Genomic DNA, 137979 nt, shown 5'->3' with positions numbered 1-137979 from the left:
TAATAACTCACATTTATAGAGCTCAGTGTAACACATCACAGAACAGTTGAGGTTGGAAGGGACCTCTAAAGATCTAGTCCAATCTCCCTGCTCTAACCGGGACCCTCCTAGAGCGTGTATATAACAAACAAAAACAGTATCAACATCCCGAAAGCCTCAACTCAAATATAATAATGGAAAAATAATACACAACCACAGAAGCTATATATGTTCTGTCATATAATACCAACAAACTACAGGACAACATAATGTTGCTATTAGTCTGCTCTTCTCATTGTAGGAGGCTATCAGGTTGGTTAAGAATGATTTCCCCTTTGTAAATCTAATTCCATAAATTCAAGCAAAATATTTGATGTCTTTATGTTGGAAAACTAAAGCTTCATGGATCATGAGGTTCAGGGAAAAAAAATCTTAAATTTAAATGAATTAAAACACGCCCAGGACCATATTTGCTTACCTGCTTTCTGTGCCCTTAGAGGAAGCTTATTAAAAATAGAGTTCTTTCTAAGCTTTCTTATCAGAAAAAATGAGGTTCAGTGCCAGCATCCAAAATTACAAGTCCATTGAATACTTCTTGATGAGTTCTTAGGATACTGGAAAGACAGTCTGGTTGCTGAAAAGATAATTAGAACATTGCATTTAAAGGTTAGTTTTAACAGAGTTGCAATACATTTCAGATTCCGTATCTACAGAAAAGCCAGTGCAGAAGATGTCTGTGTAAAGTCTTCAAAATTAAACTAAAAGACTGGCTGCTGCTTTCTTTATGCAAGCATCCTCCACTATTTCCTGTAAATGTAATGCAGGGCTTCACATGATGTACTAAAGCAAATGCCTGCACTATTTAGCTTAAACAGAAAAGAGAAAGGTTTTTAGGCAAATACACATCTTATCAGCTAAATATACCATTTTCATCCTAAACCTCCACATACTGAAGTATAAAATTCTAGAACTCAGTTATGTTTTAGGCCTCACTTTTAGCAGAAATACCCCATATAATAGTTCATATGCATCCCTCCTATAACTGGAATAGGACAACAATTTAATCAGTTAACACTTGAAGGAAAACATTACTGAAGAATCACATTCAAACTTCTTTTTTTGCAGTATTTCAATATACTCTCCATGTGATTAAAACCACGAGAACTAGCATTCTTGTTAATTCTCGGGAACCACTATCATGTTTTTAACTTACTAAAAATTGCCAATATATGAAAATAACACAAATTTAAATGCTTCCCAGTAGCACTAAACTTTCTTCTCAGAATATAAACACAAACTCTTGGCATCTAAATTAGCTGACTCCTTGGCAGACTCATGTTCCTTAAATTCTATCCAGTTTTTCTTTCTTAGCTTCAATTGGATGAATTTCATTTAGACTTGGATTTAATATCAGGAACAGAGAGCAGTGAAGGATATAGACTACCAGTTATCACCTCTAATGATTTTTGTTTGCTTTAAGTAATGTTGCTTGCAACACTGAAGACTATATAAAGATTAGAATTTGTATTGCTGATATAGGAAGTAAGTGTACATCACAGCATGAGAAGCTGAAGGGACAAATGAACAGATGAGTGAAAAATAAATAAATAATGAGAAAGTTCATGAAGATAAGGTTAGGAGCAGGAAAGGTTGCATTCCAGAGTCTCCATGCAGATCCCTCTTGGATCAGAAATACCTAAACTCCCCACTACTTTCCTTTCATTTTCCATCAAGAAATAAACTCGTTATGTGGACACATATGAAGATACTAAACAGGAAAGAGAAAATAACTACTTTCTTTTCTTGAGGATTTCACTTTATGGACCTGGTCAATCTTGTTATAAGGTCACAGTATAGTCCAAAAAAGCCAATCCCTCCTGCATCTGCAACCTTCTGGACTCCCATTAGAGCTGGAATGACACTGCCAAATATTGCTACAGAATAGTTTTCTTCAACAGAAAATATTCTTTCAGAATAACATATGTTTTTCACAACTACATTTATATATATGTATACATATATAATGAAATCTGTGACTAATACTACGCAGCACTTTGAAAACATATGGCAGACAACTACATATGTATTTATGTGTACCCCTTTCACTCGGGTAACATGGATATGACAAAAATGAAAAAATAATTTGTAGTGACTTATTTACTACATCAGTGACGAATGAATATGACAAATCTGCAGGTTACTAAACAGGAAGAACTGAACACTGGCAAGATCAACTATAGGGACAGCTGATGTCATTAAGAAACATTCTTTTCCTGAAGCAGATCAAATTTGTTTACAACAGGATCACAGTTTTGCCACATTCCAGCACAAAGAACATCTAGTAAACATGAGCTCTAAGTAACACCCAGGATTTTTAACAAGAAAATACTTTTGAAAATAAAAATAGTTGCTATATATAGCCTGATAAATTTCCAGTTATACAGTAATTTATCAGCCACGCATTTTAACCATCTTTTCTCTCGTTTCCCCATACCACCTTTACAAAGTAATTAAAATTATATGTAAATTAGATATTTTGGACTAAAATTTACCTCATATTTCATTTCTATTTCCTACTTCTTCCCAATTCAAATTTTTTGCACTTAGTATATTATATCGAAACAACTGGATCTTGATAATAATATAAATAATTTCTTCAGTTAAAAATATTATTTCCATTTTCAAAGCCTTAAAACTTGATTTTTCTTAATATCTTTATATCTTAAGAGAGTTACTGACTTATGTCTACTTCCTGATTCATCTTATAAGTCTAGAGTAACTTGCTTTGACAATTTCCAAGTGATTTATTAGATCAAAGACATCAAGCTGTAATATCAGTAATCATCAGTATTTATAATCATTAGAATCTGTAAATCAAAGTGTTTTATCATAATTTGGGTAAATTTTCCTCTATGTAAAGTTCTTTCAAGCACTCCAAAACTCTCAGACTTGGTTTAAAAAAATAAAACCTGAAAGAAGATTAACATCAACTCTTATTACAGAAAGGGTTATAGAACAGTTTTGAAAATGAACAAAAACCCATCAGTCTCATGCATAGCAACATGTCATTATCACAAAAGTAATTCATTTTATAATGTAATTAAATTATCTGTGGATAGACAGGGGGTTAACTACACCAAACATAACAGGAACTAAAGCTCATAGATACAACTGAAGCTTCAAAACACATGTCCATTATATCTGTTAATTATTATACCATTTTTTTAATTGTGAAGGGGTTCTATTCATAACAGCCAATGAAAACCTAGCTTTTTATCTCTGAAATGGTCAGAGTCTCATTGACAGGTCAATGATCTATTGGAAAAAGTATAACTACACCAGCAAGTGCTGCACTTGCAAGGCACTGCAATTCAATATTAATATAACTACTATAACAATTTTATGACAGCTTGCACCAGTTTCTCCAGCCTCAATGACTTCTCACTATAACTGTCTTCTTTAAAAAGTTATGTCAGTAACAGTTTCTAAATATTTATACTAATTTGCTATATGTAGGACAAAATACTTGAAGCATTCTCTTACCACACTTAAATACACTAGAAGCATTGCTATATGCTAACTAAATGCCATTAAATGACCTTGGAGGTATCTATTAATTACTTTGATCCCATGCTTTAATCTGTACATCCATGATTTCATAATCATATTCACTAACCATGCTAATGAGTAAAGCATTAGGCCAAGATAATTAAAGGAGGACTCCCAGCTTCAGCTGCCTATCACTCCTAAATGTTAACAGCAGCCAGACAAATCCCTGCTCTTACTAAAATCTACTCTCAAATATAGTTTCATTAAGGCTGGCAACCTATAAGGAAAACAAACTGCAGTAATTACACCTCTGGTAACACTTTAGGGTTTGAAGCTATCCTATGTAACATACATAACCAAACAAAATCACAGAAATAGACCATGATATATCAAAAGATTATCAAAAGGACTGGAGCAATATAAACCTTAATTTCTTTTCCCCTCTGAAAGTCGTTCCTCCCTCTTCCCCAAATTTTGGAAGGTAAAAGTAACAGTATGTTCTTGCACTTGCGCCTTTGATTTGGTGTAAATCAATGCTGAACATTACTACAGTAGCCTAGTTACCAGTTACTAATCTGAACAGACCACAAGATGCAAAAGGAATTATACTGGCCATAACCTGCAGAAAAGCTGTCCCTTTCGATATTTTTATATATAAATATATATATATATAAATATACACACACACACACACAAAGAGTTGCTCTTAAATTCAAAATCTTAGCTTCTGCTTCATGCCTTCTCCCTCAGACACTAGATTCTATACCTCTATAGCATCAAGAGTCAAAAAAAGCAAATCAAAACACAACAGAACCGCCGCCCACCCCCCATGTTTCACTGAACTCCCCACAGAAAAAAAGAATTATTAATGGTCATATTTGGAATATTTACTCTCAGCTCAAATCAAGATATTGTTTCTCTTTAGAGGAAAGCCCATATTACATGACAAAGGAATGGAAAGCTAAGGCATTTGCCAACCAAAGGAGAAGCAGAAGAGAAGCAAATCACTGGATGCAGGATTCTCATAACATTACAGAAGACTCCTGGCACACTTTTACCATACTGTTCAGTTCTTCCTCCAGAATTTAAGCTTGCTCTTTGGAAAACTAAGTCCTGTCACTGTACTACACTGTACTACTATGTGCTACATTTGTGATGGCCATACCAGATGGGCCTAAAAGATTATTAGGTTTCTGTCACTGAATGGCAACCCAAGGAGGTATAAAGGGAAGTTTTACACTGTAAACTGGTTGGACCTATGAAGAAATGAAAAATATGCACATGTGGTAAGGAGTGCATATACATATGGGCAACTAGTGGATGGTATGGGTTATTTCAGGCTCTTATTTTTGTCATCTTTACTTCATTAATATTTTCAATTCCTTCCTTATATCTATTTGGTGGTTATGATACCTTTCACGTAAATTTTAATCCAAGCTCCCAGTCAACAAGAACAATCTTATTTACTACAATAATCGACCTATTTAACTAAAACTAATTTTACTCCAAGCTAATTGTTTTGCTCACATAAGTAACATTTCTGGAACACTGGGTACAGACCTCTGCCTTTGAACAGATACTGTAGTATAGCAAGAACTTCCATAGTCAATATCTAAAACTGAAAAATCACAAATCTCCTTCATCTCCCTCTATGGTACTGTGATTAAGGTAGTATTACCTCTAAATATTATCTGAATATGGATTATTATTGAACATAAGGTCATTTCTTTTAGTATTTAATATTGTTTAAATTAAATAATCCCAGTACCGATCTATTTAATATCTCATTTTTGACACTGAAAAGTAACAGAGCACCATGATACCATTGGACCTCAGGATAGATACTGCTGGTTTATAAAGACATAAAAGGCACATCTGGCATTAAATTTCAATAAAGCAAGAGCGCTCATATACTTTTAATATAGCTACTCCAACACTCTTGTAAAGATAGCAGGCTTTTACCATTTCCATGACACTAACACTATCTTTGTCTCTTGCAAGATCTTCTCTTCTCTTTTAAAAATAAACACAATTTGTTGACTTTTGTTTTGCAATACAAAAAACACATAATTAAAGAGATAATAGAGATATGAGCATACAGTGCTTGTTACAAATAAAAGAAGTTAAAAGTTCTTCAGAACAGTGACCTCCTAGGGAAGAAAGAAAGATAAAGGTAAAAAGTCAAAGATATAAAAATGCATTTCTCAAACCCCTAATGTTTGAGGGTTTTTTTTTTTTTTTTGAAATTAAATACTATATCTTCTACCAGGACAGATCAATATTGTAAAATATTCCAAGAACTCACATCAGTGACATCATCTTGATTTTGTCAGAAAAAGTCAGATTCACAGAAGATTATCAATAGGTAACAACCCAATAAACCCTATTTTAGGACTTACGGTTTCTGATAAACTGACATTAATAAAGTAATACAGGAAATAAGATTAAAATGAGGCAGCTAGTCTCAGTCAAGATCAAACATGGTCATAATAACTCTATCTACATCACATTAACAGCTACAAATTTAACTAGGATGAGAAGATAAAAAACAATGTTAAATCAGCATCAGTCTTTTTTTCTGCCTGGGGGAAGGCCTTTGCTGCTTTCTTAAGCTGAAATTTTTGAAGTAAACTGGAGAACAGAGCTTCCAAACAGAACAACCCTTGATTGGGCTTTAAGAGAATACTGTAAAATCTATTTCTAGGCAGTAAATGCATTTTGGCTTAATTTAATAATACAGGCACTGGAACATTCCTATTATGTTATAAAAATAATCAAGTAGATCCTACTGCACAAATTCAGTGTATTTTTCACAAAAGATTCTTTAGGGTCATACTCAAACATTTTGTGATTCTGTGATAACAATGCAGAAGCTAATATTTCACATTTTATGAAAGTTATTAGAAGACAACTTCCACAGCCAGTATGCATCACCATGTATTACAGGATATAGACAGCTGTAATGAAAGCCTCTTCTCAAAATTGCAAGTTGTTTGGAGGTAGGAGACATCAAATTTATTCAGCCATATTGTATGTGACCTCCATGCTATGGCAAACCAAAAAAATATTCTCAATACAAAACTGCCACTACAACCTTTGCACTTTTATATGACCTTGACTCAAAAAATGTTAAGATTTATAACAAAAATGCATGTAAATCAGACACAGGCCCATGTTTTGGGCAACAACATTAGGCAAGGCTGTACTGGTGCCTGCATATTATATTCAACTCCTTATAGAGGACTGAAAAGGTATTAATCAAATGATAATTTTTCTAATGCAGGATAAATTAGAAATCTAGTAGTGTTAGTTAAATGGTGTTCACATCCTACCACAAGTGGATACATTACCCAACAAAAGCTGCAATCCTGCATTTTTGAAGCCAAGTAACTTTTAATGTCTCAGCACTATTAAGCTATTTAAGTTAGATATTTGTCAGCTGAAAAAAGCCACCCCTACACACACACACACAAGCGGCCACCCTGGGAGCACAGAAGTCATGCCTAGATCATGCCGTGCTCATGGCTGTAAAACCAGAAACTGCACAAGCAGTTTCAGGAGAAACCAGCTGGCACACCAAGCTCAACACCTCTTTTGGACCAACAGCACAATCAAGAGTCCATTCTCTCACTGTTTGCAGCTCTAGAGCAGCAAATATTTAACCTTCCTGTAACGGGAAACAGAAGGTTTTGTTTTGTTTCATTTTTGACACGATTGGTGCCTTGGGTTTCAGGTTATCTGACAATGTCCAAATAACCTGGCCTTATCAGACCTTGTCTGTTCTTTCCCCACCTTGAGCCACATTTTATACAATTCAGTAATATACAAAATATTTCTTGGGATATCATGAGTATATTTTTCTGGAGTACCGTGTATTTGATGATCTGATACATCAAACTGCTGATCTTTACTAATACTTCCTTGTCTACATAAGGAAATTGGCATAATATAAAATCATATAAATCATATAAAATCTAATAAATCCTCACTCTGAGAAGTGCATACATGTATACTTCTGATGTTAGCATGATTTTCAAATCAAACAACTTTTAACACAGCAGTGCTGATTTCTTATGCAAATCTCTAGATCCTTTCACTTCTGAAAATGCCAACTTTCCAAGTTACCTATTTCATGTTGGTTTGGTTTTTTTCCCCCCTGCAATAAAGAATATGCTTCAACCTTCACACCAACTGAAAAAGACACGCTTTTCTGCCAAAGTTTTTTTTTTTCCCCCAGAGATAAAAGTTCCCTCAAGGAATTACAACATTCAGACTTGGTCCAAGCTGGCTTTCTGCAATAACAAATAGCACTACAAAGATCATATATGGTTCACTGCCTGCACTTGCTCCTTATTGTGGCTACACAAGCGGCACGCCTACTCTACAGGACTGCATCAATGTCAACCAAGCAAGTGCTCTTTCACATGCATTATGGATAAGATGTAAGGTTGTTAATTTACTAGAGCACTGGAGGGAAAAGAAAAAGAGAAAAAAATTCAGAATATCTTAAACTAATGAAACTGCAGAAAACTCCTGAAGAGAGAAAGTTTAAAAGCCATAGCAAAAAAAATTAAGATATATGATATATGAAGCAAATTACCATTACTTTTTAATATATAAGCCTTTACCTTTCAATGTTCTAGGTAGATGTTAGTTTAGCAAACTAGTTAAGCTTTAACAGAGAACAGGTGACACTGAGTAACTATCAACACAACTGACTGAACCAAAGGTGCCTGTTAAATGCAGATTGCCCCATTTGAAACATCAAGTTAAGCTTTTTCCTATCTCTCATCTAAAGCATATGTTTTAGAGCAGTAATGAACATTATAGGCTAGTTATTCAGAGTGATTCAGTTATTTCAAAAACCGTAGACTCTTTCCTACCCTTTCAACATATGTCCCACAAAAGTTTCTAGAAATAACTATCAGAAAATGAAAAACTTCTTCTGCCTACTCATTGTGAACAAAATGCTTGAAACGTATGGTGATCTATATGGCTGCCACATAGATCTAGCTTTTTTCTATACTAAATCAGCCTACTAAAAAGATCTCGAGCAAACTAGAAAAGCAAAAAAAAAAAAAAAACCCCTCAAGGTATCCTTGGTATTGAATATATGAAGATTCAGTGTATTCATCCATACTAGCAGTCCACTTGGAGAGGAAGTTGCATTTCTTCAAAGAAAGGGGGGTTGGACTAGATGACCTCTAGAGGTTCCTTCCAACCTTGAGCATTCTATGACTTTATGATCCTATGAAAGGTGGCACTCTGGACAATAAAAGATGGCCAATCTTACTGCAAAATTATACACAGGCAGTAAGGTATCTAGAAAATTAAAATTCTACAGAGCCTTTAAAAACTTCTGAAGTATGAAAAGGATAGAAACTAAATAGGGAAAAAATAGAGGAAAACAATAAGGATTAATGCAAGGGAGAAGGAGTACGGAGCAACTTTCCAGATAAAAGTACCTTATTTGATGATTCGCTCAACTCCAGATTTTACTTGCTTGTGTTATGAAGCACATGAAATGGAAATAATCTCCCACTGTAGCCAGACAATGAGTAAGTTATACACTGCTTTTGTCCTCCTCAAACTTCACAGTAACAAAAACCTGGTTATATGGGATTAATTTAAAAGATAATCATAGAATGCTTAAGGTTGGAAGGGACCTCTAGAGGTCAGCTAGTCCAACCCCCCTGCACACATACAGTCACCTAGAGCACGTGGCACAGGACTGCGTCCAAGCAGGTTTGGAAGATCTCCAGAGAAGGAGACTCCACAACCTCTCTGGGCAGCCTGTTCCAGTGCTCTGGCACCCTCACTGTTAAGAAACCTTTCCTTAAGTTCCTGTGGATCTTTTGGTGCTTCAGTTTGTGGACATTTCCTCTAGTTCTGTCGGTGGCCACCACTGAAGAGAGGCCAGCACCATCCTCTTCACTGCCTCCCTTGAGGTACTTCTAGACACTGATCAGATGCCCTCTAAGCCTTCTCTTCTCCAGGCTGAACAGGCCCAGCTCCCTCAGCCTCCCCTCATAGGGCAGATGTTCCAGGCCCCTGATCATCCTTGTGGCCCTGCGCTGGACTCTCTCCAGCAGCTCCACATCCCTCTTGTACTGTGGAGCCCAGAATTGGACACAATACTCCAGATGTGGCCTCACCAGGGCTGAGTAGAGGGGCAGGATCACCTCCCTCGACCTGCTGGAGACACTCTTCTTAATGCACCCCAGGATCCCATTGGCCTTCTTTGGCCACGAGGGCACACTGCTGTCTCATGGTCAACTTGTCTACCATCATGCCCAGGTCTTTCTCTGCAGAGCTGCTCTCCAGAAGGTCCGTCCGCAGCCTGTACTGCTGTCTGGTGTTATTCCTCCCTAAGTGTAGGACCTTGCACTTGGCCTTGTTGAATTTCATAAGATTTCACTGCCCAGTTATCCAGTCTGTCCAGGTCCCTTTGAAATTTTTTTGTAAGATTTTAAAGTTAGCAGATGCAGCAGAAAAAAAAAGTTATTACCCTGGATGCATGACCTATTTTCTTTCTTCACAGAGCCTGGTAACCTTTACAACAGTCACTCCTCTAATAAAAGAGAGTACAAACTCTACTACTACTTTTTCTTATCTCAGATAATGTTCTCACTGGACTACCTGACGTCATAGCAAGAACTATACTGATGTTCACAGCTCCACATACAAAGCTTCACCCTGCAGTCAAAACTAGCATGTTCTGCAAATTGATGGTAGTTTAAGAGCCCTGGGCTAAAAACAATTAATGTTAAATGAAATGTGACAACATTTCATATTAGCATTAACATATAAAACAGTTTTGAATTACTGAAGCAAAAGAAATAATTGAAATATATAAAGTAACAAAGCAAATGGCTAAACTATCACATTAGTCAGCACCTACCTGAAAAACAACACATGCAGATCAAAACTGTGGTATGAATATTAAATTAAAAAAGGGTTTGTTCCCAAAATAAAGCTAACACTAAAGCATTCAGTGACAAGTGAGTCAAAATGCTCAATGCATCAAAAATCTTTGCTCAAAAGGAATTTGTATGACATACAATACAGTATGAACTGCAACTGATTTATGCCAGCACAAACTACACAAACCTGAACAGAGAAAAAAGTGATGGGGCATGGAATCAAGTCATTAATGTTCATAATTAAGCAAAGGTAAATACTTGATTGAATGGAGGTGAGGAAGAAGCTGTACAAAGCAGTGACCATCTAAAACTGTAGTCTTGGTTAGAAAGAATAAACATAGAAAAGAGAATGTCGTAATGTATACAGGAATTGAGAACTGCACAAGCATATCATTCTTAATACTGATGCCATTTTCTTATTTTGCCAAATAAGTTATACTCTACTAGCATCAAATATTAAAATTATAAAGCCAATTGTAACTAAGCTGTCCAGTCCTTCTACCTATACCTAACTCGGATAGCCCACTGCTTAATAAATGTAAGCACTTACATTTTAAATTCAGGTATTTTTGGAATCTGAAGCTCTGATCCCGATAGCTATTCTATGCAGACACTACTTTCCAAATAGTACTGATATAACAGTTTAGTGGGCAGCTCTTAAGCTTTCACTTAGCATATGAAAATCGACATTCTCCATCAGTAATATGCCACATTGCAGAGCGGTGCAGAACATCTCTTCTTTTTTGGAAGATATATATGTCCGTATGATCTTCCATTTTACGATATTTATCCTCCAAAATAAGGAGTTAAGTGGAGGAAAAAGAAGGTAGATTTTGTGTAACAGTAGGATTCTATACAGCAGGAAAACACATCTTTCAAAAAAAGAACTCTCACTCTTGAGAATAAGAATAGCATTTTGGAAAGGGATGGGGAGTCCTTGATACCTCAAAATAATTAGTAATGACCTACTCATGTACTAATCTCTTATGGATCAAAATACTGTTTGGTGGAGACTGAAGCTCTTTATCCCAGGTAAAGGTTACCAAGGCTTTTCCACAGTGCACCAATATTGCCAGTCTAGTTTCAGCCTGTGTCAGAAATTTAACACCACAGTTTGTACATAGAACAGTACACATGGTAGTTCAAGACTGGTTGAATCCCATTACTTTATAAAAAAATACTGACTTCAGAGTTGAAGAACTAAATGTTAAGAGCAGCACTAGAGGTGGAAAGCCTATGGTTGATCTTTAGGATTAGCAGTGGTTTGGATGCAAAGATGTAATAGAGGAGTTCATGATGACAGTAGGAATGAACCAGCCTCATGACTGGGGAGTCAAGGCACAGTCCACTCAAGTAAAGCACTATACACTGAATGACTGGGAACTAGCTCGACTGCAGCCTGTTCATACTCCCGGCAAGACAATTTAGAACTAGCAGTGCATGAAGTTAAACATCTAAGAGATCATAACTGGAATCCACCTCAGCTCTAGATTTTATATTTTTAACTATACTCTTAACTATAACCGATTTTTTCAGCATCCTGCTAAGCACATGCAATGGACATAGCTGAAATAAATGGTGTCTGCTGGAAAAAAGCCACATGTAATTGATATTTACTTTATAATCAATCCTCTTATCCAGCCTTATAAACAGCTTATGGCAGCTTTTTGATTAAGAGAACCTGGCATATTCTGCAGAATCTATATTTTTCATCAATATTCTATATAAAATGGATGAACTGTAATTCACTGAATTACACTATCCCTGTTCCTAATAGAGAAAAGACCTCAATAAGTTTAATATGCTCTAACATACATGATAAACATTCGAGGCAAGAGATATTTTATTCATCGCTTCAGAGAGGCTAAAATTTTTTTTTGAGAAAATCTGAATTTGATGGAAAAGAAAAATTGTATTAGCTGATTAGAAAAGCAAATTCCAAGCAATTTTTTTTTCCCTTGTCAGTAAGCATTAAGAATGGTCTAAGCGTGACGTATATTCATTATGTGTTTGAGAATCATGCAAGGTCCCAAAAAGAGCTCACCTATAAGTGATATTTGATGTGTTTGTGCTCCCCATACCTTTAAGAAATTGAGAGCGGGATAAGGAATCACCATGTCTGGCTTTTTTTTATATATAGGAACTGATACTAGGAAAGTCTAAGTAATTTGATTCAGCTTACAGAGTAAGCTAAAAACAGGCAGAGAAATCAAGTCCTATGTCCATACTTTTAAGTCTTGAACTGTCAATAGGTACTCCTTTGCCTCTTAGAAAAGGCCACAAAACTAACCTTTTCAACATAACTGTCCACCTTACCTAGTGACATGTCAACTGCCATCATCAGTTATACTACTTCTGTACTTGAAATTTTCACATTCAGTATAAAAGCACTTTCCTCCTCAGTTATTCCTCAGTTCATTGCTTATTCATGTTCTTGGGTGCCTCTTCACATCAAATGGCTGAAAGTTATTAGCATAGAGTCTACAGTGTTACACTTTGTTCAGTTTGTGAACATGATACACTCTGAAATGGGTATTTTTCTTTTGTATTGCACAAAACCAACCCACACAACTAATACTTAATTTTGGAAAAGAATTATTCAAAAAGGTAGGCCTTGAGGCAGTGCACCTTCTGATGATGAGAATAACTCATACTCATTTTGAGGAAAAAAGTGACATGAGGACGACGCTTTGCCAAACAGTTTTCTTTTAGTTAAAATACCAATTGATTTCCTTGATTTAAAACAACTTTCTCCTTGCTTATTATCCATGCAACAAGCCAGAATAAATTACATCTAAAAGTATGCAACACTTGGATTTCCACAGGAAGTCTGTTTTCACTAGTAGGTGATGCATGAAGAGCACAAAGGAAAAGAAATAGTGAAAGGGACCGATTCCTTCCTTCCTTACTTCCTCTATATTACCTTCAGGATGTGCCTAACCCATGATGAGGGATAATCCTTATGTCTAGTCAGGCCCCATCTTACATTTATTTTACAAGCACCACAATACTAATACATACTGTAAACTTGGGATGAATGTAAAGCACATACTGTATGAAAGCTAGTTCATTTCTATAACAGCAATTAACAGTTAACAGTCTAGAAGGACACATTATTTAAACCATCAGGTTTTTTTTTGTTTTTTTTTTCCTTTACTGACTTCAAGAAACACCAGTGCACCTGAAAAATTGATAGGGCAAAACAAAAGTCAAGATAAGCACTTTCATTAATTCCATTACTGTTCTAAACTCAGGAAGTCAGATGACAGCAATACCTCTTTCAAAAGAAGATAAAATCAGTTACTAACAATGATGCATAGCTTTTAACTGTTTCAAAATAAGCTTACCTTTGACTTACTAAATTTCAAGAAAACAGGCAGTCCAAGTTAGGAATGATCTTGCCAAAACTGGCAGGATCAGGCTGTAAAGAATAGCCAGAAAATAAAAACAGCAAGAAAAACTTCAGCTTGGATATAAGAAATATACACGTAAAAATTCAGACTTTGGCAGTGATAGCGAACCCTTCTCATATCAACTGCCAACATCCCAAGTGCACCTCATACCTCTATACACCACTGGGCCATCCCACCCCAGTCCTTAAATTGCCCACTGGCCCCAAGCTAGCACTGACTGCAACGACACTGACTCCAGTAGGTATCCCAGAATAAAGAGGACAGAAAAGAAGCTATGGATTTTGTTTGCATTTTTTGCCACAGGTCCATAAGCTAACACCATAAACATACAGCATATCATTCCAGACAAACATCACTGCCTTATGTGTAAGTACATATATATTAGCACAAGACATAACATGCAATTTTAATGAAGTCTAGTGTTTCCACAGAACAGGAACGTGGTTCACAAACCACCAATTTCACTATAAGACAGGCTAAAAGGACTGGAAAGCATCTAACTTAATTTTTAAAATACTGTATTTTCAAAAATTGTTCTCAAATATTCTTGCAGTGATTCCACTGCAAGATTTAGTTATTTTTAATTAAAACAGAAGCATTTCTCATTCTGATACGGTTTCTCCCCACCAAGTTTTCTGGCATGAACTACATAATACACTGACTTTTAGCCCTGGATCTGTAGCTGCAGGTGGCCCCACAAACAATTGTTGAAGTCTTTGAATTATGATTAAAAGATAACTCATATGTATTTTTAGGCTTGAGAACAACCTGAATTTTTTTTTTTTTTTTTTAGGAAGTCCATCATAATGTATGTGGAAAACCATCAGCCAGTTTACTCATGGACTTCTTTGATGAAAAACAAATTTCAGTTGTATCAATAAACCTAACAAGTCTTATTCTTTCGGATTTGGGCTTCTAACTACCAACCTCCAAAAAAGGATACTAACTATACTCTTCTTTGTAAGATTAAAATGCTTGAATGATTAATTCACAATTTCATAATCAATCTCTTCAAAAAGTAAAGAGTTTATCCTGTTAACAGAAAAAATAGCAAAAGCCCTACAGAAGTCTAGTATTGCCTAGTTTATAATAGAGTATTAATGTTTATTAAACAAAATGCACTTGGTTTGTGTAAATAACATTCTGTGACTGCCAATTCAGCATTAAAGAAAGTGAAAACTGGTTTGCAATCTCTGATACTGGGCTTCCAGGCTGTTAGTAACATATCAAATTTCAAATTTAAATGTTATTTTCAAACACTTTTCAGTTTGTCCTTGGTGAACCATATTTTCTAACTGCTTGCTTTGTTGACTGAAACAGCAGTTCTCTAAGAGTATAATTTCCAGGAAATAGACTGAAATTCCTTCTCTCCTAACCCTGTTCAGGGAAACAAAGTCTGCAAGATCACAGTGCAGCTGTATGTATCTACCAGCCAGCTTTCCCATCACAAATACTTTAATCAGCAAATTCCAAGCACATGTAATACTGAGGTGTAAATCTCAAACATATTGGTTTTGGTTACTCCACCATCTCCTCCTCTGTTTTTCAAACAAAATGTGAGGAAAAAAAAAATCTAAGGATAAATTTGTTATTTTAGGAAAACCAAGAACAGCTGCTTTTGCAGACACTCTCAGATATAGAAACTGAGAAAGCAAAATCCGTACTTTGACCAGCAAAAAAATCTAAGGCTTGATGAAGGGCCATGTTAACTGAAAAAGCGAACAAAACCAACAGGTTAACTTGTTACTGAGTTCAGTGGCCTTCAGATCAGAAATGAAGCCTTGGAAGTTCCCTCTTGTCCTACTCATCTGAAAACCAGAAATGTAATTTACAGGAAATAGAGAGAAGCATTTTTTTTTATTTCTCAAACATATTGCCATGCCTGTTTATAATATATTGACAGCAACACAATATCAAAATATATCACAAAATTTTTACCATATGTATAGACTGTCTAAACACGAGATGAGGACATTATCTCCTGTGTACATGAAGAGCTTTTTATATCTGTTCAATCGCAGCGCTGAAGCGGTTGGCAGCCTCAGTCATCCTGCACAGCAACAATATAAACAGATGGAGACAGAAGGCCTTTCAAAGCTGACAGCATAAGCACCATCACTTTTAACAGCAATCAAAATTATATTTACTCATGAGGTAGTTATCAGAATCTATTCAATATTTTCTGACTTCTGAAGCAGAATCACCTTTTCATGGCAATATTAATAAGTTCTGTTAAATTGAAGAAAAAGGGCCTTACCCTAGTACTAGAGTTGTTATAAGAATAGCACCTTCTTTCAGAAGTTCTGGACAAACCCCCAAAAAATCCTATGAATAAGCAATAAATTTCAACTTCATTTTGCCTAACTGCAGTTTTTTTTTCTTTTTTTTTTGTAATAATACTTTGAATTCAGGAAACAAGCCTCTCACTTTAGCATTTTATAAAGAATGTTTCTACTATGTTGAACTTTCTAGGTTCCTGCTTTACTTGCACAGTTATGAGTTGCCCTGTTTACAGTGTTGTGTAGGCAAAAAAGGTTACTATTTACACAGGAACAAAAGCTGCTGAAGCCACAGCTGAAGGAAATTAACAAAGGAAGAAAAATTAGGGGATTCATAGGTCAGTACAAGAAATTTAAATTGTTGGCATCCTATTAGTCCCCAAGCAGATATGTCTAAATGTTGATGTCATGTGCTGCAAATTGAATGCCTTATCACCAGCTTTAGTCTCTAGCTGGTGGCAAAGAGGTGGCTGAAAGGAAGATTTCCAGCAAAGTGTTCATTTTCCAATAGTGCCTCCCTCCAATAGTAATTCAGGCACTACCTGCAATGGCTCTCTGGCAAACCTGTATAGCTGCACAACTGCAGCCCATTTCCATTCCTGTTAAGATCTATACTCATCTGGCATAAAAAGGAAGGAATGTAACAAGGAAATGCAGCACTTACATTCAGACTAAATGACAAAGTATCATAGTTTACTCAAACTTGGAATGAAAATGATGAGATAGCTTTCATCATTCATTATATTTTCTTGAAACTGTGGCAAAGCTACCTTACAAAAATATGTACATCTGAAAAAACATGCTTTATTCACAAGCATTCACGGATCAGACAACTCAGAGAAAGTTTTTCATAGCCACAGATGGGAATAAAACCCTCAACTCCCAGCTATTCAGCTACACAAACATTTCTGTGCATACCTAGTTTAACTACAACACAACACCCTGCTTCCAATTGTGAAACAAACTGGGACATCCTTATTCCTCACATTCCAATATCTCATTTAGGTGCTCAATCTACTAAGAGAATACACTCAGTAATGCTTTTGAGGGCTTTCCTCACTTAAGGATAAGAAACTGTTTATATTGATTTTTTGGTAACTCAGGAATAGATTAGTGGTGTGCAGCCAAAGGAAATAGGTTGTGTGTTTCATTAGTACAAGGTTGACAAGAAAATAATTTTTAGTGAACAGCTGATCAAAAGCTAATTTTTGACTCAAATTTGTTTCAAATGGAAATTAATGAACACATGAAAATTTGCAAACAAAAAATAAATTCAAGGAATATCACGCATGCATTATGACAGGTCAGAAACATCTTCACACTTAAATACATTTTACTACACGTACCACAGCAGTATCAGAAAGTGCAACTTACTTCAAATGTTCACTTACCTGGAACTACTTTATCATACTAATTTATTACCTGGAACATTAGTATGAAGTTAGGTTTTCATTATGATACAATTGATATTCAATGAATTACAAAAATAAAAAATGCAGTAGATTAGAATTGGAAGAAATAAATTGCAGGGGATCTCCCTGCAGTATTAGTTGCAGAATATGAAATAAGACATCAGTGATCTTCTTGCACATTTACAGCATTACAGATGAGAAAATGAATTCTTGGAGCTCACAGGACTCAGTGTACATGGGATCCAGCTGTGCCACTGACAAGCAGTCAGTAAACAACTTCTTTTCCTCCTGCTTAACAGAAACTCCATGTTTGCTCTGGATCACTTAAATCTCTATCTGTCTCATCATGTTGTACAGGGTAAGTACTTATAGGTCCATCACTTCTAGCTAACATTTTTGTTTATTTGATTAAATGCTCAATATATTAACTACTTATAGTGGACATTCACTTTCTGTACCTATTTGGAACATCTAAGATGGTACTTGATTCAGAAGAACAAGGGCACATACTGCATTTTAATCTTGTGAGTTTTTTGTGTTATCTCAAATAAAACTGCAAATCTGCTTCCAAAGGGTTCCAAAGTGTTTTATAAACAATGCACAAAGTTATCTCCGTTATATTATCCTGTGTACAATACAGCCGTGCACAGTAAAATTGGCATTCATTTCACAGACTGTTGCTTTGTACCAAACTTGCTATTCTGGTAGCAACAGAGGTCTGTGTATGACATATACCAAGGCCCACATGAACATGTAGTGCTGCATAACACTCAAGTACAAAGAGAAAGCAAGTAACTTTTTCCAAATTCTCATGTAATTTAGAAAGGTAAAACATAATTACCCATAGAGAGAATTCAACAAGAAATTAGCTTCAATTTGTTCCACACATTCTCAGTCATCCCACTGGGCTATCTCAGCTTTACATCTCTCCACACTATTTCAGGACTCGCAAGGAAAATGTTTTCATATGTAAATGAAGTCAATATTTGGATTTTATCTGATGATTGATATTTAAGAAAAGGCTAAGAACTGCCAAATGCTTCAGGCAGTATGGCTGACAGCTTTTAAATGAAGCTTACTAACTGCAATTCCATTTGCAGAATATTTAAAAATATATTCCTGTTCCCAGAAGAAAACATTGATGTTTACCACAACAAAAAGGAAATTACAGTTCTCTGCCCACTGTAGCTTTCTTCCTGAACATCTTGCCTAATGAAATTGACTCTGAAAACTTTGAATTGGAAGCAATCCAGGGGCCACTCTATTCAGAGGGGCTTGGCTACACATGGAACAGTTCTTTAGAGCTTCATTTGGATTCCTGTTTTGCTGCTTACTGGCACTCTCAACTACTATGGTGAGCTAGTAAGGGGCCTGGGATGAAGATGGGAAACAGCTAGCCTATGTTCTCAGAAAATTTGGGAACAAGTCTACCCTAGGAACATTTCAGCCAAACTGACAAACTTTGACAGAGAACACTATGGTGAACGTAACTGACCTTAACTTCAATACAAAATATTTTTCTCCAGTTTATGACATGGCTATCACAAAATACATTACGCACAGAAAAGAAAGATCATTATGGTCACTTAGGTGTATTCAAACAGCCAACACTTTGCTTGAATGTCAGAATCTTATTTGCCCAGAGAGCTAGTAGATCTGCAGATGGTTATGCACAAAATCATTTAGGTGAACCTCCTCAAAAAGGAAAGTTGGACTAAATCTCCAGAAGTCCCTTCCAAACTCAATTGTTCTGTGATTCTGTCTTGGATCAGATTTGTTTTCCAGTACTACTTGGGATAAAATTTGACATATACCAAATTTGACCCCACATTTTATGAAATTGACAGCACATCTTAAATTTATAGATTTCTTCAGCTAGGCCCAACATACAACAATATGTATTTATATATCAAATAAAATATAATCAGCAGAAATTATATAAGATGATTTAAGTGAAGCTTAAAGACAAAAATTAAATCAGCTTGCTGATACCCCTTCAGATCATCCACAGACTTTTTTAAATAAACACCTACATCACTATCACAGAGTTAAACATGACTTTGTCACAAAATCCATGCCTTGCACAGATCGCTGCACAGTCTTAGTTGTCATCATCAGACAAAGTGATGATGGCTTAAAAGACCACTGCCTGAACATTAGGGAAACTTTTGATTGTGAAGAAAAAATTAAAAGTTACCTTTGAAACCATACAAGAGAATTTTTACTAATGCTTCTTCAAGATTAATCATTCAGTAACACTCCACATTCTAGACAAGAACAAAGAAAGGAAAGATACAGTTATCTTTCATATCTGTAAGACTTCATTTAAAAACATCCACATCTTAAATTCCTCACAGCTGAGCAGAAGATAGAAGCTGAGGATGTTAACCTTTTCATTTTGATCTAAGCCTACGTGCACTTGAGCAACCTGGTTAACAGTCATTTGTCATTCAACCTTTAAAGTGTCTGTGAAATTGTTTTCTAAATAGCCTAGGGGAAAAGATGAAAATGCTAATTGTAAAAGATTAATCATCTTTTACCACCTCCTTTTCAAAACTTTGACAAATTTAAGAATTTTCAAAGAAGCTGCATTTTAGCTTCTGAAAGTCACACAAAAATCAAACCACAGCTCACAAAACTAACCTAACCACTGAGAATACCTCAAATCTGTAAGTTAACATTTCAGTAGAATTTATCCTATAGTCATGGAATAAACATTAGAAAGCAAGTTTATTTGTCTCTGAAGCAATCTTGGGAACATCTAAATAACAACTTGGCCTAAGAATAGGCTTATTTCTCAGTTTTCTCCCCCCTCCTCTTTCACTATGAAGCACCATGGCTCTCCAGACCACAGTTACAATCCATGCTCATTACAGATTATGAGAGTGGTCATTAAGACAGGTTATTAGGGATCGTAAGAACACAGGAACATATAAAAAAAACAGAAAGCCAAGATAAAATTTAAAAATCACCTGCCTAAAAATATTTCACATTAGAAGAGTCTGTGTTTAAACATTTTATTGATAAATACCTGCTAAAGGTATCCTTCATTCCTACATCCTGCAGCAAAGCCCCTGGATGTCTAGGGGTTGGAAAGACTCCCAGAGATAAAACAAGTTTCTAGCAAATTCCCCAACCCAAGAGCTATGTTCTCTCACATGAAATGGAGGGGGGGAAAAAAAGTCACATTTCTCAGTGAGCAGCCCATCCCTAAAAGAAAGAAATTCGGGGGGGGGGGGGGGGGAGGGCAATATAGTGTATTTTCTATAGCTGAAAAGTGGATCTTCCTCCTCAAAACTTGCAGAGTATAGCATTAGTAGCGAATGCCAAGAACCATATTAAAGAGTTAACACTGCTTATAAACCTGACTCACATTTAAATTGGCTCCTTGCTACGGACAAGGCTGAATAAAAGGCAACACACTACCAGTGCATTACCTGAGTCAGCAGAAAAATAGCTGTATCAGCAGGTGACAAGGTGCTAATTTTAAGCCTCAGTCACTTTGCCAGGCCAGACAGCTAAACCCACTCGGAGCACCTACACTTTCCTCACATGTTCCCTTCAGAAGGGGACTTTCACAGAGCCTCTCCCTTTCATTTCTCTGGAGAAGAAATGAACTGCTTTGGGCGCGGCGGAGGCACATACTCGCACCTGTACTCACACTGCGAGACGCTGCGTTTTACAAAGCGGCGAAGGGGCAGACGGCCGCCGGGGCCGAGCCAGTGCTGCGAGGGCGGCAGTTCCCCGGGGCCCCAGCAAAGGGGCAGGCGCGCACGAGGGACTCCCAGCGCCCCGCAGGCCCGCGCCCGCTGCAGACACCGTTAAGAACCGTTAACGGCCGCTAGCCGCAGGGCGCGCGCGCAAGGCCGGCCCCGCAGCGGAAGGGGAAGCGCAGCCGAGAGGAAGCGAGGCTGGGGAAGAACGGCGAGCAGGGCCCCTCCCCGCGCCGCGAGACCGCCGGCAGCGGCCGTTACCGGCCGTTAGAAACCATGAGCGCGCGGCGGCAGCGCCTTTGTAGCGGGGCGGGGGGGCGGGGGGAGGCGCGGGCCGCCGCAGCGCGCATGCGCGGCACGCCCCCCCGCCGCCCCCGGCCCCGCCGCGAATCGCGCCGCGGGCGGGGAGGTGGCGCGGGCGCGCAGGCGCAGTGCGGCGCCGCGGAAAGGGGGGTGTCGCCGCCGCTATCCCCCCCCGCCCGCCACCCCGCGGCCGTTTAAAGGCGGCGGCGGCGGCGGCCCCGCGCCCATTGTGCCCGCAGCGCCGCGGCCCGCTCCGCCATGTACCGCTACGTGGGCGAGCTGCTCGCGTGCCGCCTCGCCGCCGGCTCCCTGCTGCCCGCCGCCGCTGCCGAGCCGGGCGGCGGGGCGGCCTGCGGGGCGGCGTGGGGCGGCCCGCGCTGCCCGCGGCGCCGCTACTGCGAGGCGGCGCCCCACAAGGAGGACGACCCCAACTTCTTCAAGATGGTGGAGGGCTTCTTCGACCGCGGCGCCAGCATCGTGGAGGACAAGCTGGTGGAGGGGCTGCGCACCCGCGAGAGCATGGAGCAGCGGCGGCACCGCGTGCGCGGCATCCTGCGCATCATCAAGCCCTGCAACCATGTGCTCAGCGTCTCCTTCCCCATCAAGCGCGACAACGGCGAGTGGGAGGTCATCGAGGGCTACCGCGCGCAGCACAGCCAGCACCGCACGCCCTGCAAGGGAGGTGAGCGCCGCCCTGGGCCCGGCCGCGGCCCTGCGCGCACCGCGCCGCCCGAGCAGGGGCCACGGCGCCTCTCGCTCCGTAGCTCGGCCGCGTAGGAAAGCGGGGCGTAACGGCAGGGAAACCCAGCCCGCCTGCCCGTCGTGCGCCCCCGGGGGACGGCCTCTCCTTGGGAAAAAATACGGAGCCCCCGGGATACTCTGTTAGGCAGCGCTGCGCGGGAGACGCGGTCAGGAGCGCGTAGATATCATCCCAGTCCGGAGGTTTTCTCTGGCCTAGAGCAGCCCCGTTTTGACCCTGTGAAAACTCTGCGAGTTTGTGTTGTATGGAGACCAGTGACCCCTAGAGCAGAGAGGAGAGGTTTTCGGGGTAAATATGTTTTTGACAGGCAGCCCAGCTGTTGAGTGTACGACGCGGGTTGTATTACACAGGAACTTTCTCTTTCCGGGACAAATGGTTAGTCCTGCTGATGTGGTTTCCATCTCTATCAGGCTGTGTTGTGTAGCGGAGAGAACAAAAACAGTTCAAAACAACGTGGAGGTTTGCTCTTAAAATAACTCCTGGTGGTAGCCTGAAGCAGGAGTTTCCCAACCTCTGACTTAGTCATAGCTGCAGCCTGGTCTGCACGGAGCTAAGTCTGCACGGAGCTCGGCTGCTGCTGCTGTAACTTCCTTGCAAATACTGGTAACTATTGCACTGCTTCGTGTGGTTGATCAGGTCGAGTTGTTTTTTGCTGCTGTCCATGAAGTCCTTTTCTGTACGGTTGCTTTTACCTCCTTCAGAGTCACAGCTACATATTAAAATGCAGCTCAACTGCAAATGCACTAACAAGGTTATATCAGGCATTGAGAAGCTGCTAATATTTCATGTCCCTGTTCTTCAGAGGTGAGGAGAAAATCTTGATTTTCTACACATGAACATCAGTAACAAAAAATATGGGTGATGGGATGCCTTCTGTTTTGATAGTTATGCTCCTAAATTCTTCAGAGAAATTCTTGATTTTAGTAGCATTTCATATACCCATCTCTTTGTATTAAAACTCAAGAAAACACAATAAAACTTAGGGCAAGTTATTACCAGTCCTAGTAGTCTACAGTAGTCCAAGACTTTCCTCCATCTGATGAGCTTGAAGGTATTTTGCTTGCATGCAACTAGGAGTGTAAAATGCGATTTTTGAAACATACAATGTAAGTAAATAAGGTGACTGTGGGATGCAGTCTTCTCTGCACAGCATGAGTAAGGACAAGAATGGCCATGTTAGTGCTGAAAGTTACCAGGCAATTGGATATGTCAGCTGAAGAAATTAGACTTTGTCCTTTTCTTCCTGTGCAGTTTCCCTCCTGCTGTTGGGGAAGGACCTGCAAATGCTGTTTCCTTTTCCAGGCTATTAAGTGTAGTGCTCATTAATGGATTTCACCTTCTAATGCTCTCTAGGAACTGGCCCATTATCAGAAGACAGATCTGTCTTTGCCGTAAATTTAAATGGAACATATGATATGGTATGTGTTCAGTAAATAGCTGGAATGCTTGAAACTTGTTATGAAAAAATAAGGGAGGAAATGTCAGTAGATAATAACTACTTAAACTGCAAAGGGAAAGGATGATAAAGCTATTTCTACATTTGTGGTACACTTGATTCTTCATAAATGCACGAACTTGAGCTTTTGTCCAAAAGTGATTTTGAAACTAGAATCTTACTAGTTTCTGCAGAAAAAAATGCAAAGAACAATACATAGTAATAGTTTTTTATATTTTATAAACTATAGTTTATATTATAGTTACCAGACTCTTCATATAAACTATAGTTTATAATATTGTGAAAGGAGAAAACTTCCTGAAATGACTTTCTCAGACATTGTGTAGTCCAGAATCTGATGTAAGGAATTGTAGCAGCAAAGAGCACATATTTACCTGTTAAAAGAGGGCCATCAGTTAACATTATAAGAAAGACTTTCAGAGCTGGAACATGGGTCCTAGATCTATCCAGTGGCAGAATTAGGAACTTGAACTTTGCACTTATTGAAAAGTAAAATATTTTATTAAAGAAAAGTTCTTAGGATCCACCTTATTATTAGAAACCATAAGGTGCTTATGATTTGCCCAAACAAAATCTTTCTAAGAAAAGAGATAACCTTTCATTCTGCTAGGTAATAATGTGCAAGTGGGTATGCTTGGTCATCTCCCACTGTTGTAAGGAACATTATACTTCAAACTCTTATGAGTATTTCAGAAGTTTTAAATATTATATCAATATAATCAAACTTGATTTTACATCTTGAAGTGCAATTAAAGAAAAAGTGCTTGGGATGCCCTGGTATTATTAATAAAAGCTGAACCATGAGAGACACTGTTTAAACAGTATGAAGTACTGTTCTGTGTACTGATCAGGCAAAAGGCCAAAGTATGGTATAGTTATATGATTCAGAGAAATAAATGTTTTTTTAGGCTCTCAAGGTTGTCCTTTATTTTTTCCTCATTTCTTGATATACATCTGTACTGAAATACTTTTAGTACCTCTGTATATGTTTTGGCTTGCAAGGTCATTTACACATTTAGCCACTAACTAAGAATTTATACTGTAAAAGAGTTTTTTGATTTAAATGCCATGCGTCTAAAGACAGCTGAATTACTCTAGGAAACAGAGACCAAAGAAATGCTATAAGATTTCTGAATGCTGAGCAATACCCCACTGTTTCTACAGTGTTTGTAGTTTAACGTGTTAACAGTAAGAATGTGTTTCCTTTGGTTATAGGTGACTCTAACATCACCTTCAATTTTCTCTGCCTGCTGATTCTCCCCTGCTGTAAGACCTCGATGCCTGTGTAGTAGTGAAGCCCAAATCTGGACAGTGCCAAACTGAGTGTGAGGTTGATCTTTGTGGAGCAACTTGCATGGGCATGTGAATGATACCTGCCGACCTGCCAGTGGGAACTCAACTGCTCGTTGACTTAGGCTTTCTGTACCTCATCTTCTGATGCTGCCAGTGAACTCAGCAGAGGGAATGTCAGCAGGGTTGGAAAATAAGAGTTCTGAGTGAAGACCCGTGGCCTGCTACACAAGTGGAAGGGCAGACCATGTAGGCTGGTCTGAATGAGCACAGATTCAAAATTAGTCTTCAATTTGTGTGTAGGTTGTGGTCCATACCTTGATGGGAAACTTGACTGTCATCCTTTACAAGTAAAGTACCCAAGTTCAAAAAGTAAATAATACCCTATTCCTAGCTCTAATACCCTATTTTGAAAAATCTAATGTATAGTTGTTATAAACAGGAAATTCTACAATGACTTACTCATCCCACTTTCTTCTCTTCCTCAAAAACAGATTTAGAAACATAAGTCGACTTGATTGTGTTGGACACAGTTGTCACTACACAATAGTGCATGTGATTCACTTCATTGGGTGAAGAGAAGTGCTTTTCAGTAAAACCGGCACTAAGTCCTGAAACATGCTTTGTTTTCAGCTTATAACTTAAATCTTTTTCATACAATTGAAAGAAGCCATAAACAACAGTTCTGTCTGTCTTGCACCATTTCTCTATTTCATTGTTTTAGAAAAGAATCTTTTAATTATTTTGAGGGTTGCAAACCGATGCAACTCAAAGAAGTGATGAGTCTTTTTTTTCCTCTGTGCTTTAGGAATGTTTACAAACGTCCTGAATACATCCATTTAACGGCTACATTTTGCACTATACTGGCTCCAGCACCCAAGTACAGGTTTTACTGAATTCCTAAGGAATTAAATTGCAGAAAATGGAATCTTTAATATGAAGCATTTTTATGTTGGAAATCCTGAAGTTGCAAAGTCACTTATGATCCAAAATGAGTATTTATAATATTGGAGTGATGCTTGGGGAGCTGAAGTACTGTTGCTGGTCAGATCAGTCTTTCCCTTGCTTATGTGGTGACATGCATGCTAGTCGCCAGAACTAACAGGAAACCACAGCTGCTCTTATTCATGGCACTGGCAGCTGCCTAAAGAACTAAAACCAAATACGGCACAGGAAATGAGATGTCTGAATACAGATGACTTGCTAAAAAGTGCCCTGGAAGTTCCTATTAAAATGTTTAATCTTTGCAAATAATTATATCAAGTTTTATAGAACGTATAAAACTGGTTAAACTGCTTTTCTCATGAGGTCATTGCTGGCAACTATTTTCATTAATAGGTCAGATTCAGAGAAGAGATTAGTAAAAACAATCAATGTGCAAATACAAATAAGTTTTTTTTTTGAGTCCATAGCTGCCTAGTATGGAAATGATTCCATGCTTCTTTGGTAGCATTTACTGCAGAGATAAAACTTCAAGAGTCTATTTATGTTAATTGACTGTCCAGCAGGTCTGATATCAGTGAAGTCAAATTCATCAGAGTTGTAAAACAGCAAAACCTTTTCAAACCTTTTACTCATTCAAATTGCCTTCACTAAGTCTCAACTTCTTCCTCAGTTCAGAAATATTTTCAAACTATCCTTACCAATTCTAGAGTAGATTCAGTCTGACTTTCATGTAAAAAGAAGTTTTGGCATCTTGGAAAACTTCCTTGTACTTCACTCAAAACATCATGTTCCCTATCTGTATTTGAAGACAGGTAACTCTTCGTTAATTTGCTCATTTGACTTGAAGGTGAATGAATGTGATTTCCTCTATGGTGCTTTTCTGGCTTGCTACCAAACATAGCTATTCACCATGAGGAGACTTTCTTGTGTTCTGGTTTTGGCTGTTTCTCTTCTGCCTACCAGGATTTCTTCTGACTTAAATGTGTGTTACTGAGCTTCATACTAAACAAGGTGATATTAATTCTACCCTTGCTTCACTTCCATTGCAGGGCTCTAAGGCTTGTACCAGCATCACTGCCCAGTCATCAGGGGCCTCTTTGCATATTACCTTGTCTAAAACAGTATATACATATCATGATTTTAACTTGTCTGCAAAAGAAAAGACTTAATTGGCAAAAGTGGTAGCAGAACAACCCCATGGGTTGTCTTTACCTCAGTGGCACAGGTTGTTCCCCCTTGAAAATGGAGAAGCAAGCAGCAGTGCAGTCAGGTACTGTCACCCTGCACTTATCCTGGGGTTGTGTTGGTGTCTTTGCTTTTCAAGTGATGCGTGTGTGAAAGTCTGTAGCCCGGGGGTCTTGGAGGATAAGATACAGAACAGTATCTTGGCAGCCATACAATGTACCAAGCCGTACCAAGGTACGGACCATCTGTAACCTGAAACAAACCATGGAAACTGGTCTAACTTCAATGGAATCAGTTTTATAGATAGACTGGTAATTAGCACAACTGTGATAACATTTGTAGTGTTATAGCTAAAGCTTATGAGTGCCTGATTTTCACAAGTTTATATTTTCCCATCAGAGCATGCCTAACTTTACAAGTTTATAAGTGCAACAGTAGATTTATGTTTAAACTGCAGACTGTGGGGTAAGGAGAATAACAGGACAAGGAGTGGCATCCTATAGACTTTGTGGCTTTTCATAAATGAGTCACAGTTCTCAGTGAAGCATATTGGTTTTTTTTTAACTTTTAATATTCTAGTAACAGCCTGTGCCTTGCTTCTCTGGCTATAAATCTTTTTACTCTCAGTTTATTCATAATCAGCTCTAGTCAACTTTGTCCTTGAGCTTAAATAGTTGTTTTCCCTTGCTACTGTTGGCTCCTTCTCTATTTATAGAGAGATGATACCTCTCTCAGCACTGGGCTTCCCTGATAAACATCGGTTTAGGAGGCTGAGGAGGGGAACCTCTTGCATATTGGACCCCCTCATTCTCTGGTCCTCCTAGCAGGTGTTCTTTGTGGCAGCTCTACATGAATTAGATTTTCTTGCTACAAAATAAGCTATTAGGCACAGTTTGGAATTTTCCTACTTGATGTCAGCACTACGGTGGCTTGTTTTTATGACTCCTATGGCATTTGGACCACAGAAGTAGAGACCAACTCATGTGTTATTCTCTGCTCTATACACCCACACATGGTATTAATATCTTTATCTCACTGTTTCGGTCCTTATTACTACAGTGTTCCTACTGCCTCTTAATGACTTACCTAATTTTTCTATGTGGGATTAAGGCAGTTTTATAGATGAGACATGCACTCTATCTTTACTTCCTAGTGATATGCACTAAGTGCATAAATTCATGTAATAAGTGCTGGCTGGTGCTATACAAAATCTCTTTTTAGCATTTGAAACACAAGACCTTACTAATGCAGCACATACTTGCTTTACGAGAGAGTTGCTTTTCAATCAGAATGGTGGGATGTGTCCATTGGGGAGACTTTTCCCTGTTCCAGGCGATACGTAGATAATGCTGTTTAAGAAGAAAGGTATATTTTTATCTCTTCCGCTAGTGATTTGAATTAGGAGTAAGTAGTTGTTTTTGCTGGTTAGTGTGCAGTTATTGTTTTTTTCAGTGTTGAATTATGTGGTTCCCTTGATTGGTTAGCTTTCCCTGCAATTTCTTGGTCTACAATAACTACAAGTTTGTCATGGTGCTGTTTACCAGTTGCTTTTCAAATAATTAAGTAAGGCTAAGCAGTTTCCTTGGAGGGAAGCTTGGAAGGACTACTGTGTTTTGGGGGTTTTTAGAAAATAGTGTTTTCCTGAAAGAGCCTAAGTTTTCAAAGTTCTTTTCCTACTGAAGTTCATCTAAATGAAAATGTTATATGTGGATACAAAACTAACTTTAGGGATCTAAGATATTGCAATAAATGCTGGAGACGATTTATGCATTTTGTTTGGGGATTTTGCAGACAGAGGTGAGGATTACACATGCTCCATGCTAGCAGGAATCATGACCTGTAAAATGCCCAAATTAGTCTCAAAGCTCTAAAGATAATTATGACTAGAAGAAAATACTAAGTCTAAGCAGGACAAAACCTTGATTAGGTAGGAGTAATTCAGCGTGAGATGCAAAGCTCAAAGTTGTGGTGCACTTGGAAGACGTCCCAAGATTCCCCAGACACTTGGGGCAGAGGGGGTAGCTTAGGAAGCCTCTTGCTCTGAGCTGTCACCTTGGTAACTGCTTAGTTTTGAGACTTGTCTTCCAATACTTCACCCTTACTGGTGATGAGAGCACATGTGGGTAGCTGCTCTCTATGATAACTGAACTAGAAGATCAGGAAACCTAACACTAACTTTCCTAAGTGCATTTCTGCAGATTTGTAGGCAAAAGACTGTAATCACGTTCTCTATAGAAACTCTGGTTCTGTTTATCTTTTCTCTAAGTAAGCACACTGAAAACAGAATGCAGTGGAACATAAAATCAGTGCAAAGTAAAATCTAGCATGTACAACTGCTTACCTTTTGCTTTGAAATAAAGATCTTCATTACATGCCTGTTAGTACAGTCCTTAGTACAAACCTTAATCTACAAATTGCTGTTTAAAATGGTACCTGACATTGCAGTTAAACTCTGGTGCAGGATCTCAGTAGACACCAGTTATATCATAGAATCCAAACTACAATCTTATTGATCATTAATATTTTGGTATTTATTTAAAAAATGCTGTACCAGTGCTTTGCTACCTTTGCTTGGGAATGTTAAAATTAATCCATAGCATCTCTCTAATAAACTAAGCTTAAATCATGAGCAAATTTTGCTGTGGTCAAAACAACTATGGGGCTCAGCACGGAGATAACTGAGTGAGGTATAGTATCTCCAAAATATGGAATGCCACAAAACACAGCTTTTAAAACCAAAGACGCTAATGTGATAATAAAGCCTTCCCTCTATGCTACCCAGTAATGAAACAAAATTAAAATAAAATGTTTTCCTCATGTAGAATTTTTGTTCATTGCAAAAACAACCTACCGCTCAGCATAGTGTTTGACTTCTTGGGGTGTGGCAAGGAGAGGGAATATTCATCCAGAAAAAGAATACGTATGTTTTCCAGTGAAAAGTATTTTCCATGGCAGTGAGTCATGCAAAACTTGAGGCTTTCTTCAAACTACTTTGTCCAACTCGTTTGCTGTAACAGTCACAAGTTTTCAGAGACCCACTATGTGGGATCTGCCAGGCTTATAAAATGCTAATCTTGCGGTGTAGCAGTGGTTTGCATTGCTCAAGTATGACACATCTTCTGGAGGAGAAGAAAAAAAAAAAAAAAGGAACAAAAAAGCAAGAAAAACAGTACTGTATCTGTGAATGTGGTCCATTTTAGAATCAAGCTACTGAGTGTATCTACTAAAATAGCTGTACAAATGCATGGCAATACTCTTCCCATACCAAAGAAGGAAGCTGTCAAACTAAATTTCAGTGATGTCCAAACATAATAGTAATGAAGTCTTTTATCCTTGTGCATCCTCCTGCAGGAAAGCACAGTGCTCTTGGATGCCTGGTTCTCATCAGCCCGCGTAGCTTAGCACAAATACCTCCATTTAACAGGGCTGCCGAAGAAGCTAAATCTCACTCAAAACAAAAAAGGACAATTTCAGCCTGAAGCCTAAAAGTTGCCTCTGTTCTGGTGCATGTAAATGGGTGACTATGGGTGCCTCAGCTGAAAGCCTTTCAATACTGTGTTAATCTCAGAACATTTTCCCTAGTTCACCCAGTATAAAAGTGTAATATTTGTTGCAATAAAACACGTAGCTGCCCTCAATAAAACAGAAATGTAACTGAACTGCATGTGTGAAGCCTCAAGCTGCACTGCTGCTTGATCAGGCTTTCAGATTGGATCTTCTGCATGATAAAGACTCAGAGGCCGTTCTTTTTTGTGTTCCATTTCCCTGTTAAAACCATAAACAATAAGTACCCCTACCTCTCAATCCACCTGGTGCTATCCACGTAGCAATAAAGAGCATTTTGGGTGGCTGCGAGGCAGTGCTGGCAGGAGTCCAGCAGAGCTGCTGTGCGGAGGGGCTTGGTGAGGCTGGAGCGAGCGTGCGGGCTGCGCGGGCACCGCGGGGCCTCGTGGGCAGAGCTCATCCCGCCGGCCTGGGGACGGGGCCCGGAGCGCTGCCCTGGCCTGGCCGTGCGGTGGCTCTTCTTGCTCCAGGGCTACCCCTCCGAGGGGAGCGGGCAGGTTCCCCAGCCCAGGAGGCAGAACCCACACGAGTGAAACACCGTGTATGGGGTGTCTCACACTGACTGATGGGGCTTAAATCTCAATGTTTTCCCTGCAGAAAGGTTCTTGGAGGCCTGGAGTTCAGGGCTTCCTCCATATCTTATTGCTGCCCCAGGCAGGAGCTGGTTAATCTGTCTGCAGCCCACCGTCCCTCCCTGCACACTGCACATTTGCATTCTGCAGTATGCAGGCCTGCTGCTTTCTTCCCCTAATTGGACTCACATAAGAAAGCAGAGCTGGGCTCTCAGCTTTGCTTGAGCAGCATTCAGTTTCCTTGACGCCAGGACCGTGTCCAGAGCATTCAGGAATGGCTTTCCCAGGGCAAGGCGCTTTAGCTGGGATAATGTGTGCTCGCCTCTTTCCTCTCTGAGGACCCGAAAATGTGCCTCTCCAGAGAATAGGAGTTTGTGGCGCCTCATCCAAGTGTCTAAGGGACACTCTGTGCCTGCTACAAACCACCACGGAGCCTGGCACAACCTGCAGCCCATCTTTGCAGGGTTTGGGGAGTAGAGGAGACAACAAATTCTGCACAGCTCTGTTAGGGCTAATAATAAGATCAAGCTTGAGAGAAGCTCATGCAGAGCTGTTGCCTCGTGCATTTGTGAGATCTGCGTGGATCCTAAACTGCATGTTTAGGCCTCTGCAGGTCTGTGTATATGCGCCCCATGTCTAAAGTTTCTTACTTTGCAACTACCTCTAGAATGAGAGATTTAAAAATTTGTATTGGTCAACTTACTGGACAGTTGGAAAACATTTCTTAAAAAACTTTTAGGAGACAGCCAGGTGACCAGACGTGTCTACCTTTGCATTATCATTTCCAGTTGGTTCTGAGCTGCCGTGAAGGCCACAGTCCCCAGTTTTGAATCTGAGCCTCCATCAAACCCATCAGTTCAGATCTGGATCATCTGTCAACGCACACTTGTGTTCTGCTGAACGAATCGAAGCAGACAACGCGGATGGTGCTGGGTTTCATACCGGGTGCAGGACGGCTGGCTGGATCACACCCTGCCTGGCTGGTAGGGTTAGTCTCTCACATTTGAACCAGCAGAATGGCTTGCTGCTTGTGTCAGGCAGGCAGGGCCACGAGTGGCTGCGCTGGACCACGGCCAGGCGTGTTACAAAGCTCGTAGCTCAACAGAAGCTGGCATTACCCTAGCCAAGGGATGTTGATTATGACCTCTACTGATAAGTTACATGCGGGAACACAGTTCATCTTGTATAAACAGTGAATGGAGTTCAAAGTTAAAGATCTCACAGCATGCTGATGGGCTTCATCAATCTCTTTAAAAAACAGGCACCTGTCGGTCTGGCTCCCACGGAACATGCTCTTTCATTCCAGGGTTGAGTGCTACTGTTAGCAGAAAACTGTTGAGGTCTTTAATTTCTGCTAAAGAAAAGATAACTACTTATTTAAGAGAACAGGGGATTGCTCTTAAAAATTTTAAGGCAAATGGGTTGATAAGATAAATACTTGCATGTCATAGATGGATGGCCTAGATGTAGCCTTCCCGATTTACAAATACACAAGAAGCTATTCAGCAAATTCCCTTTTTTTCCCTGTGTGTCTTGCAGGTATTCGTTACAGTATGGATGTTAGCGTGGATGAAGTGAAAGCCTTGGCATCTCTAATGACATACAAATGTGCTGTGGTTGGTAAGTGGTGATTTGTCAAGCAAGAAGGCAATCTAGAATCTCAGTCTGATGTAATTACTGATGTAATGAAAAGAAAGGCATTTGAAGGATGAAATTAAGTTTTAGATATTAATCTTTCACTAAAATTGGCATCAAGTGAGTAAAAAACATACAGTGACAAATACAATTATTTATAGTCCCTCTGCTGTTACTGTAACTTCTTGAGCCCAAACGAAGTTGCATTTTCATTGGAAAATCCAAACTCTGCTAGTTACCCCCCTATAAAAGTACTGTTTCTAGAAGGCAAAGCCATGTGTGGCAGACTTGGATTTGGAGGAGGTAATTTTAAGGGGAGGGGACAGAGACTGTGAAGGGTTGAGGCAGGGGAGATCTGGAGGGAGGAGAGGGATAAAATTCCTTTATGGGTTATAAAAAAGTGTTATTCATATATGACTGCTTAATTACAGGGGAATTTGGAGAGCATCTAAGCATTATGTGCATGGAAAAAAAAACGTGTACAGAGAAACTTCTTTTGTATAGAGAAACTTCATTTAAGACTCTCAGTACAAAATAAACTGTAAAACTTGTTTGTATACAAGTTTGTAAAACCTGTTTTTACAAATACTAAGTAGAAGAGCTTGAAGGACACAAGACTTAAATAATAAAGTTTTAAAGACAATTTTCAAGCTGCCCTTAAAGATTTCCCCTTTTAAAAGGAACTGCCAGGTCAGATTACAGCTTACTTTTGTGAAGCCCTGAGCATGGCAAAACTAAATTCACTGTGAAAATCAAAGATATAGTGATTCACACAAATTACTGATGTGTTCTGCCTTTATTGTTGAAAGAGTAAAATAATTTTCCTTTGCATTCTTGTAGATGTGCCATTTGGTGGGGCAAAGGCTGGTGTCAAGATCAATCCCAAGAACTACACAGTAAGCTTAACCATAGATAAAAATTCAGTTAACTGCAGTACTGAAGCCAGCCAGTTTAAAAGCTCTTTTAAGGGTATTATTGGCAACTTAAAATTTCCTGCCACTTCTGCCTCCGTAGAGGCCAAATTAAGTTTCTCCATGCAATGGGTAGGAAAAGTATTTTAGAAATTGTTTACTTCAGTCATTTAGTTCTTTACTTCTAAATCTTAAGATCAGAAGACTGCATACCATTTGAAATCTATTTCGTTTTTTTAAAGTTGATACTGTTAAAAAGGGCTTAAATTAAACTATTCTCGTAAAAAAGTTAATGTTTTTGTTTATTATGACAAATAGTTTTATGGTCTATTAAACCTCTATACGCAGTGTTCCAGTGTAAATAATAGCTAACTTGGCTTTATAAAAAGTTCACTGCAGGCTTGCCACCTTGCCCTAGAATGCTCCAATATATATAAGATAGTGTAAGCTCAAAACTCATGTGACGATTGGTGTGAGTTACTTCAGGGCTCTGTTGCTTGTGTGACCTGCAGGGCCGCTATTGCTGTAGCTGGGTTTGAATCTCTTGGGCTGTGGGACTTGTTTGCTGGAGATCTCTGCTACAAGCACAGGTGTTTTCTGTGCTGCATTCCTGATTCGTCATGGATCAGAATGTCCAGAGAAAGTCCAGTGTTTTCCTGGGCTCTGCGACTACCAACGGATTGTTTGGGAGTGGCATATCAGCTACGGAAACACATGAATCATCCTTCCTTCTAAAAGGAAAAGGCAGCTTTTTCACACTTGGGTATTAATTTTAGCAAATGCTCATAAGCACTAATGATTTCTTGTGATATTTATTGTATTTTCTTTATAGGATAATGAATTGGAAAAGATCACGAGAAGATTTACCATGGAGCTAGCAAAAAAGGGTTTCATTGGTATGTTGTGTAGAATTTTGATAGTAAAATTTAGGAATCTGATTTACCATACGTTGAAAATGTCCACTAGAAAATATCCCTATAAAAACTGCATTTTTGGGAGCTGTAAATAATTTGGTACAACACTTTGAGCAAAGAGCCACAAAGAATAGCATCATTGCAGCTTACTACATGATGAAAAGAATAAATCATAACCAAGTAAATCATAAATCGTGACCAAGTTTGTTGCAATTTTAATCTCTAATATGGAGCCACTCACAGTTACTATTTTCCTGTAGTCTTAGTTCAGGCTTCTGGCAGATACCAGAGGAAACAGGAAGGAAATGGAAGATCCACCCCAGAAAGTTTTGATGGCTTCACCCCTGGCAACCTCAGGCTGCAGAGGAAGCTACGTCTGGGTGTCTGTTGTGACAGCACCTCAGCCTTTGCAGTGGCAGTAGGGGTTTCACTGAGAGTCTCAAACCCGAGCTGCATTCCAGCTGGTGTGTGACAGTGCGAAAGTTTTCTCTCAAATAAAACTGGACATTATTAGCTCAGCTCCTAATTAAAGGGAGGATCTTTAGCTGCAGAAGGTTTTTTTTCAAATGAAGGCATGACATAGGACATGTAGCTAGTCAAGTGTCTGCCATATATTCCTGGTGTCTAACTGCCTTTAAGAATGTATATTAATTTATCTGCATTTTCTTGCTCTCAAACCAGAATGATTCTCATCTATATTACGCTTCTTTCAAAAGCACTTATTGATGTTACGTGTAACTAGTGTAATAGTATGCACTATACTGCATGCTAACTGCGACAATTTCTAGTTCAGTGATAGCTAAAATAGTGGGATGAAATTCACCTTCCTTTCTTTATGGTAGGAGCTGTACAACTTTCAAAATCTTTAAAATATTTAGCAGGCAACTTTGTAGAGGCACACTTGGTTTTCAAGTCTTGCTGAGCAGAACCCTTTGACCTTAAATAGGTTGGATAAATACCTTCCTTGAAATGAGAGGTAAATTAAAATATTTACTGTAAATCAATGATTAGAAAATCCTGCTAATATTTCTAAACATTTTTTTAAATTCAGCTAGGGAGGAGAAAGAAATTCATAGAAATGAATAAATATTCTAATAGAAAAACATTGAACGTATTGTATGTACAATCATACAGTTGTTCATTTTATGATCATACCTAAGTAATGTCCTTTCTGTTCTAATAGCAGCCATCATCAAAAAAGTAAAAATATGATTCAGATGCATTATCTTACTTTAACTTTTCATTGACAAACTGATCTTCATTTTACTGCCTCCTGTATTGTACAATTGCCAACTGAATTGAATCCAAACAAACCTGTTACTTTAGTAATCAACTGAGGATTAAATAAGAAAATTATTTGCCAAGTCCAGCTCAGTTCTCAAGGGAACAACATTTGAAGATAACTGTTCATGTCTGAACCTTCAGAGCTGTCTTGCTGTTGCCAACAGGACCTGGTGTTGATGTGCCTGCTCCCGACATGAGCACAGGGGAGAGGGAGATGTCCTGGATTGCTGACACCTATGCCAGTACCATAGGACACTATGTAAGTTTGGGGCAAAGGCTAAGCTATTGCATGTTGTGAAATTACAAGATACTTCATTCTTGCTTTCTGTGATCCCTTCCAGCATCTCCTCAGAAATACAGGGGCAGTTATTTCCTCCCCAAGCCCCTCAGTAGCCAGGCATTATAACTGCTTGGCACGTATTTCCCTGGCATGTCTGGTCAAGGCCTGCTTGGGTCTCTCAAGACAGTGTTCTTCCTGGCAAAATACTTGTCCTGTGGTATTTGTTGCCCATACCAATCACGGAGAGGGTGGCATGGCTTGTCCTAGATCTGAAATACAGTCTGAGGGGTCCTCTGGAGAAAAAAAGAGGCTGTAGCAAATGGATTACTTGTGTTGAATAGCTTTTCTACAGAGCTGCCTGTTGGCCAGGGAAGTCTAAAGCACTACTTGCTTTTGGGCATTCACACATTTAGATGCAAATCAGTCATTAAAAACTTCAAGCCTTACAAAAGTTAAAAAATACTGGTTAGGGGACAGCTCAGGGTGCAAAGGACAACTTACTCCCCAGGCATAACTTCAGAAATTTAAGAAAACTACTTCCTCAAGGTATTAAGTTATAATACAGTAAACATAGTCATTGCACTCAAATGCATCCTTCACTGGGATACTGCAGACTTGCTCTTTTAAGAATGATGCTGAAGGGTAACAACTTGCACATGGCTTTGTTAACAGTCCGTTCACATACAGGAGATCTGTAAAGCAGCTTCGTTTTGTTAGGTGGAAAATTAAACATTGATACAGGAAAAGATTTCTGATTCTTCCCACCTCGTGATCTCAGGTTGTACTGTCCTACAGATAAACACATTTCACACACACACACACAAAACCACTATTGGAGATTAAAAAACAATAATAGTGATTAGGCTGCAATGCCTTCTTTTGTTTCTAAGCTATCTCTGCAAGGTACTGTCTTAGTCTTGAAGAACAAAAGCAGCTAAGAGAATTTAGCTATATTTTTCTGAAAAGTAAATTAAAGAATTGGAACCACAAGGGAAGGTGCTTCTTTTTGTAGAGTTTCTTGGTTGTAGATGGAAGAGATAATGGTAGTCCTAGTTGGAGTCATGAACTATTGTGAAAAATTACCAGGTGTAGAGAAGGAAGGCAGGAGCTCTGTCAAGGCTGGATAGAGTGCAGTAATCTCTCAGAACCAGTTTGTAGAGGAAGATGTTTCAGATAACTAGCTGGCTGACACACCAAGAACAAAACTGAAGACAATGGCCAAATATATAAAAGTGACAATGAGGGAGAACTGGAGAAAAAAACACCATTGAACAGAGGCTGAAACTAATGACAACCCAGAGAAAAGAGAGCAGCCGTGTGAAGGACCTGGCTCAGCTGTGTGGGAGGATGGCTCTGTGGGAAGGTTCAGACCTGAGGACTCGGTGTGACTCTGTGCACATCTGACGTATACACATTTTTTTTTTCAGTTGACTTAAAAACATAAGTATGATGCCAGTTTGGGGATCTGACATTTACTGAGGTCTGAATATGTGACTTTTAAGACCTGCCCTTAGCTCATGCTGTTTCTTGCCAAATGATGCAGGTTTTTAATGACTACCATGTTAACTGTTCTGGAAAATCCAACTTATGTTCCTGGATGACTGAATTATACATTGCTAAGGTCTTTGATTAAAATCATCCTTTCTACTCTTCTGTACTTTCCAACACATCAGACTGACTTGTAGGAGATACGAGGAGACTTTAATGAACACGTTCCTATGAGTGGTAGGAGGCTGCACTCATTTGCACGCTTATAGATCAGTGTCTCCTGTGTGAATCAGGAAGGCTGAAATACAGTTTCAGTGCAAGTAACGGGATGAAACCTCAGTAATGCTTCAGAGAACCGAGCCAAGTTGTTTCCTACTGACAACCTGGATCTTGTGGGCACACCCAGGGACCACAAGGGCCACCAGAGGGAGCAGCAGCTCAATGAACACAAGGCGCTCGCGTTGGGGAAACTGAGTCAGGAACTTTGTGCAAGAGCCTGGCATCACTTTTATTGCTTTTAAAGGGGAGCTAGTAAAGGTTACGGTTGCCTCACTGCTATTTTCAAGCAGTCAGTACTTTGCTTTCCACTGTGGGTCTAATCACCTCATGCCATGCTGCCTCCACTCGCTGTGCGCCTTCCCTTCCTGGCGCTCCGCGCGCTGGCATGGAAGTGCCTTTGGCACAAGCAGCGCAGAGCCGGGAGCCTCCCGGGGAAGGCGCTGCGGGGGGATCAGAGACCCGTCCGGCTGCCGGCAGCTCCTTTCAGCGCGTCCCTTCCCAGCCCCCCGGGTCGCTGCTGCGGGCGCCAAGGCGCTGTTTGCACGGGCAGCCTCCCAGCGGCGGGAGCATGGGAACCACTGGCCACAGAAGGTTGTTTCAAATTACTAGTTTCAACTGAAAAAATCAACTCCAGCTTTAAATTTGTTCCCAGATAGCTATGCAGAAAACAATTTTATTTCGCAGCAGATTTAGAAGCTGGATGCTATATATTTCTGAGTAAAAATAGAAAATACTTATCTAGCCTTTCCTACATGACCTTTGTACTAGACTTTTTAGATAAAACCAGATCCCTGTGTTGTGACAACAGGAGGGTGTTAGGCTTATATTGTGTTTTGAAATAATTGAATTTGGTGTAAAGGAACACTAAACACTATTAAAGATAATGAAATGGCTTTAGCTGTGAACAATCCCAAGATGCATCTGAACCCTTTTAGGTGTTAAAATGCCAAGAATGATGATGGAAATTACGACTGCTACAGGGGGTAATACTGAGCAGCACATCCCTCAAAACTTTCTGATTTGTCTGCTCTTTGCTAACAGCACAACAGTAGTGTCACTAACCACAATAGTGTCACTAACCACAAATTCAAGTCAACTTGGATGCAACAACAACGAAAACAATTAGATGACATCTAATACTGCATTATATAACTTTCCTGGCACCTGCTGAAGTATTTTTTTCTTCTAAGAAGCTGTTCATACAACTTCAGGAAGGAAATTGGCTTTGTAAACTAAATATATATAACCTGCAATTTCTGACTTTAATAATACCTGGATCGCTGAGTCTCTAAAGTGCACAAAACTTGTTCTAGCTATCCTTTCCTTGATTGCTTCCCTAGCTCACAAATCTCTCATTGCTTTCCAGGACATTAATGCACACGCATGCGTCACTGGTAAGCCCATCAGCCAAGGTGGGATCCATGGACGTATTTCCGCAACTGGTCGTGGGCTCTTCCATGGAATTGAAAACTTCATCAATGAAGCATCATACATGAGTATATTGGGAATGACTCCTGGCTTTGGAGATAAAACATTTGCTGTTCAGGTAACTTTTTTTTTTTTCCTTCAACTGCAGGGAAAAAGTGGTGAAGAAAATTCTGGTAGAGTTGCTTTTAGAATGGGCTTTAGCAATAAACCTTGTTAGAGTTTTACGGCTTTCAAGATTAACCTTTACTCTCAAACTTTAGAAACGCTTCTCAAACAACAGAGGTGCCCTTTATTTTGGACTCTCTTGTAAAAACTGAACTTTCGATTGCACCTTACAGGCACAAAGCCAGTCTGTGTAAACATAGGTTGCAAAGACCAAAATGAGTTACTACTACAGCAGTTCTTTAAACTAAGGCACTGCACACATTTTAATGAACTGTGGCACTGTTTTTGCCTAAACAAAAATTGGTGTACCTTCCTGTAATAAAATAAAATCAGAAAAGAGTGTAGGAATTAGGTAATATGTTCCTGTTCCACCATAGAATAAATGGTAGTGAAAGCAGAAACTGATAGCGATACTGGTAGTTGAATGGAGGGTCTGAGCAACTGCTTTGTTTGGAGTTGTCTTTCGTATCGACTCAGTGGCTGTTACAAATACAGAGTCCACAGGGCGCCCAGTGGGACCTCCGCGTTGTCCTCCTGCTGACCAGGGGCTGGAACGAGGGTCCCTGCCCTGCCTGGAGGCAGCAGCTCTGCCTGCCCTGGGGCTTCTTTGTGCTGGCCATGGGCTAACCCACAGGCCCTAACGCAGAGCAGGACACTCAAAAAACGGCCAATGAAATAGCTGCAGGTTCCTCTAGGAAAATGAGGCTGTATTATTGCTTGTAGACCTAGGGTATGCCAAATTGTTATATCAAAGTTTGTCTCTGATAGAGGAAAAAAAGGAATCTTAGAGATAACTGAAGCTATGTGCTACAGGGATTTCATATTGAGCTTTTTTTTTTTTTTTTTTCTGGGTTGAATCTTTCTACAAACTGATGGGGGTCCTGGGACCGTTTGGTCTGCCCTTTGTGCTCTTCTGTTTCCACTGTGTGGAGTAATGGCCTGGAATGAGGTGTTCTACTCCTGAAGAGATGTAGAAAGTGCCAATGAAATAAAAGATTATTTAAATATAAGCTATCTATTTTGCATGAGATTGCTTCAGAAATACATTAAATATAGCAGAGCCCTTGCAATAGATAAAAAGCCACTCAAAACACCAGCAGTAATTGCCCGTTTAACTAAAGGGTTAACCACTCCTCCCCATGTCTTTCCTCCTTCAGGGGTTTGGTAACGTGGGCTTGCATTCTATGAGATACTTGCATCGTTTTGGAGCAAAATGTGTCGCTGTTGGAGAGTTCAATGGTTCTATCTGGAATCCCGATGGGATTGACCCGAAGGAACTAGAAGATTACAAATTGGTATGAAATTTAGCAGAGAAGAAACGTTTCAACTTTGTTGGCTTTACAAGCACTTAGGATGACTGTAAACTGGTGTAAATTTGTAATATTTAGATCATGCTACAATGAGGAATTACTAGATGGCTCAGGAATGTTCTTTTTGCTTTCTCCTAATCGCCAGCACGACGCAGGTGGTTGGTGCTAGCCGATGGTGCGGCTTTGGCAGCCAGCTTGCATCGTAACCTTGGGCAGTTTTTGCCTTTTGACCTGCCTTTGTGAAAGGGAAAGGGTTTGCATGTGCACAGGCCAATTATTTTGGTTTCAGAACTGGAGAGGGTGCTTATTTTGCCTTTCTTCTGACTAAACTAGGCCAGGCCAGGAAGCCCCTGAAGGATTCCTGGGTGCGAATCACAACCATGCGTTAGCGCGTCACCGCGCGCTCTGCCTGTTGGTGAGCCACCCGCCGAGCGGTGCTGAAGCACTGACAGCCCCTCTGACAGATGCTAGCATACGATCTCCTCGGGAGCTTATTTGTCATGTGCTTCTGTTCTTTTTAACCCACTTTCTTGAAAGTATTAAAAGATTCTCTCACTAGACAAAAGCCATCAATACTAAATTCTAAAAGGGTATTTTTCAATCTTAGGCAAAGCAATGTGTCCTGTGCGGAGCAGACTAGTGGGTCATTTCAGTTGTTTGAAAGCTATTGTGTTTACCTTGTATTTTAAGGAGTTGAGAGGGACTACATGTTTTTGTATACGTCGGGGAGCAAACAACATGAGCACCTTTGTCCAGAGAGCAGTTATGCCTCAATCATGGGAACTTAGATCACTATCTACACTTTGTGATCTGCTTCTATTGCCTTTTCTAAGCATGAATTACGTTGTGTACTGTCTTACTAGTGCTGTTTTTTACTCCCTTCTCTCTCTCTTAAGAAGGCTAGAAGATGGGAGGGAGGTAAAACCAGCGCTCACGCTAAAAACATTGATTTGTTTCCTTTGGACAGCAACACGGGACAATCATGGGCTACCCCAAAGCACAGCAACTGGATGGCAGCATCTTGGAGATCGACTGCGACATTCTCATCCCTGCTGCCAGCGAGAAGCAGTTGACCAAGGCCAATGCTCACAAGGTCAAAGCGAAAGTAAGTTAGAGAAGTCGAATGCAAAGTGGAGAAAGGCTGCTGAAATGCTATATTCACTGATGAGCGTGGCTGCAAACGTACATCTCTGATTCAGCGGTTGCTCTGCTGTGATTCCTTTCAGATTATTGCCGAAGGTGCCAATGGGCCTACAACCCCTGAAGCTGACAAAATCTTCCTGGAGCGGAACATCATGGTTATCCCTGTAAGACTGGTTTGATCGTCGACTTTTGTTAGGAGTAGTGTTTCCATAAATCGTAGCAAAGTGTTATTTGTTGAATGTTGTTGTTGTTTTTTTTTTAAAGAGTACCTCCGACGTCTGGAAAATGGGTGAAAATTTTGCTTAAGATGGGTGATAATTACCTAAAGATCTCACTGCAATAGTAAATGCTTGCTCAAAGATAACTATCCCATGAAGGCTACATCATCTGAAGGGAGAACAAGTATTTCTTAAATAGGTTCTGTAGTCTTCACTTCTGGAGTAGTAGTTGTTATTTGCCTGACTAAATAATTCATTAAAAAAAAAAGAGAAAGGCAGAGCAAAATTGTTTGTAAACATCATGTCTGCAAGCTATGCTCTGGCTAACCTGGCTATCATAGATTGATGGATTATGTGTTGCCCACAGTCTTTGAAAGAATAAGACCTGGGAGAAAGGGTGTCCCTGTCGAGTTAAAAAAAAAAAAAAAATCTTAAGAGCAGCTGCTCTTCTGGTCTTTACCAGTTGAGATGGCCTAAGGATGCCCTAGTTTTCTTGCTTGAAAACTTGTACTAAAGTACAACAAACAAAACTGTACTGGGTTCTAAAGTCCACTTTCAAGTCAACAGAAGTAATCTCTGGAAAAACATAAATACTGTCACCCAGAAATAACTAGATTGACTTCTTTACTGCAATTTAAACGAGTATTTTGCACATAATGTTTTTGCTTACTTTTTCTAACTACAATGCAAGACATCTCTGTTTCTGTGCAGGATCTCTACTTGAATGCTGGTGGTGTGACAGTCTCCTATTTTGAGTGGCTGAAAAACTTGAACCACGTCAGTTATGGCCGCTTGACTTTTAAATACGAAAGGGATTCAAACTACCACTTGCTCAGTAAGTGCTCAGTTCTGTTTTCACTTGCTTTTTATTTTAACTATGAACTGCATTTTAAATGAACTGCAACTCACTTGATTTAAATTAAATGCATCCTTTTTCTGTTGCCACCTAGTAATTCCTAATGTGATTTATTTTTCATTTTTGTCAAAATACTGACCACAAACCCACTTGGTATTTGAGAAGTATTCGGAATTTTGAGCGATAACATTGTTCTGCACATACAACAATGGAGAATGTCTGTGAAAGTCAATGCTATCATTGGTAGAAGCACTGCAGAAACCGGCTTATGGCCTACTGCTCCACTTAGGGCCACTGTGTGCCCTTCCCAGTGTGTGGGCCAGAATACTGATGGTGTGGAGAGAATAGGCTTAATGGAAAAAAAATAAAAAAGAAAGAAAAACAACAGATTTTCTCTTTATTTTTAAATGAAACTTGTGTAGAGAAAGGTAGTTACGGGGATAAGTAGCATGGATATGAAATACAACGGGGAATAAATTATGGCTTTAACTATTTCGACTGATGCTATCAAATTGGGAATGTTGGTCAAGCTGCTGTCAACTTTCTGAAGCTGCTAAGGTAGGATCAGTAACAGCTACAGTCTGCTCACCATCTGACTTCATCCCAGAGCAGTAATCCTGGAATATTGATACTCATATCGGAGGCGTTCACATATAAAACTATAGAATTAACATCTTGCCTTTTTCTTACAAAGCAAAGCATAAGATGATCTGCTGCCTTCCGCCAGCCCCCCCAGCCCTGTAATCTGCATTTCATGCCTGTGAATGCTGAAAGGGCAGGGGAGGATACCTATTTCAAACGCATTGGTTACCTTGCCTTTGCTTTTTCCCTTTTCTAGTGTCTGTCCAGGAAAGCTTGGAAAGAAAATTTGGGAAGCATGGTGGAACTATTCCAGTGGTGCCTACAGCAGAATTTCAGGACAGGATATCAGTGAGTAGTTGCTGTGTTTTTTGGCTGTTCCTGTAGCTGTATCCTGGTGTTGAGACTGCAGTCTAAATCCTCCCTTGGAGCTGTTAGGGATGAGTTTTACATCAAGGTGCTAAGTGCAATTACCTGTATGGCCAAACACTTAAAGGACTGGATCTTAACTGCTCAGGAGAGCTGGAAGCCTTTTTATTTTTTTCTATCCAAGGCAAAGTATCTCCAATATTGTTAAAAAGCTACAGTTTTAATATAGACTTTGCTTCATATTGATAACTGCTTTGTAGTTTTAGATCTCTATTTAAATGGCAAAAACTTGTGTCCTTTTTAAAAATACCAAATACAGCCTTTTTCTTTTTTTCTCTTGTAATAACACTAAAGAACATTGTTACTACCTTGGATTTTAGACTCACTGCATCTGAGGTTTTAGGATTGAATTTACCCATTAGCCCTCTGAGTAACACAGTAAAGTTGATATATTTTTAAGTCTTGCATCAGTCATTAAAAGAAAACAAGATCAAGTTTCAATAATCATGAGAATCTAACATGTCATTATCCCTAGTACAGGCCTAGTCCTTTTTTCTCCTTTGAATTTAACCCTGATTTTCTTCCTCATTCTTGCAGGGTGCATCTGAGAAAGATATCGTCCATTCTGGTCTGGCATACACAATGGAGCGCTCTGCCCGGGTAAATACCACGTTAAGAAAGTGTCCTTGTAGGACAAGGACAACTTAAGGGGCTTTGCAACAGTAGCAGAGCATGTTGTGCAGAACTTCCTTCCACCAAAAGGAGTGGATAAACAGTTCATGGTAACGGACGTCACTGCCCGATGCCTGCGGGCATGGCCAGCTGGGCACCAGCAGACACTCGTTACAGACTAACACACAAAATCAGAAAGTAATTTCTAGTAGAAGCTGTAGTAATTAGAAATATATTCACTGGCCTCTTGTGCTTAAGTGATGCGGGACAAACAGCAGAGAGAGCTTTACTTGGCCATCACCGCGTTCACATTGATCCCTTTGCACAGTAGTTTTAGCTGGTGGGACAGAGGCGAGTGAAATTTACTGTCTGCCCCTATATTTGGGTACGGATTGATCTAAGATCAAAAAGGAGCAATGGGGAAGTCTAGGAAAGATTTTCGCGTCTCAGATATAAGGGGAAATAAGAAATCTTAGACTTGATCCTCAGAAGCTCTAAACTCTCATATCAGTCCAGGGCTGTTATACTCCTGCCAAGATCCCCTAAGAAAAAGCTAGTGTAGCTCAAATGAAGAAACTTGCAGAAATCTTATATAAACTTCTTGTGTTTCAGCAAATCATGCGCACTGCCATGAAGTACAACTTGGGGCTGGACCTGAGAACAGCTGCCTATGTCAATGCAATTGAGAAGGTCTTCAAAGTGTACAATGAGGCTGGGCTGACCTTCACATAAACAGGCCCTTCCTGCTCCTTATTGTATCCCATCCTTATTGCCGTTCATGTACCCTTTTCTTGAAAAAGCTTATCACAAGTTTACATGTAACCACAAAAATTTCTCTTCTTCTGACATTATAGTGGATTCTATTCTCAATTAGTTTCAGTCCAAACTAGTTTTTTTTATATAATAAAATCCATGAATTAGGATATTGTATACAAACATATACCCGAAGATAACCATTCATCTGCACTTGTGGGGGCCATTCTGGGTATTTCGCCTACAAAAACAAAATGGTACATTTTATGTATGGAAGACTGGCCTCACCACCTGGGCCACTACTCAAACTTCAGATCAGATACTGTACTACATGAGCGTTTGGCTCACTGTTACTTCATGCACTTTTGTTTAATTATGTAATTTTGGCTTTGGCACTTTCAGTAAGGCCTTGTATGATCAATGCCGTGGCATTGTCAGAGGAAGAATGGGCCTCCAGCAGGGATTAACTTTGATAGGAATCTAATTTTTATTTGTTGTAAAGCTTCAGGCCCAATTCCCTTTAGGCAGTGTTTTTTCTTTAACTGTGCTGCTGTTATAGGACTGCTTAAATTGCTTGTTCAAGCTAGCTTGACTATCACAATGAAATACATAGAGAAGTGACAGAAAGTAGTATTTTTATAAGCTGGAACAGGCAATTCTAATGTGGTTATGTTTTTAATCAAGTATCTATGTAACTATTCTGACTATAGGTTTGGGTTTTTGCTTTTTTTTTTTTTAAGGGATGGTCTGAATTCGATAAGTAATCCTACTCTAAATTTTTGACATCGTTTTCATTCTTTTCCTTTCTGAAAATTAGTTACTGTCGCAGTGAATGACTAAAGTGAAACTGCACCCAGAAATAGCTGGCCGAACTACACAGGAGCTAAAATGCTGCTATATGAACTTAATCCACTGTCTTAACACACAGCCTTATTTTTGCCTTCTCTCTCTCTTTTTTTTTTTTTTTTTTTCTGTCATGTGGAGGTCTTGAATGTTTTGAATATGTTCAAGTACAACAAAATGGATCTTGACACAATTTTGGATCAAGCACAGGTTTTAAAGCTTAAGGCGTTTGTCCAGTGGAGTCCCATTGAAGTGCCAGGTGTTATTTATGTAATGAATATGAATGTTTTTTTTTAAAACGCCAACTAGTCCCTCCCAGAAACTCATACTTTTTTTCTAACTACTTTGTAACTGCATGACATAACCTGGTGGGAAGAGCAGTTATTAAAAAAAAAAAAAAAAAAAAGTTGACCTTTCCAAACCTACGACGCTGGTGTATTACTGTTTCGTATTTCATATACTAGGAGCTTTTGGTAACTACTGAATGTTCACAGCACCCATATTTATCATTACATGACTACTGATAACATACACTGAATTATCACAAGGTTCTCACTAAGCACCTTCTTATCTCACGAGCTTGCCTGTTAATAAGACTGCAGAAGCTGGCGGTGTCTGGTAAATCATTCCAGGTTGCTGCTGCATCTCTGGAAGGAATTTGTGTGAAAAAGAACTATTTTAGTAGTTAACGTGGAGCTAGCGGTCTACTGCATCACATATGCTGAAACACAGGGTTAGAGCAGTACTTTCAGCGGACTAAGTGCAGTGTGTTTTTGCTGCCTTATATTTCAAAAACAAAAATTCATTTGAGCTTGAAAAAGTTACTGTCGGCAGAGTGTGGTTCTCTAGACAAAAGAGCTGTCTCTTGGATCGTACCTTTCAGTAGAGTTTTTACATAAACACTTGCGGGGTAGCAGAGTGAAATTGGAGGAAGGGCTGTATGCCCCTGGCGAACCGCGGCCTCCTTCCAGCAGGATTCGCGGACGGCAGCGCTGCAGCGAGCAGCTGCACCGCGCAGAGCAGCGACACTGCTGAACGCTCAGCTGGGCCGGGGCTGCGGCCGCGCGGGGACGGCTGAACTAACAGCAGCGCTAACAGGGAAGGGACTCGGCCCCCGGACTGCACGGCTCACCTGGAGCCCCATCCGCTGCCCTTTCCACTCCTTCCAACCGGTACTGGAGCGGCCCCAGTTTGACTAGACACAGGTGGAAAACAGGACCCCTTTCAGTGTTGAAGCACCCTTAAAATTCTATGGACAGCTTGCATAGCCAGCCAGCTGGGATTTCTCTTACCCACTACTATAGAAGAAGAAATACAAAAGCTGCAAGGTGCCAAAGCTAAATTTCCCCTTTCATAGGCATCGTGTAATCTCATAACTACCTGGTAGTGCTTGTTTCCCCAGAACTCGCTGAGGGAAAGCCCATAGTGTGGCTGCATCTCCTCTTGTGCAACTTGTGGTAACATTTACTGACCTCTGAACAGCACCCGCGCGGGAGCCCTGCAAGCATCAACCTGAGCATAACTACAGACCTAGCACAGAGGGGGGGCGGGCAGTGCTGCCCGTCAGAGGCCTCAGGCCCCGAGAGGACGGCCACGCACGCAGAGCACGGCAGCTGCCCTGCCCTTGCCCACAGCTAGACACGACCAGACCGTGGCAGCGCGTCCACGCGGCGACAGATGCTCCCGGCCTGCTGGGGACGCCGCTGTGGCCGAGTATGACGGCACTGCCTGCTAGTCTTGGTCCTAGTCCTTGCCTAGTCCAGGCAAGTCAAAAATGAAAGCACGTGTTCCGCATTGCGTTTTGTAACGCCTCTTAGGTGCACCTAGGTAAAGCAACGCACACAGAGAGGAAAGGGAGAAAAAAAAAAAAAAGCTATAGAGTTTCACACGGCTCTGCTAGGAGTTAATCTAGCTTCAGGATCAGGACGTGCAGAGCGTAAAGCAGCTCCAGCTTTTTCCTAACCACTGCCAAGAAAGCAGGGTAGGAGGAAGGCTGACATAACCCACCCCATGCAGCCACGATGAGGTTTCCGGATCCAGCTTCCCTCCCGGCACACGTACACGCATGGGGTTTGGTGCTGTGGTTAACCCCTCCCGTGCCCCACACGGGTTGGGTGCTGTGGTTAACCCCTCACGTGCCCCACACGGGTTGGGTGCTGTGGTTAACCCCTCACGGGCACCGCTCACGGTCATGCACTCGCCCCGACCCTCCCCGGCAAACACGGCAGAGCGTTTGCACGAGTCGGTCAATACCCGCTGCTAGACCTGAGCGGGGAAGGAGGCTGCTCTGCCCCTCAGCCAGGCACCGCGTGGCTGTGGAGCCACGCGCACGGTCACGCCGGCGCCTTGGACCGTTTGCACTGGACGCTGGTGCCTGCCGCTGACCTTCAGCAGGCTGAAAGCGCAGCCTATAGGGCTGCCTGCCTCCTGCAAACTGCTACACGCACAAGTATTTACCACGCAGAAGTACAAGCACAACAAGGATTTGCCTTTTTCCCAGGCCCGAAATGACTTCAACACTGCCTCAGTGCCCATGTTTGAGAGGAGCCAGACGCCAGCTTGAGCCCAAACACGGCGGTGCCACAGGGTTTAAATGTGCCTTAAACGGAGCCACAGCCTCACGTGCACAACCGGCAGCTGCAGCATCGTGTCCCAGGCCAGCAGCACGAGCGCGGGGCAGGCGCAGAGCTGCAGCACCCCCAAGACCCAGCAGCAAGGGCTCGGGTCAGGACTCACACCCAGGAGCGCAACTCGGGCACAGCAACAGAGCGGGACGAAGATCAGCTCAGGAGCCCCGGAGCGATGCCAGGCCCCCCACGAGCTCGGCTCGGACGTAGGCCGCGCTCGGCTGCGTCAGCCGCACAGCACAACCGCCACCGCCTGCTCCATGGAACGCGGGCAGCAGGTGTATTCCATGTACGTACAAGCAAACGGGTCCTCAAGAAGACTTGCAAGCCAAGTAGATTTTAAGGTTTTTTTTATTATTATTATTTAAGAGTACGTGTCATAGAAACAAACATTTCAGTAGTGTTACATTATCTTCACTGTCCAAAGCTTTTTCCCCAGGCAGTGGCTTGATTTGCCACATTTTTTACAGCTTTCTCACCACTTTCAGCCACTTTGCAGACTTCATCAAGAGCTTTAAAACAGGAGAAGGAAAAAAAAAAAGAAAAAAAAAAAGTAACTATAGCATGACTGTTAGAAGGCACCAGTATTTTAGCAGTAGCAGGTGCAAGCGGTCTCAAAGGAAAAGGGATGGGAGAGACTGAAGTGCTGGAGGAAGACACACAGCCTTGGTGGCTTTTCACAGGTCAGCCTGGCCCGCGGCCGCAGGAGCCAAGGGTCACACATGACACTGCTGCTCATGCCCAGGCCTCCGCGGCCACCGCGAGGCCTTGGGGACAGAGGTGTCACAGCCAGGGGCCGGTGGCCTCTTGCAAGATGGGGGGGCCGGGGGAGGTGGCGGCAGAGGAGGATCTGCCCGGGGTTGCCCTGACAGGACACGGCTGCCGTGAGCAGAAGCGCTATGTACCTTTCTGTTGCACCTTGTGAAGAAACGGACTCAGTCTGGGGTGCAGAGTGAGACAACTTTATTTCCAAACCAACTTCTTTTTATACTTTCTCAACACAAGTGTTGCAAAGCTCACAACCAATCAGCATCTGGCCACCTGCGCGGTTGTCTGGCTTTGTTTCTTTTCTTCTGGCAAGACACGTCGCACACGAGGCAGGGGGAGGTGTTCCTCAGTCCTCGTCTTTCTCGGCTCTGTCCCCCATCTGCTGCAAAGACTGACACCCTTGTGGTTAACTATCTGCTAACAAGGTACTATTGTCTTTGAACAAGCCTCCACACCTCACCCTTCTTTATTTGTTTTTGTTTGAACAGCCATGACTTAATTAAATGATCAACCTATCCTTAAACACATAACAAGAAACAAAGCAGGCATGCTAACAATAAACAAAATATGCCAAACATCAACAGTCTGTCCTACTAGACAGGTTACGAACGGATTTACTGGACTAGATAATCTTCTGTGGAAATCCCTAAGGAGGGACGGAACCAATTAATAGTTCCCAAAAGTTTTTGAAGATCATTCAAAGTCCTTATGTCTGTCTTTAGGGTCAATGATTGTGGTCGAATTTGATGATCAGAAATTCTCCATCCTAAATATCGCCAAGGCGGACTTTCCTGTACTTTATCTTCTGCAATTTTTAATCCTGCAGCTGATGCTGCTCGCGTAATCTGTTGCAGAGCCTCTTCTGCTGTTTCCTTTTGCTCTGCAGCAATCAATATATCGTCCATATCTTCCCATCGGCACAGTACAGGGTGGTATCGGAGTCCATACCATTATCTTAATTTCTCCTTTGAAATCTGCATTGACAACTCCAGGTAACACACAAACAGCCCTTGTCTCGTGGTTGAAGATCGCCCAATTAACAGTGCTGCCATTCCTCGCCCCAGGGGGCTGTGGACACCAGTTGGAATTAGCACAACTGATGTATCAGTAATTAGCACTTCTATTGTGGTGGCCAGGTCCACCCCGGCGCTGCCCCCTGTGCGGGCGCACAGGCGGCGGCTGCTTCCCGGTGGGAGCCACTCCGAGGGGTGATTTGCCGTCATGGCGCGACCCCCCGCCGCGCTCCGCTTGAAGTTTCCCGAAGGGGCTAGCGGTCGACCTTCCTTATCAAATTTTGATCGACACTGATTAGCATAGTGTTGTCCTTTGTGGCAGCGCGGACATAGTCCAGGCGCTCCTTTGTTTGCTTGTGTTTTCGGACAGTATTTACGAATATGCCCAAATTGGCCACAAGCAAAACATGGCCTTTTCATAGACATTGTTGCAAATGTTTCGGCCATCAGTGAATATTCATACTGTTTGGTACCGACATTAATACATGCTTTTAGCATGTCATCAATAGTAGGATCCTTTAGTGGCCGCAAAACTCTCTGGCAATCAGGGTTAGCATTCTCAACTGCTAGTTGCTTAAAAATGTAGCTTCGTGCTTGTTCATTATCAATTTGTTTCTCCAGAGCCTCATTAAGCCGATCCAAAAACTTCATATATGGCTCATTCGCATCTTGTCTTATGCTAACAAAAGGTTGTCTTTGTTTACCACTCTCCGGAACGGCCTTAAGGGCGCGGAGAGCAAGTGCCTTAACTTGTTGCAAGCCCTCAGGGGGGATTTCTGCTTGTGCTGTTGTAGCACTGTGATCGCCCTCCCCCATTAGCACGTCCACAGTAACAGCCCGTAAAGGACCTTTTTTCGACAGCCGCTGGTTTTCCTCCCCCTGAGCTCGAGCAAGCTCTTTCATTTTCGATTCCCACATCGTGTATTGCATATCAGTCATAATGAGGCGAAACAAGGTTTTAAAATCATGGGGAGTAAAAACCGAAGAATCACAAAGAGATTGTATAAGGTGGGTGGTATATGGTGCGCCAAGGCCATGATCTGTCACCGTACGTCGCACGTCCTTAATAAGATTATACGACAAACCTTCCCAACGCGGATTCTGGTCTGGTGCACAGATAACGGGAAAGGCTTTCAGCATGCCCACATCCCCCGCCTGTTTTGCTCCTCGTTTTACTGAGGCCCATTTATCGTGAGGATCCGGGGGGTATAGGTCTGGCTCCTTTCCAGGGTCAATAGGACCCGGACCAAAAGGATCATCGTCCTGTTCATCAGGTGGCAGTACCGCAAAGGCTTTTGCAGCACGTTTTCTTTTCTGATTCTCATCAGGACACGATTGAGGTAAAGGAGGCGCGGAGGGGATGGCAGGGGCCCCGATCCCGTCATTTATGTTCGACTGCAACCCACTATGAGATTTCAATATTTCGAGTACAACTCGCCATTGTGGCAACAGGTTAGCAGCAGCCTTATCACCGCGCGTGGCACTATCCCACAGTCGGACCCCAATTTGGTCCCATCTTTCCAGATTAAAAACATTCTTACTATTCACCGAAGGATCGTCTTTAGAAGCCCATGCAAGAACCTTTTGCAGCTCTTCTTCACCTAATTTTTTTTTTTTGCGGTTTCAAGTTTTTAGGAGAAGCTTCTAAATCGTCCTTTTGTTCCTTCATTAGGTATGAACCCATAGTTCCCAGCCGCTTACCTCTTTCCTTTCAAGAGGCTTTTAGTGTGCACACAAAGTAAGCTTCCTTTCAGCTTGATCCTTACGCTTCCTTTCAGCGTGATTCCCGGGAGTTCAGCTGGGCGGTGCAACCGGAGAGACAGCTAGTCTTCGAGCCCCACGTTGGGCGCCATTTGTTGCACCTTGTGAAGAAACGGACTCAGTCTGGGGTGCAGAGTGAGACAACTTTATTTCCAAACCAACTTCTTTTTATACTTTCTCAACACAAGTGTTGCAAAGCTCACAACCAATCAGCATCTGGCCACCTGCGCGGTTGTCTGGCTTTGTTTCTTTTCTTCTGGCAAGACACGTCGCACACGAGGCAGGGGGAGGTGTTCCTCAGTCCTCGTCTTTCTCGGCTCTGTCCCCCATCTGCTGCAAAGACTGACACCCTTGTGGTTAACTATCTGCTAACAAGGTACTATTGTCTTTGAACAAGCCTCCACACCTTTCTGGCCTGCATCCTTGGCCTGGTCCACTACCTGCTGCACAGTCTGGCCTGCTGTGTTAACTGGAATTAGAAAAAGAAGCGTAAAATAAGGAGTCACCTTTACCCTTCCCCAAACTCAGTAATCACATTTTAGGAGGAACCTCTGAACATCTCAGTACTTGAAGAAAAGTTAGTCCTTAAGATTGGGCGCCTCAATGCAGCAGCAGAGAGATGGTATGAGGGCCTTGGTTGTCATTCCCCACTTCACCTGCATCATTCAGGTATCAGCAAACAGGCCCTAACAGAGAAACAGGGGCAGTGACCTCTCCTTTTACTGAGGCTGCAGAGACCCATCTAGGCAGCTTCATGGGGAAAGAGTCTCCCTGCAGCAGCACCGAGCCAGCTGCTGTGGAGCGCCATGCTGGGACCAGCACACAGAAACTTAGCTTTCTCTCTTAGCTAGAAAAACATACATATTGATTCATTAAGAAGCTAAGGCAGATGTAAAGGTATGGAGGAAGTATTCAGTACAGGAGACAGCGATGGCATGAAGTCCAGCACCACAGCCCCCCAACCAGCTCCTTACAAGGTGCGTCGTGAGTGTTGCACAAGCGGCACCTGCTTAAGGCAGACACCACTTCAGTGCACAGGGAGTGACTAAAGCCTCTTAGTCCCCCAGGCCCGAGTCAAAGGGCTCTTGTACAAGAGCTGTTTCATAAGGGCTGTCTCGTAACCCTGCTGCATGTTGTACTGTGCATTTGTAAGACACTTCTTACAGCTTAGAAAATGCCTTAATTATCATCGTGCATCATCTTCTGATGTAGTTTAGTAATTGGCGAGTGGCATATGCTGATCATAAGGCATGGGCAAGGAAAATGCCATTCCTATTGCTCCAAGTTCAGAAAGGCTCTCTGGCCTTTCTGAAGCTCTGGGAGAGGTGCTGGTGTTAGACGCTTGCAAGGACCAGTTGTGCCACTCTGGACACGGCAGTGGCTCCTGGGACTAAGCCTCAAGGCACACACAGCACCACGGCAGCAGCTCAGTGACTCTGTAATTCACAGTCTTGCTCTAGTATGAGAGCTGGCCTAAGCCCCATGTTTGCTTGGATTCAAACAGCGATTTGGGGGGCACCACGTGTCAGCACATCCAGGCAGTGTGCAGTACAGGACACGCAGTTGTGTGTGTCTAGCATCACATGCTGTTTATTTACTGACATGCATATCCTATGGGCAGCACTCAGGAGCGCATGGAAAGCCTCCTACTTATTTCTGTTATTCCTGGAAAGAGAAGAGACACCGAAGCTCAGCCCATCGTCACCCAGGGATGGCAGAAGCAAGGCCAGTGCCCATGATCTGGCTGGTGTCTCAGGTGCGCAGTGGCACCCAGAGCCAGGCCGGCTGCACACGCTCGGCGAGGAAGGGCAAGGCCGCAAGGCTGCTCGGGGCCGGGGACTCTTAAACCCTTGTTCCTGCCAGCTGCACACCGAGAAGGCTGTGCAGCTCCTTCTAGATGACAAACGCCACCTGGAAAACACACAGGTGATCTTCCAGCATAGGAAACAACAAATAATGTTCCTCAACATAAAGAATATAGACGACTCCACAAAAATACAATTTTGTAGGGCTGTACATCAACACAGAAAAGAGTCCTTTTTAAAAACTTACTAAAAAAAAAAAATAGAGTGATTACATGCAACTGCTGAAGACTGGTTGTTTGGATATCCTCCAAGCTTCAGGATAAAGGTGGTTAATTTAAGAAACCACCCACAAGCTTTGGAAAAGGAAATAGTGGGGGGATAGTTTGGGGGCTTTCATCCTTCTAGCCAAGAGCAATAGTAAATAAGCAGGAGCCTTTGGCTTATCACATCAAGTGCTGCCTATAGGATTCACACGCGGGGAAAGGGTGGAACGCAAACAAGAAGGAAGCAGGTGCCCAGCAGGCATCTCACAAGTTACATTTCTGCTGTGTTTGAAGTCACAGACAAATGCCTGGTTTCAAGACTTAACCTAGAAGTTGCGTAAAGGAATAGGAGACACTGTCTCAGCCGCTCACACATTACACTAAGGGATGTTTCAGGAATCGCATCAGTTAAAGAAATCTGTTTGGGTTGGAGCTTCCTTAGCAGTGGCTCATCCCAGGAGCATGTTATTGAAATTCAGAACAGATTCCCAGAGCATCTCCAAGGCAGAGCCCCAGGATGACGCTGGGGCTTTTGGCAGGATAAGCAGCTCCAAGCACAGCGGGGGGCTGGAGCAAACGAGCCACAGCGGGATGTGCTGCAGGGGTCTGAGCAGGGCGAGGGGCTCAGAGGGCTTCAGGGAGCTTGTTACACAAATGCTTGTAATGACCATGGCCACCCGAAGGTATAGTTTTGTACTTCATGTGCATTTTCTTTATATATATATAGCCGAGCGGGGATACATCTTCAGACTGGATATATCTGGATGTATCTTCAGGCTCCCCTCTCAGCTTTCTGGGGCCCTCTTGTCCCTTCCATGCATCATTTAGACACTCCCACATAAAAGCCAGGGTGCTGTAGGAAGCTACTATCTAACATTAGTTCCTCCTTTACTATATCATTAGGGGGGTTCAGGCTTGCCCAACACACAGCCACGCTGCAGGAGAACAGCTGTAAGGTAGAGCTTGGGCAGAGGAGCGATCTGCTCCAAGCTGCCAGACCGAAGCCTGCTGGGGCCGAGAGCAGCGCGTGCACTTTTTGGACGCCAGAGAGGAGCACGCTGAGGGAGAGCGGGGGCTGGCACTCACCCGCCGCCTGCGCCGCCTGCTCCACTTGCTGCGTGGCTTCCTCGGCGAGTTTCCTCCCGATGCCGAACATGGTGCCTCTGCCTTCCCCCCCGGCCGGCGACGGGCGAGCGGGTCCTGCGCTTGGTTCTGCTATGATGTTCTCCAAAGTGCAGCTTTTTATAGGCAGAGCCCAACTCCTCCCAGGAGTTGCAGGGTAAACGTGAACGGGGAAAAGCCAGGAGCCCTTGTTGGGTGATTAATACACGATGCATAAAAGGGTGAGGAGGCCGTAGTGGTTATTATGTTTTCCTCCCCAGAGGGAGGGCGTGTTTGTGATTGGCACAAGTTTCTACGGCTTTTGGAACCAAAGCTTTGTTTTTCCCATGCCGAGAAGCTGGAAAGCAGCTCACATTCCTGGGCTGCCCTCGCGAGGCCTCCGCAGCGGGAGCGGGTCCAGCGGCACGGCCCATCCTGACCCGGCCGCCGGCATCACAGCCCAAAACACGCAGCTGCAACATTGCCGAAACCCGCTTCGGCATTTCAAAACCTTACATAGAAAAGTATCCCGTTTCAGAAGGTTCTTGCCCAAACTATTTTTTTGCCCCAGGCAGACTTAAAGTTTGTAGTTAAAAAAAGAACTGGGAGGAGTTCATCCTCCTCCTTTCAACCAGCCAGTAACCACGGACGATTGCATTGCCCGGAGGAAGCCAACTCCGCATGAGCCTGGCGCACGTTTTAACCCTGCACATGCGGGGTGAGAGACGGGTCCTGCCTTGCCCTCCTCCCCGAGGAGCCCCTCACACTGGGCTCAGCCCCCAGCGCTGCACCAGGGTGGGTGCCCTTGGCCACACACGGGTCTCCACATGCATTGGGACCAGCTCGCCACCGCGTTAGCCGATAACCGAGCAGCCAACACAGAGCTGCTCCCACTGCGGCCATCCCAGCTACCCCACACTCCTTCAGACCTCACATGCATCGTGGCAGGGCTCTGCCAGAGAGATGAACATATGGCCCACCTCCAGGCACAGGACTTGGACTCACGTTCATCTCCTGCCTTTGGTGGGCACTGGAGCAGGCTTGAGAGAAACCTCTCCTTATGCCGGTCCTTGCGCACCAGGGATGACAGCAGTTTCCCCTCCCAGCATTCCAGCCACAACTCGCCCTTCTCCCAGCCTTTGTGTTTCCAGCCAGCCACAAAGCCCCGCTCTACATCAGTCCAGTGCAACATGGGGCAGCAAGGGCAATTTCACAATGTTTTGGCTCCTTACAAAAGAGGAGAGGCTGCTCACTGTTTTTTACAGGTAAACTCTTCCATGTACAGATAAGAGAAAAAAACAGATTTTAGTTTTCAACTGAAGCCCTACTCAACATCAAGTCCTGAGCAGTCGGCAATGTTTGGAAGAGACCAGAGGTGCAGCAGAAATACTTCACATACCACAGAACAACCCTTGCCCCTTGGAGAAGCAGCGGCGGGTCCAACCTGCGGTGCCTTGTGGTGCCGTTCCCAGCCACGCGCACCGGGACATTCCCGCTTGCGCATCCAGTGGCTCCAAGGCGCCCACCAGCCGTGTTCCACCTGCCCACGGCTCCCACACAAGCACAGCAGCACCACTCAACTGGCAGGGGAGGCCAAGAAATATCAAGTCAGATCACACACCCAGAAAGGCACTCCAAATACACTGGGATGTAAGGTGGCACTAGCATTGCTAGGATGATACCCACACGTAGAGGAGATAGCGTTTACCTCACAGAAGCCACAGCATTAAAAAATACTACATCTTTCCAACATAATAAACACCTACTTTCAGATAAGAAGCACAGAAACAAGCTGAAAATACTCAGAGGTTTGTAGACACCAGGGTTTTAACCATATACATGTAACTCAGTCCTGGCCCTGGCTCCCACCCAAAAAACACCCACCACAAAAAAAAAAAAAGCAGGAGAATCACCCCTTTCCTACCTGCTGCCATAGCTGACAACATTCAAGATGCCAACAAAAGAGAGCTGGTACAAGAACCCAGCAAGCTCTCCTCATGGACTGCTTTGTAGCCACCAACCCAGCACAGGTGCAGGCAGCTCCTGTACCAGCTGCCTCCACTTCAGCCTGGCCTCGTTACTGCCCATGGGGCACAGCTGCTGCCTGAGGTGCCCAGAGGAGAGCAGGCACCTTTGGGGATATGGAGAGCGCAGGTTTGGGTGCAGCTGCTGCCATCTCCAGTGCTGGGGGACCTGGGGAAGGGGTTGTCAGCATGTCCCAATCTATGTTCCCTGCCGCTGCTCCTGGCCACAGGGCCAGAGCAGTTGGTTTACCTGATGTCTCTGCAGGTCACCACGCAGCAGCAGCAAACATGTCTTTTACACCCTGTCCTTCTTTCCCAGGAAGCTCTTTCTGGATTCTTAAATCAAACATGAGGGTTAGAAAATTTCAGTGGAAAAGCTGCACTTGGCTGGAGCAGGTCACGGAGTTGTAAAGGAAAGGAAAAAGAAACTTAAGAGTTCTACTGAAGAGGAAGCAGTAGCTGCTCTCAAGAGTAGGTGGTTGGGATGAGATCCGGGGTAGGCAGCTGCCTGCCCGAAAGCAAGAGGGAAGCTGGGAGGGCTGTGTGAATGTGTGTGCATGCTTCCCAGGCGCACCGCGGCGTGTGCTGGGCCTGAGGGGCTCCTCAAACACACAAAATCAGCAGAAACAGCCCCTGCCGTGAGGCTTGAGAGTGGGCTGAAAACCACTGCAGTCGGTGTGTTGCCGGAGGCTCCAGTCCCCCAGCCTGTTCCCTGCTGAGGGCCCTGTCCTGCCTCGAGGCGTGAGGCGGCAGCGGCCACGCTCACTGTGGCGGCTCCGGGCGCGCGCTGCGCAGGCCACGCGAGGCGGCGGCCATGCTTGCTGTGGCGGCTCTGGGCTCGCGCTGCGCAGGCCATGCGAGGCGGCGGCCATGCTCGCTGTGGCGGCTCCGGGCTCGCGCTGCGCAGGCCGCACGGTGAGGTGCGAGGCGGCGGTGGCCACGCTCGCTGTGGCGGCTCCGGGCTCGCGCTGCGCAGGCCGCACGGTGAGGTGCAAGGCGGCGGCGGCCACGCTCGCTGTGGCGGCTCCGGGCTCGCACTGTGCAGGCCGCACGGTGAGGTGCGAGGCGGCGGCGGCCGCGCTCGCTGTGGCAGCTCCGGGCTCGCGCTGCGCAGGCCGCACGGTGAGGTGTGAGGCGGCAGCCATGCTCGCTGTGGTGGCTCCGGGCTCGCGCTGCGCAGGCCGCACGGTGAGGTGCGAGGCGGCGGCGGCCGCGCTCGCTGTGGCGGCTCCGGGCTCGCGCTGTGCAGGCCGCGCGGCGGCGGCGCTGGCAGGGCCCTGCTCCACGTCGCGGCTGAGCGGCGACACTGCAGGCAGGCAGCGCAAGCTGCGACTGCACTAAGGAACTGCACGGGTGGCTGAGAAGATGTTGAAAGGTCTGATAGTAAAGAATTTGGGAAAAAATCCTGCGTGTAGGAGGCTCCGTTCTGAAGTTTTATCACCGCAAACCAGTGGCTCTGCTTTACTCCAGTGTTACTGTTAGCAGCACAGTCTTTAGAAAACACTGCGGGCTGCTGTGGGAGATGGAAGGCTGGACCCGCTGGGGCTGCCCCGTGCGGAGCGGCTCTCCTGAGTGCAGCGGTACCTGCAGCGAGGGGGTGGCAGAGGCTGCGCCGGCAGCGCCCGCGCTGCGAGTGTCCCGCGACCGCCAGGGCATTGCTAGCTTTGCCAATGGAAAAACACATCTGTTAATTCTTTTGCAACATGAACTGGCTTTGCAAATAAACAAATAAATAATAATAAAAAGAACAATGTTGCAAAGCCTGGTGTATAAATCCCCACCATCCTCAGGATGGGAGCGACAAATGTGACACCCGAGTCTAAAATTCCCAGCCTCAGGGATTTGGCCACTCGGGGTTTAACCATCTGGGAAGTAACCATGGAAAGTACTAAATAATTAAGTACTATTGAGTGCTGCCCAGTAACTGAGAGTGCAATAGTGTAGTGCTTTTTCTTTGGGCTTGTACTTGGGTAAATATTTAGGCTTTTAAAGCTTTAAATGAGAGTGGACATTGCATCGGGACACTCTGTGCAAAGCCCTGTACTATGTTTACTCACAGATGATGTATTACAGATAGGTTCCTCTAAAGGTTTTTAGTCCACACGGCCCTTGTGGAGATTGCAGACGGCAGCGCTCCCGGGTTCAGCAGGGAGCCAGTCTGTTCTGGGACTGCATTAACACAGATTAGTACCTGCAACTTCCAAAAAATTCAAGTCCACATCTCTTGGCCAATAAGTACACAACAACAATACCTAAAGTTGGCCTAGATCGCCCCACTTCATTACATCCACACACTTTGGGCTGTTTTTTTGATTTTGCTTTTGCAAGATCCAGATTAACTTTTTATTGAGAGCTGGCTGGACAGGCTTTGAACCAGAAAATAAAATGGCAATATTGCCTAGCAATGAGAAATGTCCAAAGGCAGAGCTAAGATCACTTACTGAGTTAAGTGGGTGTTAGTGCCTTTTGTTGACAAAGGAAACCCAGACTGGCTGCCCTGTTTGTCTGCAGCCAGGCTCTGTTGCCAGTAAGCAGCAATCTAAAATAAATATTTCCATCTCCTAGGCAAGAAGGCTGTCCCCTTTCTGCTCTAGCACAGACACTGTCCCGGAGCGGCTTTGCAAGCGCACAGCTGCTGCCTTGTGTATCCGGGGCTGCCCACAAGCAGCAACCAGAAACTTCAGCTCAGGCATCATTAAAGAAACTAGGGAAGAGCTCTATCATTTTTTCTATGGCACAGGCATGGAGTGCTAGTGTACGCTCAGTGCTATTTCTGCAGCTGGGTATTAGAGGGTCTCATTTTGTTCCCATGGGATTTAACAGAAGATTTCTTGTGGCCTAGAACAGCAAGAAATCTGCACTGGGACAGATGTGGCAGAAGGGATGAGGGGATGGACACCCAACTCTCATTCACTTCCAGGTAGCACAGCCTTCCTGCGCAGCATGGGGCCGCTCATTTCCGTGCACCTGATTATCTATTAAACGTTCTCAGCGTTCACCTACCTTACTGACAGTTACTGACTTCGCTGGACTTTGAATCAAAAAGCAGAGACTTGCGAGACATTGTGAGATCCTTTACTGAAGGCCCGCTGTAATAACAGGAGCCCCTACCAAGGAGCTATATATCCAGTGCTGGGGAGGGAAGAAATATTGCTATACTTTTATTTAACATAGAAAAACAACATAATGGAACAAATGAACAAGTGACATGAAATATAGCACTAACCAATTTTCATTACTGCAAGAAAGCTTAGTTTCATAATATTAATGTCCTGGTATGCTGGAATATTACTAGTTTCAGTATTTTTGTAAACTTATGCTCAACGAATGTGGCAATAATCATTGTGCTGTTGAAAGAGCAGGGCAATAGCGTTGCTTAGGACTTGTGATCCATTTCGAATAGAACATTATAAACAGATGGAACAAGATGTGCTAAAATATGTATTCTTCCTACAGGAAGAATAAGGAGGGCATTCTGCATTCAAAGGAGCATTCGAATTGCATTCGAATATTGTATTTGGAAAAAGTTATCCATATCTCAAACAGCTTTCATTTCTCTACACAAAGGCATAGGGAATTGCAGAACAAAGATGCATTTTTACATACAGTACTGTTTGCTTAAAGTATCATTTCTTAAATCCGCATTTTTTCCCCAAGCCAGAGATTGCTTCTGCAGCTTGGCCAGTTGCTTTTTCTACACCATCTTGAGCTGTCTTGCAAGCCTGATCAATAGCTGAAAGAGAGGGAGAAATTCATCAGATAAGCCAAAAACTTGGAAAAAGGCAACATAGTTTAGTATTTATGATGGGAAGGGGAAGTGTGAAAGTGTTTAGACTCTCCCTATCAAACTATAAGGATATGGTTTAAAAGAGGCTCCCTAAGGCTGCCTGTGGTTAAACAGGAGGGGTTCCTTGGGAACACTGCGTGATGCGTCGAGGCGTCGCTAGAGGAGGATGAGGCTGATGGAGACGCGGGCGCTGGAAGAGGCTGCGCGGGGCAGCGCAGGCGGCTGCTGGAGGAAGGCGCCCCGGGCTCGAGCGCTGGCCGGGCTGGGCACCACGACTGCTCCCGCCCGCCTGATGAGCCAGGGAGAGGCCCCGGCTCCTCTCTGCCCTCTCTCAAGCTTGCACATCTGAGGCACTTGCACATTGAGGCACGGGGCATTTTAGACCCCCTCGTTCTTAGAAAATGATTAAAATTGAGTGAGAACTGTGCTGAGTTCTTAAGTTAACTTGCCAGTTCGCTATCATCGGAAATGAAATGCCAGAGCTTTTTCACAGCACCTTTATAGCTTCTGGCATCATTAATTTTTGACCTCAGCTGCTGCCTCAGCAAGCGAGTAGGGTGGACGCGGGGTTGAAACTGGTGGACTCCTGCCCTCAGAGCTGGAGAAATCAAGATGTAGCACATGTTTACTTCGTCTTCAAGAAAGAAGAGCAAAGTTTTGCTTGCACTGTTCCAAGAGCTCACCCAGACAGGAAGCCAAAACCTGAGCATGACGCTGAGTGCAATGCGTGGGATGCGGCGGGGAGGTTGGCTACTGCAGCACTTCTGCCAGGAGAGGCATGGAGCAACTAAGAGCAGATCTTGGCATCCCTTCCCGTGAGTTTTGTGCAAGGCCAAAGACTATCACTAAAACCAGTGGACATTCAGCCAAGAGCACGCAACAGAGAAAGGGGAGAGAAGAACTGTGATTGCTACGTGTTTGCATCCAGTTGCTCGATCTCTGGCTGATTTGAGTGTAATTTCCCATACCTTTCTGACTTGCATCCGTAACCTGGTTGACTGCATCCTGAGCAGCCTGTCCAAAAGTGTTTGCTGTAATTAAAGACAAAAAAATCCATTTTCATGTGCTCACATTTATCCTCGCCTTTCCTCTGATTCTGTTAAGTGCTCTAAACCCATATGAATTCCTCGTGCCATCAGGCCTCCCCGTGTGCTTGTGGACAGCCCTGGCCCTGGTCAGGCAGGAGGCTGTTCCAGACCAGGCTGGGGCCGTGCACTTTGCTCCTGGGCTCCCTACGAAGCAGGCGTATTGCCAGAGCAGGCACATTGCCATGGGATTAGCATTTACATAGCACCTGCAGTAGGCTGGGGACATTGCTGACAGGTAAGAAGACAGGAAAAAAAAACAGGAAGGAGATAAAGAAGCAAAGATCAACAGACAGTTTTAATAAGGGCATATAGCTGGAGATTGCTTGTTTTATACTACACTTGCCATTACTGATTTGTAACAGCTTATTCTGTTTAGCCATCTAGCATACATCTTCTTGGCAGGTCATTGGGAACTAGTGTCCTTTCCAAAATGGAAGAAAATACACTAAATAGTAGGATAGGAAAAGAGAGCTTTTACTAAGAAGATCTAAATAGATGTTCAGAGAAAGACAAGCTAAAACCACAATGGATCAACTCCAGAATATCAAGTACAAAAAAGAGTGAGGTGACACTTAAAATGTGAGATGTCTCATAGTTGGGAAGAAGAGACAGTCATTCCATTGCTTTTGCTAGAGGAAGCGGTCTGCGGTGACCCCTCAATGGCACGAACACATTCAGCAGGGAACAAGAAGTATTTTGGTTACAAAAGAAATTGCTGTCATGTTCTGGCTCTACTACGTATTTGGTCCTTGGTGTGCAAAAAAAGCAGCAACTCCGAAGGAATCAGCGAGGTTACTCACAACCCAGCAAAGAACTGCTGTTTTGGGAGCTGTCGGGGTTGAGCTGCGTTCAGCGAGCACTGAACGAGCTCTGCGTGGGTGAAGGCGGCTGCAGGGCCAGGGTCCGCGCCAAGACGGGAGCCTTGGTCCTAGCTGGGGTCTCCTCCAGGCAGAGGGACCGGTCCCCCGGCCCCGGCATGGCTGGAAGGGCAGAAGCTGCTCCCTGGCAGCGCTGAGGGGACGCGTGGTGGCAGGGGGGGTGCCTGCTGGAGGCACCGTGTGGAAGGGAGACCACAGGTTTGCCCACAAACCTCCTTCATCAAGATTTGTACTTTGCAGCATCAAACTGCAGCCTCTGCTAACTGAAGATAGAAAGCCCCACTAAAGTTAGGGCAACTTCAGATTTTGGTCTGTGGCAGCAAAAGCACCAACTATCCCCCCATAAATATAGCCAAGGCTATTTAATCTTTCTTACCAGCATCTTTGGCTGCACCTTCCGCCTGTTGCTTCAGTCCCTGGAAGCTCCTACTGGACATAGTAGCTTCTGACACCTTTTAATGGCCGTCCGCTTCAGATAAAATGAAACCCCAGGCAAAGCCGAGCACAGTGTGAGGGGTGCCCTGACCTGTCCTGCCTTTTATACAGATGCCAAGAGACCTGCGGATGCTCTGGGGGTAATTGATGCCATGGGTGGAGTCTGAGTTTGAGGAATGAAGAGTTGAAAAAATAAACAGAAAAGCGATTTACTTATCCTTCCCAAAGAGAAGGTGTGTCCAGGGAGGGATTTCTGCTTCATCACGTTTAAGATTTGAGCTGTCTTTGCTTATAAGTTTTTTTTTTCTTTAAATCAAAACTACAAAAACCTGTTCCACCATAACAGAAATATATAAACAGATAAAACCACTGAACTGAACTTTCTGGAAAACTACTGAAGTAAATAATAAAACCAGTACCTGGACAGGCCAATTTTTCATCCTAACTAGGCATTTCCTTTTGCTTTCTTTCATTCTGTAACCTTCACAGTGAAACTAAACCTTCTGGGAACAGGCTAAGCCCAAGCTTTATTTAGCTTTTAGGAGCTTTAATCACAATGCCTTTTTTTTATTTTGGTCAGGGGAAATATTTTTAGATTATGAGAGTTGTAATTTAAATGTATTTTTACAAGAAATGGCCAATCTGATCATCTTTCCAGTTGCCTGCTCAAGCCAGGCTGCAAGGCAGCACCAGCAAGGCCTTCTCTAGGTTGGCCAGGTAACTGCTTTCACTTCCGTGAGCTCTGGGGGCTGCAGCGGGGAGAGGAAAAAAGGAGGTCGAGGCCACATAAACACTTTTTCCTAGTATAACTGTCCAATCTGCAGATTTTGTTAGTATGGAAATACTGTTTAAACATCATTTCCTAATTGAACATCACTGCATAAATAAAAGTTTCTTAACCTCTGCCATTTCACAGGTTTCTGCCGGCCTTTAAATTTTACGTTTTCAGCCGCTGCTCCTGCATTCAAGGAAGCCTTAGACAAACAGCTCCTGTGCCGGGGCAGCGCGGCGGGCAGGGGCTCGGCCAGCGCTGTGGGACACACATCCTCACTACTGGTCCCCTGCCTACCAAGCATCTTGCTTCAGATGTCCACGCTTGTACCCACATTCATCACGCCGACTAAAGCCTTTTGTTGAGAAATGGGCACAAGAACAAGACACCACAGATAAAGCAGGGTGGGAAGTGGCAGCTCTCATAACCCAAGTGCTTCATTAGCAGCCCAGGCGAGTAGGAGCGGCAGAGAACGGGCTTGGCGTGCAGGCTGCTTCCTGCCCGGCTCCTGTTCTCCTCTTTTCAGCAGGCTCTGCTGAGCTTTTGCACTCCTGGCACCGCTCATTTATTATTTCAGCCAGCAGCCCTCATTGCGCCTAGCCAGGCTGATTAGCGTTTTAATTCTCTATTCACATCAGGTATCTTTTTCAGTTCCTTGCTTTGCTTTTTCTGAATCATTTTCTTATTTGGCTTTGCAGGAACTCGGATAAAAGTTACCTGACGTTTCACAGCTTTTGCCCTGCATCTGCTCCTTCCAGTCTGTCACCTCGACATTGTTGTCTCTCTTTACAAGCAGCACGTTATTTCTGCTGGGGCGAAAAAAACCACATGATTCCTTAAGCTCTAAGAGGGGTCCCTGAACCATGACTCTATCTGGAGCTAGTTGGCAACTGTAAATATACAGTCTGGCTTTTAGCTAGATGTAAGGCACCACAGGGCCATTAGGACTCATTCTGCTCTGTTTCCTTCTGCACCTCTGCTCAGCTTCTCTTGCATCAGTAACACCAGCCCTTCTGTTTGTATTACCTGATGGAGCCGAGAGATAACCCATCAGAATGAGGGTTCATATCTTACGCATGGGGTTAATTGGGTTGGAAGTGTTGAAATATATTTGATTTTTTTTGTCTTTAAATTACGAAAGTGAGAAAGATGAGAAAGGCATTATTGCCAGCTTAGGATCCATCACTAAGTTACGGCTGTACTGTAGGAAGAACAGCATTTAAAAAGGCAGCCTTTCATTTTTAATCAGGTGCTTCCTGAGCCCAGCTTTTGGGTAAGCTTTATCTAACGATCAAGGGAGGACTTCCAAATGAAGTGGGATTTTTAAGAAGTGTGTTATTGCCTCATTGGCATTTAAACTTGTGGAGTGTGTGTCAGGTATTCCTGGGAGACCCCGTCTTCTCGAGAACTCTGCCCCTTAGCCAAACGTTTTGGAAAAAAAAATGAGGCCCTCTTGAGCCTTTGGCTAAAATGTTATTGTAGGGGCAGCTCTCAAAGCCTACAAACTATCTCAGAGCAAATTACTCCATCACGCTCAACTGTAATTTTACACTGTTAGACAGTTCTGCTGTTTCAAGAGGGAAAAAATGATTTTCAGCGTTTTGTTGGTCATTTACAAGGTAAAGTTGAGGCAGCAGTTGGCAAAGATTCTTTCTGCCTTCTCCGCTCCGAGCAAATCCTCCCGGGGAGCAGCATTTCGTCGGGGAAAGGACTATGCCCTGCTTCGCCTGGCACAAGGGCCATCTTATCACAGTGGGGTTAAACTAACAGCTTGGACTATGTAGATAAATATCACATACAGGTCCACTTAACTCAAAGGGTAAGATCTGTAAAAGTAACTCTTAGTTATCTAGATTATGACCTGTCAGCAAAAGATTGTTTTTGCACGTGTGTTGATCTCAATCTATTTTTACCTTGAGCAGTAGAGTATCCAGCATGGCTCTTGCAAAAGCATTTTTTAAGCCTTTGTGCTGCAGGATGTTTGCTGATGCACCTTTTCCACGCTCCTGTTTTTCAGTGTTATTCCAGCATCGCTAGTTGCTTTTGAATAATCATTAAAATACAACCTTCTCTTCTATGCAGTGAACCAAACAGACACATGCAACAATTTAAGTGAATAACTAATATATATAGATTGGCTCTTTTATGCGTGTTCCCTGCTCCTACCCCTGAGAAAGGCGGCTCAGGCTGCAAGCTCTTGGGCACGGCTCTCGCGGGCCGGGCGCTGGCAGCCTGAGCCGTGTCCCGGGCACGGCGGGAGCACCGCGGTTCTCCCACCCTGTGGTGCGGGATGGTCACGAGGGAGCAGATCACCAGTCCTCATCTCCTTCGTTTAGACTTGTGATCACAGAACTGATCAGTGATTGCCTTGGGTAAGATGCAGAGAGGCTCCTCTGAGCTCCTCCTGAACAAGTGCTTTTGACAGAGGAGGTGCGGAGATGCTGAATCTCCCTCTAGTTTCATGCTCAGGAATGTGAAACCTGGACAAGAGCAGCAATGAGGTATTTTAGGTGCCTGGGTTAAGCAACAGCTGAGCAGTTTTGAGAATCACAATTTTAGCTCTAGCTAAATCCTGTCCTTCCCATAGGAGAAAGGTTCTGCAGCATTGTCCCATGGGGTGTGCTGCAAGCCTCTCAAAAGCAGTGTGTAGCTCACTCTAGAGAATAGCTTCTCTGCACTCCAAATTTAGCAATTATATTTTTTCCCATTTGAAGTTTTTTTGATTCAGGGATGAAGCCTGGGAAAAAGAATGGGCATCCAGGGATGGCTCACCCCGTGTTTTGCATTAGCCCAGCACAGCGGCTGGAGGGCCCTGCTTCCCAGATGTGCTCCAGCAGAGCAGGCTGTTACACTCCTCTCCCCTGTGGGCTACTTTTGCATCACCATAGAGCAAAGCTTCAGAGCAGGGTTTTCTTTCTCTTCTTCTCTCTGCCAAGCACTAAGAATAGGCTCTAGCCCTCCTGCTGCTGGGCATGAACGTCAAGACCCTTTATGCCCTCTTATCTTGTCCTCAGCTTTTGTTATAAAAGTTGTGGAGTGCTGTAAAGGTATGGCTGGACACTGGAAGAGAATACATACCTATTGGATATACCTTCCTTTGAGGGAGCCTGCCATCCCTGCTAGCGCTCTTTCGTTCCTTTTCCCTGTCAAGATCAAACATCCGCTCTGGATGGAAACTCCAGGGCTCTGCAAGACAAAGCTTTGTAGGGATTGCTAGGGATTTTTAATGTGCTAGATCCTTTCATACACTGAATCTCTCCTTTTAACACATTCAGCTGTCATCATCATGATGTAGTTTACTAAATATTAACAGTTTCATTTTGAGTGGGCTGAACATCTACAGCTTATACTGGCTTCTCTCGAATTCATAGGTGCTCTGCCCATAGATGAATAAAAAGCCATTTTTTAGATCTCTACGTATTGGTGACTTTTATTGTCATTCTTCATTATTGGCAATACTGTCAATCCACAATAATTTCACTGCACCTCATTTCACAAATACAAAAGGTCTCTACCTTTCTCATTCAGCAGCTTATCTGCTGACTAACTTACTGTTGTAGCCTATATCAGCCCATATATTCTCATTACACTAATAATTCTTCTGAGTGTGATTATGACACTCCCTTGACAGCCGTCACGGGAGTCACTCACTCATTTCAGAGCACTCCAGGCTGTGTGAGCCAGCAGTGACAGAGCTGGGCGCCGCTAGTTAGTGCTCACAGCTCTTTCCCTCCATTCTGCCATTCATTGTACAGGACAGAGTTTTCAAGCTCTGGTGTAAAGCAGAATAAATAGCAAAGAACATGAACACTACCTCAGCTCACTGCGACGTTTGCATTCCTTTGCAGACTCCCCTCACTTCCAATTTCCCCCACGCACAATCTCTTGAATGTGGGGGTGTACTTAAAAAGGGATACACCCATTTTTCAACCTTGACAGACAGAAAACTGGCCTGCCTACCCTAATGTCTTCAGAAATAGCTTTTCATTATTTTCCTGTGCTCTCCAACATCACCTGAGGCCTTTACAGCACTGAGCACTATGGAGTTTAGATGCAGGAAGGTTGTAGTACTCCACCTGCAGAAAAAAACAATCCCAAGGAAACTCAGAGAGAGTAGTTAATGGATTAAAAAAGATGAAATGACCCCAAATTACAATTAGACCCTTAAGTAGTCCTTACATTAGTAGAAAATAAGAAACCAGTGTTATTTGAATAAGTGTTTAGAAGCATTAACCTTGAAAAGAGTAATCAGAGCAGCCCTCTGTGCGCCTTTTCGCTCCCTCATACCTAGTACCATCCTTCTACAGAATGAGTTATCAGTCTGGAAGAATCAATGTCTAAAATGCAGAAATAATATTAACAAAAGTTTGTTCAAACACTGTTTATTAGTTAAAAAAAATATTTCCATGATACCTAGAGATCCCAAGTGCCCGTGCAGATGGACATAAGACACTTATCAGTGGGTCCAACCACAACAAACTGGAGCATCACAGCACACAAAGCCGGCGGGTCAGGAAGCCACAAAGGACATGGTTAGAGAGACATATATCATAGCAAACCTTTGCACTTTGCATACTATCAGGAGTCTGACTTACATTTATTGTGTGACTGGTTTATGAGGCAAGTGAAAGACTACAGTGCTGAACGCAGTTAGTCTATGGGTAGCAGGGGTCTCCTGTTGTGGTGTCAGCTAATATTTCCATATATGCTCCTGGAATTCTCTCTCTGGGGCTAGGAGTCCCTAGGTTGACTAATTGCCTTCATTTTCACCCTGTGAAAAGAGCAGGACAAGAAAATAGATGGAAAACAATTAGAAATGGTGGTAGAAATTAAAAACCATAAGAAGCAGCATAACAGCACGGACTGTACATTGTGCGGACAACTGATGAATTAACCATTTCCTCTGGGAACCAGACACGTGTCTTCTTTAACTCAGGCCTCTAGCAGAGACAAGGGTGTGATTTCTCGGTGGCCTAAGTGGAACTAAGCCCAGGCTGGGCTGCTGCCAACAGGAGCGTCCTGCTGCCTGTGCCTACCGTGCGTCCCTCCCTGCCTGACACACACCTGGAATTGCGCGTGCGCCACTGTCAGTGACTGGGTGGCAGTGGCATTCTCAGGACACACAAGTGCTGGGAGGCCGTGGCTGGTGGAGGGGGGTCAGTGCAACCCGAGGCTTTCTGAAGTTTAAGACACTGTGAAAACACAGCCTAAGTTCCAAGAAGTTGCAAAGCGAGGACAGGCACTGCAGAACAGGCAGCCAAAGGTCTGCTTGGGAAATGTTTGTCTGTTCAAAATGTCCAGGTTGGGCAATGAGAATTCCTCCTTCCTCCTTCGAGAGCTGAAACTGGCTGAGACTGATTGGGAGTTTTAAAAGGACATTGTGGCTAGAATAAAGCAAAATTAAACTGACTCAAAAAACATAGAAAAAGCTAACTTGGGTGAGCTTTTCTGAAGCATGGTCAAGAGGTTGGAAAAATTATTTCATATGATGATATAAGAAGGAAAATATGAATGCAACTGTTTATACCCCCAAATCAACCTAAACCAAACAGTTTAGAACAAGGCACACCTGTCCCTCATGGCAACCTCTTGGTCCTGAAAAAGGAACTGGCAAACCATGAGAATGTAGGGGCTCCAATTCTGCCGGATAACTAACAAATTGGCAATATTATGGCTTCATGGGCAGCAGATCTAAAATCCCCATTGTACAGAAAGAGGAGGCAAATCCTTCCTGGGAAAAACATGAATCCAGAAGAGCAAGCGCCACGTTGGTGGCGGAGGAGCGCGGGGACATCCGGGCCGCGGTGTCACCTTACCTCTCCGCCGCCCTCCGCGTCCGGCACCGCTTCTCCCGCCGCCCCCGGCTGCGCCAGATCCTCCTGCCAAGAACAAGGCAAAAGGTTGCCCTTACAAACAGGGCAGAGCCACGCTCCTAATCTTAGACAGGCTATTTGAGTAAATGATGTAAAGTGGATTTCAACATTATGTATGTAAATAAAACACCAGATTCACTATATGGTAAATATGGCTTTGAATTTATTTTTTCCTTTTGTGCAGTTTGTTAGAGCAGATGTTTATAAAAGTACAATTAATTTATTTTATGCTCTGTTTTAGCTTATTCTTTTTCATTTTTATTGAAATTTAATATTAATTTTGTGTGGAAGGCAGACATATCATTTGAATTTCAAGGCTTTGGAAACATGGAGCTATCACTTTCCTCAATGCCACTGCAGTCCAAATCAATTGTCCATGTAAAACCTGCTGTAAAAATAATTCTCCGCTCAGTGTGTTTTGCGGGGGAATCTTCCCACAAATTTCAGGTAGAGTAAGATGGAGTTTAATCAGTGAGAAATCAAGGGTGCACCTTTTTGACACTAGAAGACTTTGTAAAGAAATAACTAATGGAAAAAAAAAAGAAAAAATGGAATTCTGTATGGGTGGTGTTTAAAAAAGTAGAAAAGAAGGGAGCATCTTTCAATGTGTTCAGGTTCTCTCTCTGATTTCTTAGTAATGCTTAATGCTACAAACAGATGGAGGCCATCTATACATCTACAAATATTCTTCTCTGCTCTTTTGTGCTGAATATGCACTGTTGAAAGGGCTAAGTAGGAAAAGCTTTTGAGGACAGAACCTGGATGAAAACCTTCTTAAGTACTCCTAATTTTCACCTGTGCCTTAGTTTCCTGTTCAGTAAAGCTTTTCTTTAGCAGGACAACAAAACTGCTGCTGAATTAGAAAATAAATGACAAACAAATAGGAGAAAATAGGCACATATCACACTCAATTGCATAAATATAAAGTAGATTTTGTGGGAATTTAAGCTCCAAATTGGACTTCAGACTAATTCTTAATAAGAAGGAGAGCTGGGAAATCCATGTTGAGATAAAACCACCAAGAAAGGAAACTGCCTGTACACTTGCTTTGGTCCAGTAATAATTTCTGTGGGAGCTTCAGACACTCTCCCTGCTGGGAGTTAATTAGCTTACGTGCACATAGAGCTGTGCACTGCTGATGCCTCTGCATGAAAATCATAGCTTTTTTTTTTTTTCCTGGAGAAATATGCTCCTGTTGGAGAAATATGGAGAAATATGGCCTGTTGGCTGGAGTGAGTCCTGCCATTATCAGCGTGGTCTGTGTCAAGTAAGCCTAGCTAATCTAACAACATCACATTGTTTGCAGGATGGAGCAGATCCTTTTCTGGTCTCAGGTTCCCCAGGCCAGCAGGGACCCGAGGGAGCTGCTGCAGCTCTGCAGAATCACTTGGCTGTGGCTGTAGCCCTTCCTAAATGAGCAAGTTCTATTGTTGTGGGCAAACAATGGCGGTGGCAGGAGAGTCACCTCCAGAGCCCTGTCCTGCAGCTGTCCTCCTGGAGAAGGGAAAATACCTGACCTGGAGCATCAAGGTTCCTGAGAAACCTCCTGCGTAAAAATGAACAGCACTGCACTTTTAGGTCAAAACAAGTAAACAGCCTCAAAATGTATTTTAAGGCTTTCTGAACAGTTTACAGGCTGTTATGGAGAAAGAAAAGAAAATGCAGATTCAGTGGCACCAGCTACAACAGGCGGCACTTTGCAGCTTCTGGGGGGTTTGCAGCTGCCAGGACTGGGGAGGGGAAGCAGAAGTTTCTGTGAACAGGTAGCCCCATAAAGTGGGATCCCTCCCTCAGGACCGTTCTTGGGAAACCCCACCAGAGCGCTATGGGCCGTTTGAGGAATCGCTGTTTGTAATCGTGCTGCTCCCCTTAGCCCTTAAAATGCGCTCTCTGGCAGGACTGCGCTACAGCGGGACCGGGATGACTCATCCAGCCGTTTTTAGAAAGGGAAGGAACCCTCTTTCTTGAGAGTCTTCCTAAACTGCCATGGCAGGAACCAGCACAATTGCAGGATGGAGAGGTGTCAGGTCGTGCTAAGTTTTCGCCTCTGGCGCTTTTCTCACCGCCTGCCTCCCTCCCTGCCCAGAATAGCAGGGCCCGGGGCAGGGCTGCGTTCTCCAGCTGGGCGTTAGCTGGGTGGGACACAGCCACGGCCTGGTAAAAACACAGATACAGGTTCACCATGAAAGGCTGGGGTCTTCGTTTTGAAACTGATGGATAGCAACCCCATCTGTAACAGTAACAAGCAGCATGATGGTGAGCAAGAAGGCAAGGGTAAAGCAGCGGGGTTCATCTGACAAAGAAGGATGAACATCCTCATGGAAAGCTGTGTGGCAACCATAGGTTATGCTGTAAAACAATGGTTTTTTTTGTCCTAAAAATGCCAGAGGTATCTCTTCCCTTCCTAACAGAGAAAGCATGCTGGTGCTGGAACAGAGGTGCTATCAGAAAGGCAACAAACTCAGTGGTGGGGAAGCTTTCCTCTTGCTTCAAGGCTGTGAGACAGCAGCGCGCTGGCACCACTGCTACAGATTCAACAGTCCAAAATGGGACACCGATTGCCACGAGGCAAAGAGAGGTTCAGCTCACCAGCTCACACCTTGGGTGCCGGAGCCAAAGCAGCGTGTGTCGGAGCCAAAGCAACGCACGGGGCAGCGTGCCCGAGCACTCGCTGGCGAGCGCGGGGCAGGAGCGCCGCCAGCCCCGCAGCGGGGTGCGCGTGCACTGTCTTACTGCACAAATCTCTTCCCCAAGGTGAGCTCCCCTCTCAACCAGCCAGTGCAAAGTAGCCCAGGCCAGGCTGCTCCCGCAGCCTCCTCTGCATCACAGGGAGGTGTCACCGCAGTGCACAGCGAAGCCTGAGCACAACGGGCAGGATTGCAGCTGCTTATTTGGCTTAATCCTGTCATGCTTAAGCTGTGGATTTCCCTGTTCCTCCTGCTGGGTGCCTCCCTGGGTGCACAGGCTCAGCAGTTTTGCTCTCTGAGGCATCCAGGTGCCCTTGTGTGCTGCACCTCTCCTACTCGCACTCACCGTACCAAAACAAACTTACACAGGTAGGTGTTTCACTGATGACTGCCTTTAATTCCTTCAGCCGAACTGTGTCAGTGGAATCGCACCGTTTACGTGCGTTTACGTGCGTACAGAATTAAGACCATGTACGTGAACAGTTCATACAAAAAATATGTAGTTGTTATGAAAATGATAACCTAAACTATAGGCACAGTACACACACAGAGGGAAGATGAGGTCTAACAGAATGCACACGGCAGTTGCAAGCCACTGAGAACTGCTTAAATAATTAATGGGATAAAATAAAAAAAAATCAAAACTAATTTCAAATGACAGAATTGTGACTGACAACCAAACCAGGTAAAAACTGACAGGATAAATGGATCTAAAGGGAAGATGGAGGTGGAGGGTGAGGGAAGATTAATTGTAGGGGAGTATCAGTTCCTGGGAAAATCCCTGAGGGGCATCTGATGTGTGTGTGAGTGCATGTGTGTACGCACCCACGCTTGTTCCCAACCACGTGGCGTCTGCAATGCAGCAAACTTTGTGCTGTGTCATGCGGATGAAAAATTAATCCTGCTCTGAGACAGGGATACTTAATGAGTGACCATCTCATGGAAATTACTTAATGCCCACGCCGGTGACTGAGATGCATGCAGAGCTATAGACCAAACACATTACTAACAGTGCTCACTCTTTGCATACTGGAAAAATATATGGAGGGTTTATTACATTTTAATTTATGTATTTTTACTTCATGCTTAAATGCTGAAACAGTCAATCATTTCTTGCACTCAGCAGTGGCCAGGGCAATGACCAAGTTCACCTTGACAATGATGACCATGCTAACCAAAGTTGTGCACACCTAGTGCCTGGACCCCCTCCTTCAGAGCAGAGCTGTTCTGGTCACATTTTCTTCTGCCCGGGTCTGAGGACAGCGGCGAGCAGCAGGGGCCTGTCCCGCAGGGTGCCGGCTGCCCTGTGTGTGCAGCTGTCCTAGTACCTGTCGCCTTAAGCGGAGAGTCCAAATCTCCCGGTTGACTTAGGGCTACCTGATGCACCCACAAGGCTCATTGACCCCCAGATCTTTGAAGAACAATCAGTGCATTGCTAGCACGTGTCTCACATGGATACCAGCTGCTCAACACACAGATTACATGTCAACAAGCTCTCTGTAATTCTTATTAATGCTAGGAACAGTGAGCCGAGATTCTGCCCTGGGCGCCACTCGACTGCCCACGTTCAAGTCCTTCTGCAGCACTGCTCAGTGCTCACCATGTATCTACACAGATGCCCCAGCACTTCAAACAACTTCTCTATAAAGTCAGGAGGGGAATGACACTAAGAGTAACTGACAACAGAAATAAGACTTACGCAACTGCGCTTTGCAATCAAAAATAAAAGAACCAGACGGAGCATGAAGAAGGCTCAGGACTATACGTAACAACCATCTCAAACTTTAGGGGGAAGGAACTTATGTGGGATTAGAAGGGTTTTGTATCATCTATTTATTTTTTTAAATGTTAGTGCTATATTTTTTCCCTCTTCTTAGTATATCTCCAGCATGCCTTTCTACATCCTGCAGCTCCAGGCACTGCCATCAGCAGCCTCCAGCTGTCTGAATTGTGCAGCAGAAGAGGAGCAGACCTGGAGGGGAAGGAGCTGGTGCAGGGAAGCAGCACAGCACTCCTCCTTTCAGGCCCCTACCACTTAGCAGCAGGGACAAGCTTGGAGCAAATCACCTGCCTTGGTGCCACCTGAAAGGAATCCAGGTCATGCATTTTGCGACCTCTCTCTGCTGGGCCGCACAGTATGGCGAGTGACGACGATTGGAAGATTTTCACTCCTGAACTAAACTACAACACTAGGTCAGAGGGCCCCTCTCTGTCACCAATACAAATATTTTACCTTAACTCATTTCTTCTATAACTTCTTTTGCTTTGCTTTTCTCCTCTGTTTTCAGTCTGCTCCCCACTTCTGCTTTTTGACATTACCCTACGACATGGTACCTAAAGCAGTTTCCTGGCCCCACCATTTTGTCTGTTATTTGGCATAGGACACATCCCCCACTTTTTTTTCTTCTTGGCCAATCTCCATTTTAACTTTATGTGGCTGACTCTGTGAGGAGATGCCAGAATGACACCTCCCTCAGAGGCTTAACCCCGTAACACTCCGGAAAACTTGCAGCTCCTGGGATTCCGCGCGCACAATGCAGAGACACTACTAGGGAGAGGGAAGAGCTGATTTTCTACAGGACTCTCTGCCCAAGGGTAGAAACAGACAAAGCAGATCAGCTCGAGGTGTGACCTTAACGCCACTACCTTTTAGCTCATTAATCCTTGAGCAGGGGCTTTCACTGAGGGCTGAAGGGAAAGGGCACTGCTGCTCCGGCCGTGTCTGAAGCGGGGCCGCCGGTTCCCCTCGGGCTGACGGGGTCACCCTGTCAGCACATTCCCAGCTTCCCTGGGGCAACCACCCCGGAACCTGCTCTGTCAAAAGGTGCAAGAGGGTAGAGTCTGTCCCCGCTGAATGAGAAATCGCTGTTTGCACTCCCGCAACCTCCCTGTGGCAATAAAGATTAATCTTATCCCACGGGCTTAGCAGATCTCCTATGTCTGTCCTTTTCACACGTTTCCAAGAGGACATTTTGCGTCACTCATAGCTGCCATTCTCCTCCTTTGTTAGCCTATTCTCCCAGGATTTATGCGGTGCGCACAATTTTTGTTTCACATCACAATGTGTTTACTGTTAGGTCAGGAAATCCATCAGCCAACTGTCTGAACAATTAAAACAATTTTGGCCAGCCTCACTTTGCTTTGATTCTGGGTTTGGGCTTGTACTAAGCCAGCTTACGTCACTATCAGCTCTATTGACTATGGCCCTATAAAGGCCATAAAATCCCCCCTCTAAAAAGACTATAAAAATCTCCCCTCTAAAGGGGGGAAAAAAACAAGTTTATCAAAGAACTGCCAAATATTTACCACTAGAATAGCCTCATGTACTGTATGAAAGGTTTCTATTTGCTATCACATGGTGAAAATGCCTTGTCTAATGACCAGCTTTGCTTTCAGCCAAGGCTTTGCACTGCTCCTATACATATCCCTTCATCCACTAAGTTGAACCCATTCAATTTGCCACATTGCATTTAAGGACAGAAGATTCCTTGTTTGAATCTGACTTAATCGGTGCATAATTTGGGTCACATGGCCTTTATCAAAAGATGCTTAGTTGTTATCAAAATCAGCCCAGCTGGAACACAAGGATAATACTCTTTGGAGTCTTCTATGGGACCACACTCTTCAGATCCATGCTGTGTTGTCTTAATTAATGCTGCCATCTACTGCTGACAAAAATGATGGTCCTGGTTGGGAGATGCCTCTGCATCAATGCAGGGATTGGAATTAGTAGAAAGGGTGGATGGTAAATACAAAATTTCAAAATATACCTCAAAGCTGTATAGACTGTAAAGACACCAAGTGGGAATATAATCACCGACCCCTCCCCCTTTTTTCCCATATCCCAGCACATCTATTGCAGTCTTGTTCTGCATCTATTCAAGTCCATGAAAAACTTGCAGTTTTACATTATTTTAAAACACAAAAACATTTTTCCACCCTGAAAAATGGCTACAACTGCACAAAAGACCTTCCAAATAAAAATGCAAATCTTTACAATCTTGATACAAACTTGTCTTGATGAATATAAAGGCATGCTGCCCTTTACATTTTGAGGAAATTCACATTTGGAGTTAGATGCAAACCAGTTTTGAAAGCAAAAGCCGCTTATTCTTTAAGACTCCTCAGAATTTTTAAGCTTAAATATATCTCCAAGAATAGTCTATTTTCTCTCCTGGAACAATAAGTCCTTTAAATATGAACAAAATCATTTATTAAAAAACAAGTCTTCAAAATCATAAAATATTATTAAATCTGTTTTGAACAGGAAGACTAAGATGCAGTTGTTAGATGCTTGCTATGCACATTATAAAGGCACATTATCATAACTAGAACTGAATTCAGGTACCACTGCTATGGAGTTCCGCAAAGCAGCTATTCTCAAAAAGTAGTTGGAGATGGCATATTGTTCAACAAAATTTCCAGGAGATAAAGATCTTTAAATGCACATGATACCCCTGGATATCTAATTATTTTGGTAGGGGCTGGGAGGAAGAAGACTCACCTCAGAGTTAGCACCAACAATATTTCACACCAGACTTCAGTAAATATGGTAAACAGGGGGCCCTGAATGCCAAATCAATCTTGAAAATCTTTGTCTCTGATACCGTAGAGTCTCATTCTGTTTCTGAATAGTTTTATCCACACAGCATACATCAAGAGACAGTGCTATTACCTTTAATTGTACCTGATATCAAACATTATATATTAAATGTTCTATAATAATAGATATTGTTGAAATCCTCTCATTAAGTAGGTAAAACCATCAATTCTTAATGACATTTCCAATCCAAAAAAGGAGCTTTCTGCAGGCTGCTAAAGAAACAAACATACCTTTTTTACAACTCCTGTAGTGGCCACAATGGTCTCTGCTCCTTCTACAGTCTTGTTTGCCACTGTGTTCACGCTGGCTACTACCGCTTCTCCCACAACGTTGGCCTGCTCTTTGGTCTTCTCAGCAACTAGGATTTCAGCAAGACAAACTCAATTAGCCTGGTATTGCAAACAGGCTGCCAAATGAACTGCGACAATAAAATGATTGCATCAAGCTAAGAGAAGAAAATGTCTCAGATACAGCCCTCTTTTGGATTATCTATGTGATAGCACATCTGAATTTAGATTCTGTGTGTGAGGGTTTCATCTCACTCAAAATGCTGTTCAGGGGAACATGGACATTGCAGCTTGTCAGTCTTCATGGGCAGCTGGAGACTGCAAAATTCAGTGCAAGATGCTAAGAGACAATCACGCAAATAAAGCATTTTGCAATATAGGCTGTGCATGGCCTCTCCCCAAGTACCTTCTATCTAAGTCTATAGATTTGTGCAGAAAATAATTAATTCAGTCATGAAATTATCTAGAGAAGGGATCCATTCATATCTGTTGAAGGCAGTCCAGCTGGTATATCTGCCTTGGGGACCCTACAAGAAGCCCATAGGGCCTTGCCTCTGTGACTGGCTGACAGGAGGTTCCTAAAAACCAAGATTTTAGCCCAACAGGAATTAATGCAACTATAAGGAAAGCCCCTCTGCATTCTGGACAGCATTCCTGACTTTGTGAGATGAATCGCTATGAATCAGCAGCACCTGCCAAATAACATTTGTTAGATTTTTTGCCCTGCTCCACTGATTAAACATTTTCTCCCATCCACGTGCACTGCGAATGCCAGACCCTGACCCTTTGCTCCTGGCAAGCATGCTCCATTCATCAGATGAAGCTCACGCACAGCAGTGCTGCCCCCAAGGGACCCCCAGTTTGGCAGGAATGGTGTCCTTATCAAGAGGTTCAACATCAACACGAACAATTGCCACATCTGTCTCGAGGTTGCGCTCTTACCTGAAGTCACACTATGCACTACGCCCTCCTTGGTTTTGGCACCTGTGAAAGGAAGCAAAGAGTCTGTCAGTGTTAGCCAGCAAAGAGCATGCAGGTTTCTGGCCCCAGGTGGCTTTTTGTCCCTGCGAGGAGTGCTGGGAAAACATCAGCCATGCATTGCCTAGAGATGCCTGAACTTGAAAAATCCTGATGATAACGTGTTTAAGACAGACAGACTGTCCCTTGGATATTTCTAAAATGAGAATAACTGGAGAGTAGTAATAAAAGAATGTCAGGTTAATTTTAAAAAGGAATGCATATTAAATGACCAAGTAAAATCTCACTTGTTTCAGCCTTTCAAAAGATGGAATTACCTGAGTGACACCCTTCTGTCTTTCAGCAGGTCATTTGAGCACCATAATCAGAACTAGCCCCTAAGGAATAACAACTTACCCTCTGCAGTTCTTCTCTAAGCTGGAGAAGACTTGCATGTGTTATGTTAAATCTCGTGGTGGATGGGAAGCCCCTCCATTAGCTAGGTACTCTTTCACATTAGAAAAATAAAACACCAAATTTATCTCTGTCAAAAGTTAAGAAAATTTACTCTAAAAGTTTTCCCTTTGATGGTTCCATCTTACTGTAATTTGTAAATCATCCATACCTACACAGCCTATTTTCAAATTTTCACAGCAAAACAAACAAACAACAACAAAAAAAAACAGACATTTTTATGGCCAGGTTTCAAAATGATACTAATACAGAATCAGTCAGGTACAGATGTATTACAGCATCCATGGGTGTAATGGGAGAAGTTAGTCATGAACCATACCTAATTTTCTTTAAAAGCCTAAAAAGCAAAACAAGTGCAGCACTCTGATAACGGCTGACAGGGTGGAACAAAGCTGTCCCCCTATAAGATGCCCTAAACATTTCATTCTATCATCCTGAACTGTGCATCCTGAAGAGATAAAATCTCTGTACTTTTTTTGTTACAGCTATGAGCTAGATTTAGTAATGATGCACAGGACATGTTGTGCACTACGGTAAACTGGGTTCCAAAGTGATGCAGATAGGCACGTGCACAGCAGCACGTCAGCAAGCAGGCCAGATGTGCATCTCATTAATGCCAGGAATGCAAGTCCCAGCATTGCCCAAATGCACAAAATCCCGTTCAGATGTGATCCAGCTTAAGTCCTCCCCTTCCTCCCATGGTGCTGATGTGACATGTCAGGCATTCTCACACCAGACAGAGTTTCAAGTTCTGCCTTTCTTTGCGGCTTCTTGCTCAAAGAGCAATTCTAAGATAAATCAAATATATAGTTTATTGTCCTGGATTCACACCTTTCCATTTTGCAGTTAACACCTTAAGTGAGATTAAAAAAAAAAAGTATACTTATAGCAAGCATAATTTTTTTACCCGTCTTTTTAGCTAAGATTTCTATTTGGACTTGATTCGTTTACAGAGGGATATTTTTAAAATGAAAACTAATTCCAGAAGGGAGGGATGCACGTAAAAGAAAAGCATTTCCTGCATACGTTTCACGACAGAAAGGAGCCCGGGCAGCAGCAACGCCGCTGCCTGCCGCTCGGCGCTGCCTCCTCTTCCTCACGCGCTCCCACCACCACTCCCCATGACTCAGGCTCCTGCATTCCCCGAGCGCCACGCGCGGCCCGACCTTCCGGCAGATCCGTGCCAGCCTCCAGCAGCTGTTGCATGGGGAAGCAATCACCCCATGCTCCTCTCCCCGCTGCTCATTAGCCCTTGCCCGCAGCCTCTGCACGCACAACTAGAAGCTCATGCTTCCCACCCCTTCTGCAAAAGGGGTGTCTGAGCTGTGCAGCATCCCTGAGAGCTGTGTATTTGAGTGGGGGAGAGAGGTGGTGGAGCACTGTGCAAAGACTGTGGTGGAAAAGACTCTAATGCTGTGCATTAACCTTGAGGGAGCAGTCACTGGAGTCGCTTAAGTAGAGCTGGGCGCGCTGGGGCTGTTTGCAACATGCGTGACAGTAAGGGAGTCTGTGACGAGTCTTAGGCAGTGTTGCAATTACTTCATCCTCACTTATCCCCCTCTTTAAACCAAATAAAACAAACACAACAGAATTAACTACTGAATACACATTGCCTGTGCAAGAATCCACTCTGCTTTCTGCATAGCTGGAGGCAGCTGTGGTCTGGAGAGCAGTCTGTGTTTTTACCAGGAGCACAAGTGCTCATGCTGCAGGATTTCTCCTGCTCTCACCCTCTTTTCATGCACCCTCTCCTCTTCCCTGGACCCTCAGCAAACCACCCTATCCCTACGGACCCCCCTCGAGGCGGCAGCCCCTCCGGCCAGCCCAGCTGAACCGCACTGCGGTGTTAGCACAGGCAGGAGGCAGCTCGGGCCCTGGCACAGGGAGGAGAGAAGAGACGGCTGCAGAGACCCCATGGCCCCATCTGCTCCAGACAGAGGCTTCAGAAGGAGCATTTAGCTCCGGGGGGCTGCAGTGAGCGACTCACCAGGTGTGGTGGTCATGCTGGGCCCTCGGGAGCCCTCCAAAAGGCTTTGGGTTGGTCAGCAATGAGTTAATGCAGCTGACAATAAAAGCGAGGGATCCTCTTCGCTCTTCTTGGGCTTAGGGTCTGTCTGTCACCTCCACCCCTGCCCTTTTCTGGCTTCCTGAAGAGACTCTCAAGCTTCGATGCAAGTCTTATTTTCTCCTAGCATGAGAAAATGCAGGTCGCTTCACCTAACACCCAGATGAACCTTCTGGGACAGGATTGTCCAAGGCAAGAAGCAGTTAAAGTTCTTTAACTCCTTGTACGACAAAGAGTGAGGAGCAGTGACTCAGACAACATAGCAATCATTTCAGCTTTAATGAATAAACCTCATTTCCACCTTCGCTGCTTATTTAAAATCAGTTCTGTGAGGTCATGAGCATCTGTGAAAGGCTGAATGTTCCCAAAAGAGCTGAGCATCCCCCCCAGCACACAGGAGAACCTGAGCATCACACAGAATCAGCCTTGTCTTTAATTCGATCCCTATTTGGTAATTTAGGTTTTACAAAGGCTTTCAGGAAAGTTTACTGAAAAGGGCAAAATGTGAGCAGACTCTGCTTTACCTCGCCAAATGAAAAACAGGTCACAGGCTGAAGACACAAAACGCTATTGAAAAGCGATGGGAAGAATCACGTATAAAAATTCTGAATGATCCCCTCCAACGTTGCTTAAATCAGGAAGCAGCTAGGGCAGCAGCAATGCCACCATCCGACACCTAGACGTGACGTTGCACAGGCTGGTGTTTCAGATACTGCTGTTGGTTGAATTATTTCCAGGGAGGCTCCTTACGCTGCTGCTTGTGAGTCAGCTCTAAATTGAAATGTGAGCTATTATACACCACAAAGAGCATGTTCAGTTCAGCATGCCAATAAATTTTTGGGATAAATACATTATCAGATCTGCTAAACACAATATTTGTATTCATTTATAGTTCAAAAATGTGCTATCTATAGTTATCGCCCATATAGATGTGAATGAATATTGTAGCATGATAGCAAGAAGCACCTATATGGAAACTTTCTGAATGATTTTTTTTTCCCCATATTTAGCAGACATAAAAAGCTGCAAAAGATGCAGCAATTAATATCCAGCTAGTCATTTTGGGAATCTAAGACTTTATAGAGCCTACAGTATCTAGAATATCTGACTGCCCAGCCACATAATTGCATGCACTAGGTAGGGAAGATACCACGTTTCAAGGGCAACCCTGAAACAGGCAGTTTCTGAAAAAAAAATATTAATTGAGAGAGATTTCTAGACAGGACATAACACATGTTGTAATCCAGAATCTATCCTTTGTGCAAAATGGATTTAGGTGTCTTGTTAAGGAAGATTAACGTGTGCACAGGGAGCAGAACAGGTCAGTGAACAGGAGGAGGGGGTTAGGACAAAATGGTATGTTTGTGGAAAACACGTACGTCCTCCAATGCCCACTGAATAACACTGTTCATCCCTGTCTGGGCTCTCACTCACTGTGCTGAGGAGAAAAGCAGCCCATCAGTGCTCAGAGCATTGAGTCTGAAAGCAAGCAGTGAATAATCATAAAAGAAACCTTCGCCGAAGCATCTGCTTGTTAATATTACATTATTTCTGTCTCCCACAAAGTACTGCCAGTTGCAATTCCTAATTTACAGTTGAGGAAACTGTGTAAGCCAGGGGTGTTGCAGAGAGGTTGTGGCACCCCAGGCTTACACAGTACATCAGCAACAGAGCTAAGGACATGACCTACACCCCCAATTTTGGCAGACTTTCTCAAAGAAAATCTACGTGGAAGTTCATGCTCAAATATTAATTGGAATAGTTATCTCTTACCTACATACATCACACCCTCTTTGGTCTTCTCTGCAGCCTCCGTCACTCCCTGCTTGGTCTTTTCCGCAGCAGCCACAACACCTTCCTTAGCAATGGAGAAACCTTTCTTAAAGACATCCATCCTTTTTCCTTGCTTGGGTATCACCTGCAGGATCTGTGGGAGGGATAGCAGTAAAATCACCTCAAGACAGTGACTGCAATATGCAGTCTTACCCTCAGTGGAGATTCGGTTTCTCTGCCAGTCTCTGTTTGCTCTTATTCCTCTGCTGGATGAGGACAGTGTGGCAAACCTCACAGTCTTTGCCAGCTCTTATTGATCAAGTGCTCTGCAGTGTAGCCAATGCCTGCAAAAAGCTGATACTGAAATATTAATGATATGGGTCTGCTTGGCAAGATTTAGCAAGGGAGGGGGGAGAGAAGGACACTGGTAGGTAAGGGACTTTCTGGAAAATTTCCAGATGGATAAGGCTTTATAAATATACTGTAATGCTCCCACTCAAGGACAATCTTGAATCCTTTCATGGGGAGAGGGAGATTTTTATCTGAAGAGCTGAGTTCCTGAAAGCTCCTCTCCCTGAGGTTGCAGCAAGAAGAAAACGCACACGCTTGTGGGTTCCTGGAAGCTGGAAAGCATGTAAAGCAGGTAGCATTTCTAACAAACCAAACAGCATCACATTTCTTGGTGTAGCATTTACCAGAACTCATCCCACACAAAACAGTAGTGAGAACATTACTTGTAGCAAACACTGACAGAAAAAGGGGAAGAAAAGCCATTAGCTAATGCCTGGTGCCCAGGTACGGGAGCTCAGAATCCCACGAGCTGTTAGTGAAGTTTGAAGGTCGCCCCTCAGGGCATTTAGTATAAATTACAGTTTTTGCTTGGCTTCACATCCCTTTACGACAGTTCATTTCTGAAAAATCAGATGCCTGGCCAAGGAAATCCTGTTTCCTCTTCGCTTCTCTGAGCTGCGGTGCGCAGAGCTCAGGGAAGCTGCTGCAGAATGATGCAACATTTTACACAGGCACCATCACTTCTGTCAGTCTGTGTCTCGGTGTATATTGGGGCTAGCAAACCACCCATCTGACAAGCGATCGTGAAAATCTTTTGGTTTGCAAAGAAAAAAAAACATCCAGACTCAAGGGCTCACTAGGAAAGAAAGAAAAAAAAAGAATATTAAAACATACAAACATTAGTCACAGTTGGAAATTCTGATATGCCTTAAGTTAAACACTAAATTATCTTTCGAATAGATCCTGAGTGACCTGCACGAACTACTGCCTCACTAGCAAACTGAAATTCAAAGCAAGCCTGAAAGCAATTGCTGGTGCAGTCTTCTTATAACCGGCTGCTCAACATTTTGTCCTGTAACAGCTGACCACGGGGTGATGGTTTTAGACGGGGCTGTATCTGAAACTGCAGGACCACGAAGCAGCAGTCTCCGAACAGCAGCTGCGAGAGTATTAAACCGAGCGCCCTGGCTGCGCGACGTGCGGGCCGCACACCGCACTGCCCTGGGGTGCCACGGCCCGTAAGGCAGCGCCGCCGCAAGCTGCCCGTCTGGAGATGCAGATGGACCACGACTGCAGAGAAAAAACACTAGTCTGGACAAAAAATGTGGCAGATATACACACACGTGCAGGCATGGGCGACGTGGTACCTCTCGCTGCTGAAGTGAAACGCAATTTCTTTAGTTTGTGGGTGTGCTTTTATACTCCATATTGAAACATCTGAAAGGCTGATCTGGAAAATAATACGTTGATTCTTCATCCTTGTTCTCACAACTGGTTCTCCCCGATCATACACGGAGGAGCAATTTCCACTTGCATGTAGAGGACTCAAACTCGTGGAAACCTATAAAATTACTGTTAGTTAAAAAATACAGCACGATTCAGAAGGCAACCCAATACAACATGCTAACAGGATACTAATTTCAGTTTAGATCATTATTGTACAGAACTGAGAGGTGTAATTGCTATAAACTCTGACGTTACAATGTGAGGAAAAAAAAAAGTTTCTTCCATTATCTTTCAAAATTTCCTTTAGGGGCCTGATTGGGTGCTACCCAAATTGCTCAGCTGGTGCCCATATATGCTCCCAGTCTGCACTTAAAACAGATATACATATTTTATTTTATTGTGCAGCTGTTTAACATGGCTGCTCTTGCAGTCAGTGGTGACATTCCCATTGCTTTCATTACAACAGGGTGGATGTCATGTTTTAAAAGTCTGGTAACTACTGAACATGCCCTTTTGGGGAGGTGCTGCAGGGCCCATTTACTCTTTCACTAGGTTTTCAAAAAGCATTAAAGTGCAGAGATTCACAGTGTTACAGGTGCTACCAGTATCTTCATAGAACTGCCAGCCTGATAAGGCTGAGCAAAAAGTATATTTGGACTTTGTTGAACTATTGTTCCGTCATTGTAATTTGTACAATTGAATTCTACATACCCTGCATTGTTACTGAGGTTATCAAACATACGAAATACAAAGTAATTCTGGAATCTAAAACATGAATCATCACGAGATTCAATTAATCAGTGCTAGAATGGGATACTCCTTTCCTGCCCTCGCCTCTGCCCATGACCTTCAGAAGGGAGCTCGCAGGAGGCAGCTCCGTTCTGCTGGATCGCTCCCAAGGCAGCCAACAGTTCGCACAGGCAATGCTGGAAATGCTCCCCACTCCAGACAACATTGCAGGTGATCCATATAGAGCACGCACCAGTAAAGGCTCTTAAACATTTGCTACCCCACGGCAATCACACTACCCTGTTTTCTATTCCAAGCAGAGAATTCAATCCCAGTTTTTTGCCAATCCTGCCTCAGGCAAATCTAATAACTGGAGTTAAAATAAGCAACCTTATTAACCTTATTTAAGCAACCTTAAAAGCTTTAAGGTTTTACTGGGTTATCAGCTTTCTGCCTGAAAAATAGTCTTCCATTTGTACTAGCTCTCCAACAACAGAAAAGCTTTAGATAAAATTTAGAATAAAAGAGGTGGTTTACAGGTAGCAAGCTACAAAACTGTTGAATCCACCAGTGCTCTTTATTATTATTATTTAGAATATTTCTTTCCAGTAGCTGAGGAGGGTTATATAAGAGCTTTTACTCTGATGTGGAAAAGGGCTAACTGGAAAGTTTCATCCAATAATTGTCAGGTTTACAGCAAGGGTTAGTGCAGAATGAACAGGATGGATCATGAGATGCAAGGCAAACTCTTTGGCAAGGAGTCTGCCAAGTTAGATGTTACCGAGATGCCCAAGCTGTGGTGAATTCCCCGGTTGCTTTTATGCAGTTTTGCCTAAATGTGCGCGTGGGTCCGACGCTCAGAGGGCTGCTCTCCCCCAGCACGAGGGGTGTCAGAGTCCCCAAAAGGGGCAGCTGTCCCTGGCCAGGCTGCCTACCTCGCTGCAGCCAACTGTCCTCTTCCCCAGCGTGCAAAGGAGATACAGGAATGCAAAGGGGAAAAAAAAAAATCAAGACTCCCCGTCCCCTTTCTTTGCGTCTACAGGTTAAAATAGGATTTTACTTTGTTTCTTCCTCTTTCCTCACTTGTTTTCTCAGTTGCAACTTACTCAGCATGCAAGACCTTGCGTTCGCCCTTTAACGTGGAATGGAGACAAAGATATCCCACTGGATTCAAGGAATGGGATTTGGTCACATCCTATTTAAGTATCAAAATGGGGTAGGATATTGTTGGAAAGAAAGGTAAGGAAAGGAAAGACAACCAGCTGCTTCTGTGGTCAATAAATATCCTTTCTTCAGGAAGTTTTTATAGGCAGAAATACATTAACATATAGGAACAAACCTTGCTGCGTATAAACAAAAAATCCCCTGTCTCTGTCTCTCTCTCCATTTATGGATACTTCAGAGTGCAGAAGGGAGAATGGTCTCAGACCATTAATTTACAGGCTCTAAGGAAAACAAGGAGTTCTGTCAGACATCCTCTTGGCAGACAATTTAAGCCTTGAATCCTGTGTGCATGTTTGCATAGTAAATGAGTAATTTCCTTTGTCAGGGAATAGTGGTGTAAAGTCTGACAGATAAGCAGCTTTTAAGGCAGATACACAGACAGGAGAGTGCTGCTAGCACAGCACTCAGCAGTCTTTAGTAACCCATCTCCACTATTCAATATTGTTTAATAAATTTTGAGGAAATTGAAAAAATACATAGCTAAAAAGAAACCAACCTTCCCCCTCCAAAGCACAAGCTACTGAAAAGAGTAACTTCTTTGCCATGCTGTCTGCCTAGAAAAGGCGTTTCCTGGCACTGTTCTTTCTGTGCTCTCACCCTTAGCAGCCAAGCGCATCCTCACGGCCCGGCGGCACCGCGCGGGGAGGCCTGGGGGTGCGGGCACGGGCGCGCGGGATGAGACAGCGTTTTCCAGGCTGGAGGCTGCTGCGGACGAGCATCTGACCCCTTGCTGTACAGACACCAACAAAACTGCTCTGGCCAGCTTCACAGGCACAAAACCCTCACAGCTGCTCAGAGACTTGAAGCTGGGATATATGAATGTTAAGCAACATATACTTATTAAAATAATTCTAGGTTTCCTCAGCTTTCTAGACATTTTTTCCAAGCTTTTCTTCCTTTTTTTTTTTTTTTTAAAGATACTCTGATTCGGAATTTAAGACCATAATGTAGATTTAAGATCATTATGAGGAGATAGCAAATCTGGGAAGATTCACGGGAAATGAAAAATGATCCATTAATTGAAATTTCATTTCAAAGGACTCATTCTCCAGAGAGAAACTAATTGGTATAGCCAGTTGCATCTGCTTTCCAAGTGTGCACAAACTGTTTATTGACTATGTTGCTTGGCACTGTTTACTGTCCAGTCACTAACCTCCCATTGAACTGTAGTTGCAGGGCTGTTACTTTAAACAAAGAGAAGGTGGCAAAGATGAGTAAATGGATTTTAGTTCTTACCCAGGTTACCCAGAAGAGTGTATCACTATTTGACAACTTGATTAGGGAACTGCAAAGGGTGCATTGGATTCAGGCAGACAACACTACAGGGAATTTAAAGCCAGGTTTAACATAGTTTTGGTAATTAACAGACAAAACTAGAGAAGCCATGAAAGCTCTCTGCAAGATGCCAGGGTGTCTGGATGAGCCTCGTGATAATCGGTGATACGATTTGCTACAGAATGAAAATAGTGTGAAAAAGATTCTTTTAGAAATACTTGGGTAAAAGCATTTTCCCAAGGGGCATTCAAAAACAAACAAACAAACAACAACATAAAACACCACATACTGACTGGGGCGCTGCCAAAATCAGCTGTCAGAATTTGCCTTTTTTTGTTTTGTTTTTTAAACAAACACTTCTTCTTTTGTCACTGAGAAATGACACAAACCTTTGAGAAGTATCAGGGCAGCTACTAAAGGTCACACGCTGCTATTACCATGTCACTAACCAATGGGGTTTCAAGTTTACTTCTGGAGTAAAACCCATTTCCAAATCCTTTTGCAAATTATGCTTTGAGTTGAATTTATTTCACCCATTTTTTCCATTCCTCCAATGGTACTAATAGGATGCACAGGTCTGTAAGGTACCTCAAACTTAAAGCAACTAACTGAACAGCAGACAGATATCTGTGATAACTGGCGCACAATTGTCCTTCTTCAATAATTACCTTTTTGAAGAAACTCCCCTTAAAAGGCAACGTATGAATTACTGTGGAAAATCTCTGCCCACATCTGCTTTCACTGCTTTCCATGCTGACTCACCTGCTCAGAAAAGGAAAGGTTGCTATGTATGATACTCCTAAACACCGACTCACATCCTCTATAGATGTTAAGGATGGAAACTTACAGCTCCGTCTACCAGCAAGTCAAATACTATGAACACAAATACAGCTGAATAAAGCTGAATATATTATCCAAGGACCCTAAATCAGGACAGCTGATACTAAGGCAAAAATTTTGACAAGTGCTATTTAGTAAGGAGGATCCTTAGAATAACTCATACTTTCCATGTATTCATTACAGCATCCTATGCTATACCCATTACAAGAAAGGAGATGTCGCTCCCCAGCATACTCAATATTTTAGTATCTTTCATAACCACTACTAAAAAGTCATGCTAAATTATTAACTTGCAAATGACTGAGCCATCTATGCCTCTGGATTGCTACATCTGCAGGCAGTACCATTTTAAAGATACACAGAACAAACTTCTACACCTGACAAAAATGCAGCAGGACAGCAGAGAAACACTGCCCCACTATGTGTGGGGTACCACACCTGATAGGAATAAATATTAAATGAATGAGGCAAGGCTACGTGAAAAGGTTTATGTTGGAAGACAAGTCCAAAGGTTTGGAAGTAGGTCCCAAACGTGCTTGCTTCATTTTTTTGCAGCGCAAAACTGCTTTTCTGCAAGCCATGATCAGGCAGTTCTGGTTTTAAGCCTATTGTTTGTTTTGCCTCAGGGTTTTCTCAGTTCCTTCCTGATACTAGATCTCATTAAGTAAACAAACACAATGCTTAGGTCACATCCAGTTACTTGGAAGAAAGGTACATTTATATGTGAATCCTCGCACAAAAAACATTCACACAGCAACATTAACATGCACCAGAGCTGGATGCACACATTATGAAATAAAAGCAGCAGGAAGGAACCGAGGGAAGTTGCTTGTTTCTTTCAGCCTTAAATCCAGAACTTGTGATTTTGTCTCCCCAGAGAAACGCCTGCAGCAAGAGCAGGTTTCATCCTCAGACCTACCATCACGTCACCGTGTCCTGCTCCACGCACCACAGCTCTTGCCCTGTTGTTCCAGGGCTCTTGCACAGTGCTGTCAGGCACAAGCCAGCAGGAGCATTTCTGTGTATTTCTGGATATCTCCATAAAGCATGAGAGACAATCAGGAGAAGAGGGGCCCAACTCTAAGCAGTGATAACGAAATGCAAATCCATAGTCTTTAATAACAAACCTTTCCAAAACCTAAAAGGCTTTATCCTCTTGTGGCTGTATATCTCACCATTCAAAGGGAGACATGATCTAGCAGTCCTGCAGCAGAACTCTCACCTTCTTGCTAGCAGAGCACCCTCCCTCCTAATTTTATCCTTAGAAGTGCCAGTGTGTGACATGCTGCAAGAGAATGGGAAATACACCATTTACTTTAGTACAGCAGCAAAATTAAAAGCAGTAGCATCAAGCTAATCACAGCCAGTTCAAAACTGCGTCCAATCTCCATATCCACTTCTTTCTATCATTAGGGTGAGATTGAAAATACAGCAACTTTAAGCAACTTTTGTCAAGAGTTTTCCCTTTTAAAAAATAATAATTAAAAATACACACTGTGTTAGGCTCAAGACCCAGAGGTGTGACCCAAACAGGAATTTTCAGAAAAATGCAATACTCCTGACCTCTCTGAAGATCTATTTCTTAAAGTTCTTAAACTTGAATGAGAACAGAAAAAGATCCACACAAAACACAGAAAATGGAAATTTGTAAGCGCTTTTCCATTGTGCATTTACTCGGAATACCTCAATCACCTTGCTTGCCTGCATGCACTGCAAATCTTCTATTGCTGAAGTCAGTGTGCTTCACGTTCTGAAACACGGCAAGAATAACTGCAGACAGTAGAGTAAGCAAATCTGTGACATTTTCTGGCACTGCAATGAGGGTCTGTTACACCACTCAGTTTTCTTTCCTTTCTTTTCTTTTCCTTTCCTTTAAAGCTAACATCCTTTTCCTGTGGCTGAGGGAGAAGGCCGTTGATAAAAGCTGAGTTCCTGTTCACAGATAAGTTTAGAAGGCAGCCAAACTCAGAAGTTCCTTGAATAAGTTATATTCATACCGCCTTTTTTTTTTTTTTTTTTCCTTCTGTCAGACTCTTGAGCCACACACAGGAACCAGACTCACATTGTTCAATAGCCACGGACATTTCCACAGTAGCTGGGAGGGTCGAAAGCCTTTTCCGTTCTTTGTTATAAATCTTTTTTTTTTTCCTTCCTTCTTCCAACTTTTCATTTAAAGAATATTACCGGGAGCATTCCAGAATTAATTCAGGCTGTGCTTCAGAGAAGAGAACAAGAAACAGGTGTAACTGAGCAGGAGAAAAACACCTACAATGCTAGTGAAGTTTCTGCTAATCTGTAATATGATAGGAGTGGCAAAATTAGGCAAACACTCAAACCATCATGGATATCGTGATGGTTCTTTGCACAACTCAAAGCCACAAATGTATGAGACTTCTACCCACCCTCAGTGGACTCCACAGCAGGCAGGAGAAGGCTTTTGGGAGGCAGAAGTGCTCAAGGGGGATACTCAAGACTATCCTTCCAGTTCAGTCTCCTCACATCAAGAAGAGAGAGAAGATTTTGAAACTGAAAGCCCACAGTCTCGAAATGAGTAAGTACCAAATGTGTGTGTATCTTACAGGGCAATTGTGTCTGATAAATATAACATATTAATAAGAGGTCCTTTTTAATAGAAGTTTATCATGAACATATAGTATATTTTAGGAATAAATATTATATTTTAGATTAGTAAATATAATATTTTAGGAATAAATATATATCTTACAAAAAAAAGGCTAAATTGCTTATGGAGGATGAAACCACAGATAGGACTGACTGCTTTTCCTAGTCAAGAAAGGCTGAATGGACTTACTAGTCACCTAGATTCACCTGGTATAATGAAGCCATGTTACAGAGTCCTCAAGTTCTGTTGTAGCACAATAAAAAAAATTGTTATACTTGTAAGTAAGGTAGAAGTCAATAAAATTCATTTAGTGCCTTTTCCTGTTCATAAAACAATGGTGATTTTTGCAGGTGTATTTGTTATACAGAAAAAAAATGCGATCCTGATGTTCTTGTAAAATAGTTCTTTTTCCACCTACTCTTTCTTTACTGTGCTGTTGACATGATAATGTTTCATCTCCTGAACTAGATTACAGCTTGTAAATAAATAAAACCAAAAAATATTTAGCTGTAGCAATACATGACACATCTTTGCTAACTTAAAAAAATACTTTACTACCCTTTATGGCCCTGGAATCAGCGCACTAAGAAGCAAATCCATAAGAATGTTACCTGTAGGCCTTGATTCAGCAAGGTACTTTAAGGCACACATTTTATTAACCTACATACTAACTAAATAGATGGTCAAATATCCTTTTGATATGTCCATTTCAAATAATAACAATAATGATGAATAATAAGGGCATGGAATGTGGTGTGACTAATTTATTCCTTCAGAAAAAAAAAACTGAGTGATTTTGAAGTCTGTAGCAGCCTTTGCTCACCAATAGAACATACCTGGCCATAGACATGGGCCTTTGGAATGGAGAGGGGAAAGAATAGGGTAGGATGCTGGCAAAATAATAACAACGAAGGCACTCAGTAACTTGTAAACATAAAAATTACTGTGAATTCAAAGAAGAAAAGATTTCACAGTGATATGCTTAGCATGGTAATCCAGAGCAGAATAGCAGCACTGAGAGGAAGAGGCATGAGATTTACTAGAGAGATTTCTAAACACTATTTTTTAGAAGTTTTACAGGGCATGTAAGTAGGTCTCTAAATGTTTAAAATAGATGAAAACTGAGCAGGAAAGTGAATGAATCTTTTATAGTGCTGACGGGTACTGCAGAGCCCTATTTGGAGCAGCTGAAGTAGCTGCACAGCAAGTGCTGTTCACAGCCCAGTGCTTTCAGATGCACTGATATTTTTGAATGCTCCTGAGCAGAGGAAAAGGAGGGAGATGGAAAAGAGTGTAAAACCTCATGTCATGCTTCCCTTCCATGCAAAGCTATTATGCAGTTTTGTTTCCAAAACCCATCTGTGTGTAAAGTTCAGGTCTCTGCAGCAGCGTGTGTGCACTACAACCCCGTTTCCCCTCATGCCACAGACTTCCTCTCCCAAATCTGTATCTCAGCACCATTAACCTTAGGGCATTTTCTGAACACTGCCAGCATTACTGCCAGCCTTCACTTGGGGCGCGTTCAGCGGTGACATGCACCGCTAATCCGCGGCTCCTGGGTGATGCACCATAATGCAAGGGAAACAGAGCAGGATTCCCACTCAGGACCGGAATGCTGTATTACAAGGTGGGAATTGCTTGATTTCTGGTCAAAATGGTGAAAACATTGTGAAAACTCCTCCATACTAAGAGGAGGTGTAGAAGTGCACATGTATAGGTCAGCAAGACACTGTAATGCACTCCCATAACAGATGTCTTCCTTTGCTGTGTAACCAGATATTACTCCTTCCAGTTTCCTCTTAAGAGAAATACTTCCTCCTTTTATGGGGATTATTTCGTAATGAACCAAATCACCATGTCCTTCCTGATTATAAAGCAACGTTGATGACTACCTTCAAAATCTAGCCTGTTTTGTAGCATTTCCCATTTTGCCAGAACAATCATGTTCATAGTACAAAAACCCAGTAAAATGCTATGGCTTAAAAAATAAATTTGAGATTGAGGACTACGCCCAAAACCAAGGGGGCAGTGTGAAAACAAAAAGGGGCAATGCTGCTCCCCTTGCAATCACACTCTAGAAGTCAAGGCAAAGATCTAAGCAAGGTGCATTCACGATCCCCAAACCCTCCCACCTGCACCAGGGGTTCATGGCCTCCACTACCTAACTATGTGCACATAAGAAGTTGTCATGAATCTGATATTTCCTCCCTACAAATCTGGCATATGCCCTGGCTGTGCTGTATTTGCCACTGAATAAGTGGGCCTTTACTTCTGAGAGGAAAATCCAGGAAAAAATGGCACATCAGAGTTGAGAATTAGGAGATATAGTGAGATATGGACATGTCATAAAAGGGTCTTGGGTAGAGGAGAATAATTTTCTACCAAAACTGTGTCCAAACGTCTAGTTTGCTTTTAGAATAAGAAAGACACACTTGATACCTTGGTGAAACTCTCTGTAAGCTGACTGGACACCTTGGAGAGGGCTCTTCTCTCTTTAGAGCCACTTCCATCAAGCAGCTGATACGGACAGACATGCAGAAGCTGAGTGGACGGCAGGAGACCTGAAAGAGGAGAACGCCATGGAAGTGCTCAGCTGTGTCAGCCCTCTTGGCTATGCAGTTTAGACATGGGCAGACAGAACTGGATGCCTATTTCTCACTGCTGCTGTATGACAGCCAGGAACATCGTGGACCACTCTTTGAAGGAAAAGGCAGATTCCTTGGCCCTAGGAAGAATGTGTCATCTTCCCTATACTCTTGCCAAGAGCTTACCTTTGCTTATCAGAAATTCATGGAAAGACCTACAGTGCAGCTGCATTCAGAAAAAATTGCTTCCCATTCTTTCGAACAGATTATTTTTCAAAGCAAACAGTGTACTGAGAGCTATCACACAAGGCTCCTCAATCTCAGCACTGAGCAGAATTGTTGTCAGGAGTCCTGCTGGCTTTCACCCAGTCCACGTGCCTGCAACCCCAAGAACAGTCAGGTTGATAACTCAGATTTTATGCTGCAACATTTCATTTAATTGAAGCATCTAAAAGGTCCAATTCTGACAGCAAAGCCCAAAGTCCCTTGTACCCTCAGCTGGCCTGATCTAACTGTTTCTCAAGTTAACATTGTAGAACAGCTCACTTAAATGTTCCAGGTTAAAAATAAACTTAGGAAAAAAGCAGAGGTTATTTTTAATGGTGCCCCTCAGCAATCACAATGGCAGACTAAGCTTCCAAATGGATGTCTCACCTGAATAAGGGAAAAATGAATTGTGGCGAGGAGGTGGCAACAAGTAAAGGAAACTAAAGCTGCTGTCCTCTTCTATGACAAAGTATCACAGAACTTCACCTGTCTTTTCAAAAATGTCATTGTTGCCTGGTAGCTGCTGTTCTGGATTTACTGTGTCTCCACAGTTGGGCTAGGCAGCTGGTTTAGTTCTTTGCCTTTAATCTGCAAACACATGCTCAGTCTCCACCTATTCCAACTTTCCTTACAATGAAAATGTGTTTACAAAAATGAAAAGAAAATCCTGAATTATAAATACCCTGAATTATAAATAGTAAAAGCGGAATTTTTAATAAATAAATTCTCAATTGCATTAACATATTTCAAGGTTTGGATACACAGCTTTGGATACACCCCCTGATTACAGGTTCCTGACATCACCCAGATGCTTTACCTCACTGAAATATGCACTTTTTCCTTTAACTCTACGCTGAGGCAGGCACAAAGAAGTAGACTTCTTCTGTGATTACTCTGCATGTCAAAATATAGAACTCCTGTCCTCCAAAGTGTAGGGGAGCAGATAAAAATCAAAGCCATTACTCCTACTCAAGTGAAAGTCAGAATGATGTTTACTCTTAATAGCCTATTTTCTTTGCTTTTACAGGAAAACATCCATTGATTTAATTAAGGCCAGTTTCACACTGACTCATCCATTTTGTCAAAGTTAGACAGGGACTTTCTTAGGAAACTTCTGGGATACTGAAATTTCCCAACAAACATGGACAGAACAATATGCTTAAAAGAAAACAGCTTGGGTGAAATGCAGTTAAAGGTGATCAACGGCCCCCAACATCCTGAAAACTTGTGGAACAGCTTTTGAGTGCTCAACAATAGCTTTTGTCGTGCCAAGGTTATTAACAGAGAGAAGCAGTGGGTTCCCAGTTCCTGTCAGAGACAGGCACTTGACTCCTCTCTGGATTTTGAAAATTCTCAGATAAAGCCTTCAGCCCAGGCAGTGCTTGCTGATGTTTGACCCTCTTGTAGCACTGCACAGCTGCAGGGAGAAGGGCTTCCCTTCAATATATTTGATGCAAATGGCCAATTCCTGAAGAAACATGGTTTCACTGCATGCAGTGCAGTAGTCACTGAACCCCCCGTGTCCAAAGGATTGTTTTATTTCCTTTGCTATCTATCTAGCTCATTGGCACAATTACAGCAATTAATTCTTTTAGCAGTGAGCAAGTTGAAGCTCTTAGCTTAAGTGTATGCCCAGAATCACCATCAACAATAAAACCCCATGGACCTGGTTTCTACTTGTGAGGATCTCTACCCTAGCAAACCCTGAACGCTCATGCCAAGGCTCAAACACCACGGGGCACATCGTGCCGCACACTGTCTGCACCATCAGTGCAAGCAAGCTGCTCCTCACCTGTGTTCCTGACTCTGTGCCATCAGCACAGCCATGCTAGAAGGTGGCTGGCTGTGATTCCTACTGCTGCCCTCTCCGTGGGCTGTGGGACTTGCGCTGTGGCAAGGGTAACAGAGATGAGGTAATGGCTGTGGTTGCTTTGTGCTGAGAAAAAAAAAAAACTGCAATTACTGCTCTGAAGTAGCTCATACAGAAATCAGATTGGTTTCAAACAGCCCCAGCCAAGTCTGCCTTCTTTTGAACTTCTGCTTAACAGTGAGGCTCCAAGATCAAGGCTGGATTTACTCAGAAGCTGCCTTTGCACTAGATTTTTCAGACTTTCTGCAGGACAAGTCACAACGGATAACATAAGAACTGGCACAGCTGTGCCAACAGAAATGCCAGTTACTCAACCAACATTACTCAGAGCCCTGGAAACCTTCCACCAGTGTATGGAAATCAAATGTTTCAAACCATCATTATCACGCTTTTCAGTCTAGCTTATTAAGGTAAACCACAAATGACTCAGTCCATCTTAAACCCCAGTCAAAAAATACGGTGGTTCATGCACTGAGTCACCAGAAGATCCGAGGTCATTGCCTGAGAGGGAGCACTGTTATAAGGGAGAGAGAAATAGAGACTTTCTGCTGTCTGACTGCAGTCCAGTGCTGCTGTCTGCTCAGGAGGAGGAGCAGGAGAACTTGCTAATGCCCTGACAGACGACAAGTGATGACCAGCCTACCTGCTCACTACAGGCCAGGGGCACATCCTGTTCTCTCTGGGAGACGGCATCTTTTTCTGGAGATTAAAACCTTCTGCATTCTGCAATGAGGATAAAAAGACGTGTCTCATTTCCAGCTGATGAGTGAATTCCTAGTTGCAGTTAATTGAAATGTGACATTTCACCTCTCTCTTATTGAGGGTGCTTTTTCACATCAGTGAGAATTTTGCACCAAGAGAAAAATCAGAACATGGATTATGAAATTTCCACAAGTCAAGTCCCACGCTTTTTTTTTTTCCCCCCCACTTCAACTGGTATTAATCAGGAGTCATTCTACAAAAGTTAGTAGAAAATCACCTGTTTAAGTTAGAATAATATGATCCTCTGTTTTTTATAGTAAAATATCTAGGCATCAATAATTGCATGTTCGGTGCCTTTTGCACTGAACAGAAAAGGAAACAGTTATGGGCCAGGAGTTCTGCATTCTGTTAATGATAGACAGAGAAGTGGCTCATCAGGAGTTTTTGAAGTTATAAAAACTGACTTCACTGAGAATAGAAACACAAGGAAACTGACGTGAAGGACAATTAAGCTGTACTAGTGCAAACAAGCAGATTGTAAAACTTATGGAAAAGCAATTTATGGCACATTTCTAAAACTTTTGCTCAGACAGGAATTCCAATAAACTGAGGAAGTGTCCAAAATGATATATTAAAGTGCCAATCACAAGAACATGCCACTAGAAGAATCAAAGGTGTGTGTACCTAGCTGAGTTGTGTGAAATTATGCATTCTGCTGCTGCCGCCAGTATAGCACTGTCTGGACAAAGATACCTCTTATTCATTTTACAGAATGATAATGACTGCAGACTAGACATCTTCCCTTATCTCATGGACTGATAGTTCTGTAGGTTTTATTTTATTTACTATAAGGCCTGGCCAAACCCTAGGATCACAGAGAGAAGTGCTATGTTTCAGCAAGAGTAGAGATAGTATCCAACATGACACTAAAACCTTGTGAAATCAGTTTTTAATTTTTAGATCTTAAAAATACAAAAATGGTGCTTGAGCTTACTTAAATATGCTGACTCTTATTTAAATCCAGATTCCCTTCTCTTCAAAAACACTTTACCTTAGATAAAGCAATACACCTTTCTGAAAATAATGAAAAACAAAAAAAGGACAGATGCATGTTAAGACTCTATTCAACAAGGAGACTAGAAAAAAGCTTAGGAAAAAATACCTAGTCTAATAATGAAGGTTACTGAGATATTTTTTTCTGATTGACAAAAATCGAGTATTAACTAACTTGGAATGTGAAACAGGAAAAACAGCTGAAGTATGTAAACATCTGTAGCTTGGATTTGCTAGGGAACACTTAGCTGTTACTCTGATTCGCAGTATTCCTATAAACCTTACCATCAACCGCATTGTAGAGAAGGCTCATATTTTTTCATAAAAGTAACCTCATCTACTCATATCTCTTTGGCAACAGAGGCTTGAATATAAAGGAAACTCTATTAAGGAGAGTAAAAGCAGATGGTGTTAAAGTTGGTTATAGATTCAATGAATGAAGCTACATAATTACAAAGAGGGAAAAAAAGCAGAAGCAGAACACAAAGCTTTTGTATCCCAGAAACAAGAGGAATAAAGGAAGGCTTTTTGTGAAAGTAGTTCTTTGAAACTTCACAGCTTGCTCCAGAGCCCACTGGTGTCAGTGGAAGAAATCCTGCTTACCGCAGTAAACTTTAAATCAGGTCTTTGTAGATCTTTCAATTGTTCCACTTAACATTAAAGAATGACTTATTTTCCTCAAGGTTAACACAGTCATGGAATATTTTTAGTAAGAGATAGCAAAGTTTCCTTAAAGGAAGCATTTGATAAGATGTGCAAAAATGACTGCAATAAAAGTTTCACCTTTGTGCACATCTATCTGTATTGCATCTCATTATACAGATGTGAAAAACAGGCCTTATTCGTACACTTGATGGAAGAATAATCTTTGGTAAACTTCACAGAACATAAAGCCTTCAAAAGCTTTTGAGATTAAAACATGTCATGGTGTTACGCAGCCCTTCAGCTCCACCAGCAAGCTTTTAAAATCAAGTTAGAGAATTAGCGAGCAGCTGCCATAGAAAAATGGACATAAAACTGCGATCACACTAAAGACCACTTTTGTTAAGGATCAATCAAATGCCCTTTCTGCTCGTGCTGCACAAGGCTAAAAATAGTCTAAAAATTAGTGTCAGGTTGGGATCAGTCACTGAGTCAACTTCTGTTGCAAAGTGAGCCCTCTAAATGGGAAGCTGGAAGTAAGCCCACACGATTCCTTGAGCGTGTCAGCAGTGTTGTGAAAGAAATCCTGGTATTTTGTATTAAATTTGCGTGCATACACGACCCAGCCAAAGGCCTCTCAGCCACACGGTTCCACATTCTTGCTTACACGCGTGTGCACACATGTAAACACTGGGCTTAGATTTGCAGGGCGTACATGACTCAGAGGCCTCGCCTGGGAGCTGTGTGCGGTGGGAAAACCCACCCGCACGGCTGATGATTCACGGGGTGGGGATTGTTTGCAGCAAGGACAAAACAAAACACTAGAGCAGGGGCAGCCCGTTTCGGAAGGAGGCCTGGGCGCTGAACGCGGCCTCCCGCCCAGGCTCAGGGCACGGCACCGCACACAGCACCAGGCGGCTGTGTGAGCTGCCATAGGTGAACCAACCATAGTTCATCAAAGCAGTTTTCGCCTGAAATCACAACAAAAGCTGCAGTAGCCTCTGGTATCATGTTCATCTTTCACAGTTGCTGCAGGCTTTGCCCAGCTCCTGGCCTTGTTTCTATGAAACCAACAGTTTTGTTTGATAATACTTAGCAGAAATCTCAAACCCATTTTCCTTTAAGCAAGCAGGGTACAGAAAAAGCTCTGCATGTCTCAGCAAGCCCAGTGAACGTTCCCAACTTGCTCAGGCTACCTGCCCTTTCCTTTTGGTATTTCCAGCTTCCGTAGAGCTTCCTCCCCTTCTGCGAGCTGCCTAGCAGTGGTGTTGGCTGACGTGACCTCAGCTTCTGCTTTTGTGCTCCACTCGGTTCCCCATTGTTTCTGCAACGCAGTCAGAGGGGCACGCTGTTTCCATATATGCTGATTATTGGAGATTTGGTTCCTGCATTCACGTTTAAAAATATACTCCCTAAAGGTCAGCTGTTCTTTATCAGACACCAGTCTCTGCCCCCACACAATGCTCTCTTTCTGCACAAGCCCTGACATGGTCACGGAGTACAAGAACCCCCTGATCTTTCCAAATACCCCAGGTGACACATTCGGTATTGTATATGGCCTGATTCTACTTTTGTTTTGAGAAGGCAGTTTCTTATGGGAAAACTAACTTGTTTTTGTGCACATAATGGTAATGGCACGTAATATGATTTCTAATTTCGCTTTACCTAAAAGTGATAACACTGCATATATTGACACCATTACTCCATAAGACTTGGAGTAATGCTTGCAGGTGAAAAAAGCAGCCTAGAGATACCAGCCTCAAGGAAAAAAAAAAAAAAAACCAACAGATCATGTGAAAACAGCACCTGCTTACTTGGCAAATCTACCCCTGCATGTTCAGAACTTGCAGTGACAGACTCTAGATCCTGAATTGCCACCAGAAGCATCAGGAAGAGCACAAGTTACAGAAAATACCGTAACAAACATTTTTGGCTGCCACTAGCATATCTGTCACACAAACATCTAAGAGCAGAGCAGCTCCGAGATTCAGGTGGCCTGCCACCAGGACAGCTAATTATTTCACAGCAATTGGAAAGCTGCTCCTTCTGTAGGTGCTTCATCTGCAGGGAGGGAGAGATGAAGGCATGAAGTACCTCTGCAAATGATTTCATTTCTTCCTGGAAGGGCAGGTTGCGAGTTGGGTGTTTCAGCTGAGCACAGCTGGCAGCTCCAGCCCTGCCAGCGTCACGGGATGTTTGCAGGAGATGCTGGCGAGGAAGGGCTGGGTTTCCCGGGCCTTAGGGAAGATGAAGCTCCTTCACACCCTGCTCCGCCTTGGAGCAGCAACAGTGTTGGAGCTTGTATCCCAGAGGCTGGGCTTCCAGGATCATTGTGCCGCAGTGAACCCCTTATCCACCAGAAAATACATCTTCATTTCAAGAGGAAGCTAAATCCAATTCCCATTTCCATTCCCTGGGCCAGTTATCTCTCAGGTTAACTCTGCTGGCACCCTTCCCAGCTTGGCAGCCTGTTTGGCTAATGCACATTCTGGACTTGTCTCTGGAAAATTAAGGTGAATTAGCTGAAGCAGTGAGGGCGGTGCATGTTTCCTTCTCCCCCATGTCCCACGCCATCCCCTCCCAGGAGGGAGGCTCAGCACGTTCCCAGCTTTAGCATGCTGTTAGCAGACACACTGCAGCTTCCCAACGGCCCTGGGCACGCACGGCTTCAGAAACCTATGGACCCTCCGACACCGGGCAGGCAACGGGAAAACTGGATCCACTGGTGCTTGACTGGTCAACTTGGGTAAAACCAGACATTGAAATAACAGCCTGAAGTTGCATATGGTTTATCAACAATAACTGAAATTACTAATTCATCACATATTCATTAAGTTTTCTATTATATATACTCACCTCAGTTCTCTCTCATCATGGATTTTAATAATCAAATTTCAACCAATAGTACACTTTCACATTTTGACTTTAAAGTTGTGAAATAAATAAAAATGAAAAGGGTCATATACATCACAATTAATTGATGTCAATGTAACACTAACTTGGAAAAATCACCTTGAGGTAATTACCAGTCTCGTAAAACTCACTTGTCCTTGCTATGAGCATGAGACTAAAACCAAGAGCAGACCCCTCCAGTGCTGTCACATGATTCATTTTTCAAGTATTATTTTCCTGGACAGGTGGTGAGAGAGATTTTCATCAAAGCTATTCCAATTAATTAAAAATCCAAACAGTTACTATATTATCTTGAGGTAGTAACACTTGGAAAAACACAGATTATTAATAGAGTCAATGCAGGATTTCAGGTTTTCAGAAGCAGTCTGCCCCAATCTGGTGAGTCAGTTGTTAAGCATCTACAACAGCAACATACTGAGCCAAGCAATTTGACATTTAAAGTGACTTTAACCTACAGGTTATCATGGGCTGGAAACTCCTGCTAAATGAAAGGGCTGGAAATGGAACTAATACACCACCAAAGCTCTGACAATCAGCTCTTTTGTAAGCATTTCTGAAAAACACTCCAGATGAAAACAAACGGGCTGGGAGTGGAGGGAGACACTAGCAGGCATTTTCCACCATCCTCATTATTCTGAGGGTGGGTTCAAGCAAGCAAGCGAGCAAACAAAAACCCCTCAAAACAATCCTAATGGATTACAATTCTTTGCACTGCTAAAAGTAGAGATTTTAAAGGTCCTATTTCAAATTCCTTTCTTGCACTAGGAACTGGTGTTCCTTCGTGCAGTCCCGGCTGGTAACGTACATAGAAGCCTGCATGAAGGAGAAATACATCGTCAACTCTCAGCAGCCCTGTCCCAATGGAGCCCCAAACTGCCAGAGGATCATGTAAGTACCCTACATAAAATCCATGGGAGCAACAGAATCCTCTAAGTATCTGAATGAGATTTTTAGAAGTATTTAAGGACACATTTTAAAAAGAACTAAAGCACCAAACTCATTTTAATTCCAAAGTGAAGTAGGGTCTGATCTATGTACATGAGACATTTAGGCATCTAAGCAACTTGGCAGAACCCCTGCTTTGCAAAGACATTTGGTTACAAGACAGTTATTTTCAAAAAATCTGTTCACATTCACTTTGTCCAACAGCGATCACACCATGTCGACAATTTTCAGCTTTTTTCATAATGAACTTTCCTGATTAGGCATTTATAGCCATCTTCAAAGAACAACCAGGTGGGGGGCTTCATATGAGGTTAGTGTAATCACTCCAATACTCCACACAGGTAACATTCCTTATTAAAGGGCAAGTGTGGCATGGGAAGCTGCAATATAACTGTCGTAACTATCAAATTCTATTGCAAGGTCTATTACAGTAAATACTACAGTTATGCTTCTCAGTTACATGAGTTTGCCAGCTGTGACAGACTCATTTAAGAGTTCAGTCAGAGCTCCTTCAGTACCCACATGTTTGGAAAAATATCTACTGCAGAAATAGAAAAGAGTGTGAGGCAGATCACCAGAGCACTGCCCATTAAATAATGTTTATGTGGTGCCTTCACATACGAATTTGCACATATCTCCTGTTACAAAACAAGTCCTGAAAAGCAATCTCATGCGCGGGTGGAGGCGGGGGAAAACGTGTCAATAACTGTGGACTGCTTAAATGCTTTATGGAGCAGTAGTGACACGTTTTGTAACAGACTTCTTGCCTGCTTTCAGCATTAGTCATCTCGGCCTCACCAGGCACCAGGCTCCCGTCAGAGTCGGTGAATTTACCCGGACTGACACCAGCTGACTGTAACTCTAACACCCAGACCCTTATTCCCCAGGTACAGGACAGCCTTGAAGCCAGTCTATCAAGTGAAACAGAAGGTTTTGAAGTCTTTACAGTGGAAATGCTGCCCTGGATTTATTGGCAAGGACTGCCAACAGCGTGGTAAGGAAAGCTAGAGAACACGAATGGAAATGAAGACTAAGTTAGTCTTAATTTAGACTAAGAATTATGACTCAGCCTGTCCTGGTTGCACGGTCAGTGATGGAGAAATCCTCCCCTTGATTCTGAAGAAACTAGGTGTGAAAGAGTAAAGCTGGAAAAAAAGGAATTAGTCTGTGGATTTAGCTTTCACGAATTTTAAATGTCTTGTATTCTTATGTGTAAAGAAATAGGCAGACTTTGCTTATTTGGTTCTCCTGTTTGAGAATCAAGAAAAGGACTGTGTTGCATTTTCTTTGGTCTGTAATAGCCATAAATAGTGACAATCAGTAACTATTATTCCTGTATACAGCTATTACAGTAGCTATTGCGTTTTAGTAGCTATATGGTAATTTTATGCATGGAGAAAGGTATTCTTTTGATAGCGGGCAGAGGCAGAAATCCATCCTGGGATGCCTGACTTCAGGTAGACCCTGGCGACATCAGAAAGCACCATTACTATGTGAAACCACCCGCTGAACTGACCTGATGGGCCAAGTCATTTGCTAGGGAAATGGCAGCACATCCTGCTCCAGACAAGGCATCCCGCTGCCTCCGGACACCACACGTGGATCCCCGGTCCTACAGCAGGCAGCAGCCCTGGGACACGACCGTCTCTCTGCAGCTCTCACTCCACACAACCTCTGGCAACAGACTCCCGTTACTGCAGCTCTTTGCACTGTTGAATAATGGTGTGTATAGCTGCAGGACAGAACTTTCCAAGCTGGACTGCTCAATGACATGGCTAGAATTTGGCAAATAATGCTCTATTCAAAACCAGAAGGAGAAAGTAAATGACTAAAACATAATTCCCCAAGTAGGTTAAAGAAACCATTAAAAAAGATCTGCGGGAAAACTTCCATACAAACTTTGTCCAACTCACCCACCCAAAGAGGCTCCCCAGATAAAACCAAACAACTATTCATTTTCTTCCCCCCTCTGCCCATCTCCAAGTTTAGCCTATCTTTGCCAGTTTAACTATAGGGCTAAAACTCTAATTTATAATGTTAGGAAGACAATATAAAATGCAGTGCTTCTAGTTTAGTTTGTTAGTTCTGTAACACATTTCTTGAAATATCTTCCTTATCTTCAATTCCTCACTTGTACAGTGTCACTATAGCTGGTAGCAGCCACTGTCCAAAAGTTTAGTTACTGGCAGCACAAGAAAGACAAGTTTGCAGATAGTTGGATAGTACCCTTTCCCTTTCTTCTCTCAAAACAAAACAAACAAGCAGCTATTTGTAACTGAATCCTGTCTTAGGGTCAGTAAAGCAGCATGGATTAAAACACACGCAGCAGAACATCATCACCTGTGCGATGCTGCAGGCCAGAGCAGCAGTGGCCCGAGCCAGAGCTAAGAAGGTTCTCCCGACACGGTGTTCTTGGCTTGCCCTAAGGAATCTGCAATGCAGAAGTGTCTCTGTATCGGTTACATTTGTGAAAAGCTTCCGGAACATATTTTAGATGTAGAAACTTCCAGAATTGAGCAGGTAAGGCAGGTTAATTTCATGTGTAATGTATCACATCTCAATTGCAGATCCCAATTATATTCTGGTGCCAGCAAGTGAGACTGAAGGACTGGAAGAGGAGCAGTTCTCAAACCACAGTATGTTCTTCAAATTACTTGGTTTGCAGTTTTTTTTGTTGTTGTTTTTTTTTTTAAAAAAACTTCTCAATCACTGACTGAAGAAAAAATATGGATTTTTTTTTTTCAGCAGTTATTTTAATGATGATTTTCATCATAATACTTCTTGAGTGCTCCAGACAAAGCAGCCAAAAGGTTCCCGGCTGTAAGCAGGCTGGCCATCAATGCAACTCCACATGAAATGCATAGATGGGACAAAACCTTAAATCTTTCAATGGCATGAATATTCACCTCCCTGTCCTAGAAAACGGATTCCAAGGAAAGCATGCCATACCTGAAAGTCCATGCAAATGCTGCTTCAGGGTAGCTACCGAGGAGCTCGCAGAGTTATTATGAAACACTGAAGATCTGCAGCTCAGAGTCTATCCTGCCAATCTGGATACTTTGGATACTTATCCAAAAAAGACCTTTCCTTACCCTCTGGGAAATGGTATAGCTTGTGGCTATTAAATATCTGCTAACATCTGGCTTTTGGGTAGTATTACAATGCTGAAAGAGAGCCTTCTCTTACATTATGCTCACAGCACTGAATGAGCAAGCAGTTGCTTTATAGGACTCCAGCTTCTGAAAGCACTGAAAGGTCAAAAGTAACCCTGGAGGGTGAGAGGTCCTGGGACAGCACAGGGCACAGCAGTTTCTGCAGCTCTCTGCATACACTTTGCATTCTGCAGCTCAGATTACCAGGTACTTATTTCAAGTAACATCAGTTCAAGGGCCCTTCAAGAGAGTTCACTGTGACGCTTAAACCCCATGTCTGCAGATTCTCTGTGAAACATCTCAACTGCTCTTTCATTCTGCCCTTTTATTCCGGGTTGATATGCTGTTCTTTCAGTCAATTGGTTTTAAAGCAGTTACTATTCCAGAGCTTGGTATGGCATGCTGAGGTTTCAAATCAAGAGAATTTCACTGACTTCATGACTCCCACGGCTCAAGTTTTTCTGTTAATATCCCGGTATGTTCATATGTGTCTTTATCGGTGAGGGGAGAGACAAAAAAAACAAACAAAACAACAAAAAAACCCCACACACCTTGCCAAGAAGTGGGAATTTAAGCTGCTGTAAACCAGCTGGTCCCTAAATGTCAGTGCAAAATTTTCAGAGCAAAAAAAATATATATATTGTTGCTCTGAAAGCCTGCAGGGCTGTACTCTGTTGTATGACTACTATATATATATTTAATCTTGTGATTAGGGGCAGCAACAGTGGATTCAAGAGAAATGCTGGAGGTCACTCAAGATCATGAGGCATTACTGGACGATCTTCAAAATGATATTCACCAAGCAGTCAACAACTTAGGGGACTTGAAAAGAATATTTGAAAACAACGGTACAAGCATGGTGTTACAAGCGAACCAGAGCAAGTCAGGTAAGAGCTTCAACGCAGCCCATTCCAACACAGTTAGGGATCAAATTGTAGCATAGTTCACACTAACCATGAGCACCTTTGAAGTTGCTGAGCACTGGCCTGGTATATTCAGATTTTAGCATGCGGCATGACTCTGCAAAGTACAAGCTGTGGGCTGGAGAGCATCAGGAGAAGAAAACACTATGTAATAGCAAAAACAAAGAAGGGCAGGCTAGCAGGAACTGTTGTGAAAGTGGCCTGTTATGAAACGGCTGTCCAGGGATTTCAAAATGTATTATTCTTCTAAAGTAAAATGGATACTCAATATACCTCTGAGTAATTGTTTGCAGATTCAAAGGCGCAGCTTGCTGTACATCAGGCTTAATTTAAAATTGGGTTATTTTTGTAATTGTAAAGATACAGCATATTCTCAGATTCTAGAGAAGAAGATGGCAGTCACTGTAGAAAAATACTTTCCTGAGTGAACTGGACCAGATTAGGAAGCTTTCTGAAAGCGGATCTTAAAGAAAAATTAAATTTAAAAATTCATTTTAAATTAAATTTATATTTCTCTGTTAACAGAGTTACAGGAAAGGCTTCTGCAGCAAATTCTGTTTCCTCACATGGAGGATTTTCTACGGCAACATTTTAACCCAATGTGGGCAAGCTTCAACAGAAGCCTACAGAACCTCTCCAGCATGGTGAAGAACCTGTCCCACGCCGTGGAAGCCAACAAGAAAAGCATTGAGAGGTTCCATGAGAGTACTGTGCCCAAAAAGGACTTTCAGGAGCTGGGAACTAAGTTCGAATCTAAAGTTCAAGAAAATGTGATGAAAGTTGATCAGGTGAAAAGGGATATAGGTCATCAACTGCAAGTGCAGCAGGCGAATATTCACCATAATCTTACCATGATCAAGGCAGATACTGACACAAAGCTCAAGAGATGTCACAAGATCCAACAGTCCCATTTCTTAGCTTTGAACAACAGCATCGCAAACATGAAACAAGAGCAAAACAATTTTGAAAAACAATTTGAGGCTTTGAAAAGAAATTTAACGGAACTCTTCTCACATCATGGTCCCAAAGATGAAACCACCCAGTTAAGCATCAGACAAATAAATGACATTCTGGCAGGGCACGCAAAGCAGCTTAAAGAACTTTACATAGAATCAGAGGTTGCCTTTCAGAATATCGTGGTTTTAGAGAGATGGTTTAAGGAACTGAAAAAAAATCTCTCAATGTATAGGCCAGAAGATCTTACAACTGCTTTAACGGAGAAATCACTTATTATTGAAGAAAACAAAGCAGCAATGGAAAGGCAGATATCAGAGCTCAACTACACTCTCTCCAATCTTCGAGAAAACTATTCAGATCTGTTGAGGTACATGGAGGAATGCAATTGCCAGAAAATACCTTCTGAAAGTGATTTACTGGAGGAGGATTTAAGGAATATCACTTATTCCCTTGAAGACACCCAATCAAACTTAACAGATATGAAACACTTAGAATTAGTTTTCAAAAATCTCTTGAGGAATGAAATGAAAGAGCTCTCCTCAGCTTTTCCATCTATCCATCAGTCCCTTAGTCTCCATCAAGAAGAAAATAGACAGCTTCAGTCACAGGTCCAGGCTTTTTCAGAAGATATTGGCTTCCTGAAGAAGAAAGATGAAGAAATCCACAGGCACATCAGGTATCTTAATAGTTCTTTCAGCTCTCTTTTGGAAGATGCAATGCGGCACGAAACAGCGCTGGAGGCTTTATTGGGAGAAGAAGTTATGGAAGTCTTGTTTGAAGAAGACCCTAGTACCCTAATATTGTCAGTAGTTCAGCTGCAAGAATCTCTCAGACACACTGCAGAGAAACTCCAAGAACAGAATGCGACTTTAGAATCCCTTGCCAAGAGATTGCACCTCCTCGAGAGAGGTCAACAGAATAAACGTGATGCTCGTACATCTCCCACGCATCCCGAAGAGGAAACACAAACACCGGCTGCCGTGGATGAAGCCGATAGTCATCGTAGCAATGTGGAATATATGGAACCTAACTATGAGGCTGCCAAAGACGACTCCTTGGATAGCTCAGGATATAATGATATCATGACTCTGAAGAAGGATATCAAACATCTGAGTCTGGCAATCAAGAGGCATGAATCAAGAGCTGACATGAATCTTTGCTGTAATCACACAATAGTAAACATAGTGGAGCCTCTCAACATTTCTGTGGAAATTCTCTCAGCAGATTTAGCAACCATCAAACAGAAGCTAGAGGAGCATCTGGTGATTTTCAGAAAGATGTTTGGAAGCAATGAAGAATTAGTTGCCTCAAATGTAAGTCTGGATATTGCAAAGATGCAGTCAATGCTGACCAGAAAAGGGAGAAGGAAGCAGAAAGGTCAGGATAAACAAAGAGACAAAAAGTCTGACAGACACAGAGAAAATATGCAGACAATAAGTGGAAGAAATACAGTACAAACAGAACTCTTGGAAAAAGGTAGGTTCTCTTCCTTTGCTTGCTCTTGTGCAAATCCTGCCTCTTCCTTGGCTCTGCTCCAAGCATATTGCGTGGCTCTCCCCACGGCATATAAATTGTGGGACCCGAGTGTTATCCTGTGGGATACTGGAGGGAGAAGTTTTGACACTTTACATCCCCAGCTCCATCTAAACAAACAGCTCAAGGAATAACCGGCTTCATACACTGGTTTACTCTGTTTGAAGCCAATAAAGTTACACCCTTCATAGCTGCTAGGGAATTGGTCTTGAACTAATTCAAATTTCTATGTTGAGAATCCATATTTTGTTTGTAGATGCTCATGTTAATACATAAGTTTGGTCTTTTGAAACCCATTGGGAATGCTGGGCTTCCTAGTTTTGCTTCTTTCTCTTCTGTTACCCGAGTCTGGAAGGAATGTGTTCAAAACACCAAATCCTTCCTAGTGTGAACAGATCTATTAAATTAACTGCAATAATTTGTACAGGTAGAATAGGGAGGTCTGACAAGAGAGTTCTTTCTCTATGTCTCCTGGCTAAGGTTCAGAGACAAGTTTTCAGCTTGTACTTCACTGGTAAGTGAAGGGCCAGTTTCCTTCTTCTGAAAACACCTCGCCATGAGTACAGTTGCCACTGCTTTTGTGCTGTTTTTCATAACTGTAGTCCTTGTTATGAATATGTAATACAGAGCAAAAAACAGATCTTTCTGGAAACCATGCCACAAAACTGTAGTTAGATTGAATAAGCAGAGAACATTATTTCAGATTACAAAAATGCTACGTTTCTTCTTCACGACCTCAGGCTTGCACTTTTCCAAAATACTGATCTAACCAGCATACACATCCATACATATACAACCAGTTGCTGAGGCTTATTTTGTTGTGACGTGTGCCCAGTCACTACATCCAGTTGTTTCTATACCCGCATCAATGCACACACCTTCCTCAGATAACTGAGCTTCCCAGTATTACAAGGGTACTGAGATTTCAGCTGTTTTTTTGCCCAGATAGCTATTTCTCTGAAATACTTTCAACTGTGGTTAGGCTTCCATTGACATTGTTTTTTTTTCCCCCACAAGAGTAAGAGGTTACACATACCAGCAAAATAAAAGTATTTGCTATAATATGCTTACTTTTATACTTAATTTAATATTACTTGACAAGAACAAGGGAACATTCTTTTAATAGAAAAATAAAAGCCTATTCTCATCATGATCTCACTGAAAGAGCCATTGCTCTGCTGCTGAGGGATTTTCTTTGTGCATGATTGCTTCTCTGAAACAAGCTAATTGCAAGAGGACTGTCCACAAAGCTGAACATACACTGTGCAGAAAGCAGAGTGCTACTCTCGCATATACTTGCAGACAGCCTACTAACCGCATTTTTGATTGTATAAATCTATTTGAATACAGCATTTCTTTTTAATAATAATAACAGTGGGAATACTAATTACAAAGTTGCATCCGTTCATATCACAGAGCATGCGAATGGAACAAATGGGGACTCTCACACCTGCTCAACCCTTGTTCTTGCTACCGTGAAGGTTGTGGGACTCACACCAAGGCTAAGAGCAACCGTTCTGATGCCCAGCACACACGTTACCCATTTCACAGAAGTAGCCCCACAGAAAACTCTGTAGCTACCAACTGAGGCTGACTGCGCCTTTGACGAAAACACATTTGACCGGCAGAAGATAACTACATCAACAAGAAAACCACTCCCAAGCTTTACCTGTACTTGACAACATGGTGCTGCCACAGGCCAGGCCCGTAGCGGCTGCTCGTCAGAGCTGAGGCTGCGCAGGGCATGGGCAGGAGGTGACGGGTCGCGTTGCCAGTACCTGTTGGGGCGCCTGCGGGGATGGACTCACCCGGCTGAAGTAGTCGCTGCTCCTGCCCTCCCAAGCTCCATCCCGCTCCGGCCTGCCAGGCTGCGGTGCCGGCGAGGCCTGGAGGGCGGCCCACACCGTCCCGCTGCGGCCCCATGCCCCCCACAGGGGCTTCCCGCCCGCGGGCTGCGTCTGCTCCCAGCTACGAGTAACTTGAGAGCAGGCACCAGGCCAGGATCAGGGATTGGAGCAAGCGCCTCGCAGACACGCTCTGCTCTACAAGCTCTCTGCTCCTGCTGATGGTCCTTGCCAGGACTCAAGTCCTTGCATGTTTAAGAGCTTGTCAGATTATTATAAGTTTTCTCAACTATATAAACTATAGGCTAATTTTATCTCCAATTTTACCTCATTTCTGATGGTTTTTATGATAGATTTATAATAGCTACAACAAAAGTAGCTCTGCTGTACTCAGAGAGGAAACAGATGCTTTAGATCATAGACAGTGTTTCCAAAAAAAAATATCTAGAATTATGGACAAAATCATTGCACAGTACCTGATATGAAGAAGTTTCATTTCATGACTTCAAGCTTCTGTGTAGCTAAAATAGTAAAAGATTGCTAATTCCTTACAACACATTTTGTGAGGACTGCTCAATTGATAGGTGATTTTAATGTTTTCCTTCAACTTCTTTACCTGTTTCAGTTAATCCGTAAGTCTTTTATTACATATAAAAGAAGAATGAATAATACTACCACTATTTCTAAATCTTAAAAAGCATGGAATATTCAAATGTGTATACACTAGGGAAACTATTATTATAAAAATATAAAAATACCTTGAACTCCACTTAATTATTTGATTTTCTCCTTTCAAGTGGCAGCAACACGTCTATATGTACTTGTCATGACATTTACTGACAAATTCTATTTGAAAATAATTAGATACTCTTTGCAAGCTAGGAAAGGACTTTTTCTGTCAGCACAATGCAGGAGATGCAACTCAAAGTACAGAACCACCACAACCAAAAAAAAGATTATTTGATAGGAGTGCTGTAAAAAGGAGCACTACGGAAGATCTCAGGGAGAGTATTTTTCCCACAGGTTTTACAATGTTTTATAAGGAAAGGAGGAAAAAAGGAGAGGAGAAGCATAACAAATCATCTAGCTTAGGTCAGACACTACAGTCGGATCTGACTTGCAGGTTGGTGCCCCAGCCCCTACGCCAGGCCACTTCAGGGAACTGAGCAGATAGGTCTGATTTCTGCATCCTGCTCCATAGAGAGCCTGGGTTCCCTGGGAAAATCTCCACAGGCCATTTGTGAAGTTCTGAAAGCCTATGAGCTTTACCCTGTCTCCTACCTTGATAAAACTGGGGAGGGAAGAATGCTCTTGGCTAAAACAGTGTTCCTTTTCCCTTTCTTGTTTCAGACTCATCGGTCGCATTCCAAGTGGGATTCTCAGAAGAAAAAGATAATGGAAAAACTCTGAGGTTTAATGAAACATACCTCAACTACGGAAACAGCTACTTCCCTGAGCATGGCTACTTTAAAGCACCACACAAAGGCGTCTACCTGTTCGTCATCTCCGTGGAGTTTAGTTCAGGACCAGCACTAGGCCAACTCTCTTTTAGCCGCGGGTACAAAAGAACTCTCTCAAGTAGTCAGAGGAAAACACCAAATGGAAATACTATGACTACTTTTGCTATGGCAGAGATGGAGAAGGGGGAGAGAGTATGGTTTGAATTGTTGCAGGGCTCTGTAATGAAACGGAGCCCACCTGGGACAACAATGGGTGGATTCCTAATATTTAAAACTTGAATATTGACAGTTTATTTTAATGATATACGTCCATAGATGCAATGGATCGGTTGACTACTGCTTCATCTGTGATGCATTCCACCTTACTGCATGTGTTTAAACATAGCACTATGCTAGATTTATCTTCATGCTTCTTTTCTGAAGTGTTTGGCTTTTGATTATTTGCTTATGAGCAGCAGTGGGATTTTCTTTTGGTGACGAGCTAATGACTTGGACTCCAAGTGTACCAGTATACACATTCCCAAAAACTTTCACTGTGAGGTTTTCACCCAATTACAGAAACTGCTTTGGGGGACCTTCTTCAACTGTAACACAGATCATTTCTCTTTTTCCCTGGCAACAGAGTACCATGTCCATGCCAAACATAGCCACTACTGACAAGGGAAAAAATAGGAAAGAATATAAAAACACTTAAAGGGGGTAAGTAACAGCTCAAAATCAGCAGGTCAGAACAATTTTACCTGTTTGTTCTCTGTCCTTATACTATCTTGGGAACGTCTACAATTCACTCCAATCCAATGTTTCATAACTTTTCATAACATAAGAAGAGAAATCAAATCCAGCAAGATGCATCCTCTGCAATTATTTGTGGAGCCTCTTCCTTCTGGACATGTGTTTCACTTCAATTGAACTGCTAAGCTTAACAGTAACATAACATTGTTAGGATGAAATAGGTCTACATTAAACATTAAGAAAAACTTAACACTATTCAACAAATACTAGTCAAAATGCAGCTTAAAATACATTGGTCTACACTCACTGTTGACTAGAAAATAAATTTGTAATTAAAGTAAGCCAGAAAGGGGAATTTCTGAACAGTGGAGCTCTTTTTAGTTTCCAATCTAAAGAGAGTCCCAGCCCCTCACAAGTAAGATATCCCAAAGGCTTCCACTATAAAGTAGCTCAATTATTGTAGTATATTACGTTGCCCATCCTAAAGCCTTACAAAACAAAACAATTTAATTTGCCAAAGTGACATGTATTTACAAATTATCCAATTAAATCTTTTTTTTTCTCCCCCTCAAATCTCCTCACCGACTTGGACTCTAAGCAGCAATCAATTACAGAATTATTAAAAAACACTCTTACCAATACACTTGCTATTCAAACATAAAATTGGAGATTCCAAAATAATGGAACAAAGAAAAAGGACAAAGCAAGAGTTTAGCAACTCTTGAAAGTGAAAATAACGATAACTCTAACTATATTAAACTCTAACTATATTAAACCATGCCCAACCACCTACTCTTAACACTGTGCCTTTTTTTTTTTTAAAGCTTTGACAGAAAGCTTAAACCAGAGTGAGAGGCATGTGTCTCTTTGGAAAGAGACATGGTAGGGAGCAACAAGCAAGCAGGGAACAAGAAAAGGTCCAGAGATCTGATCGCTGAAGCTAGCTGTTCATCCCAATAGAACTTCTGAAGTTTTGGCATCCTTTGGCATCGAATTTCTTATTTTTGCTGGAGGACAAGCCAGACAAGTTCAGAGGTCATCAACTCCAGAATGCTACACAATGCTAGCCTAAGATGTTTGCACGTTCATATTTTTCACGTATGAGCTGAAGTTAGCCACCTGCATATACAGAGATATCACACGAACTTAACTTGAACACAATCATTCTCAGACTATGAAGAAAGAACAATATGAATTATTATTGGCTGCAAGAAGCCTTGTCCTTCTCAAGTGACAAGAGGAAAAAAATGAAGGTAATGTTTATCAAATAAAAATATCAATCTTAATAAAATTTAATTCAAAAATATGCCATAAACCTTGATTTTTAAGTATGTCATTTCACTGCTGGTACAAATCACTTGCGATCTCATTCTTTTCTTTTTTTTTCCCCTTTTCCATTACTAAAATGATCTCCTTACACCACCCAAAATATAGGTATCCATTCCATTTCAATATTTTTACTTTTATTAGATCCACCCGTGTCTAAATTCTGCAGTTAGAAACATGTGCACTTGTTTTACATGAATCAATCTGATACCACATCAATCTGGTATCTGAAGTCCATGTTCGTCCACACACAGTAGTATGAGAGGACAGTGGTCCTCTCATAAATCAACCTCACAGCTGGTATCGAAGCACTTAACTGAATTAACATCAGTGAGGAAAGACTGAACTGGTATTTTGCGAAGATGTGAGGAGAAAGGCAAAGAGAAAGCAACAAAAAATATATAAAACTCATTCCAATTCTTTATGAAGTTACTGCGACTTCTGCAATTCATTCCTAAAAACCTTGTGTTTTGCCAATTATTCTGTATGCCTTCTGGCATGCACACAAAGCTCACCCTGCCACCATCACTCACTCTTTGTCGCAGGATCTTGCTACCTTTAGGGTATTGCACCACCCTGTGGGCATGCCCAGGAGAAACACCAGGAAAAGAACAGAACAGTTGGTCAGAACGAAGACTGCTATAGAAGTTTCCTTTGCTCCTGGTATTTTCCTTACGCAAGCCTACAATGCTAACACCCCTCTCCAACCCGTCAGTTTTCACACCATCCCTGATCAGGGAAGTTACTCTTTACAAGCTGTACAATAGCCGCAACTATGGGGAAAAAAAGATATTACCCTGTCAAAACACTAAGTGTAAGGAGTGCACATCTTTGTGCAGTGCTAACTCCTGTTATTATGTATTCAATAGAAAGGGTTTAAAACAGAAAATGTCTTCCACTGTACTTTCTGGAGCCCTGCAGTGAAAATTTATCACGTGACTTTACAGGAAAAAAAAAAAAAGTTATGATTGTCTTTATGGTACACCAGTAAGTTCATATGATACTGAGATACCAAACCCTTCCAGCTATTGCAAAGAGTTATCTTCAAAGATAATTCCTGAACAAAACATACCTTTACGTAGACAAAAAGGCATCAGACACTGTTCTTTCTTTTTCCTTCTTGCAAACTAAAAGTGAATTCTAAGGAGTGTGGTATCTGGCTGTAGCATTTGTGCAATGAGAAAACATATCCAGAGATTTCATAGTAGAGTAATTCCCAGGTGAGATATCTCCTTGGTTATTCTTCTTTTATGCGATTCATAAAGCAGAATGACCATGGCAGGCTACACAGAACCTCTGGGTACCACCTCAATCTCATGGTTTGAATATCACTACATCAAAAGAATGAAAGTTGTACAAGATAATGCATGATAAGCTTGACCCAGAGGCAAATTTACAGTATTTAACTGACATGTGGTGGACTTGCACACGTCCAAAAACTAGAATTTATTCAAGTTTGACTTTCTTCTGCTTTTACTATAAGCCAAAATACAAAAAGAAAAAAAAATCAGAGTTAAAAAAAACCCTCTGGTTTTACTGCTGTGTCAAACTTTAAAACAAGAACATTATCTGAAATACAGGGCACCAAATGTTTCTGAAGACCATTAAATTAAAAAACACCATCAACAACTTCTTACATTCTGGAAAAAGATAAAACATGAAGTTTTAAAAAGAAGGGAACTATTTAGTTATGGTATTATAATTTCTAAGTCATTATATTTTTAAGGCAATCTTTTATAGTAATACAAAACACATTACTAATGTGTACTAAAATAAGGTTATTTACTTAAAAATGATACATTGGACATAAACTGTGTACAGAACAAAGCAATTCATGGTAAACTCAATAAGGCACCTTTTAAAGCAGATGCTGTACAAAATACATTAGTGTGTTACACTTTTAAAGGAGTATTCTACACTTCTGTCATATAACACACGTTAACAGTGTGACCATTCTCCTTGTTCCACCCTTTCATATTTTATTTACATCTTCTCTAGGTTAACTACAATGCCGTTCTTCTTGTATACAATATAGTACATTTCATTTTGGGCATGGTACGTCACAGCACAACTGTCACTACATGACGTGGGCTTCTATAATTGCATTTAAAAATAAAACATTATGAGGCAACAATTACATGACATTTGTTCAACAAATTAAGAATAATGTGCACCCCACTCCTGTTAGACCAACCAAGGCTCCATAAAGCACAATTATGCAGCGTGGTAACCCAATTTTAAACATTACCCCTGTGTAGGATAAAGGTAGCAGGTAAGAGGATAATGTTTTGGACTTCAGAGACCTGGTCAGAAGAACAAGGAAGTGCTAAATCATTTTAGCTTTTGACAGAATGTAAGCCTAACTCCCCTACAATAACCCAAGAAGGCTTTTTAACTTACGGTTTTTGCTTTTCAAACATTTTTAGACTGCTAAAATACAGTCTGTGAAGACAAATCAGACGCTCTGTATCCAGATGATTCATTTCATAGCACATTCAAATGGTCATTTAGATGAAGATCTAAAATCTGATTCGGGACTGCTATGGAAATAAAGGATTAATTTTACATTTTATTCCATAACTTAAAAATAGACCAATTTAGAAAACTATCAAAGTAGTAGTGAGGCTGTTTTGCAGAACTGCTGGTTTCCTAAAATTCATGAAGTCTGATACTTCAAAATGTTTACCTTGAAAATATATTGAAAGTTTCTAGCAGCTATGTAACACTCTTGCTCAGAATTTAGCATTCCAGACACCTATTTCTAAAGGAAAATTCAAAGCTAAGCAAGACAGCAGAATACAAATTTGTATTTTTTTTTTTATAGGAGTATCATGTTTCTTGACGAATTAACAAGTTAATGAGGAACAGAAAGAAAAAAAAACTCTTTGAATTAACGTAACAGCATAGTATCAGTGATTTGAATTATTCTCCAACTAACACAAATCAGAGTGGACTATGTAATAATAAAAAGTAATCGATTAAGAGCTTCCAAGGTATAGTTCTTCCAAAATAAATGCCACATGCTTTAATTTTTTTTTCAAATTAAAATTGAAAAAATAAACTTAAAATTAAAATGTTAAAACAAAACAAAAATGCCAGGGTTGTTTGGGAGATTTTTTGAATGATAAATACTTAAAATAATTTTGACCAAGAAAATGAGAATCATAACAACAAGAAAAACCTAGTCCCTCTCCCTCAAAAAGCTAATGAAATCTACAGTACTGTGGGAAGCAACTACTCTGCTTAAGCATTGACTATACTTAATCATGTTATAATAATGATGTTGTAATTGATGGACTGGCTTAGAGCAAAGTTTTGTTTTCTTTTTTTCCAAATGATTCCTAAAGTTTTAGTATACACATACTGATATTCCATATACACATAGACTCCAAACTGCGAATTAGTTTCCATGGAATGTAGGATATCTGCTCATGTGCTTTATCCAGTCAGGTCCTTTAGCAATTAAGATTTTTTGGAATAGTAAAGAAACAAGTATTATTAAGCACCTGGCAGTTCCTGTTCACATCAGTGAAAACTGCATATGCATCATATGTTTGAGTATGAACCTAGAAACTGACGTCCTGAAAAGGGAAGGTTTAGCTTAAGCCTAAAATATTTTTTTCTCACAAACATCGCAGATGTTCTTTACAGCAGTCAGCTTGCTTCTTCTGTTAAAATGAATGTGTGACCCAATTCAGGTCTTTAGACGTTTACCAAAGATCACCATCCTATTGCCTTGCAAATGCCTAAACAACAGAGGAGACAATATATGAATAATTAAAACTATGGAAACTTACACTTCCTTTGTTTTACTTATACTATCACCAATGATTTCCTGAAGACTTGAGGAAAAAATGCAGGGGAAAAAAAAGCAGGAAAAGAAGAAATAAATCAAAATGTCAAATAAGTTTACAGCTAATAAAGCTATAGCAATTTCTGAGAGAATTTAAAGTTACTCTGAAGAGGAATGGATTAAATTAAATATGCCTCCATGTTCTTAAAGGACAAGTTACCAGGTTACCTACATAAACATTTTTCCTTTCTATTGTTTGTTCTTCTTTAGAGTTTTTGTCAAACAAACTTTTTCCCTTACTACTTTCTTTTTTTTTTTTTTGGCTCACACCAAATATTCTCCAACCTGTGCAAAAATTACACATAAAGACATGATTAACAACTTCAGTCTTGTACACTTCTTGGCAATGGACAGAAAACCCCTTTTACCAAAAGCCCTTTATCGTAAGAATTGTGGCACAATATCATTTATCACTTGTTGTTTGCAAATAAGTTAAGTCATAGTTGACACACCTATGAACTGTTCAGCCAGAACACACATTAATACTTAAAGGCATTACTGAACAAAAGTAATGACTTTATTTAAAAAAGAAATGTCCCTTGAAATAGCTAGTTTTCTATAAAATATGTAGCACTGTTAAATAAAGTCTGTACATCACAATAGAAAATAAAAATACTGCAATTTTTTGCCTGACCATTTACATTTTGCGAACTACAAAATTAAAAAGAAAAAACCCATTTGTTAGAATGTTGTAGCTGTTCACAAATCACATTAGTTCTGCATTACTTTGTTTTCTATCAGTTGTATTTTCAAGGGATATTTAAACACATTTAAACATTCTCCATGTACATATTTTTAAGACAACAAATAATCTGACATAAATCAATCTGAAGTTTTAACACTTCCCATCAATTTTAATATTATTCCTAACTTTTTTTTTCTTCCAAATCTCAGCTATGACGTGTCTGTGCACATGTATCTAATTGTACACACGTACCTAGGACTAGATGTTAATAAAGCACAAAACACACTGTATAAATAACTTCCCTTTTTAAAGTTATCTAAAACAAGGTTTACAGTACGAAGTTATAGGCACTTAAATTATCGAATAGGTTTACTGGTTCCAATACTGTGTGTTCATTCTTCAGACGATTCACGCAATTGGAGTTTCAACTGGAGTTGTGGTACTGTTTTTGGACTTCAAACCAGAAGTGGCAAAGGAGACACGTTATCACTATCTGCCTTACAGCAGCCTCGTGGAGGGGTTTGGCTCCGGCTTTTTAACCCACTTGTCTAAATCAGTAAAGACAATGAGGAAAATAGTTTCCTGTGCATGCCAAAATAGTTGGCACAATACAAGCAAATTTTGCAGTTCTGTTTGTTTGCTGTATCTTCATGAGGTCTCTTTCCATGTCATTCCTCCCAAACATGACTAACTTGAATTAAAAATAATCATTGATTTACCTTTTTCAGAAAACTTGGATTTCAAAACTGTCCTCTAAGTAGCCCACAAACCCAACTCACGAGCGTTTTGCACACTATGGATGCTATCGTCAACAGGCCAAATCCTTTACTCTCCAGGTCTCTATCTTTACGGCATTCTCTAATCTTCTGTGCCAAGCCTGTGCTTCTTGATTTCCCCTTTTTGTATCTGTAAGTTAGACTTGTTCTCAAGCCTTTCAAAACTTAACTTCTGCTAGGTTTTGTCAACTGTTGAGAAAGCATGTTCCTACGGCTAATTCCTTCCTGTATGGAAAAGTTCACAGCATGACAGGCACCTACAGGTAAGTCCAAATAAAGCAGAAAGGCGAAACAGAACACCACTGATCTGTTAAGATATGAAGTATTATACAGCAAAAACGCTGGTTGCATGTGGCATTATGAAAAATATGCCACATTTTATAGTTGTGCAATTATGGAGCCCACTAGACTGTAAGCATGGTGGCCAAGGCAGTTTATACCTCTAAGAGATATTGTTTCAAGCTCTTTACAGACTCAGGTAGGCATTGGTTTATAACTGGTTCACATTTTCGCAGTTCTCTCTGCGACCAAAAGAGGGATGGAAATACAATTAAAACTGAGATTTTGGAGGATAACGTAATGGTAAGGAATAAATTCCGCAGCAAGTTCTGTGATTGTGAAGTCACAAAGTATTCGGAGCCCTGACCATGGAAATTTGTTCATTTAAATGGTTTCTTATCGATCCCAAATGGCAGCAAAATAATCCTGGCACACACATAAAGGCATAAGGAACTGTTAAACTGAGCGGTATCACAAACATATCCATAACCTACAGGCTGTTTCACAAAAACTTGGTATGAATTGACTAAGTTTTTATCAGGTAGAAGGCAAAAAAAGCTTATATTCTCCATCTCTGTTGAATCCATTTAGCTTGTTAGGCTTTCACAGAAAGCACTGTAATCTGAACATTCAATTCAGTACCCAGAGTTTTACTGGAGACTCACTAAGTATGACCGAAGTCTCAATGCAGCTCAAACAAAAAAGAAACGTGTATTTTAACAAGGCTGTCCATCTATGTAGCATGCGGAGGCTCTCAGCATCACTGTCTATGAAGTACTGAAAGATTTAATTAGCAGCCTGTAGAAGTGTGGTGAGGAAAAAAACTGAATCTCAGTTGCTTCCTCTTCCCACTTAGATCTCACCCACATTTGAGTGGAAAGTTCCAGGAGTCCAGCTTTGCTCCCTAGTGTCAGTTTGCTATGTCATATCTTTACATCTTGTGATTCCACCATCTTGGCAAGTGTCTTCTTGATCCTCAAGGCAGTAAGTCTTGACGCAGGATTATGGGCCCAGCATTCAGACATTAGTTTCAATATTGCTCTTAAACACTGAAAGACAAACGAACAAAGAACAACACTGAAACAACTAACAATCCCAAGAGGTACAAAGTTTTAGTTCACTGCCATGTCCAAATGACTAATTCCAAAGGTGAAATTCTAGTTTTTCAGCAAAACTACTGTTGAAAACTATTATAAACAGATGAACTAATAAACTGACAAAAGCCCCTTCTTTCTCCTTCCCTCAAATCCCCAGTATGGTAGGTACGTGGAACTAATGGAATTTTGCTTTCAGTTGCACACAGACACACCGCCACAGCTTGCTGTTACAATTTGAGAATGGAGGTACGTCAAAACATTCTTATGAACAGAGGAGCTGATGTCAAACACTTTTTTTATTGTTTCTGTGAGGTTTCAAAGTATTGAACTGCCTAAATTAAATTAAAACTGCTCCCTTTAGCCCTTGATGGTTCTAAGCTAAAATATCTTTCTTCTCATCATACTTACTTCATCACTATTCCACCTATTGGATACCACTGGGCGCAGGCGTTTGACACACACGACTTCTCTCATATCCTCATAGGATGGATCATTTGGCACCATATCATAGTATGGCAACTGATACTCTTCAACAATACCTGCAGATGAATGTGAAAGATGAAGCATCACAAAAAAGGACTCAGATTTCCTTAGCTAGGAGAAGTTAACTTTCTCACTGTACCAAGTCACACCCATCACACTGTGTTATTGTGATAAAACCCTAAAGTTTCAATGCAACAATCAGTTACTCATGGTTAAGAATATTTAGTCGAAAAGCTTATCAGTTCCTTTCAGTTTCCTTGAGTTGGATATTGAACACATAATTTGTTATCCTCTAATCTCTAATGCTTCCAACCCAAACCTGTGTTCTGTGCGTGGGTTGCTACTGCTACTTCTGAAGAAGGCAAGCTAGCTGACAGCACGATTACCTCTGTTGCACCATTTCCTAGAGAGGTAAATTGGGTTTGGGTCTGACAAATTTTAAACAGAATATTCAAAAGTTTACCTCCTGTGACACAGCGCCGAGCCATTTCCCAGATGATCAGCCCAAAACTGTAGATGTCAGCCATGATGTATGGTTGGAAATGATTTTTATTTAGGCTTTCATCTAGGACTTCTGGAGCCATGTAACGTTTTGTTCCCACTCTAGTGTTCAAGGGAACATCAACTTCGTTTGTATCACTGTATGAAAATATTAAGTTAGTGAACTGTGTAATTACAAAACATGGTATGAAATACTGCATGATGCAATCACTATGCTGCAAATCCCTCCTTTACAAATTAAAATTTCTTTCTATATTTCTCTTTCAATACTACACTTACTATACAGATCATACCTCCCAGAAAAAGACTATGTAGAGAAATTACCATGATTAGCATACTTGACAACTAATTCTATTGCATGACAAAGAAAAACACATATGAATAAGCTGAATTCAAAACCACTATAAAGATGAATATGTTTGGCAACAACTCAGATGCCAAAAGTTTATGTTTTCTTTCAGGCTTTATTGCAGCAAAACAAAACAAAACATCCCACACATTTAAAATGTATTCAGCATACTATTATATGTATTCTTTTTGCAATTAAGCTTCAACTTCAATACTGCTCACACTTTCTACGAGACAGAAATTACGATGAAATTACACGCTAGCAACCTATAAAGCAGTTTTGAATGATCGATTAGTCTCCTCTTACTTTGCTCTACAAAGTTCTGAGTTACTACTTTTATTTCACACATTCCTTCTCCTCTGTTTGACAACCTTGAGGAGCAACCTTGATATTTACCAGTATTTAAAGAACAAACTTTATTTCACTTTTAAAACAGCCATGCAACCTGCCGATTTTGTATCCCTGTTCAACTGGACATCTGGCAATTAAAAAAGAAGTGTGTGTATATATATAAATAGATAGATACCCCCCCCACACACACACACCTTTTTAAAAAATAAATACTAAGTTAATCATATATCTATTTCTTTTATATAAATTTTTTCCTATTGCAGGTACTTTGGTTCATTTACCTGTTAAACTTGACTGCAAGACCTAAGTCAGCAATACAGCAGGTTCCATTTTTCTTTATCAAGATGTTTTTACTCTTCAGGTCCCTGTGTGCAATAGCAGGTTTGCCTTGTGTCCCATAAATTTCTGTGTGTAGATGGCAGAGACCACATGCAGCAGAATAGGCCAGTTTGAGGAGAGCCCTGTTGTCTAGTGTAGTGCATTTCAAAAAATCATATAATGATCCATTTTCATGATAGTCTGTAATCAAGTAAAGCTGTGTCCAGGAGCCAGTGCCCTTAATGTCTGCAGCTATAAAACCTATTAAACATACAGCCAAAGTTAGAAACTTACTTGCACACAAACTCTTAATGCAACAGATTTAATATGAATTCTTAAAGTTATATTATCTCAGTATCAAAAGGCACCTCTTCCTCTTATGAAGACCAGTAAAAGGCATGTATTTCAACCATAAATTAGGTGGTTATTCCAGTCTTCTATCAAGGAGATGGCAGCCACACACATTTCCAACCAAGAAAAACAAGATCCCACTTTTTGGGGATCTTACATTCATTAGTAACCAGCAATCCATAAAAGAAGCCATATTCTCCTCAAAACATTAATTAAAAACGCCAACTCCTTCACCTTCCAACCCCTTCAATATCCAAGCAACGCATTCCTTACTCACCAAGGATATTTTCATGACGCATTAACACGGTTTGGTAGATTTCTGTTTCCCGGAACCAGCTGGCTTCTTCTGTGGTAAAAAACACCTTGACCGCAACTTTTTCGCCCCTCCACTTGCCCATCCACACCTCTCCATATCGTCCTTTCCCGACTTGCCTCACCATCTGGATTTGTTTGGCAATAGTGCGCTGAACCTATGGGGTAAAAAAACATAAGGAGGTGTGGGGAACAGAAAAAATCAGCAACTTAGCTCAGATAGCTGGGCAAGCTGCCTATCGGACAAAACTCTGACTGCTTTGAGAGTAATTCTATTCAAAGAGTTTTAGATTTTCCTTCTATCCCCATTTTAAACTCATTTTTGTTGCTTCCAGTAGAGTATTTTATTAAAAGATCAAATCATCTTGACCTCTGACTTCTATCAGATTGCATTCTATTTTTTTTTCCTAATTCAAATATCTTCACAGTAATCTGTCTCACTGGTTCATCTTTTACTCATATGATCTTAACAATTATATAATCTCACATTAATACACTTAGTATGAGTATTAAATGTAATGTTTAATCTAAAAATGTGAATAGCTCAGCATATCAAGTGCAAATCTATCAACAGTGAAAATGAAAAAAAATGTTGATTTTGCTCAATTGGATGCTTCTATCAACCATCATCGTGTTTTTATCCTATCCTACAGGATCTAGTTTTTCTTTTTATTTAGCTGAAGCCAGATTTCTGAAAAAGAGAGTCTAGTTTTGCACTTGATTTTAGTTATCTGAAGATAGGCTTTTGCGTATTTGTGCCTTGTATAGAATCTTTCACAGTAATTGCCTATACAAATAATTTACATAAAATATTGAAACTGCTTTCTTCTAGGCACTAAACACAAAACTAAACTTTGATTTGATGCAAAGAAGATCCGTGAAGAAAATTTTCGTTTATGTTTTACCAGCAACGGTAGTCCTGATCCACTGCCTGAACTCTGTGACTGGTCAATAAGGTCTTTCAATGACTCCCCAGCTGGAATAAAGGCTTCATCTTGCTCCAGGTCACGATTATAACAGCGTCTCTTTGCCACCCATTTACAATAATGCCTGTAAAAATATATATTAACAAACTGAGCTACAAAAGCTATTTGAATACACAAGCTTTTATAAAAATCTGGATCTTTAAGTGCACTCATTTCTTTCAGAGATTCTGAGTGTTTTTTAATATAAAGCGGTTGTTACAATTCATGTAGAGGCACATCAATTTATGACTCAAGTGCATAAGCAGCATTTTTAATACTCAGATCACAGCCCGGTTTTACATGCTTAAAGCACCACTGGTTTTTGTTTAAATAAGAAGTCTAAACCTTGAACCGTGGCAATTGAGACTGGTCCGTGCTCATTTCTGCTGAGGCTGCTAAAGCACTGCAGCAGACCAAAACTGCACCACTATGAATTGCGACAACTCAGCTGAAGGTATTCTTAATGCAGGTCAACTTAGTTTTAACAAAGCAGAAAAAAGGAAAGTTGAAAGATATTCTTGTTGCTAGAATTTTAGAAAGCATTATACAAATGTAAGTCTCAGGAGTAGGACAAAAAGAAATAACAGAAGAGACCTAAGATCCAAATACAGAAAAGCAAAGACAGCAAACCAACCCATGCATTAAAATATCCATTTAGTGAATGCTATATCTTAAATACTTCCACAGTTTAGAAAACTAGAAATAGTTATTTGCAGCTAGATTAAAAGACCAAGTTCAGTAAAATTCTATGCTTTGAGAATTCCATCATTTCCACTTAAGACTACAAACCAGTATCCATGGATATGCAAAGTGAAATTACAATGGTTTCTACTTCTATCTATTTTTATTAGAAATATATATGACCAAATACATCTACAAAATAACTCTTCTTTTTACATTCATTTGGGAAACAAACTGAATTAATCATAGAAGAGGTTTCCTTACTTGTAACAAAAGCAACTAAATAAGATGATCATGACAATTATGCAGACTGCCATAGAAATCAACACTGCCATCCAACGAATGCTGCCATCAAAAAGTCCATCTGTTAAAAAAAAAAATCTATTAATTATCTAATGTAAACTTAATTTAGGTATGACATTCTCATATACTGTATATTTTGGCACTGCACAGTAACTACTTTTTACAAAGTATGACAACTCTATAAGTCTTCCCAGATGGAATGCTTTGCCAAAAAACGGTAAAATAAAAAGTCATTTTAAGCCTTTGAAGCACTGCGTTTTTTTTTTCCTGTATTAACATTATCAATGCTACATATAGCTGTATAGATCTACGCATGCATAATTGTGGAAAGTAAATTAAAACTTATTTCAGTGGCAGCAGGACAGACCTATAGAGAACATAGCTGAAAAAGCACAAGATTGAATGAAAATTGTCAAGATTAAATAAAGTAAATGGGATGTTTAATATGAAGTTTAGTACAGAGCTTCATACCAAAATGAGATATTAAAGAACAGAAAGATCCATTGATTGTTTCTCTGTATTTTCCTTAGCTGATCGGGAACAAGAGTACCTACAAAGCATTGGCAGCAGTCTGAAACCTAGGAGGTGTTTAGTGGTCTACCTGTACTATCAAGCGGCGGTAGCGTTGGTTGTAAATCCTGGTTGCAGAAGTCGGTCCGACAGCACTCGATCGTCCGACGCAGCTGGGCTTTTGGCGAATCCTGGGAAATAGAACATGCAGATCCTGAGTGATCACCTAGCAAGGGGACTGGAGTTGGTACTGATAACAACAGAGACAAATGTTTAGGCCATTTTCTTGAAAAAGCATTTCAACCTCACTGCTGAATGTATGAGACTTTTTCTTAAAGTCTCATGCACCTGCCAATCTTCGGGCTGCAAGCATTTTATGTTCTCCTTTTTTTTTTTTTTTTTAAACTTCTCCCAGAACCTCTTTACTGCATGAACAGAAATAGGCAATTCCTACTTAAGCAGGTACTTCATATTTTGTAAAACTGCTAAGGGGGGCCAAAAACAGCTTACCGTATACTATATACACTGTTTATTACTATATATATGGAACCCTGTTTCCATATTTAGTTAAAACTACATCAAATTCCCTGCATTCGATCAATGTCCTCACACTCACTCACCTGCTCCTAATGGATACCCCTGTAACAGCGTCCATGCCACTGTCACATGCTGCCTTCCAGGCTCCTTGTCTCTAAATCCTCCCTGCTCTTAGTTAAACTTCCACGGATATTTTCAAGGGATGTCAGCACTTTGGCAAGTGTCTGCTTTTTAAAGTATGTATTTTGGTCAGTATTTGACACCCTTTATCATAGTTTCTGACTAGAGATCTTCAGCATGCTCATTTAGCACTTAGCAAAAACTGTACCCCTGCAGGATCTTATCATTGAAAGAGAAAATTTCAGGAAGAAATATTACTATTTTTACAGCTAACTAATCATCACTTTCTTAATTCTGCAGGGAATATATCTCTAGCTACCCCTTTTTTTTCCTTTCCTTGGAGTATATATTCAAGTAAATATTTAATTTTCAACACTGAAACTGGCAGAGCCTAGTTAAGTGAAGGTCCAGGTATTTGATTCGTCACCAGCAAGCCATCATTCAATGTGGTGAAGGGTAACATGCAAAATTTTATGACAGTCATAAACTATACTATACACTAAACTAAACTATAAGTCATAAACTATACAAATTTTAACCACTTAGGCAGTTTCCCTAGATAATCTCCACAGAGATGTTGAGATATCTCGTTTGTACCTTGCACTGGAAGTCAGAACCTTCATACTTCATGCAGCCAGAAGCAAGCGTAGGTTCTCCATGTTCATCTTCCTCAACGATAGCAAAGCAATGCCCGTTTGTTCTGTAATAAACACATCAGCTGTAGTTTAACAGCCTGTTTGCTGTTTACTGTGCAAGATTACTTAACCATGAATCCATTAATACTGGCACTGTAATATCTAAAATAATTCTTCAATAACACAATTTTGATGAGACCAAAACAATCCACCTTACTTTCAAAGAAAACACTGAGGGTAAAGTTTTCTCTCAAATATTCTTCCCTTTCCTTAAACAAAAACAAACCAAAACAAAAAAACAAGTAAAAAAAACCCCTTTAACTTTGACAACCACACACACATGGTTGTTAAAAAAACAAAACAAACAAAACACATACACACACAAAAACCCAACCAAACAAAAAAGCCCCAAGCCATCAATTCAGTCATGTCTTCTTAAAATTGCAATAACAACAGTAGGGAATAGCAGCTTTGGTACAGTAAAATAGGATCGTTCAACCTGCATAACTACACTTTTTCCAAAAAAACTTACTTATGTATTCAGTCCTTAATGGGAGTAAGAAAAGAATACAAAAGTAAAAAGTAAACAATTTTATTCTTGCAAAAAATAGAACTTGAATTTAAATTGTCTTTTACTGTATTAATTGTCTTTTTACAGTATCATGTAATTCCCTGTCTTCAAGGCCTAGACTACAGTGTGCACCAGGGGGCGATAAGAAGCAAAAAACTTAATTCAAGGGCATTTAAAGACAATACTGAATCATAATGCAAAAATAAGTTTCCAGGTGCAAAAATACATTCATAAAATACTACCTACATGTACCTTTATAAACAGAGCATTCGTGTTTCTACCACTGTCCACAAGAAAATGCTTTACATGCCAAATGATAGCTAGAGAGATACTCAGTACTGCATGCTAAAGATTCAGACTACATAAGAAAGTCATGTTTTCTGTTATGTTTTATTACAAAACTCCCTAAGCAAGCACATAATTAGTGAAATAGTTGTGTGGGAAACTTACACCTACCAAAGTTAAAAACTATCTATCTCTCCCTATGGTAAGAGGCATTTATTGTCCATTCCTCCTTTTCTCTCATATCTACTACTAATGAACACGTAAGAAGAAAAATTCATAACAAATGGCCACATGGCACTAAGTAACATTACCTTCTGACTACTAGGCGAAGAAATAATAAGCTATATAAACACTCAGCATTGTTAGAACATTTAAATTTGGGTAATTTAATACTCACCCAGTTTTAAAATGCTACAGGTTACTTAAAATCTCAATCCTTCAAAGCAAGTTGGCGGAGGCAAAACAACTGGTTGTGAACAGTTCTAACGTGGTGAATGTAATACATTTTACATATAGTTGATTAGAGACTTTTAGCATTCAGCTTTCCATAGAATTAGTGAATTTCTGATCAATTATAATTCTGATTAGTGAATTCTGATCAATCTCACTTGAGAGAACTGAAGTCGGCACTGTAGCAGCATCACTACTTTTATCTGTAGTGAGTCAAAAAGAGACTTTTCAAGTTCTGCTGTGTCCTGTATGCAATACTTACATGCATGTGTTATTAATAGCATCATCTGGACAATGCCCTGAGCAGTAGCATTTAAGAAAGGGTAAGGTGTCCTCGGGAGCGAGTGTTACTCCATCTGCCTGTTTCTTTTGGTCAGGATTTGTCTTCATTCCTGTGCCATGATTTTGTCCTGATCATTGAAAGAACAACAAGCTATTTGTAATTGGTTAAAAATCTTAAGAAAAAAAGAAAACAAGAAAAACCAACCAAGCAAAAAAAAACCCAGAACAAAACCCACTCACCAACAGAATGATGATATTAAAGAATAAGAGTGAATTATATAAAGCATAAGAAAACCTTCTTATGCTGTGGGATCATGGCAGCAATTTTGACTTAAGCATTTTATTCTGGAAATAGCTGGCTCAAATGCTTTACATCAGATCATTCACACGCAATCACTAAAGAGGAAGTTTTCCCTTTTTGAGACAGGACAGTGATGTAAGACTGGTAAGAATTTTGTGAAGAAAGCCCTTTTCATTCATGTGTTTTAAAAACGAAAATACTGGCCAGCTCAATGCATGACTGAATACACTTAATATGCAATTTTCTAACTCTCTGCAGTCATTTTTTTGATGCACAGACTCACAGAAGAGCTATAATAACTCCAAAATCTCGTTTTTTTTTTTTTTGATCTCCATCTGCATTAGTACTTCAAAACAGAGCTAAAGTAAATCTTGTTTGCAAATTAAATTTTAGTCAGTGACGTGAACATCCACACAAATGAGCTTTCAAAGAATAAAAATAGGCCTAAATAAAGTTCCACGCAGCCCTTTATTTCACAGCAGTAAGAAATAGTTGAACATCATTTGCTCTAGATGACATTACTGAAGTGCTGCTCTGAAAGTCAGCCTTCATAAGAAAAATCCCATCTGTTTTTTTCTTAGGGAAAAACATCCAGGAGAGAAAAAAAAAAAAAGAAGAACATTAACTGCCTCATTTGGCATATGTTCTCTGACCGCTGCATAAAAGACAAGAGCATCTTTGTCCAGCTCCTTCAGATTTTTCAAACAATTTCACTAGCAAAAAACCTTTGGTATCACAGTATTCTTGGCTCCATATGCCTGCACGGGCAGGCGAGCTGAGTGAAGCTACAAGACTTCTGACCAGACTATCACCTGCAGGGACAGCATTTACAGCAACCCTGTGTGGGGTGCCCAACGCGCAAGATAAGCAGACCCATGCAATTAGGATTGGTGGAAGCCCTTATTACAATTCAGCAAGTGGAGATACCTCTATACTCTTCAAAAAGGTTTTAATCACACCGAAAACCTCCTGATGATTTAAAAAAAAAAAAAAAGAAAGAAAAAAGACCGGGAAACCCATGTTCTCTTTTGACATGGATCTGTGGCTTCTCATCAAATCCACTAAGTACTACCCCTGAGGTAATGGGAATACTGCTTTAATGCCACTCTAATATCTAGTAGAAAAACTAGGATAAAAACTTTTGAAGATAATATCTGCTATATCCTAAACCACTACGTCATTCAGCCAAATGGGAGATTAAGTATTTTTATAATTTAATTTAATGTTCTAAGAACAGCACACAACCAGTTTTCCTCACCTGGTCAATACAGCATACTGAGCACATGCTCCTGATTCAGAAATTCCCCTGAAAACAGGCACATTGTGGCTTTTGCACACAACTAAGACCACATACCAAGAAACTACTATGCAATAGTTTATCTATATGATAATCTTTGCAGTATAGCCATAAGGAATTCTGCATGTATGAAATGGCTCCTCCAGAACCTGTTCTTACTCTTTTCCTAGTCTTCTTCCTAACAAAGTCAGAAATGTTATTTTAATACCATGCTACTTTCGCAGCATTCTGTTTTTTAATTTTAAGCTCCTTATCTGCTGAGAAAACAGGTAGTTCCACGTCCTAAGCTTTACTTAAAGAAAAAGCCATTGCCCATACACAAGCGTTAACTAACACTCCAACTTTGCACACCTACTAAGGTGATTCGAAACGGAACAAGGGAACCCTCAGTGCACAGCTACTCAGAAGAGAAAGAATAAAATTCTAACCCACAATTTATAATAGAGACTACCATAATTTTGTTTCACAAAGAGTATTTATGAGTTGCACAAAAATAAGTCACTTGACTCTTTCATTATTACTTTCTAGAACTATAAGAATAAAATTATTAAACATAAAAGATAATTGAGTATCCAGGGAGGGAAGGTTTGGGGAGGCAGAGAAAGGAAAATACGGAGACTGTTTAGGTTCATGTTCAGTGGAAAGCTTTGAAATAGCTGTACCTAGAATTTTACCCCCAACTGCTTTTGCATCCTTTGCCGTAGCACCACAGGTCAACCTTAGCATTTCAAGCAGGTAGGGGAAAGGAACTGCACGTGAAAAAGAACTTGTCCTACATCAACCTGAGATGCCAGGGATAGGTCAAGATTTGTGTGTGGGAATCATCACAGGGTTTTTCATTGCTGCTTTTCCTGGTTAAAAGCAATTGGAAGGATGACTGAAAGTGAGTGAAGGATGTGCCAAGATGATGCTCTGCCTCAGGAATCACAAGACCTGGCTCTATCGATGCTCAGCTCATCCCTCACCCGTAGTGCTCCATCTCCTCCAACTGCTTTACCAGATACGGGGACAGGAAAATGGAGGAGCACTTTTTAGTGCCACTGCACTACCGCGAGGACGTAATTAACAGCTTCTCTGTCACATTCACTTGTCAGCCCAACGGTGGAGCAAAGAAACACCCATACACTCTGCACATACGGATAAGAAGGCATTGAAATGGTTTGAAGACTAAAGAAGGGGGGGAAAAAAAAAAAAAAGCTGAGGAATAATTACTGCCAACATAACACAGACTGCCTTTGATCAAAGCCATCAATTATTCAGAGAACCATTTCCTCCAATCATTAAATAAAATAGTTAACTGACACATTGATTTTCAAGAAGCACAGTAAAAATATTGCTAAAAACATAAGTCTACTTGAAAGAATAGCCTAAAATACAAATATTAATATAGATTTTTTTTATAAAGGCATTTTGCATGACAGTGAAGTGATATTAACCACTAAAAACTGAGCAAACTCAGTTGCTGCTTAACAATCCATTTGCCAGGATTCATATGTAATTTGATTAGGTCTTCTGATTTAGGAAGACATTTGTATACTCCATAAAAAAAACAAGTCTGCAAGAGCCACAGAGACAGAAAGGGCAATAAGTGAAAGAACACAAACACACGAGCCAAATTATGCCTAGAATTTCGTACTTAACTGTATTCTCTTTCTAAAATGAATGCTAGAACTAGCAGCCTACAACATTTCAAATTACTGATGGCTTTCTGAATTCACAGCGATAGTTTTCCTCTAATTTGTTTAACCAAATTTTTCAAACAAAAAGATTTTTATTCAAGAACAAATTGTCCTTAAAACGGGTTTAATCTTAGCAGAACAACAGTACGTACTCTAAGCATTTCTTTGTAGCGATCCGGTAAATTCTGTATTTCAAACAACAATTATTTTTTCACCATTTCTCTCACTTTGCTGGTGCTCAAGCTGTTCACACTGGCTAGCTGACACTTGGAGCTCGCCATCACTGATGTCCTGGGCTCTTTTTATAAGAGATGAAGGATGGACCAAGCCTCTTCATGTTAGGCAGGCCTTCTTTATGAAAAATAAATCACCTCAAATTTTGACATGGGAGAAGTTTAAAATTACTTTTCCTAGCTTTGGGATGCAGATACTCAAAGTCTTCCACTACAATAGGGAACTGTCACTTTTCTGTCCATCAAAAGGATCCATAGTGAGTTCACAGGTAGTGCTATAGTAGAGCTGATACATCTCGATTAATATTTCAGTACTTAAAAAAATAGTAATAATGAAATAAACAATGCAACCAGAACACTTCTATGAGTGTAAAGAAAGCATCTTAAATGCTTTTCTGAGCTCTGCATACGGCAGTTTTGCCATAACTCTGCAGGTAGTAAATTTTGATACACTAAGCCCGTGATGTCCACAGAGCAGGCACATTACAGGTAGTTCAGTCTAGCAAAACTGGTTCCTAAAAATCACAGCAAGTTCCCAGACTATTTGTTTAAAAATCTCTCTCTGCCGCCCTCCAGCTTTCCCAGGAGCTACACCATAATGTTCAACCCTGACAGGTCGCTCTCAACTTCCTTCCCAGCCTCTAGTCCTACACACCTTCCTTCCTAGAAAAGCTATTTCTAAGAAATGCTGTTCTGCTCTGATGTATTAAAGTCACAGACAGAAAGACTTATGTGTGTTTTTTAAGGATATGTTCTCATTTAAATGAAATGCACTTTCAAAGATTAAAGTTACTTGAATAAAAATTTGAGATCACAACAGCCTTGCGTAACCTTTGTATAATCCACCACAGTAACTTGAATCACATAAATATTTACTGATGCATGTCAGCTGCCGGATTTTTTTTTTTTTTTTAATAAAAGCAGCAGCCATTGGGAAACAACTGGCAAACAACTGTAAAGATCTACATTGGCTTCTCAGCGCACCAAGCAACTTCTGCAGATTCTGGAAAAAAATCATTTCAGACCAGGTTAGATGTTTAATGATGTTAGATGTTCAGTTTAGATGTTAGATGTTCACGTTAGATGTTAGATGTTCAGTTTAAACTTTTAAATTCACTAATTCAGAGTTCAGAAAGTTCATACAAGTTAAAAGCAGAACTCTCTCAATATCAAATCACTGAATGAAGTATGAGAGAGTGAACTCAAGTTTCAATGGACAATTTTTTCAGTGCACTAATAGACAATACTAACTGTGCTCAATACGTCTGTTTTGAAAACAAAAGTATTTAATAAACTTTCCATATCTCTTAAATGAAACCAGTGTTTTAATAATCTAATAAAAAGGATTAAAATACTGATTTTCTGCAATGTATTTGAAGAACATGCAAAGCTTCATGAACCACACATCTAATATTACATCATATAGCAAACTGACAGAAATAAATTGCAAAGGTTGTGAGCCTAAGTATATATTACATAATGACTGCTCTGCTGCATATTTGGGTTATTTACCATTATCAGTGGGACTTTAAGCTTAAAAGAAAGTACAAAATTTACAGTCCCAAAAGATCATGCCATTCTCAACAAAATGCAATGCTGTGAAGTACAACAACGAAAAATAAAGCCAAGAAGAAAAAAAAAAAAAAAAAAAGAAAAACACACTTTCATTTTGCTTTTTTAATTCAGATAGCAAAACATTACAAGAGAACATGTATTTGTACAAAATACTTATGGGAAGCAAAAATACAAGTCTTCTCAACATAGGGAAAAGGAAGCAGAAATTTTTGCAGAGCCTTTCCTAAATTCAACTCTCATGCCGTGAAATTAAAGAAACAAACCTGTGCTTCAGCATTTCCACCTGCCTTACAGAAGACACCGTTGTGTGAAAAAAGGATGTCTGTCCTAACAGTCACACCAGTGACTTTCTACTTGGGTTTCTGTGCTGTAAAGTAGCACTGCACTACAAAAGAATTAACTCTATCCTGAAATAATACTGATTCTTTCAATTAACAATATGGAGCTGTGGTAAGACGGAAGCAAATTTTGTGTCATTATTCACCAATGAAGTTGATATCCAGCCTTACATGAGCAAAAGCGGAAGGCACTCGACTAAGGCTGTGCATAAAAAAGGAAATACAAGAGCATGTTTCAAAAAGTTGCTATTAAAACTTAACCACTTGTTACCCACATTCATCTTCTATTACTTCTCAACTCGCGGAAACCAGAGCAGTGCCACCACAATTTAAAAAAAAACACACATTCTAGACAGTAACCCTCCCTCATCCCCACTCCTTCTTGGGAGGTGAGAAACACCTGCTGCTCAGCAGCAATTTCACTGAGTTGCTCGCTTGCTGCCTTAGGAATACCTTCATGTTATCAACAGGTACAACCACATATTTAAAGTTCATGTGAAGGAATGTATAAATATAGGGCACACATGTGCATGTATATGGACAAGTTTGCTTTGCTCTTTCAGCCCCAAATACCAAGAACTTGATGAGAAGTAGAGAGACGGGACTGTTTTTCTACTCACTGCCCCTAGAAACCGAACATACGTCACACGGCTGAAGACAAGCCCTTAGACAAGTTGCATCAAAGGAGCAATATTTCAGTTAGGTCAACTTCCCCAAGGTTTTTAGAACTTGTTCAGTATTGATTTGGAAGTTAGCTGAAGCCAGTTTCTTCTTCAGAAGCTGACGTCCTTAACAGAATATTTAAACTTAATTTAACTATATCACTTACAAGAAAATACTGAAGCATCTGTAACAAATGTGATAATGGCAGGAGTCAATATAGTTTACTTCTAAGTGACTGTAAGGATTGGTATATGCTGTTGTGTAGTGAAATATTATGAGAGAAAGAAAACCTCTTTACTTGAACTACTGCATATTTACCTTGAACATGCAGAATGATAAGCAGATAGGCTCCGAGTAATTGCTCATAAACTCTCAGTCGAGTCATTGTTCACTTCTAATCGTTCCTGTGCAAAGCAACTGGCCCTGCTGCTTGATAAATGTTAAGCTTGGCCTGTTCAGCAAAGCCCGATTTAAGATCTGGTGGCTGACTGCAAAGATGATACTGCAGCTTTTCCAACTTTTTTTTTCCTGAAAGATAGAAAATAAAATGAAGGTATAAGTAATGACTTGCAAGGAAAAAAAGATGCAGCACACGGAACATAAAGAGATGGCTGCAAAAACAATATTTCAAAATGCATACATTTATCAAGATCAACAATTGAAAACAGTTGTCATATTTGTTATCCAACAGAACAGCAAAATCTTCCTGAAATACCTATTTTTGGTATTAACCAGATACGAATATCAAAATGTTCCCTTGTATTATCACTTCTGGATATATCAGCTCATTGGAAACACGCATATAATTTAGAGTATCATAGATAATATTTAACAGATTAACATATAAAAGTAAGTCTGTTTAAAAACCTGTTTCCTACTACATGAATTACAAATTAGACTTACTATTTGACTTTAAGAACTCGGTGACTTCCCATGGTACTGCTGTAAACCAGTAACACCATATTCTGCCAAAGGTTTAAAAATGCTTGCAGAAAGGTTGTATCTTTTTCTGGCTGACAACTAAATTTGTATTAAAAATATGTGATTTAGTTACCTAATTTACTTGAAATATTACTTTTAATTGGTCTCCTAATATAGTACCAAGTCTTGAAAACAAAACAAAAAAAGTACAGTCTCATTTAATATTAAAATTAAGAAAATAATCTCTCAGTTAACATCAAATATATTATAGTCCTCTTTTTCTGCAAACTCATACACTAGTGTTTTTTGGGGAGGGAAGTAGGGACTGGGGGGGGGGGGTAGTTTACCCCTTTACAACACCAACCAAAAATTATTAATAGCTGCTGTTCAATAAAATTCAGAATCCCAATATCCTCCTAGATTCCCCAGTTCTGGGCAGTTAAATCCTGCCTGAAGAAATATGCTATTATACGGACACACAACTTGTTACAAGGTTAAATACAGTTCTACTAATTTAGCAGATTAACACATAGATAAGACAGTCACACTGAACGAAAAAATTACTTTTGCAGACCACAGTGGTCAAGTTTCATTCCCTAAGTAAGTGAAGTTGTGGCCACCTTCTTCCTCGTGAACTTTTTGCAGTGATTAACAAAGGGCGCCCAATTCTCCTCAAAGGATGAAAAAGCAAACCAGACACCTAAACAGTTAACAGAAACAAAAGCGATTTTGTACGAAGACGAACAGAAGAGCGATTTTGCCTTTCTTTGGCCTCTTGTTTCGGTGGGCTCGACCCCCGTGACCCCTGTCAGCCCGGCGCTATTCAGGAACGCCGAAGCGCCCATTTGTGCAAGGATGTGCTGCAATTACTGTTGGTGGCCGCTTCCACCATAAATAACTCAATCTGTCTGCTGGTAGGACCCCCAAACTTTTCATTTTAATTAGTGCTTCAGAGGCAGTTAACATGGAGGCAAATTAGCGGCAGGGCCGGGAGGTGTCTGTCGCTTCCAATTTCGGCGGGGAAGGGGCACGCAGCCTTCGACCCGTGCCCTACTTTTCACACATCTCTGACTTCTCCGTAATGAAGTAACAAAGCTCCCCGGCACCACAAGGAACGGGCTGCATCCCGCCACGGGCACAGGCTTTTGGACGGAGAGCCTTGGAGCTGCAAACCGCTGCTCCCAGCGCACCAAGCAGCAAGGATATTTTCATTCATTAAAATCGGGCCGTTTTTACAGAGTTACATTGTGCTCCGAACAATGCCCTGCACAAACATTCGGAACACTAATAACTTCAAAACAAACTTCCTCTGAAGGCAGAAATAAAAGCAATATAGCAATAAAAACATTCATTCTCTTAAGTAATTCATCACTAGAAGAAACAACTGCTTGAGAGCTGCGAGGGAAGAGCCTTCTGGCTATGGAAGCACGAGGAC

At 41.7% G+C, this 137979-nt stretch overlaps 5 protein-coding genes and 1 long non-coding RNA gene across 6 annotated transcripts; 2 read left to right on the top strand and 4 right to left on the bottom strand.

Moving 5' to 3' along the window:
• Positions 1-21816: 21816 nt before the first annotated feature.
• GLUD1 (glutamate dehydrogenase 1) lies at positions 21817-46064 on the top strand. Its single transcript, XM_088526359.1, has 13 exons — positions 21817-22253; positions 32883-32963; positions 33819-33874; positions 34722-34785; positions 36252-36346; positions 39501-39680; positions 40885-41022; positions 42005-42142; positions 42264-42344; positions 43110-43233; positions 44093-44184; positions 44800-44862; positions 45487-46064. The coding sequence occupies exons 1-13, from the start codon at positions 21830-21832 to the stop codon at positions 45604-45606; spliced, it is 1656 nt and encodes a 551-aa protein (XP_088382485.1). The 5' UTR covers positions 21817-21829; the 3' UTR covers positions 45607-46064.
• Positions 46065-49451: 3387 nt separating this feature from the next.
• On the bottom strand, positions 49452-55908 carry LOC104565598 (uncharacterized). Its single transcript, XR_015913493.1, has 3 exons — positions 55794-55908; positions 53046-53108; positions 49452-49609 (listed from the first exon to the last, which is right to left on the bottom strand). It is a non-coding gene; the product is annotated as an uncharacterized LOC104565598 (long non-coding RNA).
• A 5423-nt stretch (positions 55909-61331) lies between these two features.
• LOC104565599 (uncharacterized) lies at positions 61332-64074 on the bottom strand. Its single transcript, XM_010212291.2, has 3 exons — positions 63962-64074; positions 62588-62650; positions 61332-61565 (listed from the first exon to the last, which is right to left on the bottom strand). The coding sequence occupies exons 1-3, from the start codon at positions 64020-64022 to the stop codon at positions 61459-61461; spliced, it is 231 nt and encodes a 76-aa protein (XP_010210593.1). The 5' UTR covers positions 64023-64074; the 3' UTR covers positions 61332-61458.
• Positions 64075-69204: 5130 nt separating this feature from the next.
• Positions 69205-84224, bottom strand: SNCG (synuclein gamma). Its single transcript, XM_010212298.2, has 6 exons — positions 84114-84224; positions 83512-83665; positions 79185-79226; positions 78186-78313; positions 70609-70671; positions 69205-69563 (listed from the first exon to the last, which is right to left on the bottom strand). The coding sequence occupies exons 1-6, from the start codon at positions 84180-84182 to the stop codon at positions 69543-69545; spliced, it is 477 nt and encodes a 158-aa protein (XP_010210600.2). The 5' UTR covers positions 84183-84224; the 3' UTR covers positions 69205-69542.
• A 6897-nt stretch (positions 84225-91121) lies between these two features.
• MMRN2 (multimerin 2) lies at positions 91122-113353 on the top strand. Its single transcript, XM_010212292.2, has 7 exons — positions 91122-91867; positions 102737-102859; positions 103804-103910; positions 105484-105552; positions 106782-106955; positions 107517-109424; positions 112676-113353. Exons 1-7 carry the CDS (start codon positions 91587-91589, stop codon positions 113062-113064), a joined length of 3051 nt encoding a protein of 1016 aa, XP_010210594.2. The 5' UTR covers positions 91122-91586; the 3' UTR covers positions 113065-113353.
• A 7105-nt stretch (positions 113354-120458) lies between these two features.
• Positions 120459-136144, bottom strand: BMPR1A (bone morphogenetic protein receptor type 1A). Its single transcript, XM_010212293.2, has 11 exons — positions 135942-136144; positions 129518-129665; positions 127912-128014; positions 126749-126848; positions 126109-126208; positions 125104-125248; positions 124164-124356; positions 123499-123796; positions 122480-122655; positions 121942-122072; positions 120459-121485 (listed from the first exon to the last, which is right to left on the bottom strand). Exons 1-11 carry the CDS (start codon positions 136006-136008, stop codon positions 121360-121362), a joined length of 1587 nt encoding a protein of 528 aa, XP_010210595.1. The 5' UTR covers positions 136009-136144; the 3' UTR covers positions 120459-121359.
• Positions 136145-137979: the final 1835 nt, after the last annotated feature.

Source organism: Tinamus guttatus, unplaced genomic scaffold (genome assembly GCF_059628265.1).
Source record: "Tinamus guttatus ecotype Peru unplaced genomic scaffold, ASM5962826v1 Tinamus_guttatus_pri_ptg000246l, whole genome shotgun sequence".
In the NCBI taxonomy this organism is placed as follows: Eukaryota; Metazoa; Chordata; class Aves; order Tinamiformes; family Tinamidae; genus Tinamus; species Tinamus guttatus.
The sequence above is the reverse complement of the archived record's forward strand: the minus strand, read 5'-3'. Positions and strand labels throughout refer to the sequence as shown.

What these genes read in the sequence shown, in the direction of transcription:
- GLUD1 (XM_088526359.1), top strand. Translation starts at nt 21,830, where the DNA reads ATGTACCGCTACGTGGGCGAGCTGCTCGCGTGCCGCCTCGCCGCCGGC. An exon ending in CCGCACGCCCTGCAAGGGAG is followed by an intron (nt 22,254 to 32,882) that starts GTGAGCGCCGCC and finishes TGTGTCTTGCAG; the next exon opens with GTATTCGTTACAGTATGGAT. An exon ending in CCAGTACCATAGGACACTAT is followed by an intron (nt 36,347 to 39,500) that starts GTAAGTTTGGGG and finishes ATTGCTTTCCAG; the next exon opens with GACATTAATGCACACGCATG.
- LOC104565599 (XM_010212291.2), bottom strand. Translation starts at nt 64,022, where the DNA reads ATGTCCAGTAGGAGCTTCCAGGGACTGAAGCAACAGGCGGAAGGTGCA. An exon ending in AGGTGCAGCCAAAGATGCTG is followed by an intron (nt 62,651 to 63,961) that starts GTAAGAAAGATT and finishes CTTTAATTACAG; the next exon opens with CAAACACTTTTGGACAGGCT. An exon ending in TACGGATGCAAGTCAGAAAG is followed by an intron (nt 61,566 to 62,587) that starts GTATGGGAAATT and finishes CCTCTCTTTCAG; the next exon opens with CTATTGATCAGGCTTGCAAG.
- SNCG (XM_010212298.2), bottom strand. Translation starts at nt 84,182, where the DNA reads ATGCTGTTTGGTTTGTTAGAAATGCTACCTGCTTTACATGCTTTCCAG. An exon ending in AGAGGGTGTGATGTATGTAG is followed by an intron (nt 79,227 to 83,511) that starts GTAAGAGATAAC and finishes TTCCTTTCACAG; the next exon opens with GTGCCAAAACCAAGGAGGGC. An exon ending in ACGCGGAGGGCGGCGGAGAG is followed by an intron (nt 69,564 to 70,608) that starts GTAAGGTGACAC and finishes CTCTTTTCACAG; the next exon opens with GGTGAAAATGAAGGCAATTA.
- MMRN2 (XM_010212292.2), top strand. Translation starts at nt 91,587, where the DNA reads ATGCTAGTGAAGTTTCTGCTAATCTGTAATATGATAGGAGTGGCAAAA. An exon ending in AGCCCACAGTCTCGAAATGA is followed by an intron (nt 91,868 to 102,736) that starts GTAAGTACCAAA and finishes TTCTTGCACTAG; the next exon opens with GAACTGGTGTTCCTTCGTGC. An exon ending in CCAAACTGCCAGAGGATCAT is followed by an intron (nt 102,860 to 103,803) that starts GTAAGTACCCTA and finishes CTTATTCCCCAG; the next exon opens with GTACAGGACAGCCTTGAAGC.
- BMPR1A (XM_010212293.2), bottom strand. Translation starts at nt 136,008, where the DNA reads ATGACTCGACTGAGAGTTTATGAGCAATTACTCGGAGCCTATCTGCTT. An exon ending in GTTCTGACTTCCAGTGCAAG is followed by an intron (nt 126,849 to 127,911) that starts GTACAAACGAGA and finishes TCTATTTCCCAG; the next exon opens with GATTCGCCAAAAGCCCAGCT. An exon ending in TCGGCGCTGTGTCACAGGAG is followed by an intron (nt 122,073 to 122,479) that starts GTAAACTTTTGA and finishes ATTCATCTGCAG; the next exon opens with GTATTGTTGAAGAGTATCAG.